We start from the raw sequence: 144,179 nt of genomic DNA on the forward strand, positions 1-144,179 counted from the left end.
ACACCAAAAGCGTCTGAAAAAAGATCTTACGAGTCTAATAAGATACCAGCTCAACATTTGGTGTAGTTGTTGATTGACATGTGAATTTCCAAATGTTGTACATCACTTTTTTGCAGATTCGGCAGACATGAGTAACATATGTTTAAAAAGGCCTGTCGTGATTGTTCTTATTTGTACCAGCTCATAGATTAGAAGCCTTTATTACTTTATGACATGCCATTCATCAGTGTGGAGATATAGAGGGACTCTGAGAAATCCATAAAATGACTAACTCCTGTTTTCTCTTCTGGTTCTTTAACATACTTAAAACTAACAAGAACAAAATTTTCAAATTGCACATAATAACATCAGTGGTTCAGGAGTTATAATTTATATAAATGTATACCTTTTTTTCATAGCACTTTTTTTTTTTTTTTTTTTTTTTTTTGAATCAATATTTTTATTAAGAAGCATTTTGTTTTTTGCTCACAATTCAATTACCTTGAGTGACACATGCAATGAGATATGATATGAAAGCAGTAACAATAATACAACTCAACAAAAACACAGGAAAAGCAAAACGAAATAATATCCCCAACCCACCACCCTCCCATGAATGCTGCCTAGAAGATGTGGATGTACAAAGTAGGTCTTGTATAATTTCAGTCTCATTTAATTATATTCTGCAAAAGATACAACAGTTGTGGAAGAAAGGTCATTTTAATAGCGTTGACCCTACCCAGTAAGGAAATTGGCAAAGTTTTCCAAAATTTGATATTATTTTTGAGCTTATTCAGCAAGGGGTTGAAGTTTGCTTCAAACAAAGAAGTGTATGACCTTGTTACCTCAATACCTAAATAAGTAAATTTGTCAATAGAAGTTTTAAAGGGGAAGGAATGGGGCCAGGATGTATCCTTAACATAAATTGGCATTAATTCACTTTTGCCCCAATTTATCCTGTATCCAGAAAATGTCCCAAAAGAATTAATCAAGGTTAAAATGTTTGGGATACTAACTTTGGGGTCTGAAATAAATAAAAGAATGTCATCAGCATACAGGGAAATTTTGTTTGATGTGCTACTAGTATCATAACCAAAAATATCCGGATGGGCCCGGATAGACTGAGCTAAAGGCTCTATTCCTAAAGAGAACAGTAAAGGAGATAAACAGCAGCCTTGCCTTGTACCCCTGTGCAGCTTGAACTGTGGGGAAAGTGTTTTATTAGTTAAGATCCTTGCACAAGGATTGACATATAGCAGCTTAATCCAGGATATAAAAGAGTCTCCAAGATCAAACCTTTTCAAAACAGCAAACAGATAAGACCACTCAATTTGGTCAAATGCCTTTTCTGCATCAAGTGAGAGCACAGCAAAATCTGGAACAGCAGCTCTAGGTGTGTATATAATGTTAAAAAGGCGTCTAAGGTTGTCTGAGGAATTACGGTGTGGTATAAAGCCTGTCTGATCAGGGTGTACTAACTGGGCCACCACCATACTCAATCTGTTTGCTAGAATTTTTGTAAATATTTTCTGATCCGAATTTAGCAATGCAATCGGTCGGTAGGACCCAACATCCTCAGGATCTTTACCTTTTTTAGGAATCAGTGTAATAATTGCCTCATCCATTGTGGGGGGTAGACACATGTTCTCACAGGCATGCTTATAAACCCTTTGCAGGTAAGGGGAAAGTAATTTATCAAATTTTTTGTACAGTTCATTACAAATCCCATCAGGGCCAGAAGTTCTGCCACACCGTGTAGACATTATAGATTTTGAAATTTCCTCAACTGTGATTTCAGCACTAAGCTTATCTCGCTCATACTGATTTAATGTGGGTAGTGCACAGTCCTGTAAGAAATCATCCACTACCTTTGGGTCAACATTGGATTTAGTAGTATACAAATGCTCGTAAAATTGTTGAAACCTCCTATTTATGTCTACTGCCTTGTTAAGAATGATACCAGATTTTGATTTAACTGTATGAATTGTCCGGTCCGATTCTGCTTTACGAAGTTGCCTTGCTAAAAGTTTCTGTGGTTTATCACCAAATTCAAAGCATTTTTGTTTTAAATAAAGAAAGGATTTACTAATTCTCATCGACAGAATCTGGTTAAGCTTGAATTTAAGTGCTGATATATTTTTACATTTTTCAATCGTAGGATTAGCTGCATTTTCCCTCTCTAGTTTTTTTATTTGATTTTCAAGTTCTGCTTGCTCTGCTTTGTCTCTTTTCCTCTGTGATGCCTGATAAGATATAATACTACCTCTTATATAAGCCTTGAATGTATCCCAGAGTACAGACGCTGATATGTCAGGTTTGTCATTAGACTCAAAGAAAAATTTAATTTCAAGCTCCAAATAAGAGCAAAAGCTAGGATCTGTCAGCAGCTGGGGATTAAGCCGCCATATGTTTTGTGCTTTATCTACTTCTCCCAGTGTCAAGGAAAGGGTCACTGGACTATGATCGGATATAATAATATTATGATACTTAGCACCACAGACAAATGGCATGAGTTTGGCATCCAACAGAAAATAGTCAATTCTTGTGTAAACATTGTGAACATGAGAGTGAAATGAGTACTCTTTTCCAGCTGGGTTTAAGATCCTCCAAACGTCATATATATTAGAGTTATTGATAAATGCCTTTAAAAAAGTGCTCGTGCTGGAAGAGGGATTCCTTGTCGTTGCTGATTTATCTAGGTACTGGTCCAAAACACAATTGAAGTCACCCCCAAATATTAAATTTGAATTAGAAATATCAGGAATCTTGTCAATTACCTTCCTGAAAAAGTCAGGGGAATCATAATTTGGCCCATATACATTCAGTAAGGTTACAGGTATGGATTGCAATTCTCCAGTGACAATAATATATCTACCCTGCTTATCCGCAATAGTAGAGTGGTGTTTAAATAGAACTCCTTTGCGTATTAAAATTGCCACACCTCTGGCTTTGGCTGAGAAAGAGGAGTGATATACTTGCCCTACCCAATTACATCGGAGCCTAATATGGAAATCCCGTTTAAGATGGGTTTCTTGCAGAAATATTACATCCGAAGAGAGAGATTTCAAATGCGTCAAGACTTTCCTTCTTTTAACTGGATCATTAACCCCACGCACGTTCCAGCTAGTAAATGTTAGACCCAGACCCTTCCTACTAGAATTCTCAGGAGCATTTTGCATAAAGACCGTATAGACAGATCATCATCCAATCAAACGAAATAGAACATTTGTGATAATTTGCAGCATTCATGTTGTCCCACCCCCCACCCATACATACCCAGTATAACGCTAACAAAAACTGTCTGGCTGATACCACAAAAGGTACAGCACGACTCACGTGGATAGAGAACCAAATCAATAAAACAGGTCTTAAAGAAAAAAATAAAAACAAATACCCATCCACCATCAACTGGACTAACTCTTATCAACCAATTATAGTCCCACTATATAAACACGCTGAGTTAACCCGACGCTAGGTTCAAAAACTCAGCTAAAACATTTAGAATGATCTACCCCAATATCAGTTTGAAAATAAAGTATAACATCGATCTCGGCCATGACAGATGAATGAGTATAGTTATACGTGCATTAGCGCTACAATTGTAAGGCACACACTGTAAACACTAGCGTTAAAACGCTTAACCTATGTAAGTACGGAATTTGCAACATCCAATCGTTACCTGCATCTTCCATGACCGGCTAGGAAAACGAAACAACTAGCCTACGAGTTGTTGTAACGAGGCCACTTAAGTTTCACGGTCCTTTATCAGTCCCAAACTGCTCGTGTGCGAACTTCATTGCCTCTGTGGAATCAGTGAAGACTTTCTCAGTGCCCTTGTATGTAACCCGCAGTTTGGCTGGGTAAAGCAAGCCGAACTTGATTCCCGGTTTGTCCCTCAACAACTGCCTGACTTTAGTGAAGGCGGCTCGGCGTTTAACCACCGCCGGGGGAAAGTCTCGAAAGATGTAGATGGGCTGGTTATTGAAGCGCAGACTCCGCTTAGCCGTGACCCTGCGCATAATGTTCTCCAACACATGATTGTAGTGGACCCGGAGAATGAGATGGCGCGGAGGACTTCCATCCTCGGGCTGGACTCGCAGGGCTCGGTGGGCTCGGTCGAGAAGCGGCGGTTCCTCTAGTTCGAGCACGTCTTTTAGTAACTCCGCTACAAAGTCCCTCATATTTTGGCCGTGCTCCAGTCGTTCTTGTACTCCTGCAATCCTCAAGTTTTGCCTCTTGGAGCGACCTTCCAGATCAAGGCATTTCTCAGAAAGGTCCGCTACTTCAGCAGCCAGCGTTTTGACTTGAGCCTGAAGGGTTGGAATGGAGTCGGAGTTAGCTGATGTAGCCCGCTCGACGTGCTCTAACGTAGCATGGTGGCTATCAACCGTCGCCTTCAGCACGTCTATCCTCGCATTAACATGCGATTCCAGAATCGCAATTTCTCCCCTTAGAGAGTCAGTAACCTCTCTAAGCTTGGCATCAATTGTAGAGCAGATATCCGACTTCATTTTACTGAGGTCCGAACGCAGAAGCTCAATAGCTTGAAGAATTGGTTCGTTAACCTGTTGCTGCACACTTTCACCTGCGCCATCGCTCTCCGGCAAGCCCGAGGACTCTTGCTGGCCTTCTTCTTCAGTGCTCTCTTTCTTCCCGGCTCTTTTCGGGGACATTTTTCGCAAGCCAACCGAAACTTAAACTCTTAAGTGGTGTAGAATCACTCCACAACCAGTTTGCTCAGATAATTCCAACTCAGCGTCGTGTTAAGTGAAATTTTAAGAGAAATTCGCGGGAGCTACCCAGATTGCGTCCTACTCCGCCATTACCACCGGAAGTCCCCCCATAGAACTTTTTTTAGGTAAAATTAAGCCTCAATGTCTCTGAAACTATTGCTGCACACATAAATTTATTGAGTTATTGATCAAATTTGTGGTGGTCAGCTGTGAGGTTTCTATCATTTCATATAAATTGGTCTAGGCTTGATTTCCTTTATTTTTCATTTTTTCAGAAATCTTTATTACAATCAGACCTAATTGCAAAATTACTGTTATACACAATATGGACAAAAGTATTGAGACACACCTCCCAATCATTGAATTCAGGTGTGTTATTGCGTCTCATTGCCACAGGTGTATAAAATCAAGCCCCTAGCCCTGCAGCCTGCCTTTACACACATTAGTAAAAGAACAGGTCTTAAGAGTCACTAAACTCAAGTGTGGTGCTGTATTAGGACGCCACTGTTGCAACAAGTGAGTTTGTGAAATCTCTTCCCTCTTAGATTTTCCACAATCAGCTGTGAGTGGCATTACTGAATACAGCGCTTAGGAACCACAGGAGCTCAGCCACGAAGTATCAGACCACGTAAAGTTAAAGAGCGGGTCTCCGAGTTCTGAGGAGCACAGAGCGTAAAAGACACCAACGCTCTCTTGATCAATACCTGCAGAGTTCAGACCTCCTCTGGCAACATCAGCACAGAAACTGCACCGGGAGCTTCATGGCAGGGTTTCCATGGCCAAGCAGCTGCATGAAGGCAAGTACAATGCCAAGCGTCGGCTGGAGTGGAGTAAAGCACCACCACTGGACTGTGAATGAATCAGCTTCTCTATCTGTCGGTCTGATGGACGAGTTTGGGTTTGGAGAACGTTACCTGCCTGACCGCACTGAGCCAGCTGTAAAGTTTGGTGGAGGAGGGATGACTATGGGCCTGTTTTTCAGAAGTTGGTCTAGAACCCTTAGTTCCAGTAAAGGGAATCTTAATCATCAGACCAAGACATTTTGGATTGTATGCTTCTAAATTTGTGGGAACAGTTTGGGGAAGAACTTTCCTGTTGCAGCACGACTGAGACCCCAGTGCACAAAGCAGCTCCATAAAGTCATGACTGGGTGAGTTTGGTGTAGAAGAGCTTGACTGACCCTCACAGAACCCTGACCTCAACCCCATCCAACACCTTTAGGATGAATTAGGACAGAGAGTGTGAGTCAGACCCTCTCGTCCAACATCAAGGTCTGACCTCACAAATGCTCTTCTGGATGAATGGACAAAAATTCCCACAGACACTGTCCAACATCTTGTAGGAAGGTTGGTATAGTGGTTGGTGGTATGGTGGTTGGTGTAGTGTAGTGGTTAACACCTCTGCTTTCAACACTGTAGACTGGGGTTCAATGCCCCACCTGGCCAAGCACCCTACACTATACCAATGAAAGTCCTTGAGCAAGACTCCTAACACCACATTGGCCTCCCTGTGTAAAATCATCAAATTGTAAGTTGTTCTGGAGTGTCTGCCAAATGCTGTAAATGAAGCTTCCCAGAAGAGTGGAAGCTGTTTGAGCTGCAAGGGGGCATCAACTCCATATTAATGCCTATGGATTTAGAATGGGATTCGTTAAAGATCCTTTAGGTCTCTTTGTACATAGAGTGTATAAGTAATAAATCTTTATTATTTCCTGAAAATAGTCACTCTGGCCATCTCAGTCCTCCTTCCTCCTCATGCAGGAGATGGTTGTGTGATTCATAGCAGAACTTGTTCAAAAGTGTTCACAGGGGGCAGTGCACAATTTCCAGCTGGGACCACCAAGTGCAAAAGTACCAAACTAAGCCAAGACCATGGTGGAACTGTCATTCATTTTAAACAAAAGCACTTTTGTTCCACATGCATTAGTTCACTTTTGGTTTTTATTAGCTGTTCTTTTTACACGACATATTTGAGAAGAGCCTGAGATGGACTGGTGACCTGTCCAGGGTGCCTTCCGCCCGATGACTGCTGGGATAGGCTCCAGCACCCCCCCGCAACCCTGAGGGAGAAGCGGCTTAGGAAATGGATGGATGGATTTGAGAAGAGCAGTGCTGCTTTGTTTACTAATTTTACAGTTCTAGATTGACCTTCAATTTAAAATCCTGCAAGTTTTCCAATATTTTCTGCTTTGAGTAGTTCCTTCTTTTCATCTCCACATTCACACTGTGTCCATCAAGACCAAATTAAAAAATTAACAGGTTGAAAGTGTGTGTTTAGGAGAATTATGCTGAAATCTGATTCTTCTTAACATACTATATACTGCAAAATTACAGGGAGATTCATTTGAAAGAGGCCCCGAATATTCATCCCATTATGATGAAGCAATGTGAACCAAAAAATACGCTACATATCAGGACATGATAGACTGCGGCTGAAGACCGTACACCACCATCCTGAGAAGCTGAGTGACTGAGTGCAGGAGTATGGGGATGTGCACCCGGAAGTTGCAAATGGACGTTAAAGTTACGCCAGCTGTCCGGTGCCTACCTACCATCACTCTGATGCAGGGGCATCCCGGCCTGGCCGAAGCTCCATATACTGAGGAGCACATTGTATGGTGTTTAGTTGAGATTGATTCATCCCAGAGAGAGAATACAGAATATTCAGGGCGCCTTTCAAGTGAATCTCCCTGTTGTTAGAATCAGCCTTTAGGACAAAGCTGGGACAAGTTAGCCACGCAAACACATTATGATCTAGCACAGATGTTGTTGCAGAAGTCTTATGATTTGGAGTTAGCTCGAGGGGTGAACTTGAGTTTGATGGGGTCTTTAGGAGCCAGGAAACCACCGACGCCCAACTCCAATGGAACCTACAAAAATCAACAACAAACTGGATTATTTACATAATAATTATAATTATATATTATTATATATAATCGTTAGGCTGAATGAATAACCGACTCTAAATGTAGGTATTGTGATATAAACCGAGTCCGTTCTACAGTTTCTCATTAGGCTGAATGAATAACCGACTCTAAATGTAGGTATTGTGATATAAACCGAGTCCGTTCTACAGTTTCTCATTAGGCTGAATGAATAACCAACTCTAAATGTAGGTATTGTGATATAAACCGAGTCCGTTCTACAGTTTCTCATTAGACTGAATGAATAACCGACTCTAAATGTAGGTATTGTGATATAAACCGAGTCCGTTCTACAGTTTCTCATTAGGCTGAATGAATAACCGACTCTAAATGTAGGTATTGTGATATAAACTGAGTCCGTTCTACAGTTTCTCGTTAGGCTGAATGAATAACCGGCTCTAAATGTAGGTATTGTGATATAAACCGAGTCCGTTCTACAGTTTCTCATTAGGCTGAATGAATAACCGACTCTAAATGTAGGTATTGTGATATAAACCGAGTCCGTTCTACAGTTTCTCGTTAGGCCGAATTTATTATTGTCTTGATCTCACAACAGTATTTATGGAACTCACTGACAGATTGATTAATAACATTTAACAATAGAACTTTAGATTATCTGACCTTTATATCATCACAAATGTTGACATCGAATCTTCTTAGTATCTCTACGATGGCCAGCTTCATGGACACAAGAGCAAATCTCATTCCGATACAGTTCCTGGGTCCTACACCGAAAGGAATGTATGTGTAGGGGTCTATACTCTCCTTATTCTCTTTAGTGAACCTGCACAGAAGCATTCACAAATTTTTCACAATAACTCAATTAAAATCGGTTACTCAAATAAAAAATAAGCAATTAAAATATACATTCTCAATCATTGCTTAGAAATGAACAAGGTGTCTGTAGCTCGTTATAAAGCCATGTTTAACAGACTAAGGCTCACTAGATGAAGCTGTTTGCACTCAAATCACTTTGTAAACATCAATGGATTAGAGTAAACCCCCACCAGCAGGATCTCACTGATGCACATATGCAGCTACAAATTATATGTACATGAAGTAAAAGGTTTTATTTTTTTTTAGGAATAGGCTGCATAGATTGGCAGTAAACTGATAGAATAACAGTAGTTGCTACCTCTCAGGTTTGAAGGTATCGGGATCTGGCCAGGATTCAGGGTCTCTGTGAAGCGGAAATGTGGGGATCATGACGGTCGTTCCCTTGGGAATAGTCACACCATTAATCTCCACCGTTTTCTTGCAGATTCTTTCTAGCCGAGCAGCGATGGGGTATAACCTCATAGATTCATTTAGAGCAGCTTCTAGATATTCCATACTCATCACTGCATCGTACTGAACTGGAGCCTAAAGACAATCAAGACACAGTCAAAGCTAGCAAGGTTGTCATTATTGCTTGTGGGGTTCCACAGGGCTGTGTATTTGGTCTTTAACATTGGTTTCAGTAGTGTTTATTCTTGTTTCCACAGTTTTTGTTCTTTATTTTGGTGAATTTGTAAAAAGACTCAAAGTTTGTCACCTTATCAGGGAAGGTCCGGTCGATCTCTTTCTGAAGTCTCTTCATCGTTTCTGGGTTGGTGGCAATGTTGTAGAAGAAGAAGGATAGTGTGCTGCTACTTGTCTCATAACCAGCAGAGATGAAGATCAAGGACTGAGATAAAATCTCATGATCACTCAGACCTTAAGGGGTAAAACATGCACAAAAACAAGGAGAATATTTTTTCTGTATCTAAAGCAGTAAAATAACAGTAACTCTGTATCAAATCACCAGATTTCAGTTCCTGGTAGACCATCTCAGATTTTACTTTGAGAAGTAATGTCATTGTGTCTAAATGAAGTTATGACATAACTGAAATTTGAGGAAAGACCATGCCTAAACCTCCTACTTAATTCTAGCTTCCTATAAATACTAATCCTTCACTCCTCCTATTTGAGATGAATTTCATCTCTTCCTCCCAGGCACATAGGTATGCGTCATACACCCAGGCTTCCGCCCGATTAGCTGGATCACATTACTATTGCCCTATCAGACTTTGTGCTGCAGCCTCGATGTTCGAAGCTCCAGCTCCTCTCTTTTCTTGGGCATCTCAATTATACAATTCATATAATACCCCAAGGATGCTCATTTATCTGCCACCTCCTCAGCATTGCCTCTTTAGTTCCTTCACTCCAACACCGCCTCTCCTTGGGCGATGCATGTATCTCAGAACTCCGCTTCTGGCTCTTCCTCCTCTAACACTGGAATGGCATCTGTTTCTTCTATGAAGACGCCATTCTAGTCCCTGAAGATCTGCAGCTATTCACCGATGCTGCTCCTATGGTGGCTGCTGGTTCTCTTCTCCTTGGCCTCTAGAATGGGCTTTTCTTTCCCTCAAATCAGGCAATTCCTCTGCCTTGTGGGAACTCTACCCTGTCATCATTGCTGCACTCCTTTGGGGACATGAATGGAAGGGACAAGTGATTCTCATCCACTCTGACAACTCTGCTGAAAACTCATGCCATTTCTTCGTCACCTTCCTCAACTACTCACCAAGGGCTCCCCAACCATGTGGTCCATCTACTTGGACAATGGTCTTCGCAAGCTTACCACAGCTACATACGATCGCAAATCCAGGACCCCTGCCAAGCACATGAATGGCTGACCTCCATCTAATCTGGAATTTTTGGGGGTTGGCCTTCTCATCACCTGCAGAAGCCATACCGAACTCTAGCCCAAGATTCCTCAGAGTTCCCCTCCTCTCATTATCTCACTTACCAAGGCGTGGTGTGCATTCGCAAATAAATAGATAGATAAATAAACTGTGTCTTTGTGAGTTTCAGGGGTATACAGGCTTTAAAAAGTGGGTGTGGCTGTTGCTTTAATGTGAGTGCTTTGGAAAACAAATCTAACTTTCATATTTAGATTTTCTCATAGGCCAACTGCTGTATGTTTTTGAGGGGCCAAGATGCTGTAATGTTACTTCATATCTTATTAACTGAAATGTGTTCTTTCTAACACCAGGCATTGTTTAAAAAAATGGTTTATGATAAATTTTGCCACAGGTGAGCATCATGCATTAGGAACCTAGGCTGGATATTTGATGGTTTTCCTTTTTAGTCTTTCACAAATGAGAAGCCTTTATTACTTTAAGATGAATACCTAAAGGTTGCTATTGTATGAGTAATAAATATCAGAATGTGAAAAATGTCCTTTCTGAAAAAAAAAACAGAAAACATCAAAGGTTTCCACTGGTTCCTGGTGGTGTCCAGTAGTCACTAATGGTATTTATTGTTTTACTGATGGGTTGATATTACACTGTAAAGGATTCTATTTTAACAGGAGTTCTATTACAGATGCATTTGATGGTTTCCTAATAGGATCTAAAGGTGTTCTACAGGAAGCTAGTGGTCTCTAAATGGTAACCATTAAGCCAATTCACAATAGAAAGCAAAATCATCTGGCTGAATTCTAAGGGTGTAACATTTCAGTAGGGGTAATTTGCTTAACTGTGGAAATATAGAGGGTCAAATTTGTTTCAATGCAAAAAAAGTTTTAGGCTTCCAGAATCAATAGTTTAAAAGCTTTCATAACTCTCATTCTAAGGCCAAACACACTTTTTAAAGTCTCAACATCTCAGAAAATGAGATCATGATACAAGCATAAAATTTTGCAAAACTATCAATCTGGCAACACTATTTCCAGAAAATATTAAGCAAATTTGAGCTGGTCAGTCAGGAGGCATTCTAACCTGATAAAACATTACCTTTCTTCATCTCCTCACCTTGTTGGGCTTCTACTTTCTCCGGTGTTTGAGAATCCACCATTAGCTGCATAAAGTCCACTCGGCTCTACAGCAAGTGATGAACAGAAAAAAAGTCATTAACTCACAGATCTTGGAACTACTAACTACATGAAAAGCTAGAAAGTGTCTGTGTACATATATATATATATATATATATATATATATATATATATATGTGTGTGTGTGTATACATATATAGTGGAGGGCATGGAGCAAGACACAGGGGGAGGCCACGACTATATAAATAAATTTTGCTTGCTTGCTTGTGTGTGCTGGGTCCCTGCCTCCATTGCTGGAGACTGACTTGAGTTTGAGGATGGCCATTTTATGTACTGCTCTCGGTGTGCAGAAGCAGTGGGGATATCATCGAGCCTGTGATGGTGAGTGTGATTATCTGTCTGCTGTCAACACTACACTCAACACATAGTCTGCAGCTGCTGTTGAACCTCCTTATTGGCATCCATTAACCCACCGGCTCAAGTTATCCAAGGGCTATCCCACCACTGACACCAATGTAGCGTCGACATGAGGCCATAATTCCAAAAAAAGTGCATGATAGACATCAGGATGGAAAGGTACATGTATGGGGGTCACCAAAAACCATACACCTCACCTTCACTATGACCAACCCCCAACACAAAATAACACAAACACATACCACATACACTAAACTGACGAACAGCGACATTAACAATAAATTACTTTTCCAGACAATGCGCACCTCCCACGATCGTCCTGGCGCAGGTATCAGCATGGTCACATCTCATGAACATCTAAAGGCCAGTACCAGCCAGTAGCTAGTGGCTACAGTATATGTAAAGCTTGCAAGAAACAAAATACTAAAATACGATATCAACATCCTTTAATAGCAACAAATAACCAAAATTCTTTGTTGGTATGAACCATCCAGCATGTTGATAAATATTTATTTAAGAGGGTATTATTACTATAAAACACAATAATAAGTATGAAACTTATTTAGCTCATTAAGATAATTTTTCTCTTACCTTGTGGTCTCTGGCCACTCGATCAGCCTTGATCTTTTGCAGGACAGTAAAGAAGAAATCAAACGCACAGGTAGGGAAGAAACCACAGTCCATTTTCTCCAGCAGAGGTATGGTAAAAGGGAATACAGCTAGAGAAAACAGCTACACTTAAAATCACTGTGCTCTTATTTTCTCCAGTGAACGAAAAGGTAAAGGAAAAGGAAATAAGTTGAACTACCTGCAATGAGGAACGACGGCTTGAAAAAATCAAAATCCAGCATCTTCTTCACGTTGGTCACAAACGGGTCTTTCGGGTTGTTTAGAGAATCGATGTCGACGCTGAATGCTGAGCTGGTTATCACGTCCATACTGTACGCTCCAAACAACCTGCACATACACAGATGATAATAATAATAGTAGTAATAATAATAATTTTAAAAATAATAATAGTAGTAGTAATAATAATCTGATACTTACTCTTTAACGTGAACTCCACTTGTTTGCTCTGTTTTCTTCTGCAGGTTTCTAACTAAAGTGTCTGAATGTGTCTTCATGATCCCAAACATCTACAGAAACACAGCAAACATTCGTCCACTCACTGATCCACAAATAGACCCACTGACCCACCAACTGACCCACTGATTCACCCACTGACCCACCAACCGACTCACTAATCCACCAACTGACCCAATGATCCACAAACTGTCCCATAAAACTTACATAAAAATTATTTTTGTGTTAATTTGTGGAACTTTTTTTAATTAGTGTAACTTTGTGCAAATTCATGTAACTGTGTTAATTAATATACATTTGTGTTGAGCAGTGTAAATTTGTGCTAATTTGTATACATTTGTGTTGAGTAGTGTAAATTTGTGCTAATTTGTATAAATTTGTGTTGAGTTGTGTCAATTTGTGCTAATTTGTATAAATTTGTGTTGAGTAGTGTAAATTTGTGCTAATTTGTATAAATTTGTGTTGAGCAGTGTAAATTTGTGCTAATTTGTATAAATTTGTGTTGAGTTGTGTCAATTTGTGCTAATTTGTATAAATTTGTGTTGAGTTGTGTCAATTTGTGCTAATTTGTATAAATTTGTGTTAGTGTACATTTGTGTTACTGTAAATGAGTTGTTTTGTGTAAGAGTACATTATTGTAAATGTATGTAAATCTATATAAATTTGTGTTAAATATGAATTAGTGGTAATTAGTGTTAATTAATGTTAATCTCACCTCCTTCAGTCTTCCACTGGTGAAAGAGGGAGAGAGGACGCCCCGGATCCTCTTCCAATCCTCGTCTGTGGTCACAAACAGGGCATCATACAGCTCACCATTCAGACCGAAATCCTGACCACATTACAGAATGAAAGTTGTAAATGTCACGTAAACAGAACAGGGGTCTGTTGTTGACCTTCGACTTCAAAACACTCTTACGATGTTTTGAATTAAATTCAGTGTTTTGCACACTGTGGAATTAGACCTCCGCATTTAACCCATCCATGCAGTGAGACACCCACATACACACTAGTGAACACACACTAGGGGACAGTGAGCACACTTGTCCAGAGCAGTGGGCAGCCCTATTCACAGCGCCCGGGAAGCAATTCAATATTCAAATTGAATACTTATATCTAAGTATTGGTCATGTAAATGAATGAGAGAATATCCTAATAGATTCCATAGATCTGCAGCACTGTTCAAATGTCAGAGACCATTTATTAATATCATTTGCAGTCAAAACATCCATCAAAAACCCACTGTGAGAAAACCACTCAGCACTGTGGGTCTGAAAGGATGTGCAGCTGATTAAGAACCTCACTGAGAAAAGGAGACGGACACATCAAACTAAGAACGATGGACTGACCACCACGGAGTCCAGACCTCAGCACCACTGAATGGGTTTGATTACTTCAGAAAATCATCAACCAGCTTCTCAGACTGAGCTTTGGAGGCGTGTCTGCAGGTTCTTTGAGGAACTGAAAGTGAGGATCCTGAGAAGAACGGAAGCTGGAATGAAGGGAAAGAATGATTCACTGAACATAAAGGTGTCTTCTGCTTTTTTCATGATGTTTAAAAATGAATATTTTGTATTTAATGTCTGTTCTGACAGGAATTTAAATGAACGAAGGGTCTCTGACGTTTGCTCAGTGCTGTTTACAGTCGTCTTTTATGAAATCAGATTATTGTTTAAGCTCAGTGATCACAGTAAAGTCCTGCTGACATCGTCACTTATAACGAGGTGAATAATAATGTCCTTACCCGTCTGTTGGTGAAGAGCGAGTAACATTCTTTAACAAGCACTGATTTAATGATGGTTCTGTCTAGAACACAAAGGACAGGCGTTCTCCCTTCATATATCCTGAAAAGAAAAACAGTAATTACAGAAACAAAACTCAAACAAATTCTTAAATATGAAGGTTTTTGAAAGATTCTTGGCTTAGAATACAGTTCTATCAAAATAAACTTTAAAGGTTATTCACACTCACACATCTCATTTTTTTTTTAGAAATAATTCTCTAAGGAACCATCTGGTAAAATGTTCCTTAGGTCAACAGAACTGGCTCTAGGCAAATTTATTGAATGTCCACAATTGTCCACAGATGTCTGACTGAACTCCAACTCTTCCGTTTGTGTTCTTCACTGCATTCAGCACAGCGTTCAGTATAAACATCAATTCTCTAAACAACCCCAACACTCTCAAAAATAAAGGTTTCACAAAGGGTTCTTTGAGTAATTCCAAAGACGAAACCATTTTGGTTCCCTAAAGCACCTTTGACACAGGTTCTTTGGACAACCGTTTTTTTGCAAATGAGAAGTGGGAACGTGAAGAACTTTTTTTAAATAAAAAGTTAAAAGCAACCACGCCATGTAAAGGTTCTAGATTCTCTCTATATTATGTGAACCTTTAAAAGACTTCTCACACTCACAAATCTCTGTTTCAATCATGACCGTTAGGGAACCCGAAGTGGTTCTTCTATGGCATCACTCAGGACTCAGTACTGAATAAATACTGTGAATTTGTTTATTACACTCTCCTCCTTGGATCACCAGCTTACCGTGGTGGAGAGGTTTGTGTGCCTACATGATCCTAGCAGCTATGTTGTGAGGGGCAAAAGCTCCTGGTAGGGTCTCCCAAGGCAAACAGGTCCTAGGTGATGTGCCAGACAAAGGGTGATCCAAAAACCCCATATGATGGAGACCATCAGAACCCAGTTTCCCTCACCTGGATTAGGGTTACCAGGGCCTCACCCTGAGCCTCATCTAGTGTATGAAGCTGAGAGATACCAACTATATATAGTTGGGCTCACCTCAACACATGGCAGGGGCTCTGGAACACTCTCTTGAGAGGGGTTGGACTTTATTCCACTCTGGAGTTGTCCAGTGTGAGAGGCGTTGGGCAGGAGTGGGCTTACTCATAGCTCCCCGGCTCAGCGCCTGTAGGTTGGGGTTTTCTCCGGTTGATAAGAAGGTTGTTTCCCTGTGCCTTTGGGTTGGGGAATGGGCTCTGACTGTTGTCTGTGCTTATGCACCAAATGGCAGTTCTGAGTACCTTCTTGGAGACCCTGGAGGGGGTACTGGAAAATGCCCCTATTGCGGACTCCATTGTCTTGCTGGGTGACTTCAACGCTCACGTGGGCAATGACAGTGAGACCTGGAAGGGCATGATCACCACAGTCTGTCCATAACAAACACCATGTTTGAACACAAAGATATGCATAAGTGCACATGGCATCAGGACACCTTAGGCCACAGTTTGTTGATCGACGAGTTTGTTGGACACCTGGGTGAAGAGAGGAGCGGAGCTGTCAACCAATCACCACCTAGTGGTGAGTAGGGTCAGATGGTGGGTGAAAATACCAGACAGACCTGGCAGACCCAAATGTGTTGTGAGGGTTTGTTGGGAATGTCTGGCAGAGAAACTTACCAGAAAAATCTTCAACTCCCACATGCGACGAAGCTTTGAGTGCATACCGAGGGAGGTATGACATCGAGTCCGAGCGATGGAAGGAGTTTGGTGAAGCCATGGAGAAAGACTATCGACAGGCACGAGAAGGTTCTGGCAAACCGTCAGATGCCTCAGGAGAGGAAAGCGGTTCCCGACCAACACTGTATACAGTGGGGCTGGGGGCTGCTGACTTTGACTGGGGATGTCATTGGACGGTGGAAGGAATACTTCAAGGATCTTCTCAATCCCACCAAATGATCCTTTCCTAGTGGAGGCAGAGCTTGGAGATCCGGGCGAGGGTCCGTCCATCACTTGGGCTGAGGTAGCCAAGGTGGTTGGAAAACTCCTTGGTGTCAGAGCACCAGGGATGGATGAGATCCACCCAGAATTCCTGAGGGCTCTGGATGTTGTAGAGCTGTCTTGGCTGACACGCCTTTGCAACATCGCGTGGGCATCTGGGGCAGTCTTCCTGGAATGGCAGACCAGGGTGGTGGTCCCTCTTTTTAAGAAAGGGGACCGTAGGGTGTGTTCCAACTATCGGTGTGTACCAACACATCTCAGCCTACCTGGTAAGGTCTATGCTGGGGTACTGGAGAAGAGAGTCCGACTGATCTCAGCTACAAGAGGAGCTGAGTTTCGTCCTGGTCATGGAACACTGGACTAGCTTTTATCTAATCTTGGGATTTTGTCCACGAGCGAAAGAAGGATGGAGTGAGAGGTCGACAGGCGGATTGGTGCAGCATCTGCAGTAATGCGGACCCTATACTGGTCCAACATGGTGAAGAGAGAGCTGAGCCAGAAGGCAAAGCTGTCAATTTATTGGTCAATCTACATTCTGACACTCACCGATGGTAATGAGCTTTGGGTAGTGACCAAAAGAACGAGATCATGGATACAAGCAGGTGAAATGAGCTTTCTACGCAGGGTCGCCGGGCTCTCCCTTAGAGATAGGGTGAGAAGATCGGCGATTCGGGAGAGGCTCGGAGTAGAGCCGCTGCTCCTCCACGTTGAGAGGATCCAGTTGAGGTGGTTCAGGCATCTGGTAAGGATGGCCTCTGGATGCCTCCCTAGAGAGGTGTTCCAGACATGTCCGACGGGGAGGAGACCCCGGGGAAGACCCAGGACACGTTGGAGGGATTATATCTCTCAACTGTCCTGGGAACGCCTCGGTATCCCTCAGAGGTGTCAAATCCAGGTTCAGAAAGTAAAAATCCTTCCCAGGATTTTGTTCCAACAGGCTGGACAGCTCTGCTGGTGGTGTGATCTAACTAGAGAAGCCAGCCTGTTGGAACAAAATCCTGGGAAGGACTTTTACTTTCCGGACCTGAATTTGACACCTCTGGTATCCCTCCAGAAGAGCTGGAGGAGGTGGCGGGGGAGAGGGTGGCCTGGGCCTCTTTGCTTAGGCTGCTGCCCCCACACCCTGGACTCAGATAAGCGGATGACAGTGGATGGATGGATGGATGTTTGTTACACAGGAAGTCTCTGATGCTTTTTCAATTTTTCTCTTTCCTTTAGTGTGTTGTAGCTTTTTGTTCATGTAAACACTCTGCAGAGTCCCAAAGCTCAGCGTTCCCTCCAAAAGGAGAACCTCTCTTCCACAGAACCCACTTTTCTTAGCTGCCTGAAGCACCTCATTGGAATTCCAGCCCTTTTCCTTTCATGACATCAGGATGACATCATCTCATAACACAGTCCTTACTGCCTGCCTACCAGCGAGCTCCATCCCCTCACACAGCACACAGCAGCTACTGGAGGAGTAAGAGAGTGTTCAGTGATGTAATGTGTGGAAAGATGCTGGTCGGACTTTCAGGATCCACTCTGGATCAAACTGATTTGGTAGAACCGACGCTGCTGGAGAACCGGCCACAGCGGAGTGTAGTGCTGCTCAGGAGAGAAGGGTCTGTCTGCAGAGTGCAGGACGTGGGTGGAACCTGGAGGGGTGGAACCACAGTGGCTATGGCAGAGTGGGAGAACTGACCAACCAGAGAACACTGGGCTCATCAGGAGGCTGGGCTTAAAGACACAGGAGGTTTAACCGAGCGTTTCAGACAGAGAGTGAATAGAGATGAACAGTCTGAGGAGAAAAATGTGTTTTTGGAACATTGAAGCTGCAAATCTATTCCAGATAAAATTAAAAACACTACAACATTAAAACATTAAAAATAAAATTAGGAACACTGAAAATGAACATAAGTATGTCTCCTTTTAACATGCATGTTCCTGGCTTAGATGTGTAGTGCCAGGAAAAACCTTTTGGTTCTATGCAGTCCTATATTCCCTTAAATGTTTTATTAAACACTTCTATAACCTAAAAGTAGCTCAGCTAGTTTGCATTGAAGTTCCTGTAGTTACTGAATAATAGGCCTTAGTATGTAAAAAGCCTGGAATTTCAAGGGGTTAAAGAACCGTATATTGAAAGAGAAATCTCTTGGATCCGTTTAGCATCTTTATTACATGTAAGAGGGTAAAAGCTGTAATGAAGAGTAGGTACTCACCCCCAAACCCTGCCATACTTCTTCAAACACTCCATATCAAACACATGGAAACCCTGAAACAAAAAGAATTATGAATCCTGGATAGAACCGTGTGCGTGATTATGTAGTTCTTTCCATGGTAAAATGATTCTTCAGATTGATGGACAATGTGATTTATATGGTTCTTTATAAAACGGATATTTCCAGTCCTGAAATCTGATTGGCTGAGCCGCATTAGAAGCTGTTGTAAAATTCATGATATACCATGTCTCTGGCACCTCACAGCAACTGAACTTGTATCACTTCACCACAACACGGAAAACCTTCTGCTGTTAATGGATTAAGGATGTGAATGCAAGTGACAGCGCTCAGCCAACGCACTGCAAATGCTTGGTCTTTCTGTACAAACTCACCACACATGCTTACATTGCTGTGAAGGTTAAAACACTGTCCTGAAGGGGGCGATAGAGCACACATCAGAGAGGGACCTACTGTTATTCCAACAGCCTCAACAGCTGAGCATGGACAGTAAAGGAGAGTGAGCTGCTTTACCTCTTCTCTTGCTATAAGCCAATAAGCCACTCGAGGCAGTGAGTTACAGTGATCGTATTATAGGGGAGTAAGTTCTAAGTGTTCTTCTGTTGTTACGGTGTCAAGAGTAGTGCTGTACAGAACCATTTTCAAAAAGGTTCTATACACAAACAACACAGGCAGCTGGTTCTTTGAGAGTTCATTGGTCTACATAGGACACTGTCTTTACTAAAGAACTCCTGAAGAACCTTTTTTGACAGTGGGTTTTACATTTTATTAGACATAGGATAAAACAAAAGTTCAGACATTTTGAAGTTAAATTCGCATTGTTTACATTGTAAGTTAAAGCATTTCAAATATTGTTCTACACTGGTTCTCTACTGCACCAAACTGTGTTCTTCTACTCTGATGATGTCAAGCGTGTAACAATAGAAGAACCGTTTCTGCTGCTATATAGAACCATTTCCAAAAAGTTTTTATATAGAACCATCTATGACATGTTGTCCATCAATCTGAAGAGCCATTTTACTGTGCAGAGAACCATTTAAGCACGCAGAGAGTTCTTTGAGTGTTCATGGTTCTACATAGACTCCCATGTTTTTTAAGAGTGCAAAGACAGTAAAACTTTTTTTATCCTGTGTTAACTCACCTTTCTGTACTCTAACATGTTCCCCAGCAGTGGGAGAGGTTTGGGTCCAGGAACTCCTAACCTTCTGAAGAAACTGTTGGGCCAGTGTCCATACCTGCATTTACAATACAGTACAGGACGTCCACCAATTTAACTAATATTCTTCATAATTAAATGCCAAAAGTAGTCAAGTACTCAGAGCGGTTTGGTCTGAAATGCTCTGTTCTAGATAAACTTACCGAGTCAGAACCGTTTACAGTGGTGGTGATGGGAACCAGACGTCCACCTCTAAAAGCTCCTCACAGAAAGTTCCTACATGAACTGGTTCTGAATTCACTGCCTGATGACTGAGACGCTGTTTTATGAGAGTTTAGAGAACTTCAACTCCATTCATGGTGGAGGGAGACATGCAGGGCACTGTGCGGCAAAATAGTCCCCAAAGAAAGCTCATTATTATTCTTATTATTATTGTAGTCATGGCGACCCCTGGTTCCTATCACCACCACTTGTAATGAGCTGTAATGAACTATTTCACACTGAACTACAACTTTAAATAAGCATTATTACCAATTCTAGGGCAGAAAATTTGCTAAACATGACAAATAGAAAACTGGGGAATGTGCAAAAGTTTGTGCTCAAATTCAATGTATTTGTTGATTTTCTCAGTGAAAATAAGTAACACACTTCTGCACACTAATACAGAAGTTCAGTGACTTTATCAGCAAGGTGATGCTGAACCACACACTGCATCCATCTCAACAGCACGGCTTCGCAGAAGAGGAGTCCGGGAGCTGAACTGACCTGCCTGCGGTCCAGACCTTTTGCCAACAGAAAACATTTGGAGCATTATGGAACAAAAAACCCACAAAAGAAGACCCAAAGTAGATGTAGAACTGAGCAGCTAGAATCCTACATCAAACAGGAATGGGACAACATTCCTCTCCCAAAACTCCAGCAACTGGTCTCCTTGCTTCCCCGATGTTTACAGGCTGTTGTTAAAGAAGAGGGGATGCAACACAATGATACACACGGCCCTGCCCCTTTCCTTTTCTGAGATGTGCTGCTGCCGTAAAGTTCTAACGGAGTTCATATTTTTAATGAAATGGTGAAATGTCTCACTTTCAACACCTGATATGTGGTCTATGTTCTACTGTGAATGAAATATGGGTCTGTGCCATTTGCAAATCATTGCGCTCTGTTTTTATTTACATTTATTTACATTTTACACAGCGTCCCAACTTTTTTGGAACTGGGGTTATAATTCATGTCTTCTTTCGGCTGCTCCCTTTAGGGGTCGCCACAGCGGATCATCTGCTTCTCCTTCTCGGACTCATTCTCCTTCTTTTTTTTTTTTCTTTTTTTTTTTTCTCCTTCTACCCGGCAGCTCCATCTCCAACATTCTTTGCCCAATATATCCACTATTCCTCCTCAACACATGTCCAAACCATCTCAACCTGGTCTCTCTGGCTTTATCTCCAAACTGCTCCACCTTCACTGTCCCTCTGATCTGCTCATTTCTAATCTTGTCCATCCTTCTCAGCATCTTCATCTCCACCACCTCCAGCTCAGCCTCCTGTGTGAAGGTGGCAATGGATAGGGCAAGATGGAGGCAGATGATCCGCTGTGGTGACCCCTAAAGGGAGCAGCCAAAAGAAGAAGAAGAAGAAGCACTGTTCGTTTGCAGTGCTAAGATGACCAGCTCTGTTATTAAAGTCAAAGTTTATTAAGATAGCACTTTAGGTGTTGCTGTAGGTGATGTCACAAAGCAGCTTGACAGAAAAGTCCAGGTCTGAGCCCCCATGAGTGTCGCCAATGGCGACAGTGGTCAGGAAAAACTCCCTAAGAGCGGGAGGAAGAAACCTTGAGAGGAACCAAGACTCAGAAGGGGAACCCGTCCTCCTCTGGAACACGACGGAGAGCCAACGTTGGTAGAATAAAGCATTAGAATACAAAATGGGGAAAAACAGGTGGAGCAGCAGGAGGGTCAGTTCATGAGGGTGAGCTTTACACAGAGTTGTAAGGCAGTTGTGTTTGGCAGACAAATGATGATAATTATGTACTTACAGAACCAAAAGGCTTATAAACAGCAGCAGGAGTGCCCACGTTTCAGCAGAGAAGAACCAGAAGTAGCCCATGGTTGCTGGACTGTCCACAGTGTTGTAATGTCTCTAGATGGTTCGGTTGAAGTGATTTATAACCTGCAGTGGAGCGCCCTTTAAAACCTCAACCTACAGGTTAATGATTAGAAGAGTCAACAGGCAGTAAACATCAGATCTGCACACATTAGCACATTTACACAGACCTGTGTGTGGATACACAATCAGAAAGGGCACATTCCAAACTTATTCAATCATTTCAACATTACAAAATACTAAAGATGATGTCAAGCATCTTAACTAGTTTCATTATAAAGCAAATTCCACCTTTTATTGTACAATTTCCTCCATAACTCAGTGTGTGTGGTGTAATCAGAGGTTCATAGGGTTTGGTGTGAAATGGATCAGACGTCTTTACAGTGGTGGTGATGGGAACCAGGCGTCGCCATGACTACAACACATATAGTCAAAACAGAGACTACATAAAGAGGGAAATAGAAAAAGGGTAAAAAAAAAACAGAGAGAGAGAAAGAGACAGAGAGAGAGTGACAGAGAGAGAGAGAGACAGAGAGGGAAGGGCTGGTGGAGTCTGGTGTGAAATGGTTCAGACGTCTTTACAGTGGTGGCGATGGGAACCAGGCGTCGCCATGACTACGACACAGATATAGACACTTTATTTACCATCCAGAACCACCAGAGAACCTACATGAGTCTTCTGAGTTTATATGGAATGTTGATGATGGAAAATAGTGGAAATCTGGAATAATGAGTTTTCTTTGGGGACTATTTTGCCGCACAGCGCCCTTCATGTCTCCCTCCACCATGAATGGAGTTGAAGTTCTCTAAACTCTCATAAAACAGCGTCTCAGTCATCAGGCAGTGAATTCAGAACCAGTTCATGTAGGAACTTTCTGTGAGGAGCTTTTAGAGGGGAACAGAGCGTTTCACACCAAACCGCTCTGAATTTATTATTACAAGCTTCACACAGTAACAGCAGAAGAACTCTTTTTGGTGCTGCATAGAACCATATGCAACACGTTCTCCACCAATCTGAAGAGCCATTTCACCAAGCAACCATTTGAACATGCAAATGGATCTTTGAGAGTTCATGGTTCTACATAGAACAACTCCCTTTACCAAAGAACCTTTGAAGAACTGTCTTTTTTTAAGAGTGTGGCTTGAGTATTCAATCTAAACGTAACGGGGAGCGAGGAGGTGGACGCACGTGCTGAGATAAGCGAGATTTATTGAGGGCAAATCCAAAATTACGATCGAGACAGTCCAGGGTCATAGAGCCAACACAGATCATACGAGAATTAGACATGACGAGAAACACACCAAACAACAAACAAAGATTCAAACAACAGTTCTGCCAACAAAGACCAGCAACCAGACAGGGGAAAACACAGGGCTTAAATACATAAGGGTAACGAGGGACAGGTGCAAACACAGGTGGAGACAATCAGGGGTGGAGTCATCAAACAAGGGGGCAGGACTAGAAAACCAAAACAAATGCACATGGAAGATCAAAACAAAGGGGCACATGGAGAAGTGGGAGGAGCCAACCATGACACTAAAAAGGGCCAGTATGGCATCATGCAGTTTTACTGGCTTTATTAAGATAAACAAAATGAATGTTTGACATCAATTCAAAATTCCAAACACTTTAAATCAGATTTCGCTCTGGTGGATTGTTTATAACGTACAACATGCTGTTAATGTAATATTAGAAAATCAGTCAATTTCAACCAAGGACTGCACCCCCCAATAAGAGAACAAACATATATACAAACATATATGTTTATAGTTTTGTCTTTTTGACCCTCGGCCCACCATAAGCACTGTAATCTGACCCACAATGATGAAAATTTGGGACTCATTTTAAAACAAAACAGTTGACATTTTTAAGGTGTTACAGCCAGCTCATTACATCCCCAACATAAAGAGAAGACAGACCACAAACTTATAGCAAAATATTAGTAACTTTATTCAAGCTTTAAGTATTAAAATATTAAGAAAGGTTGTCTAACACAACTCTCAAGCCCTTCTTATAGCTCCTCTCCCAATTGCCCACAGGTGTACCAAGTATAGCTCCAACTACACCCGCTGACCTTACCTGTCACTGTTCAGCCAGCAGAGGGCGCAAAAGGGGTCGTCACAAAGGATAAAACTAAAATAAACGAAGAATAAGTGATTATCACCACACCGTGACTTTTTCACATCGAAACAACTGAAAAGTTTGTCTCAAAATTTTAATTCTATGTTTTACAATAAATGCAATAAATTTGACAAGTGTTTCCTGTTGATCTCAGGCATTTACTATTTAGCAATTAAACTAAATATTCAGAACCAAATACAGTAAGTTCACCTGTTATGTTACTTCAAAAGTGTTTTATATGTCTATAAATATACTGGGTCTATTTCTGGCACATCCAGACTTCTTATTGGTATGTAATAAAAGATTATACAAGCAAGTTGTGTAAGTGGCTTTATGTAAAGCAGGAGTGCCACTGTAAACTTTGTCCTCTGTGCAATTAGGTAAAAGGAGGTTGCAGCTCCCTCCACAATACTGGCTTCTGTAAACATGAGCAAAATGAGCTGTAAAAAATATTTTTAATGCTTATGCTTTTGATCTTTCTTTCAGAACATTAACAAAAATCTAACCTTGATTTGAAATACAGTGATTGAAAAAAATAAACCTTTTCATGAAATATATTTTCCTCTGAGGCACATGTGTGCCACAGTTGTCGGCACTCCTAGAAATTCTTAAGAGTGAAATATAACTGGAGTATAATCCCATCCATATGTTATGTTTGGAACACTTAAGGTCACTTTGGTCAGCCAGGCCTTCCTGCTTCACCAGAGTTTAAAGATGAGGCCCTCAGTCACCCATTCGTATGAGAAGGATTGGAGAAAACAGCCATGATCTGCCACAAAAGGTTGTTGAGCTGCACAAATTAGAAAACGGCTACAAGAAAACAGCTAAACACCTTGCAATCCTTAGCCAAGTGACCACTTGACAGGCAGCACCTGAAGCATGTACCACTCTCTTTGAGAAATCAGCTTTGTGAGAGGAGATGAGGCCATTGGCGTAGCCCAGTCTTTCAGGGGGATGTTCTCTAAACCTCTCTGCAGACCCACTGTGAGAAGAACAAAAAATGGTGGACATGGAACTTGGTGCTCTAATCTGTACTGGCCGCCATGAGCTATCCGTTTCTCTTACAGCACATATGGTAGTTCCTCAAATATGGGATTGATTCCTCTTGCTGTGTCCAAATAGGCAAATCATGGTAAGTAACCCTCTAATTTAGCTGAATGATTCTCTGACCAGGTTTCCTAAAGTCTCACAGGAACCTTTTACCAATCTTGGGAAACGCCTCAAGTCTTTTGAAGAGGGCTCCCTCAATAATTTCTGGTGAACCATTACACTCTTCTAAACACCGCCATGCCATGAGTCCAGCCGTAGGGTGATTAATATAAATGGCTCTGATCCTTTTAACATACTCTGAGGACTCAGGACCTAGCCACATGTTCAGAAGGTCAAGCTCCTCCTCACTGGAAGTCAGGTTTAGCTCCCCAAGAGCATTCACAAATGAGGGTTTTCTTGCCCAGTAGTGTTCTGGGCGATCATCAAACTTAGAGTCCAGATGTGACAACTTTTGGCAGACTAGATATCTAGCAATATCACTCTGTTAGAACTAGAAATGTTCTAGCACTGGCATCTGATGAAAATCCATGGTGGATGACCATGTATGATGCTGACCTGCCTGGGTGGGAAAGGAGCTGTATGGCCGAGTAGACGGCTGGCATGGCACAGTGGTATGGGATGATCTGTGTACCTTTGCAAGGCTCTCTTTAAGCAGGTTGGTGACTGGTGTGCCATTGTCATGATGAAGATGGTGTCCTTTGAGGAAATTTTGTCTGCTCTTACTACTACACCGCAGGCATCGTGCCATTAATCCCTGGAGGTTAGGGAACCAGCCCTATGACCGGAAGGTTGCCAGTTCAATCCCCTCGGCTGACATTCCATGACTGAAGTGTCCTTGAGCAACACACCTAACCGCCAATTGCTCCCCAGGTGGGCCGCCCACCGCTCTGCTCCATGTGCATGTCTGTGGATGTTTACTGCAAGGATGGGTTAAATGCAGACGTCTAATTCCACAGTGTGCAACACACAGTTGGCTGATGGTTCAATAGTTGCTTGTCCTCTTTTATTTAGAATCATGAGGAATGCATATGATATCTACAGCCCTGCTACTCTTGCCTAAATCCAGATCGGCCACAGCAGATTCAAGAATTTCAGCCTCTGCCAGAGCAGCTGCAGCTTCTTTTTCATATTGTATAGTGGTTGATGTGGCTTCCATTTGTGCCTCCTGCACTTCCAGTTGGGTTATTTCTGCCATAAGCTCCATTTCTTTTCTACCATAAATAGAACGAGCGTGTGCCTTGGGAGCTACCATACTTGCAGATGACCTACTGGAGCTTTTGGAAAGGCTTGTTACAGCAGACCTAGTCTCAAAGGTCCTTTCGGTTAAACCAACTTCTTTGTGTACCTGTCGCTATCCATTTTGCGTGCAGCGATAGCTTTTCCCAGGTGTGTGGTGAGCATATCAATGATAAATTCGTGAAAGGACTGCTGTGTTGACCCTGTTGTAACACTGCTTTTTCACTATTCTGTCCCCTTCATGTCTGGTTTGCACAATTGGACAGATTTGAATGAAGACAAGTGCCAAAGTGAAGTTTAGTGTTCTTTAGTTCTGTGTCTTGAGCAACATGAGCTTCCAACATGTCTCTATCTTGTGAAAACTGAAATCAAAATATAAAATTTAGCTCTTTACTAATTAATCTTGTACTAACAAATACATTAGAATGTTCCTGAAATTGTCAAACATTAGAATGTTCCTGAAATTGTCAATTGGCAATTCTCGAATGCATATATAAGCAATGAGCTAACACTGAATGTAAAGCAAAAGATGGCCAATCAGAGTAATTACAGCTTGTAACATGCTATGTCAAACAACTGTATAATAACATAAACATATAGAACTGCTAGTAATCAACATAAAGAGACCACATGGACTCATAGGAAAGCTTCTCCTAGGATCAGCATGAAAGGACTGCAGTGGATTGAAGAACAATACAAGCAAATTTCACACCTCACGCATTAATATTTCAGAAGTTATAACTTATAAAATTGTACTTCTTTTCCATAGAACTCTTTTTAATGTAAAAACCAAGCCTCTCTCAGAAACTAATGGGGAAACACACATCTGTTGAACAAATGTAGATTAGTTCTGTCATCTCATACAGATTGACCGTTTTTATTTTTGAATGGCTCATAATTCAGAAACATTTTGCTGTTGTGGGAACAAAACCTTGCATCTCCCAAATGGTAACTTTTACTTTTAATATAAATCAATGGAAGCAGAATTTTCTCAAAGTGATTTTGGGCCATTTCACTACCGACCACCCAGCACACAACACACTGAGCTCCACCAGCTCACTACTGACCACCCAGCACTCTACACACTGAGCTCCACCAGCTCACTACTGACCACCCAGCACACTACACACTGAGCTCCACCAACTCACTACTGACCACCCAGCACTCTACACACTGAGCTCCACTAGCTCACTACTGACCACCCAGCACACTACACACTGAGCTCCACCAGCTCACTACCGACCACCCAGCACACTACACACTGAGCTCCACTAGCTCACTACTGACCACCCAGCACACTACACACTGAGCTCCACCAGCTCACTACTGACCACCCAGCACACTACACACTGAGCTCCACTAGCTCACTACTGACCACCCAGCACACTACACACTGAGCTCCACCAGCTCACTACTGACCATCCAGCACACTACAGACTGAGCTCCACCAGCTCACTACTGACCACCCAGCACACTACACAGATCAGACATTCTACATTGTGGAGATACAGAGGGACTTGAGCTCTCCAGACGGGTTAGAATCCACTTCACGTTTACTCAAAAAAAAAAAAAACCCAGTTCTAATAATCATAAAACCAGAAGCAGAGTCAAAACAGTCCAAAATATTCAAAGAACCAAGAGGGAAGTACAAAAATTCTAAAAGTTCAAATGCAAGTCCAAGTCAACCATAAAGGCTCAGTAAGAAGACAAACTGGCAATACTCCACAAAGAGCAGGTGATGGTGTGGGTCCTTTAAAGGGGAGGAAGATGGGTTGCAGGTGACCAAAGAGTTACTAGGAAACAGTTCAGAAATATTACACCTGAACTCCTGGAAATCAGTAACGAGTGATGGCTCGAGGATGTCTTCAGCAGGGACCCAGCAACTTTCCTCAGGGCCTTAGCCACAAGGTACCACAGCCAGCGACCAATGGCGACGAGAATTCAACAAGGCATGGAAAGTATAGGCACATCCCCTGTCTACTTCCAGAGGGACGTTCAGTGTCAGAGATCAGCATAACACCTCCAGGGGAGACAGGCTTCAGGAGAGAGACATGGAAAGATGGAACTTCTGCTGGAGGACCGCCCTCTGGAGACATACACATACAGAGTTCCAAACCTCCTCACTGCTCCTCATCTAGTCATCCACTGCCAAGAATCCAGACAGTTCACCTGACCATCAGAAAAATGTGGGTTGATAGCCCAATACAATTGGGAAAGGCGATAGACCTGTAGAAGAATGGGAATGGGAATTTTGGGCATATTCTGCTCTGGGAAGCAAAGCCCTTCTCGCATGTGTCATTGCTGTTCTTCTGGACTAAGCTGAACACAACTAACCTCCTTAGGCTCAGAGGTAGCGTGACCAAGATAGAGGCATGGAGAGGAGCTAGAGGTGGAGTGGCATCTGGAGTGAATAAGACTGTCCAATGTAATTGTATAAGAACGGAAAGAGTGTTATCTCTATCCTGGTAAGCTAGCACTGTCTGAAGAGCTTCATTCGGCTGTTTTCAGTGATTTCTCGCCCCATCCAGCCTCTGCAGTGAGCATATGGAAGTTCAAAGCATGCTCAGATGTGATCTTGTTACTTTGAGAGATTAGCAGTAGCTCACCTAGATGCTTGCAGCTAACTGGGTGATCAAAAACTCCCTAAATATTGGTTCAAAATCAGAGTAAGTGGTGAAATCGGGTACTTGAGTTTGCCTGGTGGCCCATGAGAGTGTTTTACCCGTGAGCAGGGACATGACAAAGGTTATCTTAGCTGAATCAATGGGGGAAAAGATGAGCACTGCGTTAGAAATCCTTTACACAGACCTGGGGACCCGTCATACTTATCAGGAAGGACTAATTTGACAGAGGGCAGGGAGGTGTCAGAGGTGGATGGGGAAAGCTGTACAGGGAGTGATGGTGGCAATAGAACAGGTGGAGGAGCTGGAGCTTGAAGATTACGGACCATGTGGGTCACTCATTTTAGGGCAGGAGTCAGGTGCAGGCAGTCGCTGAAACAGATGGACTACAGTCTGTAACTGTAGAACTACAGAGTGCAGCTATACAGTAAGTGGAGCTGATAAAATGGACAATGAGTGTAGAAACAAGGAGGTGGTCAGGATGTTATCAGCTAACTGTGTTTTGCCCACTGTGAAACTAGACCTCTGCATTTATCCCATCTGTGCAGTGAAACACCCACATACAGAGTCGATATTGTGTTTACAGCATCGGTCCAGATCAGCTCAGTGTCTTTACAGCTTCGGCTCAGCTGCCAGTTTGTAGTGAAATGTTTGTCCAGCTCTCAGTGTGATTTCGGTTTTTCTCACCACATATTACCCCCAGTTTGCGCAACAGCAGAAACAGCTCCAGTGGTACAGTAAATTCAGCTCCACGTCTTCTTCTGTTTCTTGGGTAAGGGTTTGGACGTTGTTTGTAAGATGGTTTGTCGTTAAACACGTTTTAAAGTATCAAATGGTACGAAGTGGTTGGATAGTGTAGTGGTTAACACCTTTGCCTTCTACGCTGTAGACTGGGGTTCAAGCACCCTCCACTATACCAATAAGACTCCCAACACCACCTTCACCTACCTGTACAAAATGATCAAATTGTAACTCGCTCTGGATAAGAGTGTCAGCCAAAACGCCATAAATGTAAATGCGTGTCGTTAGCTGGAGTTTCAACCTCTCAGCGTGGCACAGATTTGAAGCGAATTTCTAGTTTAATTATCAAACACACAGAGACGTTCTGCTGTTCAGACTCCAGTGATTGGATGCCCCACAACCTCATCAGTCTCAGTGAGGTGTGGAAAGAGACTTGAAACATATGAAAGTCCTGCGTTACACGGCACAGTAATTATGATTCTTAGACTAGTTATCGAAGTGCACCCCGGAAGCTGGTTTTTCTGTAGTCATTTGAAGGTGAAGTCTTACTGTTATGGCAGTAAAGTGTTTTTTCTTCATGCTTTTTCCATCAATACAGCTGCTTTACACTGCAACAGTCTCAGCTGCCATCGACGGAAAAATGGTTTCTCCCATATATTACAATAAAACACAACTGGAACTGAATGAAAACGGAACAACCGTGACCGTGAGCATCTGTCTACCTTCAACCACAAGCTTCATCCTCACCCTTGAATAATAAGAAGACAGCAGGGAAGAGGTTTTACTGGAGGCCAGCTAGGGTGTATTTAAAGGACAATAATGATGCTGATAATCAATATCTGTGCGTGATCATTTACCTCAGTGACTTATAGTCATATTATACCACCTTTACTCTGAGAATACAGTGGGAACGTCTTTAACCAGAGCCCTGAGAAAAGTGGCTTCCCTGGTTTGTTCCAGCTGGAGTGGATTTAAAGCACCATAATGACGCTGCGTGTAAAACACAGGCAGATAAGAGCTGCTATCACGTTTATAAGCTTGGATCCAGACGTCAAAGCACTCGTTAACAGCTTCGGCTCAGCTGCCAGTTTGTGGTGAAACATTTTCCAGCTCTCGCTGCGATTTCAGCCGCGTTCATACACGTTTGGCGTGTATGAATCCGATTTATAACCCGTCAGGAGTGTAAAAGCCGTGAGGAGACCGCGCAGAGAGGCTGCGCAGCCGGGATCTGAGGGGAAAGGTGGGAACGATTAGCGTCTCTCAGCTACAGCTCGCTAACACCTCTGACAGGTTCACTCTGCAAAACCTTCCAAAAACCTTCAGTCATGGATTCTGGGAGATGGAGTCCATGTCTCTCTGATAGCTCGCTGGATGCGTGACAGGCATGGTCAAAAATCCTTCAGAGGAACTTTATTGAAGCTTTATTTATTTAATTTTACTCATTTACGTGTTTGGAGCTGTAGCCTCCCAGCTAAGCTAATGCTAGCCAGCTCCTCCCTCCAGCTAAAGAGATCCGAACACCTCAGCGCAGGTTCAGCGGGACTAACTGATGCTCTGCTCTCACACGTATAGACGGTGAAAACGTATAAGAGCAAGAAAAAAGTCGACTGGTGATCACTGACTTTAAACAAACAGCAGCACTTTGTTAGGCATGTATTTGTTTATTTTGCTTTTCCTTTGTTTCAATTCAACTTTTAATTCAACGTTCCTCACATTTGCAATTTTTTTTGCCTTGAATAACTCCTCCATCTGTCTTTATATTTGCATTGTGTCCATCAACGATGTACTCAGAAATCAGGAGACTGTAAACATACATTTTCTAAAGATAATCAACTTTGTTAGTAGTTAGAATCAGCCTAGACAACAAAACTGGGACCAGTAAGCCACAAAACCATGTTAGGATTTAGAGCAATTGCTGTTGCAGAAGTCGTCTGATTTGGAGTTAGCTCGAGGGGTGAATCTTAGTTTGATGGGGTCTTTAGGAGACAGGAAAGCATCATTACCCAACTCCAACGGAATCTACAAAAATGAATAAGAGCAGACAGGATTATTCACATTACAGTTCAGCTTGATGGCATCAGCACATCTCAAAATAGTCGGGACAGGGGCAACGAAAGGCTGGAAAGGTAAGTGGTATTAATAAAAACAGCTTGAGGAGTAACTGACTCACATGACTCAGTATAAAAAGAGCATTTCAGAGTCTCTCAGAAGCAAAGATGGGCAGAAGTTCACCGATCTGTGAAAAACTGTGTCTAAAAATTGTCAAACAATTTCAGAAAAAAGTTTCTCAATGTAAACTGTGAAGACTTTGGAGATCCCACCACCTACAGTACATAATATCATCAAAAGATTCAGAAATTCTGGAGGAATCCCTGTATGCTAGGGACAAGGCTGACGGTCAGTATTGGATGCTCGTGATCTTCGGGTCCTCAGGCGCCACTGCATTAAAAAGAGGCATGGGCTCAGGAACACTTCCAGATATCATTGTCTGTGAACACAGTTTGCTATGGGATCCACAAATGCAAGTTAAAGCTGTAAGAAGCCACGTCAAGATGATCCAGAAACGCTGCCACCTTTTCTGGGTCAGAGCTAATTTGAAATGGCCTGAGGTGAAATGGAAAACTGTTCGGTGGTCAGATGAATCAAAATTTGAAACTCTTTTTGGAAATCATGGACTCCATGTCCTGCAGACCCAAGAGGAGACGGAACATCCAGCTTGTTATCAGTAAACAGTTCAAAAGCCTGCGTCTCTGCTGGTCTGGAGTTGCATTAATTAATACATGGTGTGGGCAGCTCACACATCTGGAAAGGTGTTGTCTGGAGCTATAGCTTATTTTGAGTATCCTTTATAAATTATATACAATTCTGCATTTAAACACAGAATAATATAATAATGTCAAAACAGAAAAAAATAAATCAACATTTCAAAACGTTTCATACATAATAATGATCATTCCTCAGTTTTATAAGTGCTTACCACCTCATTTTTAAACATTTTTACTGAAAGTGAGCTACAAATTCTTAGTTCCTTATCACACTTAATACACAAACATACCCCTTTGACAGATATGCATCTATTTTGTCCTTGCTATCAGTTTTTTAAACATATGTGTTCAACTTAGTCCTCATTTGCTCTCTTTATTTGCAAACAGTTTCTGAATACAGTTTGGTAGTAAATTGTTTTGTGCTTTATACATTACCTGTGCAGTTTGAAGGTCGATTAGACCACTGAATTTGTAATTTATTAAATAGTTTACTGGTGGGTTCACAATAACCTGATCAATAACCTTATCATTCTTATAGCTTTCTTCTGTAGCATGAAAATAAGTTTGGTGTTGATTAAATATGTGTTCCCCCATACCTCCATACAATAGTTTATGTATGGAACTATGAAAGAACAGAACAGTACATAGAGTGAATTTTGCTTCAAGATATCTTTAGCTTTATATCATATTGCAATAGTTTTAGACATTTTCATTTTTACTTTATTCATGTGCTGTTTCCAATGTAATTTATGATCAATTATGACACCCAGGTATTTGTTTTCATAGACCCTTTCTATTTCAACATCATCAGTCATAATTTTAACTTTATTCTTGGTTTGTCGATTTCCAAATATTATAAACTTTGCTTGACCTACATTTAGGGATAATTTGTTAATATCAAACCATTTCTTTAAAACTTTCAATTTCCACTGTATTCGGTAGCTGTTCCACAATTTTCCCAGAGCAATATAAATTAGTATCATCAGCAAATAAAACAAATGTTAGCAATTTGGACACTTTACAGGTATCATTTATATACCGTGTAAACAATATGGGTCCTAACACTGAACCTTGTGGCACTCCACCAGTGACTTTCAATAGTTTAGAGTTCATGTTATTTATTTGTACATATTGATATCTATTATCAAGGTAACTCTTGTGCCATGAGTATACTGCTCCTCTAAAACCATATCTTTCCAGTTTGTTCATTAGTAAATAATCTTTTTTTAAGTCTATAAACACCCCAACAGTATATTCTGCAGTAGAGAACCTTTGGGATGTGGTGGAACGTGAGATTCGCATCATAGACGTGCAGCCGATAAATCCGCAGTAACTGCGTGATGCTGTCATGTCAATATGGACCAAAATCTCTGAGGAATGTTTCCAACACCTTGTTGAAAGTATGCCGTGAAGAATTAAGACAGTTCTGAAGGCAAAAGGGGGTCCAACCTTTCACTAGAATGTACCTAATAAAGTGGCCAGTGAGTGTACATTCCAATGTGCTATCTATAGCATTTGACATACGTTTGACTACACTGCATTTTAAATGTGTATCAACGTACAGAGCAGCGCCTCCTGCTATTTTATTGTTCCTGTTAACTGTAAACAGCTCATATCCGTCCAGTCCAACATGATAAACTTTCTCATCATCACGTTTCAGACACAGCAATGGCCTCAAATTTACTAAATTCACTTCAGTAATCCTTGACTTTTGGTTAGTAGAACAACATACGTGCCCATAACTGGCTCTAAATGTAGGTACTGTGTTTAAAACAATAATCTTGTCCAATCTCACAACAGTTGGCACAAAAAAGCACAATTGTAGGTGGAGCTTTAGACGATCTAACCTTCGTCTCATCACAAATGTTGACGTCGAATCTCTGCAGTATCTCTACGATGGCCAGCTTCATGGACACCAGAGCAAACCTCATTCCGATACAGTTCCTGGGTCCTGCACCGAAAGGCATGTACATGTAGGGGTCTATACTCTCCTTATTCTCCTTAGTGAACCTGCACAAAAGAAGAAAACAAGATAGAAGAGTATTAGCGAGCTTTGAGCTTTGAGGGGCTACCTGGTTAGATGTTGTAAAGTAAATCTCCAGAAAATTTAAATCTGCACAGGCAAGAAGATGAAAAAGCTTCTTGAGAATGTTTTATTAGCATTAGCATCTGCAATGACACAAAGGGGCAATCAAATCTGATAAAAAACCTCTAATGTTGAATTGAAATCATCTAAAGAAACACTGTAATAGTTATTATTGGGCATAAAATAATTTAAAGTATTAATTTGACCAGCCAAACTTGTGTAATCACTCTCCTGTAAATATAATTATAAACAATACAATGCGTAACACTCTGTCTTTTCTTGATTTGCATTCTACCTCTCAGGGTTGAAGGTTTCGGGGTCAGGCCAGTATTCTGGGTCTCTATGGAGAGGATAGACAGGAACGGCAACAACAGTTTTCTTGGGGATGGTCAGGCCGTTAATCTCCACTGTTTTCTTGCAGACTCTTTCAAGCCGAGCACCAACAGGGTACAACCTGAGTGATTCATTCAGAGCAGCATCCAGATATTCCATATTCATCACTGCATCGTACTGAACTGGAGCCTAAAAAACAAGACACAACTTGTGTTTGCAGGTGAGTAATAATGTTGTCTGTTACTTAGTTTATTGTTGTGTATTGTTGTAGCAGTTTAAATAAATTATTTATTTAGATATAATTTTTGCTTTTCAGTACACTACAATTGTTAAGATTGGTTTGGAGTTCCTCAGGGGTGTACTCTAGGGTTTTTTCACTTTCTACTGTGCAGGTGATGCACTGGAATTGTTGTCCAAAATACCTGTAGTTTTGTATTTGCTGTTCACACACAATCATTTTTACTCAAGTTTACCTCTCTAAGGCAAAAGAATTAGACAAGACACCAAATCCAATGTGAACTAAAATGCAATATGCGCAACAATAATTGGCATCAATGTTTTTGCCATTTCTTTGCAGCATTTATGCTTTTGTGCAAATCTGCCAAAAAAGAAGGTCAGGTACCTTATTGGGGAAGGTTTGGTTGATCTCTTCTTGAAGCTTCTTCATGGTCTCTGGGTTGGTGGCTATGTTATGAAAGAAGAAGGACAGCGTGCTGCTACTCGTCTCATAACCAGCAAAGATGAAGATCATTGATTGGGACAGGATCTCATGATCATTCAGACCTAGAAAGATAAAACATACAGGATGATCCCAACTGAGTCTAATGATGCATTCAAATGCTTGCATCTGTACTCAATGCACTAAATGGATGATTATGAAAGGAGGGTTTTAGCAGTGTAGCTTGTTTATTTAAGGAGGAAAAAGGCAGGAGGACGCTCTATACTCTCATTTTTGTTGCTTCTTGTATGAAAAAAATATTTCTTTCCAGATTTACAATAAATGATAAATAGCAATTAATTAGCAAATTAGCATTAGTATTTTAGTGGCAAGACATTCATGTGAAGAACAACCTCTGAAATCGTTTGGCATCTAGCAAAAAGGGATAATGTTATATTGTTATAGTGATGTGAACGGGGATAATGTTATATTGTTATAGTAATGTGAACAGGGATAATGTAATATTGTTATAGTAATGTGAACGGGTATAATGTTATATTGTTATAGTGATGTGAACGGGGATAATATCATATTGTTATAGTGATGTGAACGGGGATAATGTTATATTGTTATAGTAATGTGAACAGGGATAATGTAATATTGTTATAGTAATGTGAACAGGGATAATGTAATATTGTTATAGTAATGTGAACAGGGATAATGTAATATTGTTATAGTGATGTGAACGGGGATAATGTTATATTGTTATAGTAATGTGAACAGGGATAATGTTATATTGTTATAGTAATGTGAACGGGTATAATGTTATATTGTTATAGTGATGTGAACGGGGATAATATCATATTGTTATAGTGATGTGAACGGGGATAATGTTATATTGTTATAGTGATGTGAACGGGGATAATGTTATATTGTTATAGTGATGTGAACAGGGATAATATCATATTGTTATAGTGATGTGAACAGGGATAATGTTATATTGTTATAGTAATGTGAACGGAGATAATGTTATATTGTTATAGTGATGTGAACGGGGATAATGTTATATTGTTATAGTAATGTGAACGGGGATAATGTTATATTGTTATAGTAATGTGAACGGGGATAATGTAATATTGTTATAGTGATGTGAACGGGGATAATGTTATATTGTTATAGTGATGTGAACGGGGATAATATTATATTCTTATAGTAATGTGAACGGGGATAATATTATATTGTTATAGTAATGTGAACAGGGATAATCTTTTTGACTGGTTTATTTTTGTTTATAATACTGGGTTTGTCTGAAGTTCACAAAACACACCTTCCTGATAAGCCTCCTACATTAGTGATGTTTTTCTTTCTGTTGTCAATTATCAGGAGATCACAACTGTTGTACACAAGTTAATCTACATGTGATCATCTTGATTGTGATTTTGATAATACAGTATAAGATTCTAATGCACTGCCTTGAGTTTTTGTTTGGCCTCTGAGGTAGCTTTATAATGGTTAAGCCATATCTAATGCATAGGCTTCACTAGAAAACATTTTTTTGAGTCCCACAGGGTTCAGTTTTAAAGCCCTTGCTCTTTTCTTTGTACATGTTACCTCTTGACGAGGTATGAGTTGAACTCTTGAGGGAGTGTTACAATTACTACAGTCTGCAGACTGTTGCCGCTGGCAGCAGCAGGATTTTCTGTTGCTCCTCCATTGAAAACAACAGAATATCAGTTTGGCATTGTCCATCTGCCGCAAACATGTGAACACAGCATAACTTCTACAATGAAGATCGAAGCTAATCAAGGCTCTTTTTATGTATTAAAAGTAATACCTTGCCAAGATTCTTTGCCATCTTCTTTTTCTGATTTCTGAGAATCTATCATCAGCTGCAAGAAATCCACTCGATTCTGCAGGAATTAGAAACAAAGAAACCAATCAGATCTACATAACATTGTTAAAAATTCAAATGAAATGAATTGGACTGAGGCAACCTGAAGTTAGAATGGAAAGTAAAAAAGCCATTTTATTAATTTCTCAGATATTTCTTTTCTACATTCTGAAGGATGTACCTTATGGTCCTTGGAAACACGTTCTGACTTGATCTTCTGCAGAGAAGCGTAAAAGAAATCAGTCACTGCTGCTGGGACAAAGGACAAGTTCATTTTCGCCAGCAGAGGTATGATGAAGGGGAACAGTACTAAAATAAAAAGAACATTAATTATTAAGTTGATGAAAGGAAATCTGTGGGAAGAGCTTGGTAACTAAGCTCTAGCAGGAAATCTGATGTTCTACTAATGTTTTCAGAAAGTTTGCAAGGTGCAGTTTACTGAGTAATTCTTTGAATAATAAAGATTAAAGGCAGGTCATTCTTGCCCCTGCACTCTCTGATCACATAGCCATGCTGGTGTGACATGCAAAACATTTCTTGGTGTTGTCATGATGAAATGAACATGGTCAGCGCTGAAAAGGCACCATATGTTCAGCGTAAATGGTGCTTTCAAAGATGTGCAGTTTAAGACCCCCCACCAAACCATGACAGACACTGGATTTAGACCTTTATGCTGGTAATAATCTGGATGAAACACAATGTCCATTATTTCTATAAACATTCTGAAAGTTGGACTCATCAGACCACAATAGACGTTTCCATTTCCGATGAGCTCGAGCCCAGAGAAGTCGGCAGCATTTCTGGACATTGCTGTTATATGACCTCCACTGTGCATAGTACAGTCTTAACTTAAATGTGTAGATGTAACGAATAACAGTCTTTATTGATGATGGTTAGTCAAAGTATTCCCAAAGCACATATGTGATATCCATCACAGAAACATGCCAGTTTTTAAAGTTCTGCTCTCTGAGGGGCTGAAAATCACAGATATTCAATTGTGGTTTTTGGCCTTTTCCCTTATGTACAGAGATTTCTCCAGATTCCCTTAATCTTTTAATGTTATTATGCACTGTAGAGGAAGAAAGACTTCTTGCAAACCCTGGCTGAGGAATGTTGTTCTTACACAGCTATATTTTTTTAAAATGATTGATAAGATATTAGATAACATTAGATATCTTGTCTTTGTACTGTTTGGGGTTTGTACAACTTTAGAATATACAAATGATGCATTACCAACAATGAGGAAAAGAGGGTTGAGAAGGTTAAATTTGAGCATCTTCTTGATGTTGGTTACAAACGGGTCGTTGGGGTTGTTTAGAGAATCAATATCAACACTAAATGCTGTACTAGTCACCACATCCATACTGTACGGTCCAAAGAACCTGAAAATACAGTTAATGCCGTCAAATCAGAACAATGTGGAAAAATTAAGTTTCATCTCATTTGAAATTTTCATAAGATACCCTGGTTTTAAAATACAGCATGAGTTTTTACTGGTATTTTAATGGGTATTTTAAGAATGCTAGCACATATAGCACATCTGTTGCTCAACCATGTCCACTTACTCTTTAACATCTGCTGCTTCTCCTCGCTTTGATGTCTTCTCTAGATTTTCCACTAAATTGCGAGAGTGCGTCTTCATGATGCCAAACATCTGAGGAACCACACAGAAATAAACACCCATGAATTAACTGTTGTTAATCTCAGTGGATGTTGATCGTTCTGGAAAATAAGAGAGAACCCCAAAAATAATGATGTTGACTGAAAGTGATGAAACGAGAAGAACATCAGAGATGAAACACAAGATTTTCTGTTCACTTAGTTTCTTAAAGGAGACCTATTACCTCATTTTCTATGTTCATACTTTTAAACTGTATCATAGCATTGGGGCTTTGAGATGAGGAAAGTGGGGGTTGTTTAGTGTTGTACATTATATTATAATAATTTTTTTCAGAATAAATCATTCATAGTTGAATAATTGTTTAAACTACCAATCAAATGTTTGTAGTCGCTGTTTGCATTTCTATAAAATGATTCTGAGGGGAGATACATGTATAAATGATTGTAAAATGATGCTCTTATTGCATGAGTTATAAACAAATTGTAGGAAGCAGTAAGAATTCTTTTTTTCTAAGAATTAGAATTCTAAGAGTTTTGATGATTAACAGAACTGTTGATCTCCATGATGCCTCATTTTTGAAAATATATTTTTCATTCTAATTTTGTGACCGAGACTTGCAATAAATAGGTTATTGTAGTTTAAGGCAGTCGTGGGCTGGAGGTTAGGGAACTGGCCCTGTGACCGGAAGGTCGCCGGTTCGATCCCCAGAGCCGACAGTACGTGACTGAGGTGTCCTTGAGCAAGACGCCTAACCCCCAACTGCTCCCCGGGCGCCATGGATAGGGCTGCCCACCGCTCCGGGCAAGTGTGCTCACTGCCCCCTACTGTGTGTGATCACTAGTGTGCGTGTGGTGTTTCACTGCAGGGATGGGTTAAATGCGGAGGTGGGACTAATAAGGGTCAGTTCACTTAAGATGTTTAAACATTGAACCATGTTGTAAATTCTCATTGTTCCCAAAATATTTTAAACTCAGATTAAACCACCTGTTTGTGTTTTGGTGTCTAGTTTCAATGCACACTGTATAAATTATGAAATAACAGTTATTAATAACTGACAGACGTTTGAACAGTAGTGTAAGTGAGTGTAGCAGTTGAAATACTGAATCAAGATGAGGACTGTACTTTTTTCTTTGATAGCCTTTTGACAGCATGGTGTCTGATCCAGCTGACCAACTAAGATTAAATATTGCAATAAGTATTGTATCGTGAAAATGTTGTCAATGTTATTGAGATTTTATCGCATCGTCCCGTCCTTCGAGCTCACGCACCTCCTTCAGTCGTCCGCTGGTGAAGGACGGAGATAGAACGCTGCGGATTCTCCTCCAGTCGTCGTCCTCCACGATGGACACGGCGTCGTACAGAGGGCCGTTCAGACGTAAATTCTGAATTAAAGAGGAGCTGTTAGACACATTCAGCCAAATAATGTACAGCTGTCTATACGTTTACAGTTTAACTACCATTTGAATCAAAACAAATAACTTCACCTCATTTCAGCGCAAAAAATGACGTCTTGATCTGAAATCCAGTCAATATGAGGCAGATTTACTAAGAGAGGCGCTAATTACTGACAGTACTGACGTCACACTGGTGGTGGCGCTGTCCAACTTAACAGCTAATCTTTTACGGAACTTTCATGGAAATGAACACAAACACAACTTTGCACTTAATGAGCAGTGATATACAGTATAATCACATTTTAACTCATGAGCTTTTTGCATCAGGTAGCAGAGAGAAACAAATCTCAGCAAAACGTCTTTATTTTGACTCGTTGTTCTCGGGATTGTGAAATAATGAGTTATTGTTCTTTGAGAGTGTAATTCATTTGTGATGAGTCATTATTTCAACGTACACTAAAAGCCAATTCTTCATAATAATGAAAAACTACTGGACATGGGAAAAAAATGATAAAACCTTCTTCATTATAATAACGCCCCCCTGTTGTTCTCTGCTTTGAGAGGGAAACTCATATATATGCATATGCAAATGAGGCAACAGCGCAGTGATTATCCCTTTGATCTAATTAGGAGTGGGATGTGTCTATTTAGTAAATCGCAACAACCACGTTTTAACACCAACCACAGTTTGCAAATGTGCAAAACATGAAAATGTTAGTGAATCTGCTTCTTTAAAATGAGGGTTCTTCAATGGCTCATTAGTGAAGGGAACAATTCTATTTAAAACCACCAGTTCTGTTATCTAATTAGTGTTCTAATGAGGAATATTAGGCATGTTCTCCAGATTCACGGTTCTCCAGAATGAGGTGGTGAAGCGTACTCGTCTGTTGGTGAAGAAGGTGTAGCACTCTTTGATCAGGATGGTCTTCAGGATGTCTTTCTCCATGATGCACAGGACAGGCTGTCGACCATCATATATACTGAAAAAGAAATCAGACGTCGAATCACAGGCCATTGTCCATTGTAACACTAAAGAGTTGGAGCTGGTATGTTACGGTGTGTAATGTGCTGTTACAGTAAGGGGTTATGTGTTGTGTTCTGGTTGTTCTTTTGTGGTAGAATGTGATTAATTTATTTATTTTGGCAAAAGAAAATACATTTTTAACATTGTAATTTTCAGCTCAAGACAGCAGCTATAAGCGAACATGCTTAGGGGCGGAGCCTGGATCCGATAGTTTACTCTCTTCTCTGCCTCTTTCCTGAGCTGCTTACGTAACTGTATGCCCTAAAAACAGGACAAGGCTTAAATCATATAAATATGTTTTATGATGCGTCTATTCAGGAACAGCTACAGTGATTCAGTAATAAGATTATGGATCATCAGCCATTCTGTATCTCTCTAAAGCCAGAGGTCATCAGGCTGTTGCTGCTTTCTGCCTGTGGGTTTTCAGTCATTCTCAGAGTGAGATAAGGTGCCAGCATTACATCAGCTATCAGGAACCTGGGCATGAAGGAACATGCCAAAGTCAACAAGACTCTCAGAAAGCTTCACTGATATATACGTACAGTAAACATACAGCACATTACAGCTATTTGTCATATAATTAAACACATTGTAAAGAATTCAAATTCTGTAAAGTGAACATTCGATCAGTGACGGTATTCATGTGTGTTCATTACACATATTACATTCTGGCTTTACTTTTTTTGCATAACTTGTAAATTTAATTCCTTTTAAAATGACATCCTGAACAGAACGATTTAAAATTACTTGGGAAAAGATCTCCTTCAATTAGCTTCCGCTTATGGAGACACTGTATGTAAAAATCAGGTGCACACCTGACACTCATCAGAAGTGCACCAGATGCACATAGTATCTAATTATTATTATTATTGTTGTTGTTGTTGTAATTATTATTATTATTATTATTATTATTATCTAGCATGTATCTACTAGTATAGAGGGCACAAGAGACAGTATTGAATCGAATAGAAGTTGATAGCATCTCGTGCTCACCACATCGTTTCTGGCACTCACCTGATAGTATTTGGTTTGCAGTTGATAGATTTAGATGCTTACCACATAGTATCTGGTGCTCACAATACAGAATCTGGTGTGCACCACATTTTTGCCAAAAAAATACACCATGTCTCTTCAGAGGTTCTACAACCCCAATTCCAGTGAAGTTGGGATGTTGTGTAAAACATAAATAAAAACAGAATACGATGATCTGCAAATCCATTTCAACCCATATTCAACTGAATCCACTACACAGACGAGATATTTAATGTTCAAACAGATAAACTTTATTGCTTTTTGCAAATATTCACTCATTTTGAATTTGATGTCTGCAACACATTCCAGAGAAGTTGGGACAGGGGCGTGTTTCCCACTGTGTTACATCACCTTTCCTTTAACACTCAATAAGCGTTTGGGAATTGAGGACACTGATTGTTGAAGCTTTGTAGGTGGAATTCTTTCCCATTCCTGCTTGATGTACAGCTTCAGTTGCTCAGCAGTCCGGGGGCTCCGCTGTCATATTTTGAGCTTCATAATGCGGCACACATTTTCAATGGGAGACGGTCTGGACTGCAGGCAGGTCAGTCTAGTACCCGCACTCTTTTACTACGAAGCCACGCTGTTGGAACACGTGCAGAATGTGGCTCGGCATCGTCTGGCTGAAATAAGCAGGACGTCCCTGAAAAAGACGCTGCTTGGATGGCAGCAGATGTTGCTCCAAAAACTGTATGTACCTTTCAACCTTTAATGGGGCCTTCACAGATGTGCAGGTTACCCCTGCCATGGGCACTAACACCCCCCCCCCACCCCATCAGAGATGCTGGCTTTTGAACTTTGCTCTGAAAACAATCCGGACAGTCCTTTTCCTCTCTGGCCCGGAGGACACGACGTCCATGATTTCCAGAAACAGTGTGAAATGTGGACGCGTCAGACCACAGGACACTTTTCCACTCTGCGTCAGTCCATCTCAGATGAGCTCGGCCCAGAGAAGCCGGCGGCGTTTCTGGGTGGTGTTGATATGTGGCTTCGCTTTGCATGGCAGAGTTTTAACCTGCACTTGTAGACGGAGCGACGAACTGCGTTCACTGACAGTGGTTTTCCGAAGTGTTCCTGATCCCATGTGGGAATATCCGTTACAGAATGATGTGGGTTTTTAATGCAGTGCCGCCTGAGGGGTCGAAGGTTATGGGCATTCAGTGTTGGTTTTCTGCCTCGCCGCTTACCTGCAGAGATTTCTCCAGATTCTCTGAATCTTTTGATGATATTATGGACTGTAGATGATGAAATCCCTAAAATCCTGCAGTTGCACGTTGAGAAACGTTGTTCTTAAACTGTTGGACTATTTGCTCACGCAGTTGTTCAGAGTGGTGAACCTCGCCTCGTCCTTGCTTGTGAATGACTGAGCCTTTCAGGGATGCTCCCTTTATATCATGACACTCACCTGTTTCCAGTTAACCTGTTCACCTGTGGAATGTTCCACACAGGTGTTTTTGAGCATTCCTCAACTTTCCCAGTCTTTTGTTGCCCCTGTCCCAACTTCTTTGGAACGTGTTGCAGGCATCAAATTCAAAATGAGTGAATATTTGCAAAAAAACAATAAAGTTTATCCGTTTGAACATTAAATATCTCGTCTTTGTAGTGGATTCAGTTGAATATCGGTTGAAAAGGATTTGCAAATCATCGTATTCTGTTTTTATTTATATTTTAATGTCCCAACTTCATTGGAATTGGGGTTGTATATCCATTCAAAAATAATATTCTTTTTTTCTGTCTTCTGTAAAGTTATTTTGGAGATATGAGTTTTTTCTCCAATAGAAATATTACCTTATGTCCATATAGAGTACAAATGTATTATTTTATAGCATATAACAATAATTTTTATAACAGAATGCAAAGACACAGTACAGCTCAGTCTTAAATAAAAAGAAAATTCAATAAACTCACCCCCAAATTCTCCCAAACTTCTTAAAGCACTCAAAATCAAAACCATGGAACCCCTGAAAATAAAATGGTATAAAACAGCGCTTTTATATAAAATATAAAATGCAGTATAAAAAGTCACACAAACATAGAAAATGTGTCAATAATTATATTAAATGTAATAAGTCAGCTGTAAATGCACCATAAAATATTAATAACAGGCTTCTGATGGTTTCTAACTCACCTTCTTATATCCTAACATGGTCCCAATGAAGGGTAAAGGTTTAGGGCCAGGAATTCCGACCCTTTTAAAGTAACCATGGGGCCAATATCCATATCTGAAAATGATTTGATGAGACGGTCACTCAGAATTAGAGCAGCATTAACCACACAGAAACTACAGCAGTGCGCTTCCTGAGGAAATCTCAGATGGTTGGTAAGGTGTTGCTATGTGGTTGTTATAGTATCCCAGGTGGTTGCTAGGGTGTTGCTAGGTGGATGCTATGGTACTCCAGGTGGTTAATAGCGTGTCGTTATGTGGTTGCTATGGTATCCCAGGTGGTTGCTAGGGTGCTGCTGGGTAGTTGCTATAGTATCTCAGGTGGTTGCTAGGGTTTCCTGGGTGGTTGCTATGGTATCTCAAGTGATTGCTAAGGTGTTGCTATGTGGTTGCTATGATATCCTAGGTGGTTGCTAAAGTGTTGCTGTGTGTTGCTATGGTATCCTAGGTGGTTGAAAAGGTGTTGCTATGTGGTTACATTCTGGAATATTCTGAATGGTATCAATATCTTGAAAATGGCTAGCAGATAAAAATCAGGCAGAGAAATAAGAGAAAGAAGAACAATATCCAACTGGATATACTTTATAGTAATAGAAGTTGATGATGACTGATTCTCCCATTATTTTTACTGATTTTGAGAAAAGTACACAAAAACATAACTCATACTGAACTACTGCTGGCCGTGTTTTTGTTTCTGAATGGAAAATTAATATTTAATGTACTTACAGAACCAAAAGGCTTGTAAACAGCAGCAGGAGCGCCCATGTTTCAGCAGAGAAGAACCAGAAGTAGCCCATGGTTGCTGGACTGTCCACAGTGTCTCAGTTTCTCTGGGCGGTTTGAGTCTCTGGCTGAAGCTCCTGGACGAGTCGAGCTCTCAGTGGCTGCTCCCTGGAGAGCAGAGCACTTTAAACCCCCCTGAGGGTTAATGATTAAACACACGTACAGCTAAACCCTATATGGTCATAGGGTTTACTATACCTTTACACCGTCTCTCGCTCACTCACTCACTCTCGCACTCTCTCACGCCCACTCACATTCTTTATGTTACCAAACTAGTAAGAAGAAAGAGGTGGAGCCTAAACCTATAATAGTCTTTTCCTGTTAGTTCATCCAGCACAACACTGCAAAGCTGAGTCTGAGTTTTACTGGAATTTCCCACCTTCAATCTAATATAACACCTGCACTTTTTAAAGTGGTGAATAAAACTGGTGGGTAACCTATATACGGACTGAAGTCTGTTAGACTCTGTTCTTCTTTTGGATCCTGTTATTCTGAAACAAAAAGATTTCATAAGAAAATTCAGGATTAAGTTCAAAAAAATATCCAGGATGAAGTTGTAATAAGATTTAGATCCAGACTAAAGTTCTAATAAATTTTCCATCCAAAATGAAGTTCTAATAAAATTACGATTCTATATTCTAATAAAATTAACATTCAGAATGAATTTCTAATAAAATTACCATCCAGAATGAATTTCTAATAAAATTACCATCCAGAATTAAGTTCTAATAAAATTGAGATTCAGAATTAACTTATAATAAAATTCAGATCCAGAATTAAATTCCAATAAAATTAAGATCCAGAATGAAGTTCTAATAAAATTAAGATCCAGAATGAAGTTCTAATATAATTCATATTCAGAAAGAAGTTCTAATAAAATTAACATACAGAATGAAATTCTAATAAACTTAAGATCCATAATGAAGTTCTAATAAAATTAATACTCAGAATTAATAACTGTTAAAATTCAGATCCAGAAGGAAGATCATAATCTGCCATTTACAGTAAACAGAACTACAGTAAGTGATTTATATGATTTCTGGAATAAATTCTTTTTGATTTAAATACAACTACAACAAAATGTCTTTTTGGTTTTAAGTTCATTACTTAATCTACATTATGTAAATTATTATTGTATATAAAGATGAAAACATTTATTTAGCAAGTGATTCAGCAGCACCTCTGTGTAGAAGCTCTTGAGTCTCTGTAGTTCAGAGGTTTAAACTGTAGAATTGATGCAGAAACTCCATAAATCTGATCTCCTCCATAAACAAAGACCCGCGGAGAACGTCTCAGCTGGAACAGGAAATACAGGAGCTCACTCTTACAGAGCTGTTGTTGTGGACAACAAGGCTGAGAGGTTAAGTGAGTTCAGCTGGTTTTGGTTGCTGGGATTCATACACATCAGACATTCCGATCTGGGGCCAGAGGAAGGAGGAGAAACAGAGCGACGGAGAGGAAAACACTGCAGACTGAACTGTACAGCGCTGACTCTCACAGCCTTCATCAGCCTCTGCTGTCAAGAACCAATAAAATACTGCTGCTAGTTAGATAAAATGTTCTGGAACTTTCAGTAGAACCGAGTTCTGTGGTCAGACCAGAACAGATGTTTTTGATGGCAAACAGCAGAGGTGAGTTTGGAGTGGACATGCAGAAAAGTACCTCATGCCCACAGTGAAGTGTGGTGGTGGGTCTGTGATATTGTGGGGTTTGTCTTCCAGAGTCCCTGGACAACTTGTTCAGATACATGGCCATAGTTTGGGTCTTCAAGCAGGACAATGATCCAAAACAAGCCTGAAAATCATCTCAGAAATGGTTCACTGACCACAGAATTAACCCCCTTGGCTATGCTAGAATTAGTCCCCTGACCTAAATATTACCTTGTCATAGAAGTACAGATCTGAGTAAAAATATAAAAATATTAAAGATCCAACGTACTTCAGTGTGGAGATATAGAGGGACTAATTGAGTACAAATGTATTGCAGTTTACTCTGAAATAGCTAATAATATCTATGATCTGTAAACAAAATTAAAACTAGATAATATTTCTTGCAAAATTCATGCATCCAGCATAAATAGTTCAAAAGATGACTTATTACAGTTTTTAAACCCTCATTTCAAGTCAAAAAGGCCAATTCCACTTTTCAAAGCACTTTTAAAGTCTAAAACACTGTCTGCTGGGCACTAATGAACTGGTGATGGTCATCTGGAAGGTTTTCTGTACTTTGATGTAGATTGACCTGGACCTAATAAAACTTCACTGCTTTAAGACCAAAACATAACTGACAAAAGTTTACTGTAGAATGAGTAGCATTTTCCACAGTTTGAAAGATCCAATGTATTTAGTGTGGAGATACAGAAGACCAAATTTGCCCACTGTGTGAAAAAAGTTATTCATTTTTTAGATGTGTGGAAACTCAAAAAATGGCAAACATGTATTTGTGTCTTCTGTGTTTTGGTAAACAAGACAAAGCATACAGCAAAGAATAACACCTGAAAGTTTTACGCATCTAGCACCCATAGTTCAAAAGTTATGACTTACTAAAGTTTGAACTTATTCTGTGGCACCAAATTAACAGCATTATCAGGAAATAGTTATAATATTTTACCCTGCTTACTACTTTCAACATAATGACTACTCTGTAATTCATAAGGATCTATAAGGAGATCTAGGATCTTGATGCAGTTGATAATACAGTCAAAACGGTAGCTTTACAATGTTGATATATTTTAATTTGCATTCTTGCAAAGAAATCATATGCTTTGTTATTAACTGAGTGAAAATACTAGCTCTGTGCTTGGCCATATATCTCAGTGGTACAGGTACTACTGAATCCTGCCACAGTAGCAATATCCTTGTGTTTATATCTACATAAAGCAAAATCTTGGGTTCATTTTTCTGTAGTCAAAGTAGTAGATATCCAGATATGGAGAACTATAGGATATAAACCAGCCAATTAAACACCCACAAGAGTAAATATAAATATAAAAGATGACATTGCCAATATGTTAATATGAATTTGGGTTTAATATTGACTTTTCCTCGAATACAAATGGCTAGACTTGAAAAACGTCTAAAAAATGGGTTCATGCAGTAGAAAAGAATGAGGTGTCCACATGTACACAGAGCCTATGAACTAGAATGGTTGTTGTTGCAGAGGTCTTCTGAGTGGGACACTTTTCGGGGGGTGAATTTGAGTTTGATGGGGTCCTTGGGAGCCAGCAGTCCAGTGATGCCCAGCTCGAGAGGAACCTGATTAGAAAGGGAGAGGCAACAATGAGATCCGAAGTCCAGAACAGTGGTCACCCACCCTGTCCCTAGAGATCAACTTTCCTGTAGAGTTTAGCTCCAACCAGCACTGAATATGCAGCGCCCTCCCTGACCAAACACTACAGCATCTGATCCAACCAATCAAAGACTTCTGAAGAAGTTAAAGATCTGGAGCAGGTGTGCAGGAAGGTAGATCTCCAGGACCTCCTAAAACTATAAGTCATCTAGCTATTAGTGTTGTATAGACTGACCTTCGTCTCATCACAAATGTTGATGTCGAATCTCTGCAATATCTCTACGATGGCCAGCTTAATGGACACAAGAGCAAATCTCATTCCAATACAGTTCCTGGGTCCTGCACCAAAAGGCATGTACATGTAGGGGTCTATACTCTCCTTATTCTCCTTAGTGAACCTGCACAGGGTGGGAGATCAAGATAGAAGAGTATTAGAGAGCTTTGAGCTAACCAGGTAGCCCCTCAGAAAATTTAAATCTGCACAGACAAGAAGACGCAAAAGCCATAATCTAATCTAGCAAAAACTTAAAATGCTGAATAAAGTATCTAAAGAAACGATTTTATAATATTGTAAAAGTTATCATTGCACATAAAGTAACAAAGTATTAGTATGACCAATGAATTGTATTAATATATATTGAAAGCCAAACTTGTGTAATCACTCTCCTGTAAATATAATTATAAACAATACAATGCGTAACACTCTGTCTTTTCTTGATTTGCATTCTACCTCTCGGGGTTGAAGGTTTCGGGGTCAGGCCAGTATTCTGGGTCTCTATGGAGAGGATAGACAGGAATAACAACAACGGTGTCCTTGGGGATGGTCAGGCCGTTAATCTCCACTGTTTTCTTGCAGACTCTTTCAAGCCGAGCACCAACAGGGTACAACCTGAGCGATTCATTCAGAGCAGCGTCCAGATATTCCATATTCATCACTGCATCGTACTGAACTGGAGCCTAAAAAACAAGACAACAGTCATGTTTGCAGGTGGCTAACATTGTTGTCTTTGTATTTTTCTAAATAAAATATTTATTCAGAGGCAATTTCTGCTTTTCAATACACTACAACTGTTCAGTTTGGTTCAGGGTTCCTCAAGCGTGTACTCTAGGGTCTTTCACTTTCTACTGTACGGGTAAAACAGCAATGTAATTTGCCGTGAGAAGTACTTGGAACTTTGTAATACACATAGATGACAGTTTCTAGATGTCGTGGTGTTCCATCACAGGTTCATCTTTCTAAGATGACAGAATTACCCTGCATTCACAACGAAAGCAACGTGATGTGACAAGGCGGCAGTCATTTTCAGTGAAGGTTGGTGATTTTTGGTGACAGGGGTGGTGCAAACACTGGAATTGAGCAGCATAGTACTCGCTTCATCTCTATCACTGTGAAAGTCTGTTTTTGGTTCATAACTGACTGTTCCCACTAGAGACTGAATAATGCTGGCAGTGCTTTTGCCACAAGTAGACAGTAATCACAAAGACCAAATACTGTTTTCCTCACAAACTGACTGCACAGACACGGGATTAAATAGAAATAAGCACACAAGCAATTTCTTATTAGGATTTTTAATTTTAGCAAGAATGCATCTGATTTGTGTTTGGCGTCAGTGAAACCATGGCAAGCAATGGTCTGCTGGAGTATAGAAACGCCCACAGGTGATAAGCGACCAGCAATTTGGTTCACAAGAGACGAAAAGTCACCACCGGTGTAAATGCAGGGTTAGACAAGACACCAAATCCAGTGTCTGAACCGAAATGCTGTCACGATTGGCCCCTCCCAGTCCTGTCCATGTGTTTGTGTTTGTTTTGGTTTTGTAACTCCTCCCATGTTTTCACCTGCCCCTCATTTTCCCTGTTATTTAAGCCCTGTGTTTGCCCCTTGCGTTCGCCGGTCTTTGTATTGGTCTATGTTTATTTGCTTGAGTCTGTTTATAGTTTGTTCGTCATGTCTGACCCACAATCTGTCCATATTGGGTCATTGACCCTGGACTGTTTCGACCACGACCCTGGATTTGCCCCTAATAAATCTCATTTATCTCAGCACATGCGTCCACCTCCTTGCTCCCCATCACAAATGCAGTCAGTGCAACAATCATTTTGACATCTACTTTTTTTTGCACTGAAATGAAGGTCAGGTACCTTATTGGGGAAGGTTTGGTCGATCTCTTCTTGAAGCTTCTTCATGGTCTCTGGGTTGGTGGCTATGTTATGAAAGAAGAAGGACAGCGTGCTACTACTCGTCTCATAACCAGCAAAGATGAAGATCATTGATTGGGACAGGATCTCATGATCATTCAGACCTAGAAAGATAAAACATACATCAACAAGCATACATTAAAGGACGATCCCAAACAAGTCTAATGATGGATTCACATGTTTGTCTCCTTGTATTGGTACGTGGCTGATGGTACCTCGGTGCAGGCGAACATGAAAGATTATCAGAGAGGAGCTTTAGCAGTGTAGATTGTTTATTTAAGGGGAAAAGGCAGGGGAACGCTCTGTACGTTTTGGTTGCTCCTTGTGAGAAAAAGTATATATTTTTCCAGATTTGCCGTAAGAAAGAGTAAACATGTATCTCTAAGTCTTCTGTGTTTTGGTAGCAAGACATCATTTAAAGTGAAGAACAAGCGAATAAAATGTTTATGCATGTAGCCTCAATAGTTACAAAGTTATGATTTAACAAAATTTTAAACTTTATCTGTAGCTCCAAACTAAGATTATTATAGTAAATAGGGTTCATTTTTAACTGGGTTAAACTCAACAACAAGACACTGAGCATCCACAGCTCCCCAGAAACCACCAACCACTTTATTCCACCACTACGGTCATTGGCAAAAGCTGAACTGTTGAATGAGTGTTCCAGTTATCACTGCGGACTGCGGGACGTTACCGTTGGCAGGATTTTCCTCACAGCACCATTAAAAACAACGGAATATCCATTTTGCCGTCATCTGTCTATCACAAAACCGTGAACACAGAACAATGAAGAAGCTAATCAAGGCTTTTTTTAATGGACTAAAAGTAATACCATTCCAAGAGTCTTTTCTGTCCTCCTTTGATTTTTCTGATTTCTGAGAATCTATCATCAGCTGCAAAAAATCCACTCGCTTCTGCACGAGGTGAGAAACAAAGAAACCAATCAGATCCAAATTATATTGCTTAAGATTGATTGAGGCAACCTCAAGTGAGAATGCAAATGAGTTTTTCAGATATTCCTTTTCTGCATTCTGATGGATGTACCTTATTGTCCTTGGCAACACGTTCTGACTTGATCTTCTGCAGAGAAGCGTAAAAGAAGTCAGTCACTGCTGGTGGGAAAAAGGCAAAGTCCATTTTCTCCAGCAGTGGTGTGACAAAGGGGAACAGTGCTAAAAAAAAAAAGGAAACAAAACAACACAAGTCATTTTTACTTCTTATTCTAGGAGCTTATTTTCCACAGCCAGAGCACAAAGCTAAATGTTATTTGGTTGAGGAAAGGAAACCTAAAGTAGAACTTGCTAACTTATCAGTAGCAAAAAAACTATGATCTTATAATGATGTTTTTAAAAGTCGGCATGGTGCAGTGCACTGATTAATCAAACAATGTTTTCTGATTTTATCTTTTAAAAAGTTAGTTTCTTGTCATGCTCAGCAAAGTCTTCTTAAGACAGTATAGATGTTTTTAAGATAAGTAAGACAAAATTATGTCTGTACTGGTGTTATTTAGCATTTATGGAAGGCCAAGCACAGTATACAGCATTGTTTTGGTAAATATGTGCTCCAAATTTGATGCCTGGTCATTCCAAAAAGCTGGGACAGGACATTTACCACTGAGTTACACTACTTTCGTTTTAACAACACTCTATAATTAAGATTAAGAGACCCTTATTAGTCTCACAAAAGGGAAATTTCATCTTCACATCCATGATGTGAAACACCACATAGACACTAGTGAGGACACACACTAGGGGGCAGTGAGCACACTTGCCCAGAGCAGTGGGCAGCCCTATCTGCAGCACCAGGAAGCAGTTGGGGGTTAGGTGTCTTGATCAAGAGCACTTCAGTCATTCACTTTCAGGCCTGGAGATTGAACCAGCAACCTTCTGGTCACAGGGCCGGGTCCCTAACCTCCAGCCCACGCCTGCCGCCAATAATCAATTGTGAACTGAAGACACCAATTGATCCGAGAGTTTCGGCTTTCTTCAGTATCACAGGTCTTCATCTGTGCAGCTGTGTGGGGCTTTTTCATTGTGGCCCACATGTTTTCAAGGGGCGACAGTTGGGCAAGTCTAGCACTCACACCCTCTGACTATGCGTCTATGCTGGTGTGATGTGCAGAAAGTTCCTTGGTGTTGTCTTGTTGAAATTAACATGGAAGTTTCTGATAAAGATGACATTTAAAAAGGTAGAATATGCTGCACCAATACGTGCTCAGTGGTGATGGTGCTGTAACAGATGTGGAGGTTACCCATTAACATCCCCCACACCATGACAGACCCTGGATTTAGAACTTCATGCTGGTAACAGTCTGAATGGAACGACTGTCGAGTATTTCCACAAAAAATCTGAAAGTTCTCAGATGAGCTCAAGCCCAGAGAAGTCGGCAGCGTTTCTGGATGTTGTTGTTGTTGTTGTTGACGTCCACTGTGCACATTACAGTCTTAACTTACATTTGTGGATTCAGCAACGGACGGTGTTTCCTGGCGATGGTTTGTCGAAGTATTCCTGAGCGTGGTGATCTTCATCACAGAAACACACCAGTTTTAAAGCAGTGCTCTATGTGGTGTTGAAGGTCACAGGCATTCACATGAGGTTTTCAGCCTTTTTCTATATGCACAGAGGTTTCTCAGGATTCTGTAGTGGGTGAAATACCTAAAATCCCTGTTCTTAAACAGTTGGACTATTTTGCTGATGTGTTTTTTTTTGTAAAGTGGGAAGCCTCGACCCGTCCTCCTTTTATACTCAAGCAAGATCAGAGCACTTCATTACTTTACATCACCTTTTAACAAAACTCTTTTGGGACGTACTGCAGGCATCAATTTCTAAATGAGCGTATATTTCCAAAACTTATTGCAGTTGACAAGTAAAACATTACATACTTTGCCTCTGTACTGTTTTTGGGTTTATACATCATTAGGATATTACGAACAAAGCATTACCAACAATGAGGAAAAGAGGGTTGAGGAAGTCAAATTTGAGCATCTTCTTGATGTTGGTTACAAACGGGTCGTTGGGGTTGTTTAGAGAATCAATATCAACACTAAATGCTGTACTAGTCACCACATCCATACTGTACGGTCCAAAGAACCTGAAAATACATGTTAATGCCATCAAATCTGAACAATGTGGAAAAATTAAGTTTCATCTCATTTGAAATTTTCATAAGATACCCTGGTTGTAAAATACAGCATGAGTTTTTACTGGTATTTTAATGGGTATTTTAAGAATGCTAGCACATACAGCACATCTGTTGCTCAACCATGTCCACTTACTCTTTAACATCTGCTGCTTCTCCTCGCTTCGATGTCTTCTCTAGATTTTCCACTAAATTGCGAGAGTGCGTCTTCATGATGCCAAACATCTGAGGAACCACACAGAAATAAACACCCATGAATTAACTGTTGTTAATCTCAGTGGATGTTGATCGTTCTGGAAAATAAGAGAGAACCCCAAAAATAATGATGTTGACTGAAAGTGATGAAATGAGAAGAACTAAAGATATGCTTCCATTTCTGTTCTGGCATCAGAAATAAAATGTAAGATTTTCTATTCATTTTAAAATCTTAAAAGAAAATAGTATCATAACAATGGGGTTTGAGATGAGGAAAGTGGGGTTGGTCAACACAACAATGTTTAGCATTGTAAATGACATTACAATACGTTTTTCAGAATATATGATGGGAACAGTCAGTGTGGGTGAATGTAGCACCAGTAGTCTTGCCTGAGGACACTTGCTGGTATAGTGTTGGTTTGGGTTGTCTGGGTGGGGAATCGAACCCTGCTTTGCTGTATGCATGGAAGTGCTGCTAGCCACTACACTAAACCACCATAAAGGAGGTTTTAAAATATAAAAGAGGCTCTTTAATGCTACACCCCATTTTTAGGAAATTGTGAATCCCACCAAAACTTTAAAATGACGCTAAATAGACTATTATAATAATGTGTATTGTTCCCAAAATATCTGTTTACGTATCATGATCAAAATGTCATGTTTTTATCACACCGTCCCGTCCTTCGAGCTCACGCACCTCCTTCAGTCGTCCGCTGGTGAAGGACGGAGAGAGAACGCTGCGGATTCTCCTCCAGTCGTCGTCCTCCACGATGGACACAGCGTCATACAGAGGACCGTTCAGACGGAAATTCTGAATTAAAGAGGAGCTGTTAGACACATTCAGCCAAATAATGTACAGCTGTCTATACGTTTACAGTTTAACTATCATTTGAATCGAAATTTCCCCCCGTGTCATTATTTTAACATACCGAGTCAAAATACTGAGAAAACAGGCCATTTCATCATAATACTCTTTAATCTTCTTCTTCTTTCGGCTGCTCCCTTTAGGGGTCGCAACAGCGGACCATCTGCCTCCATCTTGCCCTATCCACTGCCTCCTCTACTTTCACACCAACCATCTCCATGACCACCTTCACTACATCCATAAACCTTCTCTGAGGTCTACCTCTTCTCCTTCTGTCCGGCAGCTCCATCTCCAACATTCTTTGCCCAATATATCCACTATTCCTCCTCAACACATGTCCAAACCATCTCAACCTGGCCTCTCTGGCTTTATCTCCAAACTGCTCCACCTTCACTGTCCCTCTGATCTGCTCATTTCTAATCTTGTCCATCCTTGTAACTCCCAACGAAAATCTCAGCATCTTCATCTCCGCCACCTCCAGCTCAGCCTCCTGTCTTTTAGACAGAGCCACAGTCTCCAAACCGTACATCATAGCAGGACGCACTACTGTCTTGTAAACCTTCCCTTTCACTCTTGCTGCTATCCTTCTGTCACACATCAGCCCTGACACCCGTCTCCACCCACTCCATCCTGCCTGCACCCTCTTCCTCACCTCTTTTCTACACTGTCCATTGCTCTGTATGGTTGACCCAAGATATTTGAAGTCATCCACCTTTACAACCTCTACTCCTTGCATCTTCACCTTTCCACCTGCCTCCCTCTCATTCACACACATGTATTCCGTCTTATGTCTACTGACCTTCATTCCTCTACTCTCCAGTGCAAACCTCCCCCTCTCCAGATTCTCTTCCACCTGCTCTCTACTCTCACCACAGATTACAATGTCATCTGCAAACATCATGGTCCATGGAGCCTCCCGCCTGACCTCATCTGTCAACCTGTCCATCACCATTGCAAACAAGAAGGGGCTCAAAGCTGATCCCTGATGTAACCCCACCTTCACCTTGAAACCATCTGTCACTCCAACTGCACACCTCACCACTGTCTCACTATCCTCATACATGTCCTGCACCACCCTAACATACTTTTCAGCTACACCTGACGTCCTCATACAGTACCACAGTTCCTCTCTTGGCACCCTATCATATACCTTCTCTAGATCCACAAAGACCCAATGTAGCTCCTTCTGACCTTCTCTGTACTTCTCTACCAACACTCTCAATGCAAAAACTGGCATCTGTGGTGCTCTTTCTGGGCATGAAACCAAACTGCTGCTCACTGATCTGAACCTCTCGCCTTAGCCTTGCTTCGACAACTCTTTCCCATACCTTCATGGTGTGGCTCATCAACTTTATACCTCTGTAGTTACTGCAGCTCTGCACATCACCCTTGTTCTTAAAAATGGGGACCAGTACACATGAAAATGTTAGTGAATCTGCTTCAGATAATATTTCTTATAGAAAAAGTTCCTGCCAGTGAAGTAAGATCAAATATACCAAGCGTCTAGAAAGAGGCTGAATAATAACTATAGTGTTCTAATGAGGAATATTAGGCATGTTCTCCAGATTCACGGTTCTCCAGAATGAGGTGGTGAAGCGTACTCGTCTGTTGGTGAAGAAGGAGTAGCACTCTTTGATCAGGATGGTCTTCAGGATGTCTTTCTCCATGATGCACAGGACAGGCTGTCGACCATCATATATACTGAAAAAGAAATCAGACGTTGAATCACAGGCCTCACCGAGCTCTGGCTCCACCCACACACAGGCTCTTTCACAGCTGCTGTGGTGAGATTGGACGGATCACCCGAGTTGTTCACATCAGACTGCTATATTGCCAAGCTGGGCTGTAGTTTTGTAGGTAATCTAATCACAAAATAGTCACCGTAGCTCTAAATGTTTTAGCCACAATGTGTCAGTTATTTTATTTGAATTGAATTATTGCGTAGAATGGCTACGTAATGTGTCGCTTCACTTACCGCATGCTGTGCTGCCCAACCCTGCTGAAAAAGGACTACTAGAAACCAATCCGTTTAAAACCTAATAGTTTTCCTTTCTAATGGGAATTGGATTAATTGTTAGAGACCACTATTTTCCTGTAGAACACCTTTAGATCCCATTAGGAAACCATCAAATGCATTTAGAATCAGCCATTGGTCACTGGTTAAACCATTGGACTCCTTTACACTCCCAGCAGAAGTACTTCATGGTTTCTATGGGTTTATTCAGCAGGGAAGCGGATCTGAACTAGCCAACAACAGAGAAAAGCATGTATTTACATTTTTATTGATTTTTATGTCATTTGGACTCGGCAGTTGTGTGAAAGTAACTGGTGCTCACCACATAGAATCTGGTTTGCACCAGATTTTTACTGAAAACATACACCATGTCCCTTTAGGGGATCTGTATCCATTCAAAGTAAAGAATGACAGTAACTTTTTTTCCAACAGCAGCAAGACATTATAGTATGTAAGTATAGTATAGAGTACAAATCCATTATATTATAGCATGTAACAGTACTTCTTACCGCATAATGTAAACATACAGTACACCTCAGTCTATCTTGGACTCACCCCCAAATTCTCCCGTACTTCTTGTAGCACTCCAAATCAAAAAATTGGAATCCCTGAAAACAGGAATGATATAAAACGTACATGTACTGTACAAAAGTCGTAAAAATGTGTTGTCACGTGATGAATAATTATATTAAATGTAATAAGTCAGCAGTAAATGCACCAGAAAATATTAATAACAGGCTTCTGATGTTTTGTAACTCACCTTCTTATATTCTAACATGGTCCCAATGAAGGGTAAAGGTTTAGGGCCAGAAACTCCGATCCTTTTAAAGTAACCATGGGGCCAATATCCATATCTGAAAATGATTTGATGAGACGGTCACTCAGGAAAAGGCTGTGACTGTGCAGTCTGATCAATTCCAAGATTACCAGGGTGTTTCCAGGCAGTTTCTATGGTGTTTTAGGTGGTGCTACAGTATCTCAGGTGTTGTTATGGTATCCCAGGTGGTTACTGTTGTGTTGCTGAGTGGTTGCTATGGTGTCCCAGGTGGTTGCTAGGTTATTACTGGATGGTTGCTATGGTTTCTCAGGTGATTGCAAGGGTGTTGCTGGATGGTTGCTATGGTATCCCAGGTAATAGCTAGGGTGTTGCTAGGTGGTTGCTATGTGAATGCTAATGTACCCCACATGAATATTAGTGTTGTTAATGGACTTCTCTCCTTAAAATCTAAGTCTCAACAAGCTGATACAGACACCATCCTGGATTTGGAAATAAGGTTAAGATTAGGATTGGGGTCAGGGTGAGGATTAGGATTAGTCTTTGGGTTGAGGTTAGGGATAGGGTTAGGGCCAAGGTGAGGGTTAGTATTAGGTTATCATTAGGTTAGTAATTATCTATAATAATGTATAATATTTTCTCTGTATAATATTCCTGTAGAGCTCTTATAGTGATCTATAATACTGGTGTACTGTCCTGTAGTAAACTATATATTTCTATAGATACTGGATATCTATAGAAATATAAAGACTTTTGGATATAGTATATACTACAGTACTTAATCATAAAGAATTATTACAGTAATACTGCTTGAAGCCAAAATACTATTAAACATCTTATAGCATCACTACAGTTCTTTTTATATAATATTATATATATATTATATATATATATATATATATATATTTAAGTTGATGATGACTGATTCTCCCATTATTTTTACTGATTTTGAGAAAAGTACACAAAAACATAACTCATACTGAACTACTGCTGGCCGTGTTTTTGTTTCTGAATGGAAAATTAATATTTAATGTACTTACAGAACCAAAAGGCTTGTAAACAGCAGCAGGAGCGCCCACGTTTCAGCAGAGAAGAACCAGAAGTAGCCCATGGTTGCTGGACTGTTCACAGTGTCTCAGTTTCTCTGGGCGGGTTGAGTCTCTGGCTGAAGCTCCTGGACGAGTTGAGCTCCCTGGAGAGCAGAGCACTTTAAACCCCCCTGAGGGTTAATGATTAAACACACGTACAGCTAAACCCTATATGGTCATAGGGTTTACTATACCTTTACACCGTCTCTCGCTCACTCACTCACTCTCGCACTCTCTCACGCCCACTCACATTCTTTATGTTACCAAACTAGTAAGAAGAAAGAGGTGGAGCCTAAACCTATAATAGTCTTTTCCTGTTAGTTCATCCAGCACAACACTGCAAAGCTGAGTCTGAGTTTTACTGGAATTTCCCACCTTCAATCTAATATAACACCTGCACTTTTTAAAGTGGTGAATAAAACTGGTGGGTAACCTATATACGGACTGAAGTCTGTTAGACTCTGTTCTTCTTTTGGATCCTGTTATTCTGAAACAAAAAGATTTCATAAGAAAATTCAGGATTAAGTTCAAAAAAATATCCAGGATGAAGTTGTAATAAGATTTAGATCCAGACTAAAGTTCTAATAAATTTTCCATCCAAAATGAAGTTCTAATAAAATTACGATTCTATATTCTAATAAAATTAACATTCAGAATGAATTTCTAATAAAATTACCATCCAGAATGAATTTCTAATAAAATTACCATCCAGAATTAAGTTCTAATAAAATTGAGATTCAGAATTAACTTATAATAAAATTCAGATCCAGAATTAAATTCCAATAAAATTAAGATCCAGAATGAAGTTCTAATAAAATTAAGATCCAGAATGAAGTTCTAATATAATTCATATTCAGAAAGAAGTTCTAATAAAATTAACATACAGAACAAAATTCTAATAAACTTAAGATCCATAATGAAGTTCTAATAAAATTAATACTCAGAATTAATAACTGTTAAAATTCAGATCCAGAAGGAAGATCATAATCTGCCATTTACAGTAAACAGAACTACAGTAAGTGATTTATATGATTTCTGGAATAAATTCTTTTTGATTTAAATACAACTACAACAAAATGTCTTTTTGGTTTTAAGTTCATTACTTAATCTACATTATGTAAATTATTATTGTATATAAAGATGAAAACATTTATTTAGCAAGTGATTCAGCAGCACCTCTGTGTAGAAGCTCTTGAGTCTCTGTAGTTCAGAGGTTTAAACTGTAGAATTGATGCAGAAACTCCATAAATCTGATCTCCTCCATAAACAAAGACCCGCGGAGAACGTCTCAGCTGGAACAGGAAATACAGGAGCTCACTCTTACAGAGCTGTTGTTGTGGACAACAAGGCTGAGAGGTTAAGTGAGTTCAGCTGGTTTTGGTTGCTGGGATTCATACACATCAGACATTCCGATCTGGGGCCAGAGGAAGGAGGAGAAACAGAGCGACGGAGAGGAAAACACTGCAGACTGAACTGTACAGCGCTGACTCTCACAGCCTTCATCAGCCTCTGCTGTCAAGAACCAATAAAATACTGCTGCTAGTTAGATAAAATGTTCTGGAACTTTCAGTAGAACCGAGTTCTGTGGTCAGACCAGAACAGATGTTTTTGATGGCAAACAGCAGAGGTGAGTTTGGAGTGGACATGCAGAAAAGTACCTCATGCCCACAGTGAAGTGTGGTGGTGGGTCTGTGATATTGTGGGGTTTGTCTTCCAGAGTCCCTGGACAACTTGTTCAGATACATGGCCATAGTTTGGGTCTTCAAGCAGGACAATGATCCAAAACAAGCCTGAAAATCATCTCAGAAATGGTTCACTGACCACAGAATTAACCCCCTTGGCTATGCTAGAATTAGTCCCCTGACCTAAATATTACCTTGTCATAGAAGTACAGATCTGAGTAAAAATATAAAAATATTAAAGATCCAACGTACTTCAGTGTGGAGATATAGAGGGACTAATTGAGTACAAATGTATTGCAGTTTACTCTGAAATAGCTAATAATATCTATGATCTGTAAACAAAATTAAAACTAGATAATATTTCTTGCAAAATTCATGCATCCAGCATAAATAGTTCAAAAGATGACTTATTACAGTTTTTAAACCCTCATTTCAAGTCAAAAAGGCCAATTCCACTTTTCAAAGCACTTTTAAAGTCTAAAACACTGTCTGCTGGGCACTAATGAACTGGTGATGGTCATCTGGAAGGTTTTCTGTACTTTGATGTAGATTGACCTGGACCTAATAAAACTTCACTGCTTTAAGACCAAAACATAACTGACAAAAGTTTACTGTAGAATGAGTAGCATTTTCCACAGTTTGAAAGATCCAATGTATTTAGTGTGGAGATACAGAAGACCAAATTTGCCCACTGTGTGAAAAAAGTTATTCATTTTTTAGATGTGTGGAAACTCAAAAAATGGCAAACATGTATTTGTGTCTTCTGTGTTTTGGTAAACAAGACAAAGCATACAGCAAAGAATAACACCTGAAAGTTTTACGCATCTAGCACCCATAGTTCAAAAGTTATGACTTACTAAAGTTTGAACTTATTCTGTGGCACCAAATTAACAGCATTATCAGGAAATAGTTATAATATTTTACCCTGCTTACTACTTTCAACATAATGACTACTCTGTAATTCATAAGGATCTATAAGGAGATCTAGGATCTTGATGCAGTTGATAATACAGTCAAAACGGTAGCTTTACAATGTTGATATATTTTAATTTGCATTCTTGCAAAGAAATCATATGCTTTGTTATTAACTGAGTGAAAATACTAGCTCTGTGCTTGGCCATATATCTCAGTGGTACAGGTACTACTGAATCCTGCCACAGTAGCAATATCCTTGTGTTTATATCTACATAAAGCAAAATCTTGGGTTCATTTTTCTGTAGTCAAAGTAGTAGATATCCAGATATGGAGAACTATAGGATATAAACCAGCCAATTAAACACCCACAAGAGTAAATATAAATATAAAAGATGACATTGCCAATATGTTAATATGAATTTGGGTTTAATATTGACTTTTCCTCGAATACAAATGGCTAGACTTGAAAAACGTCTAAAAAATGGGTTCATGCAGTAGAAAAGAATGAGGTGTCCACATGTACACAGAGCCTATGAACTAGAATGGTTGTTGTTGCAGAGGTCTTCTGAGTGGGACACTTTTCGGGGGGTGAATTTGAGTTTGATGGGGTCCTTGGGAGCCAGCAGTCCAGTGATGCCCAGCTCGAGAGGAACCTGATTAGAAAGGGAGAGGCAACAATGAGATCCGAAGTCCAGAACAGTGGTCACCCACCCTGTCCCTAGAGATCAACTTTCCTGTAGAGTTTAGCTCCAACCAGCACTGAATATGCAGCGCCCTCCCTGACCAAACACTACAGCATCTGATCCAACCAATCAAAGACTTCTGAAGAAGTTAAAGATCTGGAGCAGGTGTGCAGGAAGGTAGATCTCCAGGACCTCCTAAAACTATAAGTCATCTAGCTATTAGTGTTGTATAGACTGACCTTCGTCTCATCACAAATGTTGATGTTGAATCTCTGCAATATCTCTACGATGGCCAGCTTAATGGACACAAGAGCAAATCTCATTCCAATACAGTTCCTGGGTCCTGCACCAAAAGGCATGTACATGTAGGGGTCTATACTCTCCTTATTCTCCTTAGTGAACCTGCACAGGGTGGGAGATCAAGATAGAAGAGTATTAGAGAGCTTTGAGCTAACCAGGTAGCCCCTCAGAAAATTTAAATCTGCACAGACAAGAAGACGCAAAAGCCATAATCTAATCTAGCAAAAACTTAAAATGCTGAATAAAGTATCTAAAGAAACGATTTTATAATATTGTAAAAGTTATCATTGCACATAAAGTAACAAAGTATTAGTATGACCAATGAATTGTATTAATATATATTGAAAGCCAAACTTGTGTAATCACTCTCCTGTAAATATAATTATAAACAATACAATGCGTAACACTCTGTCTTTTCTTGATTTGCATTCTACCTCTCGGGGTTGAAGGTTTCGGGGTCAGGCCAGTATTCTGGGTCTCTATGGAGAGGATAGACAGGAATAACAACAACGGTGTCCTTGGGGATGGTCAGGCCGTTAATCTCCACTGTTTTCTTGCAGACTCTTTCAAGCCGAGCACCAACAGGGTACAACCTGAGCGATTCATTCAGAGCAGCGTCCAGATATTCCATATTCATCACTGCATCGTACTGAACTGGAGCCTAAAAAACAAGACAACAGTCATGTTTGCAGGTGGCTAACATTGTTGTCTTTGTATTTTTCTAAATAAAATATTTATTCAGAGGCAATTTCTGCTTTTCAATACACTACAACTGTTCAGTTTGGTTCAGGGTTCCTCAAGGGTGTACTCTAGGGTCTTTCACTTTCTACTGTACGGGTAAAACAGCAATGTAATTTGCCGTGAGAAGTACTTGGAACTTTGTAATACACATAGATGACAGTTTCTAGATGTCGTGGTGTTCCATCACAGGTTCATCTTTCTAAGATGACAGAATTACCCTGCATTCACAACGAAAGCAACGTGATGTGACAAGGCGGCAGTCATTTTCAGTGAAGGTTGGTGATTTTTGGTGACAGGGGTGGTGCAAACACTGGAATTGAGCAGCATAGTACTCGCTTCATCTCTATCACTGTGAAAGTCTGTTTTTGGTTCATAACTGACTGTTCCCACTAGAGACTGAATAATGCTGGCAGTGCTTTTGCCACAAGTAGACAGTAATCACAAAGACCAAATACTGTTTTCCTCACAAACTGACTGCACAGACACGGGATTAAATAGAAATAAGCACACAAGCAATTTCTTATTAGGATTTTTAATTTTAGCAAGAATGCATCTGATTTGTGTTTGGCGTCAGTGAAACCATGGCAAGCAATGGTCTGCTGGAGTATAGAAACGCCCACAGGTGATAAGCGACCAGCAATTTGGTTCACAAGAGACGAAAAGTCACTACCGGTGTAAATGCAGGGTTAGACAAGACACCAAATCCAGTGTCTGAACCGAAATGCTGTCACGATTGGCCCCTCCCAGTCCTGTCCATGTGTTTGTGTTTGTTTTGGTTTTGTAACTCCTCCCATGTTTTCACCTGCCCCTCATTTTCCCTGTTATTTAAGCCCTGTGTTTGCCCCTTGCGTTCGCCGGTCTTTGTATTGGTCTATGTTTATTTGCTTGAGTCTGTTTATAGTTTGTTCGTCATGTCTGACCCACAATCTGTCCATATTGGGTCATTGACCCTGGACTGTTTCGACCACGACCCTGGATTTGCCCCTAATAAATCTCATTTATCTCAGCACATGCGTCCACCTCCTTGCTCCCCATCACAAATGCAGTCAGTGCAACAATCATTTTGACATCTACTTTTTTTTGCACTGAAATGAAGGTCAGGTACCTTATTGGGGAAGGTTTGGTCGATCTCTTCTTGAAGCTTCTTCATGGTCTCTGGGTTGGTGGCTATGTTATGAAAGAAGAAGGACAGCGTGCTACTACTCGTCTCATAACCAGCAAAGATGAAGATCATTGATTGGGACAGGATCTCATGATCATTCAGACCTAGAAAGATAAAACATACATCAACAAGCATACATTAAAGGACGATCCCAAACAAGTCTAATGATGGATTCACATGTTTGTCTCCTTGTATTGGTACGTGGCTGATGGTACCTCGGTGCAGGCGAACATGAAAGATTATCAGAGAGGAGCTTTAGCAGTGTAGATTGTTTATTTAAGGGGAAAAGGCAGGGGAACGCTCTGTACGTTTTGGTTGCTCCTTGTGAGAAAAAGTATATATTTTTCCAGATTTGCCGTAAGAAAGAGTAAACATGTATCTCTAAGTCTTCTGTGTTTTGGTAGCAAGACATCATTTAAAGTGAAGAACAAGCGAATAAAATGTTTATGCATGTAGCCTCAATAGTTACAAAGTTATGATTTAACAAAATTTTAAACTTTATCTGTAGCTCCAAACTAAGATTATTATAGTAAATAGGGTTCATTTTTAACTGGGTTAAACTCAACAACAAGACACTGAGCATCCACAGCTCCCCAGAAACCACCAACCACTTTATTCCACCACTACGGTCATTGGCAAAAGCTGAACTGTTGAATGAGTGTTCCAGTTATCACTGCGGACTGCGGGACGTTACCGTTGGCAGGATTTTCCTCACAGCACCATTAAAAACAACGGAATATCCATTTTGCCGTCATCTGTCTATCACAAAACCGTGAACACAGAACAATGAAGAAGCTAATCAAGGCTTTTTTAATGGACTAAAAGTAATACCATTCCAAGAGTCTTTTCTGTCCTCCTTTGATTTTTCTGATTTCTGAGAATCTATCATCAGCTGCAAAAAATCCACTCGCTTCTGCACGAGGTGAGAAACAAAGAAACCAATCAGATCCAAATTATATTGCTTAAGATTGATTGAGGCAACCTCAAGTGAGAATGCAAATGAGTTTTTCAGATATTCCTTTTCTGCATTCTGATGGATGTACCTTATTGTCCTTGGCAACACGTTCTGACTTGATCTTCTGCAGAGAAGCGTAAAAGAAGTCAGTCACTGCTGGTGGGAAAAAGGCAAAGTCCATTTTCTCCAGCAGTGGTGTGACAAAGGGGAACAGTGCTAAAAAAAAAAAGGAAACAAAACAACACAAGTCATTTTTACTTCTTATTCTAGGAGCTTATTTTCCACAGCCAGAGCACAAAGCTAAATGTTATTTGGTTGAGGAAAGGAAACCTAAAGTAGAACTTGCTAACTTATCAGTAGCAAAAAAACTATGATCTTATAATGATGTTTTTAAAAGTCGGCATGGTGCAGTGCACTGATTAATCAAACAATGTTTTCTGATTTTATCTTTTAAAAAGTTAGTTTCTTGTCATGCTCAGCAAAGTCTTCTTAAGACAGTATAGATGTTTTTAAGATAAGTAAGACAAAATTATGTCTGTACTGGTGTTATTTAGCATTTATGGAAGGCCAAGCACAGTATACAGCATTGTTTTGGTAAATATGTGCTCCAAATTTGATGCCTGGTCATTCCAAAAAGCTGGGACAGGACATTTACCACTGAGTTACACTACTTTCGTTTTAACAACACTCTATAATTAAGATTAAGAGACCCTTATTAGTCTCACAAAAGGGAAATTTCATCTTCACATCCATGATGTGAAACACCACATAGACACTAGTGAGGACACACACTAGGGGGCAGTGAGCACACTTGCCCAGAGCAGTGGGCAGCCCTATCTGCAGCACCAGGAAGCAGTTGGGGGTTAGGTGTCTTGATCAAGAGCACTTCAGTCATTCACTTTCAGGCCTGGAGATTGAACCAGCAACCTTCTGGTCACAGGGCCGGGTCCCTAACCTCCAGCCCACGCCTGCCGCCAATAATCAATTGTGAACTGAAGACACCAATTGATCCGAGAGTTTCGGCTTTCTTCAGTATCACAGGTCTTCATCTGTGCAGCTGTGTGGGGCTTTTTCATTGTGGCCCACATGTTTTCAAGGGGCGACAGTTGGGCAAGTCTAGCACTCACACCCTCTGACTATGCGTCTATGCTGGTGTGATGTGCAGAAAGTTCCTTGGTGTTGTCTTGTTGAAATTAACATGGAAGTTTCTGATAAAGATGACATTTAAAAAGGTAGAATATGCTGCACCAATACGTGCTCAGTGGTGATGGTGCTGTAACAGATGTGGAGGTTACCCATTAACATCCCCCACACCATGACAGACCCTGGATTTAGAACTTCATGCTGGTAACAGTCTGAATGGAACGACTGTCGAGTATTTCCACAAAAAATCTGAAAGTTCTCAGATGAGCTCAAGCCCAGAGAAGTCGGCAGCGTTTCTGGATGTTGTTGTTGTTGTTGTTGACGTCCACTGTGCACATTACAGTCTTAACTTACATTTGTGGATTCAGCAACGGACGGTGTTTCCTGGCGATGGTTTGTCGAAGTATTCCTGAGCGTGGTGATCTTCATCACAGAAACACACCAGTTTTAAAGCAGTGCTCTATGTGGTGTTGAAGGTCACAGGCATTCACATGAGGTTTTCAGCCTTTTTCTATATGCACAGAGGTTTCTCAGGATTCTGTAGTGGGTGAAATACCTAAAATCCCTGTTCTTAAACAGTTGGACTATTTTGCTGATGTGTTTTTTTTTGTAAAGTGGGAAGCCTCGACCCGTCCTCCTTTTATACTCAAGCAAGATCAGAGCACTTCATTACTTTACATCACCTTTTAACAAAACTCTTTTGGGACGTACTGCAGGCATCAATTTCTAAATGAGCGTATATTTCCAAAACTTATTGCAGTTGACAAGTAAAACATTACATACTTTGCCTCTGTACTGTTTTTGGGTTTATACATCATTAGGATATTACGAACAAAGCATTACCAACAATGAGGAAAAGAGGGTTGAGGAAGTCAAATTTGAGCATCTTCTTGATGTTGGTTACAAACGGGTCGTTGGGGTTGTTTAGAGAATCAATATCAACACTAAATGCTGTACTAGTCACCACATCCATACTGTACGGTCCAAAGAACCTGAAAATACATGTTAATGCCATCAAATCTGAGCAATGTGGAAAAATTAAGTTTCATCTCATTTGAAATTTTCATAAGATACCCTGGTTGTAAAATACAGCATGAGTTTTTACTGGTATTTTAATGGGTATTTTAAGAATGCTAGCACATACAGCACATCTGTTGCTCAACCATGTCCACTTACTCTTTAACATCTGCTGCTTCTCCTCGCTTCGATGTCTTCTCTAGATTTTCCACTAAATTGCGAGAGTGCGTCTTCATGATGCCAAACATCTGAGGAACCACACAGAAATAAACACCCATGAATTAACTGTTGTTAATCTCAGTGGATGTTGATCGTTCTGGAAAATAAGAGAGAACCCCAAAAATAATGATGTTGACTGAAAGTGATGAAATGAGAAGAACTAAAGATATGCTTCCATTTCTGTTCTGGCATCAGAAATAAAATGTAAGATTTTCTATTCATTTTAAAATCTTAAAAGAAAATAGTATCATAACAATGGGGTTTGAGATGAGGAAAGTGGGGTTGGTCAACACAACAATGTTTAGCATTGTAAATGACATTACAATACGTTTTTCAGAATATATGATGGGAACAGTCAGTGTGGGTGAATGTAGCACCAGTAGTCTTGCCTGAGGACACTTGCTGGTATAGTGTTGGTTTGGGTTGTCTGGGTGGGGAATCGAACCCTGCTTTGCTGTATGCATGGAAGTGCTGCTAGCCACTACACTAAACCACCATAAAGGAGGTTTTAAAATATAAAAGAGGCTCTTTAATGCTACACCCCATTTTTAGGAAATTGTGAATCCCACCAAGACTTTAAAATGACGCTAAATAGACTATTATAATAATGTGTATTGTTCCCAAAATATCTGTTTACGTATCATGATCAAAATGTCATGTTTTTATCACACCGTCCCGTCCTTCGAGCTCACACACCTCCTTCAGTCGTCCGCTGGTGAAGGACGGAGAGAGAACGCTGCGGATTCTCCTCCAGTCGTCGTCCTCCACGATGGACACAGCGTCATACAGAGGACCGTTCAGACGGAAATTCTGAATTAAAGAGGAGCTGTTAGACACATTCAGCCAAATAATGTACAGCTGTCTATACGTTTACAGTTTAACTATCATTTGAATCGAAATTTCCCCCCGTGTCATTATTTTAACATACCGAGTCAAAATACTGAGAAAACAGGCCATTTCATCATAATACTCTTTAATCTTCTTCTTCTTTCGGCTGCTCCCTTTAGGGGTCGCCACAGCGGACCATCTGCCTCCATCTTGCCCTATCCACTGCCTCCTCTACTTTCACACCAACCATCTCCATGTCCACCTTCACTACATCCATAAACCTTCTCTGAGGTCTACCTCTTCTCCTTCTGTCCGGCAGCTCCATCTCCAACATTCTTTGCCCAATATATCCACTATTCCTCCTCAACACATGTCCAAACCATCTCAACCTGGCCTCTCTGGCTTTATCTCCAAACTGCTCCACCTTCACTGTCCCTCTGATCTGCTCATTTCTAATCTTGTCCATCCTTGTAACTCCCAACGAAAATCTCAGCATCTTCATCTCCGCCACCTCCAGCTCAGCCTCCTGTCTTTTAGACAGAGCCACAGTCTCCAAACCGTACATCATAGCAGGACGCACTACTGTCTTGTAAACCTTCCCTTTCACTCTTGCTGCTATCCTTCTGTCACACATCAGCCCTGACACCCGTCTCCACCCACTCCATCCTGCCTGCACCCTCTTCCTCACCTCTTTTCTACACTGTCCATTGCTCTGTATGGTTGACCCAAGATATTTGAAGTCATCCACCTTTACAACCTCTACTCCTTGCATCTTCACCTTTCCACCTGCCTCCCTCTCATTCACACACATGTATTCCGTCTTATGTCTACTGACCTTCATTCCTCTACTCTCCAGTGCAAACCTCCCCCTCTCCAGATTCTCTTCCACCTGCTCTCTACTCTCACCACAGATTACAATGTCATCTGCAAACATCATGGTCCATGGAGCCTCCCGCCTGACCTCATCTGTCAACCTGTCCATCACCATTGCAAACAAGAAGGGGCTCAAAGCTGATCCCTGATGTAACCCCACCTTCACCTTGAAACCATCTGTCACTCCAACTGCACACCTCACCACTGTCTCACTATCCTCATACATGTCCTGCACCACCCTAACATACTTTTCAGCTACACCTGACGTCCTCATACAGTACCACAGTTCCTCTCTTGGCACCCTATCATATACCTTCTCTAGATCCACAAAGACCCAATGTAGCTCCTTCTGACCTTCTCTGTACTTCTCTACCAACACTCTCAATGCAAAAACTGGCATCTGTGGTGCTCTTTCTGGGCATGAAACCAAACTGCTGCTCACTGATCTGAACCTCTCACCTTAGCCTTGCTTCGACAACTCTTTCCCATACCTTCATGGTGTGGCTCATCAACTTTATACCTCTGTAGTTACTGCAGCTCTGCACATCACCCTTGTTCTTAAAAATGGGGACCAGTACACATGAAAACGTTAGTGAATCTGCTTCAGATAATATTTCTTATAGAAAAAGTTCCTGCCAGTGAAGTAAGATCAAATATACCAAGCGTCTAGAAAGAGGCTGAATAATAACTATAGTGTTCTAATGAGGAATATTAGGCATGTTCTCCAGATTCACGGTTCTCCAGAATGAGGTGGTGAAGCGTACTCGTCTGTTGGTGAAGAAGGAGTAGCACTCTTTGATCAGGATGGTCTTCAGGATGTCTTTCTCCATGATGCACAGGACAGGCTGTCGACCATCATATATACTGAAAAAGAAATCAGACGTTGAATCACAGGCCTCACCGAGCTCTGGCTCCACCCACACACAGGCTCTTTCACAGCTGCTGTGGTGAGATTGGACGGATCACCCGAGTTGTTCACATCAGACTGCTATATTGCCAAGCTGGGCTGTAGTTTTGTAGGTAATCTAATCACAAAATAGTCACTGTAGCTCTAAATGTTTTAGCCACAATGTGTCAGTTATTTTATTTGAATTGAATTATTGCGTAGAATGGCTACGTAATGTGTCGCTTCACTTACCGCATGCTGTGCTGCCCAACCCTGCTGAAAAAGGACTACTAGAAACCAATCCGTTTAAAACCTAATAGTTTTCCTTTCTAATGGGAATTGGATTAATTGTTAGAGACCACTATTTTCCTGTAGAACACCTTTAGATCCCATTAGGAAACCATCAAATGCATTTAGAATCAGCCATTGGTCACTGGTTAAACCATTAGACTCCTTTACACTCCCAGCAGAAGTACTTCATGGTTTCTATGGGTTTATTCAGCAGGGAAGCGGATCTGAACTAGCCAACAACAGAGAAAAGCATGTATTTACATTTTTATTGATTTTTATGTCATTTGGACTAGTTTGCACCAGATTTTTACTGAAAACATACACCATGTCCCTTTAGGGGATCTGTATCCATTCAAAGTAAAGAATGACATTAACTTTTTCTCCAACAGCAGCAAGACATTATAGTATGTAAGTATAGTATAGAGTACAAATCCATTATATTATAGCATGTAACAGTACTTCTTACCGCATAATGTAAACATACAGTTCATACAGTACACCTCAGTCTATCTTGGACTCACCCCCAAACTCTCCCGTACTTCTTGTAGCACTCCAAATCAAAATATTGGAATCCCTGAAAACAGGAATGATATAAAACGTACATGTACTGTACAAAAGTCGTAAAAATGTGTTGTCATGTGATGAATAATTATATTAAATATAATAAGTCAACTGTTAATGCACCAGAAAATATTAATAACAGGCTTGTGATGGTTTCTAACTCACCTTCTTATATTCTAACATGGTCCCAATGAAGGGTAAAGGTTTAGGGCCAGAAACTCCGATCCTTTTAAAGTAACCATAGGGCCAATATCCATATCTGAAAATGATTTGATGAGACGGTCACTCAGGAAAAGGCTGTGACTGTGCAGTCTGATCAATTCCAAGATTACCAGGGTGTTTCCAGGCAGTTTCTATGGTGTTTTAGGTGGTGCTACAGTATCTCAGGTGTTGTTATGGTATCCCAGGTGGTTACTGTTGTGTTGCTGAGTGGTTGCTATGGTGTCCCAGGTGGTTGCTAGGTTATTACTGGATGGTTGCTATGGTTTCTCAGGTGATTGCAAGGGTGTTGCTGGATGGTTGCTATGGTATCCCAGGTAGTGGCTAGGGTGTTGCTAGGTGGTTGCTATGTGAATGTTAATGTACCCCACATGAATATTAGTGTTGTTAATGGAATTCTCTCCTTAAAATCTAAGCCTCAACAAGCTGATACAGACACCATCCTGGATTTGGAAATAAGGTTAAAATTAGGATTGGGGTCAGGGTAAGGATTAGGATTAGTCTTTGGGTTGAGGTTAGGGATAGGATTAGGGCCAAGGTGAGGGTTAGTATTAGGTTATCATTAGATTAGTAATTATCTATAATAATGTATATTTTCTCTGTCCTCTCCATGGATCACCACCTCATCGCGGTGGAGGGGTTTGCATGCTTGAATGATCCTAGGAGCTATGTTGTCTGGAGCAAAAGCTCTTGGTAGGGTCTCCCATGGCAAACTGGTCCTAAGTGACAGGCCAGACAAAGTGATCCATAATAACCCTATGAAAATAAAAACCAGGACCTGTGTACCCTGCCCGGATCAGGGTTACCGGGGCCCCACCCTGGAGCCAGGCCTGGGGGAGGGGCTCGCCAGCAAGCGTCTGGTGGCCGGCATTTACTCATGGTGCCCAGCCGGGCCCAGCCCGAAGAAGCTACATGAGTCCCATAGTAGGGGTGCGGTGCATTGTGGATCGGGCAGTGTCCGAAGGCGTGGGCCTTGGCGTTCTGATCCTCGGTTGCTGAAACTGGCTTTTGGAACTTGGAACGTTACCTCACTGGTGGGGAAGGAGCCTGAGTTGGTGCGCGAGGTTGAGAGATACCGGCTAGATATAGTCGGGCTCACCTCAACACACAGCTTGGGCTCTGGGTCCAATCTCCTTGAGAGGGGCTGGACTTTATTCTTTTCTGGAGTTGCCAATGGTGAGAGGCGGCGGGCAGGTGTGGGCTTTCTCATAGCCCCTCGACTCGGCGCCTGTATGTTGGGGTTTTCTCCGGTGGACGAGAGGGTAGCTTCCCTACGCCTTTGGGTTGGGGAACGGGTCCTGACTGCTGCCTGTGCTTATGCACCGAACAGCAGTTCAGAGTACCCAGCATTCTTAGAGTTCTTGGGAAGGGTGCTTGAAAGTGCTCCTCCTGGAGACTCTATTGTCCTACTGGGGGACTTCAACGCTCACGTGGGCAATGACAGTGAGACCTGGAGGGGTGTGATTGGGAGGAATGGCCTCTCTGATCTGAACCCGAGTGGTGTTCAGTTTTTGGACTTCTGTGCAAACCACAGTTTGTCCATAACGAACACCATGTTTGAACACAAGGATGTCTATAAGTGCACATGGCACCAGGACACCCTAGGCCGCAGTTCAATGATTGACTTTGTAGTCGTGTCATCGGACAATGTGTTTTGGACACTCGGGTAAAGAGAGGAGCTGAGCTGTCAACTGATCACCACCTGGTGGTGAGCTGGATCAGGTGGTGGGGGAAGATGCCGGTCAGACCAGGCAAGCCCAAACGTATAGTGAGGGTTTGCTGGGAACGTCTGGCAGAAGAACCTGTCAGATTGATCTTCAACTCACACCTCCATCAGAACTTTGACCAGATATCTGGGGAGGTGGGGGACATTGACTCAGAGTGGGCCATGTTCCGCTCCTCCATTGATGAAGCGGCTGACTGTAGCTGTGGCCGTAAAGTGGTAATATTCCTGTATCAGTATTATCAGTATTAAGATGTACTCTTTCTACCTTGTACTCATGCTGCTGTGGTTCGTGCTGCTGTTATTTGCACCTAACTATCTATTGTTACTTTTGTTCTTGGGAGTTAACTGGGACATTGAGTACACTATTTTGTTCCACCTCATGTACCACATGTGATGTGAATGACAATAAAGCCTTATCTTATCTCATTTTATGTATCCATAGAGCTCTTATAGTGATCTATAATACTGGTGCAGTGTCCTATAGTAAACTATAGTAATTATCTATAATAATGTATAATATTTTCTCTGTATAATATTCCTGTAGAGCTCTTATAGTGATCTATAATACTGGTGTACTGTCCTGTAGTAAACTATATATTTCTATAGGACTTTGGATATAGTATATACTACAGTACTTAATCATAAAGAATTATTACAGTAATACTGCTTGAAGCCAAAATACTATTAAACATCTTATAGCATCACTACAGTTCTTTTTATATAAGATATATATTTAAGTTGATGATGACTGATTCTCCCATTATTTTTACTGATTTTGAGAAAAGTACACAAAAACATAACTCATACTGAACTACTGCTGGCCGTGTTTTTGTTTCTGAATGGAAAATTAATATTTAATGTACTTACAGAACCAAAAGGCTTATAAACAGCAGCAGGAGCGCCCACGTTTCAGCAGAGAAGAACCAGAAGTAGCCCATGGTTGCTGGACTGTCCACAGTGTCTCAGGTTCTCTGGGCGGGTTGAGTCTCTGGCTGAAGCTCCTGGACGAGTTGAGCTCCCTGGAGAGCAGAGCACTTTAAACCCCCCTGAGGGTTAATGATTAAACACACGTACAGCTAAACCGTATACGGTCTTCAACTTTAAACTCTCTCTAGTTCTCTCACAGCCACTCACCTTCTTTATCTTACTGAAGAGGGGGGTGGAGCCCAAACCCACACTCCCATAGAAGTTGTGTTCTTCTTAATTCATCCAGGATCATCAGTATAGGAACTGCAATGCTGTGTCTGGCTTCTTATTGGAATTTTAATATCACCATTCCACCTTAAATCTAGTATAATTCAGTAATGAGCAGCAGGGTGATACAACACTTCACAGAGAAGTTAAGAAGTCCAGGCTTTACACTAACACTAATGACACTCATGAGTTACAGGTGTCAGAAATCAATAATCAGGAGAAGCTGAGCGTGATAGCATCTATGATATTTTGATTTATTCTCTTTATCTTGATAGACATATTAGACACGTCTGTCAGGTCCTCAATTTACATTACATTCACGGCATTTGGCTGACGCTCTTATCCAGAGTGACTTACAATTTGAGCATTTTTACACAGGTAGGTGAAGGTAGTGTTAGGAGTCTTGCCCAAAGGGGGATTGAACCCCAGTCTACAGCATATAGGTGTTACCTACTACACTAACCAACCACCAACCACTCCTTCAGTGTCTCTTACAGAATCAGCTTTATGTCAAAGGTGAAAAATGTGAATTTTATTTCACTAAAGTGTCTTTTTTGGGTTATATAGTCAATGAGAATGGCATCGTAATAGATGATCACAAGGTGGGAGCTGTGGTCAAGTGGCCAAGTCCCACATCTATTGAGGACCTGTAAAATTTCTATTAATGTTGAATAGGTAACTTTAGCGCCGTTACAGCTCCACTGACATCTTTACTCAAGGCTGCAGCTAAGAAATTTGCATGGTCCTCTGAAGCTAAGGAGGCCTTCAAAAAAGTTAAATCTGGGTTTACGTCAGCCTCTTTACTCAAGCATCCTGATCTTTAACTGCCCTTTTGTAGTTGGGGTAGATGCTTCTGATAGCTTTCTACACACACAAGCTCACCCCCCACTGAACGTAACTAGGGTATCAGGAACAGAGGGAGAGAAAACAGCTGTCAAACTGGCATTGGAGGAATGGTGGAATTGATTAGAGTAAAAGTAGAAGTTCCTCTGTTTAGATCTCCACTTGAGTAAAAGTACTAAAGTATTTACCTTCAAATGTACTTAAGTATAAAGTAAAAGTACTAAAAGAGTAATTCTGGCTCTGATGTCCTGTTATCATTTTTATAACCAGACTGGACTCAACGGACTCAATCTCCTAGAATCCTCTGGGAGATCACATGACCTTATCGTTTCCCGATACACACACAGACTTCATCTCCCAGAATGCACTGGGAGATCAGCTGACTTCTGGTTCCCACACACGCTCCTATCAGTGTTTGAGATCACCCAAATTCTAATGTGTTACACTTGCTGTTTATATGACACTGTATCAGTTTAGTTTATAAGCCCAGACTTTAGGAGCAATTAGTCACGAGGTGCTGTTTCTACTGAAAACTACTGAGTGTTCTATCACTTGTATTTACTTTTAAGACTTGTTTTTCCCCCTTTTCTCTGACTCTGATTTTTAATATGCCCTTTGCTCTGGATCTATTGATTTTTGTGCTTTGACCTTCTGCCTGTTTCTTACTACGATTTTGGATTCTGAATTCAGCATTAAAGCCTGCTTGTTTTCCTTTATCTGCAAGTGTCTATATTCTGTGCAAGCATTAAAATAAAATTAACATCCAGTATGAAGTTCTAATAAAATTAACATCCAGTATAAAGTTCTAATAAAATTAACATCCAGAATGACGTTCAAATAAATTTAATTTGCAGAATGAAGTTCTAATTAAATTACCATCTAGAAAGAAGTTCTAATAAAATTAACATAAAGTATGAAGTTTTAATAAAATTAACATTTAGAATGAAGTTCTAATAAAATGTATGTCCAGATCGAAGTTCTAATAAAATTAACATCTAGAATGAGGTTCTAATAAAAATTAACATCCAGAATGAAGTTCTAATAAAAATCTACATCCAGAGTGAAGTTCTAATAAAACTAACATCCAGAATGAAGTTCTAATAAAATGAATGTGCCGATTGAAGCTCTATTAAAATTAATATCCAGTATGAAGTTCTAATAAAATTAACATCTAGAAAGAAGTTCTAATAAAATTAACATAAAGTATGAAGTTTTAATAAAATTAACATTTAGAATGAAGTTCTAATAAAATTTATGTCCAGATCGAAGTTCTAATAAAACTAACATCTAGAATGAACTTCTAATAAAATTAACATTCAGAGTAAAGTTCTACTAAAATTAATGTCCAGGAAGAAGTTCTAATAAAATAAAAGTCCAGAATGCTTCATATTTCAAAGGGATAAATCTGAAAATTACTGTAAAAAGAAAATTCTCATTGATCTACATGATTTCTAGAATAAATTCTTGCTGAGCCCAAAATACTTAAAATATTAATACAGTAAGACACTTAATGTTTTATTTCGGAAAACATTTCTGGTGCTGAGTTTATAAGATTTACATTTACATTTTATAAGTCTTTACTGCAAATACAGCCAGTGACTGCTAAGGGCAGTTTTCTCCATAAATCTGATCTCCTCCATAAACAAAGACCCGCAGAGAACGTCTCAGCTGGAACAGGAAGTACAGGAGCTCACTCTTACAGAGCTGTTGTTGTGGAGAACAAGGCTGAGAGGTTAAGAGAGTTCAGCTGGTTTGGTTGCTGGGATTCATACATTCCGATCTGGGGCCAGACGAAGGAGGAGAAACAAAGCAACAGAGAGGAAAACACTGCAGACTGAACTGTACAGCGCTGACTCATCAGCTCTCCGGCTCACTGTACTGTATCACTACAGCAGCTCTGCCGAATAAGACGCATTTTCACAGTATTTTTATAAAATAACGTTACTAACTAAACACAGAGCACAGCAAGCTAAGCATATTATACACATATTAATACACAATTACTGTTTATTAGCTAAATATGACACATTGGATAAAAAAAACTGGTAAGTGTGGCCTGTAGAAAAGTTTCTGGGCATTTTATATATTGTGGTTGTTTTTCTGCCAATATAATAAACTCAATACATATCACAATGCTCACAATGACATTGGACAAGTTAGAACAAACAACATAAGCTCACAATTTAAACATCATTACAATCTATAATTCATTTACTTTTATTCAACATTTTACACACTAAATCCAATTAAACAGGATTAATGATGCTCTCTGTTCCATTCAAACATTCAGAAAAGCACATTAGATCACACTGTGATGTAATTTATGTAACTCCGGGAAGCGAGAAGGCGGACGCATATGCGGAGATAAGTGACATTTATTATGGGCAAATCCAGGGTCATAGTCTAAACGGTCCAGGGTCATATAGCCAACACAGAGAGAACGGGGGGGCAGACATGATGAAATGAAATGAGGGGGCTGGACTAAAAACCAAAACAAACGCACATGGACCGGACTGGGAGGGGCCAATCATGACATGATAACAATACATAACTACTCAGCTCCGCTTACTAAGGACTCTTAGCTCATTAGGTAAGTACACTTTGCAGATAAAAGTACAGCAGAGGTGCCCAACATAAGGGGGCAGTATAACAGTATTTAGACAGTTTCTTAGATTACAGACGTTAAACGTCAGGGTAAAATAAAAGCCGGTTTATGAGGAGTCTGGCCACTTCCTATTTCCCCCGTTATATTAAACACAGCAGAGGGTGCCCACAAGCAAGTCCTCAATGAATGGGAATAATGGAGCTCAACGCAAGGTAAAACAGTTTCTAGTCACTCGCCCAGAACTTCCCTTTAGTTTTAGACAGCAGAAGAAACAAAACAAAACAACACAAAAAAATCTCATCTGTATGTTTCCTTTTCCTACAGCAAACGGGTTCCGAGCACCAGGATGCTAGCATTACTGCTACTGAGAGCTGACTGGTCAGTGAGCGGAGCAGCTTATTTGCTGTCCGTGCTCACTGACATCATGAACGTACATCTGTTTTAAACTCCTGTAATTCGAGTTTAAAAGCTCTTAAAAGTATAACAGTGGTGTTAAAATGTTTTATGCTACTCCGTGTTCGGGAAATGACTGAATTCTTTTACATTAAAAATGTTTAAGCATTGCCCTGCGATGGACTGGCGACCTGTCCAGGGTGTATCCTGCCTTCCGCCCGAAGACTGCTGGGATAGGCTCCAGCAACCCCCCGCGACCCTGACGGAGAAGCGGCTTAGAAAATGGATGGATGGATGGATGGATGTTTAAGCATTTACAATGCTCCATATTGACCCATTCATTTAGGACTTACTCGGGAGTGGTAAAATATAATCTGCTAACCGCATAGCATAGTGGTTCTAGAATTAAGCTTTAATCTTTATAGAACCTTTGCATTCGGAGGTTCTTCAAACTTTAAAAAGGTTCTTCACTCTTGCTCATCTCAGCCCTTGGTTCTCACACCTCTCTTCTTAAGAGTGTAGTTTCTTTTGGTTCTTTAGTGTAAAGAACAGTTTGAAACTAGAAGAGGGAAGTTCACGAACAAACTTTCAGTTGGCTCGACAAAGGTGTTGTCGCAGGTAGTTGCTAAGGTGTTACTAGGCCATTTCAATGGTATCCCAGATGGCTGCTAAGGTGTTACTAGGCCATTTCAATGGTATCCCAGATGGCTGCTAAGGTGTTACTAGGCCATTTCAATGGTATCCCAGGTGGCTACTAAGGTGTTACTTGGTAAATACAATCCGTGAAACTGGTACAACAATAATAATAATAACAACAATGATAATGAAGAACAGTAAGTTGGCTTAGTCAAGCCAAATTAAATATGGCCATTTCTTCTTTTTGGCTCCTGTTACCCTGTGGGGTGGCACCGCAGTGACCCGACAGGACAAAGCACACAGATGAAGAGACTCCGTTTAAACCACTGCATTAGAAAACAACACACAGTGCATGAAATCTCTAATCCTGATAGTGGCAGTATTCCTAGAATGTCTGGAGAACCATGTGCAGAGGACGTGTGAGTGGACTGTTGCCCAGAGATTGTGATAACCTATCAAACAATAAGCAGATCTGATGCACATTAAGTGACTTCCCACCTTTCAGCCCAGTAGATAAGAGTGGGGGAGTCCAGCCTGAGGTTGACTGAACACAGTATGTGTGAGCAGAGCTGGTTCTACAGGAAAAGCAGGATGTTGTGTAATCAGGGAGCGGCGCTGGATAAACACTACATTGCCTCACTCACGAGGCCAGCTTCTGCCTTCACTGAGGCAGTAGCAGAGAAACACACCATTTACTGCTTTAACCTAATAACTCATTTAATCTGGCTGCCTTGACTACATTACATAGTTGATAGTAAACTGTAAAATGCAGTTTATTGATAAGTAACTTACTATTACAGATTCAGTTAGCTAAATATTTTAAATAGCCACTTTACACACTTTATGAAGTTAAAAAAATCTATTTTATTTTTAAAGGTAATTTGAAAATACTAGCTGCTCTTCAAGTGATTGCTAATGTGTTGCTTGGCCAATGCTGTGGTATCCCTGGTGGTTGCTAATGTGTTGCTTGGCCAATGCTATGGTATCCCTGGTGGTTGCTAATGTGTTGCTTGACCAATGCTGTGGTATCCCTGGTGGTTGCTAATGTGTTGCTTGGCCAATGCTGTGGTATCCCTGGTGGTTGCTAATGTGTTGCTTGGCCAATGCTATGGTGTCCCTGGTGGTTGCTAATGTGTTGCTTGGCCAATGCTATGGTAGCCCACGTAGTTGCTAAATTTGATTTTTTTCCTTTTGTCTTATTGTTGTTTATCCTATTGTTTTCCAATACCAGCCAGTCATACAATAATTGAAACATTTCTACTGTTCACTTGATTAAAATCATTATTTATTGTTTTTAATTATGGCTTGGTTTACCAGGCATTTCAAGCAGAAACCCAAAGAGGTACCTGTTTTTACACTGACTGCTCTCAATACATGGTTTAGAACAGACTTTATACCCTAACTTACAGTCAAACGTATATTCAATTGGAGTAACTGGCTACTGAACTCCTGTGATTAGTACTGGTGTCTAACATTAAACAGAGTCTATACAGACACCAATATCTTCAGAAAACCTTTATAAAAATAATCAACAACAATGACATTCAGGTGGTAATATTCATACACATATGACTGAGGTAATATAAACATGTAAACATGTATGAAATTAATATCATTTAATGAAACTGATGTATATGAATTATTATTTAATGGTCTTTATTTACAACTGACATTGTCCTGGTTGTACATTAGTGGTAATTGGGTGTGTTGCAGCAGTGGGACGCAGTTCGAGGGGTGAATCTGAGCGTCATGGGTTCTCAGAGGAGAAGAACCCAGCTCCACTGGAACCTGAGCAAACATAAAGCCAATAATAATAATAATAATAATAATAATAATTACTGGAATATGGTAAACCCCCATGAGGGCAGTGATATTATTTTGATTATTTTTACTTATTATTATGAATATTATTTTTATCTGTTGTGATGTAGCTTTAACACTGGCATTTATAAAATCATTTTCTACACAATATTATATTATGTGACAGTAAATACATAAAGAATAAAAGAGAGGAAGAGATCAAGTTGCTGCAGAAGTCATGATGTTTTCTTTTCACTCTTTATAACCTTAAAAACAGCTACTAGCTAACTCTGCTGACTGAAAACACCAACTAACACTTAAACCTATAAGGATCATGTCATCACCCAGTCTTGACCCCACTGAGTGTTATATAACTGTACCCGTCTGTTGGTGAAGAGGGAGTAGCACTCTTTAACCAGCACGGCTTTAATGATGTCTTTGTCCATAACACAGATCACCGGCTGCCTTACGTCACAGATACTGAAAGAGAAACAGTGTTTCATCACACTCTACATTTCCGTGAGAAATCTCAGAAGATCTCCTCCTAGGCGTCTTGGATAAGCTTGATATTTTCACTCTGCCCAACAGACGGCACGAAGAACTTTAAACCTGCATCTTATTATCCATTTCTGAGATATAGAGGACTTTAAAAGTGGGTGTGGCCTTAATTTTTACCTTAAAATGAAAGCTAAAGGAAACGTTCAAACAATTGATGCTAAATTCATTACATTTTCAGGAAAATTCTGTAATTAGAAACATGTTAATTTACCAAAAATTCATAAAAAATGACTTTTAATGCACTCAAGTAACTTTAGTCCTCTATATCGCCAAATTTTACTGCTTATTACTCACAATACACTCTTAAGAAGATGGTTTTTCAAGGGTTCTTTAGTAAAGGCAATGGTTCTTTTTAGAACCATGAGTCTTATATAGAACCATTCCATGTTTAAATGTTTTTTTGCATGGTAAAATCGTTCTTCAGATCGATGAAGAATGTGTTGTCTATGGCATAATATAAAGAACTGCTTTGAAAAGGGTTCTGTATGGCACCAAAATGCTATTGTTACAAGGCTGACATTGTCACAACACAGGAACCCTTTTTGGTGCTGTATTATGTCTGTTCCAAGTTATTAAATCTCAGAAAAATTCCATACTGTGATGAATATTGTGTATCATGAAAATGTCTTTAAGTATTGTGATATAATATTTGAAATGTGCCGTACTTCCTAAAGCACACCATATCAAAGCCAGGGAATCCCTGAGGCAGAAAGATCTACCGTTAATCCAGATGAAGTCAAATTCAAGCATTATAGATTAAAGCTACATAATCACAGCCAGTGAGTGTGTTTACATGCTCTTAATAATCTGATAACTGCAGAAAATCAGATTGTGTCAGTAACTGGTTCAGTGTGTTTACACTTAATAATCTGATAACTGCAGAAAATCAGACCGTGTCAGTAACTGGTTCAGCGTGTTTACACTTAATAATCTGATAACTGCAGAAAATCAGACTGTGTCAGTAACTGGTTCAGTGTGTTTACACTTAATAATCTGATAACTACAGTAAATCAGATTGTGTCAGTAACTGGTTCAGTGTGTTTACACTTAATAATCTGATAACTACAGAAAATCAGATTGTATCAGTAACTGTTTCAGTGTGTTTATACTTAAAAATCTGATAACTACAGTAAATCAGATTGTGTCAATAACTGGTTCAGTGTGTTTACACTTAATAATCTGATAACTGCAGTAAATCAGACTGTGTCAGTAACTGGTTCAGTGTGTTTACACTTAATAATCTGATAACTACATTAAATTAGATTGTGTCAGTAACTGGTTCAGTGTGTTTACACTGAATAATCTGATAACTGCAGAAAATCAGATTGTGTCAGTAACTGGTTCAGTGTGTTTACACTTAATAATCTGATAACTGCAGAAAATCAGATTGTGTCAGTAATTGGTTCAGTGTGTTTACACTTAATAATCTGATAACTGCAGAAAATCAGATTGTGTCAGTAACTGGTTCAGTGTGTTTACACTTAATAATCTGATAACTACAGTAAATCAGATTGTGTCAGTAACTGGTTCAGTGTGTTTACACTTAATAATCTGATAACTACAGAAAATCAGATTGTATCAGTAACTGTTTCAGTGTGTTTATACTTAATAATCTGAAAACTGCAGTAAATCAGATTGTGTCAGTAACTGGTTCAGTGTGTTTACACTTAAAAATCTGATAACTGCAGAAAATCAGATTGTGTCAGTAACTGGTTCAGTGTGTTTACACTTAATAATCTGATAACTGCAGAAAATCAGATTGTGTCAGTAATTGGTTCAGTGTGTTTACACTTAATAATCTGATAACTGCAGAAAATCAGATTGTGTCAGTAATTGGTTCAGTGTGTTTACACTTAATAATCTGATAACTGCAGAAAATCAGATTGTGTCAGTAACTGGTTCAGTGTGTTTACACTTAATAATCTGATAACTACAGTAAATTAGATTGTGTCAGTAACTGGTTCAGTGTGTTTACACTTAATAATCTGATAACTGCAGAAAATCAGACTGTGTCAGTAACTGGTTCAGTGTGTTTACACTTAATAATCTGATAACTGCCGAAAATCAGATTGTGTCAGTAATTGGTTCAGTGTGTTTACACTTAATAATCTGATAACTGCAGAAAATCAGATTGTGTCAGTAATTGGTTCAGTGTGTTTACACTTAATAATCTGATAACTGCAGAAAATCAGATTGTGTCAATAACTGGTTCAGTGTGTTTACACTTAATAATCTGATAACTACAGTAAATTAGATTGTGTCAGTAACTGGTTCAGTGTGTTTACACTTAATAATCTGATAACTACAGTAAATCAGATTGTGTCAGTAACTGGTTCAGTGTGTTTACACTTAATAATCTGATAACTACAGAAAATCAGATTGTATCAGTAACTGTTTCAGTGTGTTTACACTTAATAATCTGATAACTACATTAAATTAGATTGTGTCAGTAACTGGTTCAGTGTGTTTACACTGAATAATCTGATAACTGCAGAAAATCAGATTGTGTCAGTAATTGGTTCAGTGTGTTTACACTTAATAATCTGATAACTACAGTAAATTAGATTGTGTCAGTAACTGGTTCAGTGTGTTTACACTTAATAATCTGATAACTACAGTAAATTAGATTGTGTCAGTAACTGGTTCAGTGTGTTTACACTTAATAATCTGATAACTGCAGAAAATCAGACTGTGTCAGTAACTGGTTCAGTGTGTTTACACTTAATAATCTGATAACTGCAGTAAATCAGATTGTGTCAGTAACTGGTTCAGTGTGTTTACACTTAATAATCTGATAACTGCAGAAAATCAGATTGTGTCAGTAACTGGTTCAGTGTGTTTACACTTAATAATCTGATAACTGCAGAAAATCAGATTGTGTCAGTAATTGGTTCAGTGTGTTTACACTTAATAATCTGATAACTGCAGAAAATCAGATTGTGTCAGTAATTGGTTCAGTGTGTTTACACTTAATAATCTGATAACTGCAGAAAATCAGATTGTGTCAGTAACTGGTTCAGTGTGTTTACACTTAATAATCTGATAACTACAGTAAATTAGATTGTGTCAGTAACTGGTTCAGTGTGTTTACACTTAATAATCTGATAACTGCAGAAAATCAGACTGTGTCAGTAACTGGTTCAGTGTGTTTACACTTAATAATCTGATAACTGCCGAAAATCAGATTGTGTCAGTAATTGGTTCAGTGTGTTTACACTTAATAATCTGATAACTGCAGAAAATCAGATTGTGTCAGTAATTGGTTCAGTGTGTTTACACTTAATAATCTGATAACTGCAGAAAATCAGATTGTGTCAGTAACTGGTTCAGTGTGTTTACACTTAATAATCTGATAACTACAGTAAATTAGATTGTGTCAGTAACTGTTTCAGTGTGTTTACACTTAATAATCTGATAACTACAGTAAATCAGATTGTGTCAGTAACTGGTTCAGTGTGTTTACACTTAATAATCTGATAACTACAGAAAATCAGATTGTATCAGTAACTGTTTCAGTGTGTTTACACTTAATAATCTGATAACTACATTAAATTAGATTGTGTCAGTAACTGGTTCAGTGTGTTTACACTGAATAATCTGATAACTGCAGAAAATCAGATTGTGTCAGTAATTGGTTCAGTGTGTTTACACTTAATAATCTGATAACTACAGTAAATTAGATTGTGTCAGTAACTGGTTCAGTGTGTTTACACTTAATAATCTGATAACTACAGTAAATTAGATTGTGTCAGTAACTGGTTCAGTGTGTTTACACTTAATAATCTGATAACTGCAGAAAATCAGACTGTGTCAGTAACTGGTTCAGTGTGTTTACACTTAATAATCTGATAACTGCAGTAAATCAGATTGTGTCAGTAACTGGTTCAGTGTGTTTACACTTAATAATCTGATAACTGCAGAAAATCAGACGGTGTCAGTAACTGGTTCAGTGTGTTTACACTTAATAATCTGATAACTGCAGAAAATCAGACGGTGTCAGTAACTGGTTCAGTGTGTTTACACTTAATAATCTGTTAACTGCAGAAAATCAGACTGTGTCAGTAACTGGTTCAGTGTGTTTACACTTAATAATCTGATAACTGCAGAAAATCAGATTGAGTCAGTAACTGGTTCAGTGTGTTTACACTTAATAATCTGATAACTGCAGAAAATCAGACTGTCTCAGTAACCTGAACAGTGTGTTTACACTTATTAATCTGATAACTGCTGAAAATCAGACTGTCTCAGTAACTGGTTCAGTGTGTTTACACTTATTAATCTGATAACTGCAGAAAATCAGACTGGGTCAGTAACTGGTTCAGCGTGTTTACACTTAATAATCTGATAACTGCAGAAAATCAGATTGAGTCAGTAACTGGTTCAGTGTGTTTACACTTAATAATCTGTTAACTGCAGAAAATCAGATTGTGTCAGTAACTGGTTCAGTATGTTTACACCTAATAATCTAATAACTGCAGAAAATCAGATTGTGTCAGTAACTGGTTCAGTGTGTTTACACTTAATAATCTGATAACTGCAGAAAATCAGACTGTGTCAGTAACTGGTTCAGTGTGTTTACACTTAATAATCTGTTAACTGCAGAAAATCAGACTGGGTCAGTAACTGGTTCAGCGTGTTTACACTTAATAATCTGATAACTGCAGAAAATCAGATTGAGTCAGTAACTGGTTCAGTGTGTTTACACTTAATAATCTGTTAACTCTAGATACATGATTTGTTGAAATGTACCTGGACTCCATATACTTATCTTACTCCATGGACACATTAAGAGATTTGAGAACACCGGCTACTTACAAATGGTCATCAATTCAGCAGCTGTGCATGTCCAAAAAAAAAAAAAAGTTAATATTCTGAGTTGGACACAATGCTAACAAATTTTTCCAGACATTGAAAATGGATTTTCAGCACAAAGTAAGCTAATAGAAAGAATATTTTCTAAAACACTAATGGGAAAACGTAACTAGTTCACCTTCTGTAGAGCATTTACCGTAGAAAAGTACAAGTGCTGTTAAATACACTTCACACGTTACTACAGATAAACTCTCTGGGTAATCTGAGAGAGAGCTTGTCTGACCGTCACTGAATTGTGCACATCAGTCTAATGTTAACCCTCACATTTGTTTATAAAAACAAAGACGGGGGGACATGACTAGGTTAGCTTTTCCCTTCTGCATATCACGTTACCGCAAAAAGTACGAGGCAACGCTGGCTAGCTAACGCCACATCCAGTTGACAGACAACAACAAAGTCACAGGACTGCATGCGAGGAAAAGGCGGTCTGACCCTTAATGAATGCATATCAACATAACACCGCCCTATAAAGTAAAGTTATACAAGCTTTACTTAAGGTACCGTTACTTACCTTCCACAGTATTGCGGCGGCTTGACTGCATGATCTTCCTAAACCGGCGATACAGGAGCACCCCGTCGTCTCCACAGATCCCTGGACTGTAACCAGTACGCACGCCGAGTGGCTTGGGCAGCTGGCTTGGCTTGGGTCCACACTGGCTTTCAGAAATATAAATTCACCCTCTCTGTGTAGGAGCACACGGCCGACCTTCCCGCTGTGCAGGTACTGATATGCTTCGGTACTTTTATAGTGTTTCATCGCCGAACCGTCTACGCCTACCGAATGTACTAAATAATTGAAAACGTCGCCATAGGTAACCTCAGGCCACCTTTTCATCTCATCCACCCACTGTATTATGACCCTTGGATGTAGTAATGTTGTCCCATTTGAGCTTTTTATTGCTTCTTTGGTCTCCTCCCATGTAACTTTGTGCATTTTGTTTGTTGTAGCTAGCTAGCTACAAGTAGCTGACCAGAAGTTCTAACACAAAGGTGGAAAAACCAAACTCGTGAAAGTGGGATTAGCAAAATAAGGTGAATACCAAGGTTACATACTAGTTCTTTAGATTTTAGGGTTCTTGAATACAGATGGGCAGCTAGCCTTTGCCTCTCACTGCTATTCCTCAAGAAAATAATCTGGGTTTTTTCTTTTTTCCAGTTCAACCTCAAAGTTTTGTTCCATCCAGCTAGCGATGAGCTCAAGACACTTACTAAGTGAGTCAAGGGTACCGAGTAGATCTGAGTATCAACTGCATAGCTGTGGTAAAATCTCCCATAGTCTTGTAGCATTTGGCCAAGAGGCAACATGCATAAACTGAATAAGACTGGCCCAAGAATTGAACCCTGAGGGACACCACAGGTCACTGGGACTCTCTCAGTAACATTATTTTCTATTTACACAAAGATGTACTTTCCTTGCAGGTATGAATTAAACCATTTAAGGACAGTTCCTGAGAGCCCAACCAAGTTCTCAAGTCTGTCTATGAGAAATTTATGGTCAGTGGTATCAAAGAAATTTATCTAGACAGCTATATAAGGACAGAAAGCCAGTCATTTGCTTGAAGACTTCTCAAATAAAGGGTAGATTTGAAATAGGCCTGTAATTAAATCAGTAGAGCTGCTTCTAGATTTTTTTATGAGAGGCTTCATAACTGCAGTTCTTGATTTGTTAGGAAAATCACCCAACATGAGTGAGGTGTTCACTACATACAGATATCATTAATTTCTACACTGTAAAATACTGGAACAAGGGTAAAAAACAATGAAATTCAAGAGAAAACTGAAATTCAGTGAAACTTCATTAGTGTCATCACAGCTGACTGGAGTAAAATAATACATATGAATATGAAATGAACATAACACATTCAAACTGATGTGTTTTTAATTAAAATGAATTATTTAAAGGTCTATGTTAAACACTGAAGTTCTCCTGGATGTACTTTAGTTGTCTTTGTGTGTGTTGCTGCAGTGGGATGCTGTTCGGGGGGTGAACTTGAGCGTGATGGGCTTTGTAGGAGTCAGCAGAAAACTTTCGTTCAGCTCTAGAGGAGCCTGAGGAGAAACAAACAACAAAAATATTAACAATAATGACTGCACATCATCATCCTTTAACGTAGTTATGATACATTTATATATAAATTTATATATATATATATATATATATATATATATATATATATATAAAAACACACACACACACACACACACACACACACACACACACACACACACACACACACACTATTATACAGTTACTTCAATATTTACAATTACTTTTCATCTACAACCTCGCAGATGATGTGGTGGATTTGTGTGAAAAACAAACAAAAAAAAACATCTATTTTATTCATGCAAGCATGCAAAATTTTGAAACTGTGCTACAAACAGTTCTTTAGTTGAATAAATTCTTAAATGTTCTGCTCACTATTTGCTAATATCCAATAGTATAAAATAAGTAAATCAAGAATGAGCAATTTTTTTATGTTTTATATGTTAGTAAATACTGTTTTCAGTAAAAATGCCTTTCAGAGGAATAAACAGGGCAAAAAATGTTTCTAAAATGGATTATTAGCACATCAGAAATGTTGAAATGCTACATAAAACCTCAAAACTATTTCATGCTCAAATATGTAATGAGGACATCCTCGAACAAATTACCTTCCTGTTTGAATTTATTATCAGTGATTTAAAGTTGATTTAAAGTGAAATGTTAGTTTTATTACTCTTATGTTTATACCCAGCTAATATTTCAGCTCTTCCTGGATTGGGGCCTTGTCATGGTGGAAGGGCTTGTGTGGTCTAGGGATCTTCAGACTAAGTTGTCGGGAGCAATATGCTCCTGGTAGGGTCCCCCAGGGCGAAAAGGTCTGGAGTGAAGACCCAGACTAACTCGATCCAAAAACTCCATGAAAAACAGACACAGATAATCGTGTATCATGCCCAGGAGAGGGTCACCGGGACCTACCCCGCCTGGCGAGTGTAACCCAGCCGGGCTCAGCCCGAAGAGGCGACGTGGGCCCTCCACCCGCAAGGTCCAGCATGGGGGAGCGGTGCAGTGCCGTATAGGCAGTGGGAGACTGCAGGGAAGCCTTTGGTGGCCTCCGCCCCTGTGGCTGAAACTGGCTCTTAGTACATGAAATCCGCCAGGTGTGGGGATACTTACGAGTTCCCAGCTGGCGGCCGTGCAGTTGGAGTTTGTCTCGGTGGATGAGAGGGTCGCCTCAATGCGATTTAAAATCACATAGAGGAAAACTGACTGTTGTGTGTGCTTATGCACGAAACAGGTCAGAGTATTCGGTCTTCTTTGAGCGAGTGGGCGGAGTTCTGGAAAGGGTCCCACCTACAGACTCCACAGTCTTACTGGGGGACCAATGCTCATGTTGGCAATGACTGGGAGACCTTGAGAGGCGTGATTGGGAAGAACGGCCGGCCCGATCTAAACCCGAATGGTGAATTGTTATTGGACTTCTGTGCCAGGCATGGATTCTCCATAACAAACACCAAGTTCGAACACAAGGATGTTCATAAGTGTCCATGGTACCAGAGCTCCTTGGGTCAAAGGTCAATGATCGACTTTGTTGTCGTTTCATCTGACTTGGGACCATATGTTCTGGACACTAGGGTGAAGAGAGGTGCTGAGCTGTCAACTGATCACCATCTGGTGGGGAGTTGGATCAGATGGCAGGGAAGACTGATGATCAGACCTGGTAGGCCCAAGCGAATAGTGAGGGTGTGCTGGGAACGACTGTCGGAGGCCCCTGTTTGGAATGATTTCAACTCCCACCTCTGGGAGAGTTTTTCTCACGTCCCGGAGGAGGTAGGGGACATGAAGTCTGAATGGACTGATGTAAATTAAAGATTCTCAAAATTAAAATGCCATGTATTATGCAGGATAAACCATAAATAAAGGCCTAGCACATTGGAGTAAGTGCCCTAAAACAACCTCAGTAGGGCGTAAGAGAGAAGACAGATACTTTATAGGGAGTGAGTGAACTTGTGAACCTTTCAAGGGCTTGGCACAATGTTTTTTTAAAAAAAGGATTCAGACTAGACTTGGAGATAATGGTTCACACAAGACCCTATTTGATAGACATATGAAGGTCAATTTGGATATAATGGTGGTTTTGTGAAGTCAGAAGATGACAAAAAAGAGGTGCGGCGATGTCACCCCACCTTCACCGAGGGTATAAAACATGTGAACAAACTCTGTATATTTGGGAGTGTCATCCAATGGCCTTTGGATAACATTCTCCATGCTCAAGAAATAAAGGACCTGCACTTCTGAATTCTGAAGAGTCTTCTCGTATTTCTTAGTTCGTTCGATTCTTTTTATTTTCTTTCAACAAACAAATTGAATTCGTTTTATTTTACAAACCATAGATAGAACTTAGGCTTGGTGGTCAAACAAGTGTCGAGGAACGACAGGACCCTGTTCAAAGCCTCCACTGTGGAAGCTGCCAGGCATAGCTGTGGCCAAAAGCTTGTGGGTGCCTGTCGGGGCAGCAACCCAAGAACCCCCTGGTGGACATTGGTGGTGAGGGAGGCCGTCAAGCTGAACAAAGAGGCCTTTAGGGACTGGATGGCCTGAAGGACTCCCGATTCAGCAGATAGGTACCGACAGGCAAAAAAGGTGGGAGCTGCAATGGAGGCAGAAGCAAAATCCAGGGCATGGGAGAAGTTTGGTGAAGCCATGGAAAAAGATATGCATTCGGATTCTAGGAGGTTCTGGACAACTGTACGGCGACTCTGGAGCAGTCGGGGTGGCTGCGATACCCTGTTCATCATACCCTGTTCATCTGTTCTCTCTGTTCGCTCTCTGTTCAAGCTCTCTTCTCTCTGTTCACTCTCTGTTCTACACCTCAACCCTCACCTATGATCATAAGCTGTGGGTACTGACCAAAAGAACGAGATTGCGAATACAAGAGGCAGAAATGAGCTTTCTTTGCAGAATGTTGGGCTACACTCTATTTGATAGGGTGAGGAGCTCGGTCATCCGGGAGGAGCTCAGAGTAGAACCCAAACTCCTCCGCATTAAAAGGAGTAAGCTGAGGTGGTTTCTGATTTGGATGCCCTCTGGACGCCTCCCGGTGGGGGTGTACCAGGCACAGTCTACCAGAACAAGATCCTGGGGTTGTCCTAGGATCCACTGGAGGGATTATATCTCTAAGTTGGCCCGGGAACGGCTTGGGGTCCGCGGGAATGAGCTGAAGGAAGTTGTGGGGGGGCAGGGTTGTCTGGGATTCTCTACTCTCTCAACTGCTACTGCAACCCTATCTGGACTAAGCGGTTAACGACGATGATGATGATGACTTCAAATGTTCATAATTAAAACACTGTTTACGGTGATGTTTTGAAATTTTGCATGAAATAAAATGACCTTTTTTAGTTCCATGATGTGTCATAAGAGGTCTGAGATGAAGCCAGAACTGCATTGAAAGTTGTGAAAATAATATCATAATAGAAGCATTACCACATCACTTCTGAAAGTTGACAGATGGTAACTGTATAAAGGAGGTAGTATCTTTAGCATCTAACCTGAGTTTCATCACAAACACTGACGTCGAATCTCTGAAGCGTCTCTACGATGGCCAGCTTCATGACCAGAAGAGCAAACCTCATTCCAATACAGTTCCTGGGTCCTGCACCGAAAGGCATGAATGCATAAGGGTCTATACTCTCCTTGTTCTCCTTAGTGAACCTGTACAGGACAGTAAACCAGAAAAATGACCATGCAGGTAACAAAACACTCATGGAAACTTAAACAAACTCAGTGCAGATGGAGATAAATTCCTCTATTATCTTGTAATCTAATTATTGTAATTCATGATGAGCTCTGTTTTGACATTAATTGAGAAGTGTACTTCATAATTAATACTTCAAATTAAATCTTTTTTGTTCAAATTTTTCATATTTTTAATTAAGCAATGGTGCCAAATTCATTACAGAACTGATAAACAGCGATAGTGACAATGATCATATTAACATAAACATACAATAAATTAACAGTGTTGATGATGATGATAATAATATTGACCTCTCAGGGATGAAGCTCTCTGGGTCAGGCCAGTATTCATGGTCTCGATGGAGGACATAAATGGGAATAACCACGACAGTTCCTTTAGGGACGGTGATGCCGCTGATCTCCACAGTTTTCTTGCAGTGTCTTTCAGTCCGAGGAAAGACAGCGTACAACCTCATTGATTCATTCAGAGCAGCATCCAGATAGTCCATGTTCATTAGGGCATCATACTGAACTGGAGCCTTAAAAATTAAACCAACAACAGTAGTGCATGTGATTTACTGCCCAAAATATTGTCAGTGAAAGTTGTTTCTGTTGCTTACTTTATAACACAAGTAGCTGCCAAAGAACAACAAATGTAGTCTAAATAAAGCAGGCCCAGTACAGACCCCTGAGGAACACCCATGGTGATTCTGGATTCTAGTGCAAAGGTGGCAAACATGTTGTTCCCTGTACTTCACTGAATTTCATTGTTTCTCCAACACTGAGGTCACCAAGGTCCAGACCTCTGTATTTTTACATTGAGGTGTATGTTGAGATTTTCTCATCTGATTACCGGCATCATTGCTTTAAGTAAGTGGAGTGAATTATCTTGTCGTTACTACAAAACTTTTACTCAACATGGCGGTTCTTTGATTATGTCAGCAAACTGACAAAATGACAACAAAATGCTTAGCACAGCGCTGGTCATCCTCAGACATCAGGTGGCCCAAATTCCTAGTGAGTGATCATGATGCCAGGTAGTTATTTTCACTTGAGTGAATTAACTAGCTAGCCTAAAGTCCAGCACACGGAAGGTTAAATTGTTTAAAATGGTACTGAAACAAGTGGTTGGAGTCACCTCATTGGGGAAGGTTCGGTCGACCTCCTCCTGAAGTTTCTTCAGTATCTCCGGGTTGGTGGCCAGGTTGTAGAAGAAGAAGGACAGCGTGCTGCTGCTCGTCTCATACCCAGCGAAGATAAACACCATGGCCTGGGACAGGATCTCATGGTCACTCAGACCTGCAGAGGAAAAAATGCTAAACCGTAAACACCTCATGACTCCTCAGACGTCTCTCCAGCACTGAGGGGTTTGTCTTTTATTCATATCACTTTATTACCGACTTGAAGATCACACGACACTTCCATCCTCCCTTTAGCTCAAATGTAATGAACCAAATCAGGTTTGTAAAATCAGGAGTGTAAAAAGTCTGGGCTGGTCTGTGAGGTTCAGAAAGCTATGAATGCTCAGTAATCACAGATTCTCCATCTGAAATAATTCAGCTTTATTTTTAAAGAGTGGAGTGGGAGGTACCTTTGTTTGTCTGTTTACCATCTTCCCCTGTATCTGTTCTCTGAGAGTCAATCATCAGCTGGAGAAAGTCCACTCGGCTCTGCAGAGAAAGAGGGAAATGGAAAGGCCGATTAACGTCAACACAGATCAGTGTAGAATTACAATAGTGACCACCTAAAGAGTAGATCCATCTGACCGAAGCCTCAACAGCTGAATCTAATCTCAGCTGAGTATTGAGCGTGTCAATCTTCCACTCTTTTGAGGAGACTCACTTTCAGCTCCTCAAAGAATCTGCAGACACACCTCCAAAGTTCAGTCCTAGAAGTGGTTGATCGTTTTCTGAAGTGATCAAACCCATTCAGTGGTGTTGAGGTCTGGACTCTGGGGCGGTCAGTCCAACATCCAGCTTCTTTGTTGTGATGTGTCCATCTCCTTTTGTCAGTGAGGTTCTTCTTGATCAGCTACACGTCCTTTCAGACCCACAGCACTGAGTGGTCTTCTCACAGTGGAAGGATGAACAGAAACCCCTGTGGATGTTTTCAGATCTGAAGCAGCTTGATCTTCTCCTCTCACTCAGAGTTCAAAGCTTCCAGTGCTGTTTATCTGATGGGGGAAGTGTCAACCAGGTCTTCCAGGTGGTTGTTAGGAGCCACATTTTCTCTGTAGCTTTTCAGTTTCTGAAATCCTGTTTTAGAAAGTTTTGTTTTTCACTTTTATTTTTCTCCTTCATTATATGATCTTCCATATAGGAGTTGGAAAATATTGAAACCCAGTCTTTGTATAACCCTAATTACTATGTGTCCCTTGTTAAAGGTTAATTGGTGGAATTTTCTGTCCAGTTCCAGGAACACATGATTTGTGAGGTGCATTCAATATAAACGTACAGATGCTCAATGAAGCACTTTCAGCATCTTAATTCTCAAACAAACCTTGTAGTTTTTGTCCTGTCGGTCAGCCTTGATCCTCTGCAGGACGGCGAAAAAGAAACTAGTCACTGATGGTGGAAACAACGATAAATTCATTTTTTCCAGCAGGGGAATGGTGAAGGGAAAGAGCGCTGGAACATGAAAACAAAGAGGAAAATACACAGACTTTAGTTATAATAAATAAAAAACACAATTACAAAGAGATGAAATGAAGACTCATGGATTCAGGAATAAAACATATGAAATGACTTAACTGACTCAAATGGTATTTCAGCATTAGACACTATTAGTGTTGTATATCAGTAAGTCTTAACAGCTCAGTGTGTTTGAATGTATATTTATTACATTACCAGCGATGAAGAAGACCAAGCGGGAGACGTTCAGACTGAGCTTCTTCACGTTGGTCACAAAAGGGTCATTGGGGTTGTTGAGGGAGTCGATGTCGACGCTGAAGGCTGTGCTGGTAACCACGTCCATAGTGTATGGTCCAAACACCCTGTCAATCACAGTTACGATAAAATTAGCACATAAAAATTAAAATGTACTATTATTCTCTAACCCTGCAACCCATAATGAGAAGCAGCTTAGAAGATGTGTGTGTGTGTGTATTATTCTCTAATACAGTGGTCCCCAACCCCCGGGCCGCGGACCGGTACCGGTCCGTGGATCAATTGGTACTGGGCCACCCAAGAAATAATTCATGATTTCCGTTGTATTTATTAGCTGAGTCTGAGCAATCTTCTATTTTGAAAAATGACTGGATTCTCATGGTTACATCTCCGTCAGTTGAGCGCCAAAAATTTAACCCACAAGCTAGCAAAATGAGTAAAAAACAGACGTCTTTGGAAAGTTTCTTTTCGAAGGGCAAAAGGCCCAGTGAAGAAACAGAAGAAGAGCCTACAACTTGCAAGAAAAGGAAAGCTTTTAACAGACAATACCAGGAGTTCTACTTGAAATATGCATTTGTCGCGACAGGTGATTCCCTCAGACCAAGCCTGCTCTGCATAATATGCGGTGAACGGCTCTCTAATGAAGCAATGAAGCCTTCAAAATTGCTTCGCCACTTGGAGACCAAGTACCCGGGATTAAAAGACAAGCCCCGGGAGTATTTTGAAAGAAAAAAACAGGAATACGAAGGACAGAAGCAATTACTGGTGGCCACCACATCAATAAATGCGAATGCACTGAGAGCATCATACTTGGTGGCTAACCGTATTGCTAAGGCTAAAAAGCCTTTCACTATTGGTGAAGAATTGATCTTGCCCTCCACTAAAGACATTTGCCGTGAACTTCTAGGAGAGGCCGCTGTTAAAAAGATAGCACAGGTACCTCTGTCGGCAGCACCGTGACTCGGTGCATTGAGGAAATAGCCGAAGACATTGAGAAACAATTGTTAGAGAGGATTAATACATCACCGAGGTTCGCACTCCAGGTTGATGAATCTACAGATGTTGACAACAAAGCAATACTATTTGTTTATGTGCGATATCTTTATCAGGAGGATGTACATGAGGATATGTTATGTGCACTATCGTAACACACGTCCTTAACTCGCGCCTTTTTGAGCAGCTTTGTGAGGAGATGGACGCAGAGCACAAACGGCTTCTCTTATACACAGATATAAGATGGTTATCCAGAGGGAAGTCGCTGGCCAGAGTGTTCGAATTACGAGAGCCGCTGCAAAGATTTCTCTCAGAAAAGAAGTCACTGCTGGCAGCACATTTCAGTGACGAGGAATGGGTCGCAAAACTGGCTTACTTGTGCGACATATTCAGCCTGCTCAATGACTTCAATCTGTCACTTCAGGGAAATATGACAACAGTCTTCAAGTTGGCAGATAAAGTAGCTGCATTTAAAGCTAAACTGGATTTGTGAGGACGGCGCGTGAACAGAGGCATATTGGACATGTTTCAAACATTAGCAGGGATTTTTTGTGAGGCTGAGCCTGAGCCTTCATTCTCACAGCTGGTGCACGATCACCTCTCTTTGCTTTTAAGAGTTCGAGCGCTACTTCCCAACCAAACAGGACGCACGAACTGGCAAGGGATGGATCCGTGACCCATTTATCACCAAACCAGGTGAATCCAGCATGTCTGTGCAAGAAGAAGATCAACTGCTGGAGATCGCAAACGACGGCGGCTTTAAAAGTAGTTTCGAGACAACAACTCTGCCGATGTTCTGGATTAAAGTCATGGCAGAATACCCGGAGATCGCCACCACAGCACTGAAAAACCTGTTGCCCTTTCCGACAACCTACCTGTGTGAAACGGGGTTTTCTGCAGTGACAGCAACCAAAACAAGACAACGGAGCAGACTGGACATAAGCAACACACTTCGGGTGTCATTGTCTCCAATTACCCCCAGATGGGACCATCTCGTTGCAGCGAAACAAGCTCAGGGCTCCCATTGATTGAGCGTTATGGTTAGTTAAAATTTTCATGCACTTTATATTCATTTTTGTGGCGTCTGTATTGTGGCGCAACTGTTGAAAAATAACATTCATGGAGTGTTTAATAATAAAAAATTTAACTGTTGTGTATGTATATTTAAATAATAAAGAAAGAAATGCGGAATTGCTGGTTCTTGTTCTTTATTTTCTCCATGTGTATTTTTTATAACGTTTATTATTATATTATTTATTATATTCGCAATATAAACAATTTACGTACCCCCCCCCCAGTCCGCAGAGTTGGGGACCACTGCTCTAATACACTTTCATCACAATTTATATAATAATTAGCAAATATTTGTTTACATTTTAGATCCCATAAACATCAACAAAAAATAATAAAATCTCACCAAAAAAAAAAAACCTTTGGCACAAATTAAGTTAAAAAAAAAAGTTTTTCGGTTTGGGCTGCTGTGCCTGCACATATCTCCAAAACAATGAGGGCTTTTCCAACTCACAGTATAACCAGCAAGCTGACTGGCTCTTTTTTTAGGGGGCAGGACTGTCCCTGTAAGCTTTCATAACATCTCTGACTAAACACCGTGAATATGAACCTAAAAGCAGCAAATATTAATCTAAGTGCAATGAATATGAATCTAAACACAGCAAATAAGAACCTAAAAGTAGCAAATATTAATCTAAACAGTGAATATGAATCTAAATACATTGAAACTTGAGATAGATACCAAGGTTACCGGAGTCAGCGCAAAATGCAGCCTGAACTTAAGACTGAGCGCAGATCAGCGTGCCTTAAGTAGGAAGCACACAGCTACTACCACTTAGCTCTAATAACTCAGTCCTGACTCTCTAGCCCCTCCTAGTGACTGGAGGTGACCTAGCAGGTTGCCTGGACGTTACAGTCACAACTTTTTTAGAACATTTTCCTGCCATCAAATTTACAATGAACGTATATTTACAAAGAGCAATAAAATTCATTAGTTGAAGCATAAAACTGTGTTTTTGTACCATTTTTATTTCAATACAGCCGTTCAAGGAGAATCAAAAACTGATAGCAAGAATTTCTCTACTCACTCTTTTACTTGCACTGTTCCTCCTTGTTCCGCGATTTTCTGCAGGTTTTTTAATAAAGTGCTGGAGTGCATCTTCATGATCCCAAACATCTGTGAAAGCACACAGTTCATCAGTTTGTCTCTACAGATAAACTATGTAGTTACTTTAAAATTCAGCTTTAACTTACAACTTCTCAACTCAATAACTGATTCACTATCATCTGATTAGTGTTACATAGATTTTTCACACAATCTTCTCCCCAGTTTGGTCATTAAGCTCGCCCCCAAAGCAGTGCATAATGCGCAGAGGTCACCGACTTTCTGCAGAGTCAATCACTACAGACCTCCAAACTTCATATGGCCTTCAGATCAGCTCAAGAACAGAATAGAGAGCTTCATGGAATGGGTTTCCATGGCCGAGCAGCTGCATCCAAGCCTTACATCACCAAGCGCAAAGCAAAGTGTGGAATGCAGTGGAGTAAAGCGCAGCCACTGGACTCTAGAGCAGTGGAGGCAGTCGTGGGCTGGAGCTTAGGGAACCAGCCCTGTGACTGGAAGGTTGCTGGTTTGATCCCCATGGCTGACAGTCCATGACTGAAGTGCCCTTGAGCAAGGCACCTAACCCCCAATTGCTCCGTGGATAGGGCTGCCCACTGCTCTGGGCAAGTGTGCTCACTGCCCCCTAGTATGTGTGTTCACTAGTGTGTATATATGTGGGTGTTTCATCGCATGGATGGGTTAAATGCAGAGGTCTGATTTCACAGTGTGCAAACACAGTGACAAATTGTGGTTAATTCTTCTTCTTAATTCTGGAGACGTGTTCTCTGGAGTGACCAATCACACTTCTCCATCTGGAAATCCGATGGACGAGTCTGGGTTTGGCGGTTGCCAGGAGACGGTACTTGTCTGACAGCATTGTGCCGAGTGTAAAGTTTGGTGGAGGGGGGATAATGGTGTTGGGTTGTTTTTCAGGAGTTGGGCTCGGCCCCTTAGTACCAGTGAAAGGAACTCTTAAAGCTTCAGCACCAAGAGATTCTGGACAATTTCATGCTCCCAACTTTGTGGGAACAGTTTGGGGACGGCCCCTTCCTGCTCCAACATGACTGCACACTAGTGCACAAAGCAGGTCCATAAAGACACGGATGAGCCAGTTTGGTGTGGAAGAACTTGACTGGCCTGCACAGAGTCCTGACCTCAACCCCATAGAACACCTTTGGGATGAATTAGAGTGGAGACTGTGAGCCAGGCCTTCTCGTCCAACATCAGTGTCTGACCTCACAAATGTGCTTCTGGAAGAACGGTCAAAAATTCCCATAAACACTCCTAACCCTTGTGGAAAGCCTTCCCAGAAGAGTTGAAGCTGTTATAGCTGCAAAGGGTGGGCCGTCATCACATTAAACCCTACGGATTAAGAATGGGATTCATATTAACACTCAGGTTAATATGCTTGTGAAGCCAGACGAGCCAATACTTTTGGAAATATAGTGTATATCTTCTCCATCTCCTGTAACATCTTGAATGATAAACTGAATAGGACACATTCCTAAAAGCTAACTGCTATATCTCTTACATCAGCTATCAGACAGCCTCATTGGCTAGCATCATGCTAAGTGAATTGGGGGGTAGGAGAACCACCCTTCCTACCCAGAGAGAGAAAGGACAGTAATGATCTACTGCACTCCAGTTTACAGATGGCTGTGGCATCACTAGGACAATTTTATTTGTAAAAAAAACAAAAAAAAACTGTATTTCTTCATGCTGATAATTTCTGCAATGACTTATTTGTAAAACACACCTCCTTCAGTCTTCCGCTGGTGAAGGACGGTGAGAGAACACTCCGGATTCTCTTCCAATCATCGTCCTTCACGACAGTCAAGGCATCGTACAGCTCCCCATTGATAGGAAAATCCTACAATACAATTTTGGACTTTTTAGCACTGAAATGAATGAAATTTAAAATGATTGAAAATCTACATTATGCAAAAAAGCTAAAAAAAAAAAAGATTATGTAAAAAATAGCTGCAGACATTTTCTTTCCCCACTACCTCCTCTTTTCCGAGGCGTTTACCTCAAACCCTTTTTTACTGCCTCTAGCTAAATGAAGACAGCTAATGCTATGTAGTTAACACTGCTAATTAAAAACTGCTTACAGCAGCTAAATTTGCTGTCTGAAAAAAGCTAAAGCAGCTAAATGACAAGAGCTAACGACAATCATCTCTGCCAACTAGAATTAGCCTATGCAAGCATACTCTACTATTTGAAAACAGTGAATACTACTGTGCCACCTTGTGTACTGGAGTAGCAACTGTTCAAGTCTGAAGAACAGAGCAGTATAAACATTTCATCAGAAAAATAAATGACTTGACTTCATTAACTCGTTAAAAGGCTTGACCACATCAACTTGTTAACAAATTCAGCATATCGTCCTCAGAGTGTTATATAAGCGTACTCGTCTGTTGGTGAAGAGGGAGTAGCACTCTTTAACCATCACGGCTTTAATGATGTCTTTGTCCATAACACAGATCACCGGCTGCCTTACGTCATACAGGCTGAAACAGAAACAACGTTTTATCATCAAAGCTCATTAAAAATACACGTACAGTGATATTTCAGTGAGAAATCTCAGATCTCCTGACCGACCATCTCAGATATTTTCAGAAATAATATCTCTGTGCCCAGAAGACTGCTGAATCATCAGTTTCTGTGATTGAAAAAGTGGGCGTGGTCTTCATTTTCATATTCTTTGGTTTAGAATTAGTTTATAGAACATACAGAGATGTATGTCTGCTGTGTTTGCACTGAGGCAACCTTGGTCGCTTATATCTCCATGATAATTAAGACAGCAGGCAAAACTGAATAAAAACATAAAGCAATGATGTGTAAACTGTCTTTTAACCTCTTCAACTCCTCGGGACCACCGGTGGGTCCAAACCGCACTCCGTCATGTTCTTCATAACGTTCATATTCCATAAGCTCCGTTCAGAAACTGGGCGTCGTGTGAGGCTGTAGCTCTTCTCTCCAGTCTAATAGACGGTGACGTCATTTTAAACCCTTATAATAAAAGAAGCTGAACTCAGTTTGTTTTTCTACTGAAAGTCGAGCCGTTTTTCCCCAAATCTGGGCTCTAATATATAAAATAATTATATATTATATATATCTAAAATATATATCTAAAATAACACAAAGAGCGGCGGAGATTTTTGGCTCTCAGCAGTAAAAAAAAAAAAATGTATACATATATACATTTAAGTGTACAAAACATAACCTGAAGAATAAGAGGTTAAAACTATTTAATTATAAATGGCACAAAGAAGAGATTGAGAGATCACTGATTTTTTTATGCCTGCCACACATGCCAAAATCGTTGGGATGGGGGCAATAAGACTGGGAAGTATGTGCACAGCGGTCACTTTGTTTAGAGCTGGTTTTGACCTGTTGGTCATACCGACCCAGTGCAGCACGCGGTTCAGCATCAGCGCAGCAGCGTAAAACTTTGGGAGAGTCTGTTCAACATAAATGATGAACTAACCTAACTTTGTGTAAATAGAGCTCAATATAGAAATATGTCCACATATGCAGTCGAGACTGACGCGGCTTTTTTCTGAATTTCTACAAACACCATTTCATTTTATAGTAAATGAGTTTGGGCTGGTTTATGTTTATGAACAGACGCCTACAGATCAACATAGTAAAGGAGCTCAACTGTGATCCTGAGTTTAAAGCCAGTTTTTATTCAACTTAAACTTGGAACTAAGTTGTAAATAAATCTGAAACTGAAACTTTGCTTGTGTGTAAAAAGTGATTTCAGAGCCACTCGGTTCTCCCTGATGGAAACTGTTTACCTTCAGTGTTTTGTGCTTCTGATCATTTTAATAGACGTCAGCGTCACTAATTAATGACGTTCTATTAAAAGACTGGTTTACCAAGAGAGACGCTGGAGGACTTTCACCTGAAATGAGTTCATGAAGCCAGTCTGGTTATAAAAATGATAACAGGACATCAGAGCCAGAATTACTCTTTTAGTACTTTTACTTTATACTTAAGTACATTTGTTCATCTATGTGAGCAACAGGTGGTGTTCAGATGTAAAGACTGTTGAAAAACATTGTTCAGCTGACTTAGAGCTGCTGATGCTGAAGTGCAGAGCCTTTTATCTGCCTAAAGAGTTCAGCTCTGTGCACATTCTGGCTGCTTACATCCCGCCATGCGCGAACTCTGCCACGGCGCTAGGGCTGCTGCATGACGCCATCAGTAAACAAGAGACCGCGCACCCGGACGCCGCGTTCATTGTGGCCGGCGACTTCAATCACTGCAACCTGAGGACTGTCCTCCCCAAGTATCATCAGCACGTGAGCTTTCCAACGAGGGACAGTAACATACTCGACCAAGTTTACAGCAGCATGAGGGCAGTCCGACCACATCTCCGTGTTCCTCTACCCAGCATACAGACAACTCCTCAAGCAAGCACTTCCAGTGAGTAAAACTATCAAAGTGTGGAATGAAGAAACTGACTTGGTGCTTCAGGACTGCTTTGACAGTACAGACTGGGATGTATTCAGCTGCTATGAATGAGGACTGTACTGTTGATCTAGAGGACTATGCTTCTGGGATAATGGGCTACATGAGCACCTACGTTGAAAGCGTTGTCCCTACAAGGCGCTGCAGAAAATACCCCAACCAGAAACCCTGTATAAACGGTGAAGTTCAGTCCATGCTACATGCCTGCCATGCTGCATTTCTCTCAGGCAATGCTGAAGACTACAAAAGGTCCAGATATGACCTGCATAGATCTTTCAAAGACGCCAAGAGACAGTACAGGCTGAAGCTGGAGGGCTACTACACCACCACGGACTCCCGGCGCATGTGGCAAGGACTACAGCACATCACCAGCAGACGAGCAGGGCGGTCACAACCAGCCACACCACACTATTGTATTGATGTGAATTGTAGTCTGACAAGTGAAAATTTCAGATCATTTAATGAAGTAATGGACACTATGTTCCTCAGACCAAGGAAGAAAAGGAGCAGATTGTTACCAGTGTAAAGTTTAAAATCCAGCATCCGTCATGGTGTCTGTATGGGGGGGTTGTATTAGTGGGTAACCTTCACATCTGTGAAGACACCATTAATACTGAGGAGTAAATATGCAACATAATAATAATAATAATAAATAATTTTGCAGCAACATAAACTATCTTCTAGACAACGTCTTTTTCAGGGACATGTTTCAGCAAAGTTAATGAGTTGAAAAATTACATATCTTGTTTTTGCATTTTTCCCAACTGAAAATAGACTGACGATTTGCAAATCAGTGCTGTGTGTTTTATTTTCACTTTTACTTCTGTACCAACGTGTTTGGTATTGGGTTAGTATTTATTACTCAAATCATAGAGCTGGTTTGCCATTTAGGGTTTAGTCTTAAAACAATTAAGGTTTCTGATTTATGAGCCCTTAAAAACAAAATGTTAACAAACTCAACAAGCCCACATTTAAATGTTTACTCTTCAAAACTACCACAACAACTCAAACTACATTTCAATTACATTTAAACTATACATATGACTGTATTGTCTTGAAACCAAACTGTATTCATTATGTCTTGTTTTACACAAAAAATAAAACGTAAAACTTAGACACAGTACAGTGGCCTCACAAAGTATTTGAACAGTTTAACCACTGGACAGTTCAGGTTACTTTAAAAATTATATTTGTTTCAAAGGAGAACTCTTGGAGATGAACATCCATCCAGTGTTCACTGAGGGTTCTACAAAGCTCAAATGTGGAAACACCAAAGCCTGGAGCAGTTTATCTCACACACTTAAAAAAAGATAGTTCTTTAAGGGTTCTTTACTAAAGACAGAGGTTCCATAAAGAACCATGAACACTCAAAAAAACAAACAAACAAACAAACAAAAAAAAAAACGGTTGCATGATTAAGGGGTTCTTTGCATTGTGAAATGGGTTCTTTCCAGAAAGACTGATGGAAAAATGTGCTGAAGATGGTTCTGTATAGAACTTTTTTGAGAAACGTTCCCTTCCTGGTGCTGAATAGAAACATATGCAACACATTCTCCATCAATCTGAAGAAACCTTTCACAATGCAAAGAACCTTTAAACACGCAAAAGGTTCTTTTGGTGTTCATGGTTCTGTATAGAACCATCTTTATTAAATGTGGATAAAACTCTGAGGTAGTGTTCACTGATGGCTCATGAACTCAGAAGTCTACAAATGATTCATCAGATTGATGAAAAATGTGCATGATATGGTTCTAGACATGGTTCTGTATAGAACCTTTTTGAAAAGGTTTGTTCACTCTTAACCCTTTGCATGATTAAAGGGTTCTGTGCATCGATAAGGCGTTCTTCAGATTGATGGCGGATATGCTCTAGATGGTTCTATATAGAACCTTTTTGAAAAGGGCTGTACTTAGCACCAAAAAGGTTCTTCTATTGTCACAATCTTTATAATAGTGGACATAAAACAATAATGTCCGAATTAAATGGGAAAAAATGGAAAAATCAAAATCAAAAGGTACTTCGGTCCAACACTGTGCTGGACAGTGTTTTTGAGGAAATGTGCAGAACTCACCCCCAGACTCTGCCATACTTCCTATAGCACTCCATATCGAGGACATGAGAACCCTGAAACAGAACGATGATAAGATAAAATCATATTCAGCCCTTTACACTGATCCGCGCCCAGACAGCCTTAATCAAACCTGGAATGAAGGATGATGTGAACGTCATCTCCAAGGTGAACTGACCTTCGTGTACCTGAACATGGTTCCAAAGACCGGAATAGGTTTCGGGCCAGGAATTCCTAAGCGTCCGAGCACACTTTTGGACCTGTATGCATATCTAGAACAAACACAGACCTTTATCACTTAATATCATCTGTAAAAGCAGCCATATCCGCTTCCTGGCCACTTTATCGGAAACAGGCCAGTGTCACTGGTGTAATGAGAACCCAAACACTATCTAGACCTACTGGCTTTTCTCTATATTATGTGTGACAGGTGGGAATGTCATGCTTGAGGGACCCTGAAAAACAAGAGATTATCAATGTTGAATAAAAGCAAAACAACAGATTAATTTAAACATTGTTTCACTGCTCAAAGGACAGCATTTCTTTTTTTATTATGCCACTTTTATGTCAGAGACTGATTTATTTTTATGGCTAAATAAGTTAAAGTGGAAAGCTAAACTCAAAATTGTGAAATTTGATTTAAAATGTAGGTTCAACTAAACATGTTAAACAGATTTATATCCTGTGTATATGGAAACATTTGAGTGTGACAAAGGCTTGACGTTATTACAACTTTTATTTTGTAATATTTAAGGTACAACGTTGACGACTGTCTATAAAGACACTGAAAACCAGCTGTGTTTATACACAATATATATATTTTTTCCACAATGAAATTTGCACACCTTGAATTCACATGTTCAAGCTTGAAAAACACCTTTTAGCATATTTTGGTCTCTCACAAACTACTAACAACGTCCTGTGTGAGCTGTGTGTAAAACACTTTGAGACGCTGTACTGAAAATATAAAGTACTTTATAAATAAAGCTTCATCATTATTATTAGTATTATTATGAAAGTACATGGCAATACTGAAACACATGACGATGACTGATAACCCTTTGCTATCCTGTTGTACACAGAGTAGGGCTGTGCAATATGACAGTAGAAAACATTACTGTGATAAATTACATCTCAATAAAATACAATATACTCTAATCACATCCTGTACATTGACAGGGCTTGTAAACACTGACCAACTGCATGTTTCATTATAAAGAGAACAAATCAGCCCTGTTTAACTGGGTTTAGTGCCAAATGCTGAACACGTCATTATATTCACAGGTCTTGATAGAATTTTGGAAAATATAGAACTGCTGGTTCTCTTTTCCCAGTTCTAACTGATCAGACGCGTGAAGAAATATTGTGACATATTGTGAAAAATTGCTCAAGCATCACAATATACAGCCATATCACCCACTTATAACACAGAGTGATATTATGATGGAGTTACACTCTCAGCAGTGAGAGAATGATAATATGATGGTGTTACACTCTCAGCAGTGAGAGAGTGATAATATGATGGTGTTACACTCTCAGCAGTGAGAGAGTGATAATATGATGATGTCAGACTCACAGCAGTGAGAGAGTGATAATATGATGGTGTCAGACTCTCAGCAGTGAGAGAGTGATAATATGATGGTGTCAGACTCTCAGCAGTGAGAGAGTGATAATATGATGGTGTTACACTCTCAGCAGTGAGAGAGTGATAATATGATGATGTCAGACTCACAGCAGTGAGAGAGTGATAATATGATGGTGTCAGACTCTCAGCAGTGAGAGAGTGATAATATGATGGTGTCAGACTCTCAGCAGTGAGAGAGTGATAATATGATGGTGTCAGACTCTCAGCAGTGAGAGAGTGATAATATGATGGTGTCAGACTCACAGCAGTGAGAGAGTGATAATATGATGGTGTCAGACTCTCAGCAGTGAGAGAGTGATAATATGATGGTGTTACACTCTCAGCAGTGAGAGAGTGATAATATGATGGTGTTACACTCTCAGCAGTGAGAGAGTGATAATATGATGATGTCAGACTCTCAGCAGTGAGAGAGTGATAATATGATGATGTCAGACTCACAGCAGTGAGAGAGTGATAATATGATGGTGTCAGACTCACAGCAGTGAGAGAGTGATAATATGATGGTGTCAGACTCTCAGCAGTGAGAGAGTGATAATATGATGGTGTCAGACTCACAGCAGTGAGAGAGTGATAATATGATGGTGTCAGACTCACAGCAGTGACAGAGTGATAATATGATGGTGTCAGACTCTCAGCAGTGACAGAGTGATAATATGATGGTGTCAGACTCTCAGCAGTGAGAGAGTGATAATATGATGGTGTCAGACTCTCAGCAGTGAGAGAGTGATAATATGATGGTGTCAGACTCTCAGCAGTGACAGAGTGATAATATTATGGTGTCAGACTCACAGCAGTGAGAGAGTGATAATATGATGGTGTCAGACTCTCAGCAGTGAGAGAGTGATAATATGATGGTGTCAGACTCACAGCAGTGAGAGAGTGATAATATGATGGTGTTAGACTCTCAGCAGTGAGAGAGTGATAATATGATGGTGTCAGACTCTCAGCAGTGACAGAGTGATAATATTATGGTGTCAGACTCACAGCAGTGAGAGAGTGATAATATGATGGTGTTAGACTCTCAGCAGTGAGACAGTGATAATATGATGGTGTCAGACTCTCAGCAGTGAGAGAGTGATAATATGATGGTGTCAGACTCACAGCAGTGAGAGAGTGATAATATGATGGTGTCAGACTCTCAGCAGTGAGAGAGTGATAATATGATGGTGTTAGACTCACAGCAGTGAGAGAGTGATAATATGATGGTGTCAGACTCACAGCAGTGAGAGAGTGATAATATGATGGTGTCAGACTCACAGCAGTGACAGAGTGATAATATTATGGTGTTAGACTCACAGCAGTGAGAGAGTGATAATATGATGGTGTTAGACTCACAGCAGTGAGAGAGTGATAATATGATGGTGTTAGACTCTCAGCAGTGAGAGAGTGATAATATGATGGTGTTAGACTCTCAGCAGTGAGAGAGTGATAATATGATGGTGTTAGACTCTCAGCAGTGAGAGAGTGATAATCTGATGGTGTTAGACTCTCAGCAGTGAGAGAGTGATAATATGATGGTGTCAGACTCTCAGCAGTGAGAGAGTGATAATATGATGCTGTTAGACTCACAGCAGTGAGAGAGTGATAATATGATGGTGTTAGACTCACAGCAGTGAGAGAGTGATAATATGATGGTGTTAGACTCACAGCAGTGAGAGAGTGATAATATGATGCTGTTAGACTCACAGCAGTGAGAGAGTGATAATATGATGGTGTCAGACTCACAGCAGTGAGAGAGTGATAATATGATGCTGTTAGACTCTCAGCAGTGACAGAGTGATAATATGATGGTGTAAGACTCTCAGCAGTGACAGAGTGATAATATGATGGTGTTAGACTCTCAGCAGTGAGAGAGTGATAATATGATGGTGTTAGACTCTCAGCAGTGAGAGAGTGATAATATGATGGTGTTAGACTCACAGCAGTGAGAGAGTGATAATATGATGGTGTCAGACTCACAGCAGTGAGAGAGTGATAATATGATGCTGTTAGACTCTCAGCAGTGACAGAGTGATAATATGATGGTGTAAGACTCTCAGCAGTGACAGAGTGATAATATGATGGTGTTAGACTCTCAGCAGTGAGAGAGTGATAATATGATGGTGTTAGACTCACAGCAGTGAGAGAGTGATAATATGATGGTGTTAGACTCTCAGCAGTGAGAGAGTGATAATATGATGCTGTTAGACTCTCAGCAGTGAGAGAGTGATAATATGATGGTGTCAGACTCACAGCAGTGACAGGCTGATCAGCAGGAGGAATAAGCTCCATGTCGCTGGAGAGCAGATCCACTGGATCCACTGAGATCCCATCACAGGCTGGAAAACAGAGAAAAACCCGCGAGTTATTTAAGATGCAGCCAGATTCGCTTTTAGATCTTCATCACCTTCATAACTGACCTTAAAGGCTCCTTAAGCGAGTCGAAGGTGGAGGCTAAAGCGTCTCCAGCTCGTTTCTGTGGGAATGTTTACCAAGTTTCAGCCGTTCAGCTCCAGCGGGGGAAAGAAACGCCCCCTGTTCAGACCCGCCAATCAGAACGCGGGGCGCGACGACGCGCACATAACGAGTTTTATAATGGACTGTTGTTTTCACGGAATGACCCTTGACTTTCAGCAGTGTCCTTCATCAACTCCCTGCTGAAAACACACAGAAACCATTAGGAGTTTTGTTGGTTCCTGATGGTTTTAGTCATGTGTCTTGGCTTTCTTAAAGGGCTGATATCACAGTGCAAAGCCCACGTGTCAAACACAAGGCCACGTCACGGTCCTATATATATATCACAAAATATTTACCTTTATTATTGATATTAGCCCGTTCCACAATTTGCTGCACTACAATTCCCAGCATGCACTGCAACCTAATGTGCGCTGTGACTCTCCTACCCCAGCAACAGTCTGTGGGACAGCAATTCCACCTCAATTCTACACAATTCTACACAGTTCTACACAGTTCTATACCAGTCAGGACACCAAGATGCGTGTCAGCTGCAGTTCAGCCAAAATAACCACTGAAGATCAGCTCAGCAGCTCAGAAACTGAGCCCAAGGCTTAATGGGCCCGCAGTAAAGTGACCATCCCAGGAGTCCAGACCCATCAGACAGGCAGGTTTAACAGACTGAGCTGCGGGGGACGTTTACATGTGGAATATTTCTAGTACTCATGTAATCTTTCATGTATTTCAGTGCTGAAGTCTTTTATTTTCTGATTAAACAGTGGTCATTCAGGTCACTGCACAGCACGAAGTAAAAATGAAATAAAAACATGTTTTTCTCTCTCTGGCCACAGATTTGATGAGATTTTTAAAAATGGCCCCTTTAGTGTTTGAGTTTGACGCCACTGATGTAACAGATCCTAATGGTTTAACAGGTGACCACCCAGACAGGTCGGCACCGCGCCTGATATTCGCCGCTGCTGGTCCACCTTCAGACCACCCAGATTACTCTCCTGCAGACAAGCTCTGACTAGTTTTTCTGATTTCTCCTTAAACCGATTTTAAATGGACAGAGACTTTTATTTTGGAAACTAAGACTATTACAATCAACTGAGAGAAAACAATAACGATATAAAACGCCATTGAAATGCTGAGCAGAACGCCAGCGGACCACCAGCTTTGCCATCAGCCGACCAGCAGTGGTCCACTATCCTCTGGCTATCAGGGCAGTGGCAGGTTCTAAATGCAGTTGATTGTTTCCTAATGGGATCTAAAGATGTTCTACAGGACTTCTTTTGGAGACCATTAAGCCAATTCCCATAAGAAAGGAAACCATTAGGCTGTGGATGGTCCGGGTCCCCCGGGTCCTTCCCTATCTGTCTCTGGACCACGGGGGCATGGTTGCGGCTTCTTGCCCTCATTGTTGAGCACATTCCATGACACATGACACGTGAACGCATATACACACATATACACATTGCTGCAAACAGTAGAATTGTGTGTGGTGTGTGGGTGTATATGTGTATATGCATATGTATGGATATGTAAACATGTGTATGTATGTAGCAGCAAATAGTAGAATTATGTTTGGGTGTATATATGTATATGCATATGTATAGATATGTGAATATGTATATGTATGTATTTCTGTATAATTGTTTTTTTTCCCTACCTTTTTTTTTTTTTTTTTTTAGTTGTCTGGTTATTTACTTATTTTGTTTTTTTTTCTGTTTCTTTCTTTTTTGTTTCTATTATATATATATATATATTTTTTTTTTTTCGCCTATTTATTTATTTACTTATTTAATTATCATTATTATGATTGATTATTATTATTATTATTATTATTCATTTTATTTTTTATTTTTTTCCTTCCTCCCTTCTTCCCTCTTTCTTTCCTGTCCTCTTTTTTATTGCCTGTCAGGCCTGGCCAAACAAATAAAATACAAACTTTAACAAGAATAGGCTTTAGTAACCTATAGAGCTTTTCTTGTGAAAACAAATATGTTTGGTACATCAGTACATTCGGATTACCATTCCGATTGCAAAAATTGCCAGACATGACAGGTTAAAAAAAAATAAAATAAAATAAATAAAATACAAAAAAAAGGAAACCATTAGGTGTAAATCCTGATGGGTTTTGATGGTCCTTGTTCAGCAGGGCTGTGTTTATGATATGGCTGAACAATCTGAGGGAGATGTTTGGACTTGTCTGACCGATTTTGCCGCTACAATTGACACTGCTCTAATTATCGCCCGTTATTTTGGCCAAAATATCCACTTTTTCTGGTTGGAGGTTTGAACACTAGACGTTAAGTATGCCAGACTGCCAGCTAGTTGTGGTTGTGATGTCACAGGCACAGCATCGGTGTTTCGCTTCTGATTGGTCTAACCCATCTACAGGCGGTGCACAAGTTCTGGGTTAATAGACTAAAGTTCTCCAGTTAAAATGTACAGCAGCACTAATGAAATAGGCTGCAGTAAAAACTGCACTCTGTCAAACTGGGATGCAGTATTAAAACCATTAATAGGCCCTTTTCACGTTCCATCTGCTACAAGTTCCCTCAGCAGACCTGCGAAGCCTGTTCTAGTGGTATAAAGCAGAAACCAGTTAAAGGGTAGCAGCAACCAGTGATGGACAACTGGAAATCTTTCATCTGGTTGGATTTTGTGAGCTCAGATTTCAGCGATATCAACTTTTTTCAAGGAGCCACATTGTGTTCATCATTCCTGTACTTTCAGATCCAATGGGCTGTAGTGACCTCTACAAACTCCGCACTGTCCCAGAAGATCTCAGAGACTTTTAACGGGATATAAAACGACTTAAACAGTAAGAACACTTTCTTTAACAACAAACGTCACTTTCTTTTCCAAATATTTCAGCTGCAGAAGCTCAGGGATCACATAAGGACAAAGACGGTAAAGACCCCCCCGACACACACTGACCCGTGGGCATGACCCCTGATTCCTGTTGATCAGATATTGGTGGATATTGATGAACATTTCTAAGACACAGAGGCAGGAAACGCATCTCTTTAGAGTCTGAGTGACGCTCTGGGGTCGTTCTTCATCTGGACTGTGAACTCTGGACGATGCTTTTTAAAAACCACCTTCTTTCATCCGAAGACCGAATAATCCTCATGTGTCCGTGAACATCTCCTGTTATCATACATGCAGAAAGCAGCTTCATTCCTGGCATGTTTTACAGTCACTGGTGTTGAATGTGGGTGGCACGGTGGCGCTGGTGGGTGGCGCGGTCACCTCACAGCAAGGAGGGCCTGGGTTTGATTCCCCGGCCGGGCGGCCAGGGTTCTCCCCCTGTCTGTGTGGGTTTCCTCCGGGTTCTCCGGGTTCCTCCCACAGTCCAAAGACATGCAGTCAGACCAATTGGACGTGCTACGTTGCCCCTGGGTGTGAGTGAATGTGTCTGCCCTGCGATGGACTGGCGGCCTGTCCAGGGTGTGTCCTGCCTTCCATGCATTGCCCCAGCACCACCAGTGACCCAGAAGGATAATCAGCTTAGAAGGTGTGTGTGTGTGTGTGTGTGTCTTGATGTATGAATATGGTATAACTCCAGTGACGTTCTAGCTAAACTGAGGATGCTGTAAACTGGCCGACTCGTTGGCCGTCAGGTGACCTTGTGGACGGTTTAAAATCAGTAATAAAGATGATTTTTGTGGCAATATTTTGATAAAATTTTAATTACCCAGCCATTAAAGCACAAAACAACAGCTAATAATTTAATGAAATATAGTGAGCTATAGTAAGTCTGACTCGCCTTCTCAGGCCTCGAGGCACTTCCTCTCTGATAAGCCACAGAGGCAGTTTAACAGACCTGAGAATCCTGTGTTCAAATGTAGAATAAGAGTCCTGATAACAGCGACAAAAATCTGTTTAGAAATAAAATCATTTTTTTTAAATGTAGTTTAACGTTAATGATATAAAAAGTAAACACAAATCTGTTTCATCCAAATGCCTCAGTTAAAGCTCTTAAAAACACTGATTTATATTAAAACGGGTGGAAACCGGTTTAGTGAGGCGCCGTTTTACAGACGCAGAGCGAAATTCAGGGACTCGAGGGAAAAGCGTTATACAGTCTCAGCTCAACTGAGTGCATGTACAGACTGACTTCTGGAGCCTGTGGCTGACACTTTAAGGGTCTTTTTAAGCCCTGAAACTAATCAAAAAACAATTATTATTATTATTAAATAATAAATGTAAGACATTCTCAATAACGTAATCCAGTTTTACATTATTCAGAGCAGATTAGACGTGTATTCGTCTATTATATTACTGAGTATTATTACATGTTTGACCATGTTAAGCACAGATCTTTAACATATTTATTGCTAATATTGCATTATCAGGAAATTATCCGGTTCTACAGGGCAGAAGTATGTAAATGTGTCGTGTTTGTGACATCACAGAAACAGGGAAGTGAAAACAGGCCGTTCTGGCAGCTCCGTTTTCTATATAAGGAACACTTTAAAACGCTACTGGCCCTTTAAGTGCTGTGCAGGTGTGCGAGTGAAGCGCAGGTGAGCGCTGGAGGCCTGATGGAAACGATGATGTCACCGTGTGGCTGTTCCGCTCCCTCAGCAGGTGTGAACCGGTCAGTACTGGCTGCTCCGACATCATTCAGCCCTGACTGGCCTGCGCAGGGTTATCAGTGAGTGAGTGAGTGAGGAGGTGATGGAGGAGCAGGCGCTGGTCAGATGACCTCAGATCAGCGTGAGGTAATTAAGGAGGTCTTTAACTCTGATCCAGAATCAGCCCTTAGGAGTCACTCTGTTATACAACAGCAGCAGAGATACACTCAGCACACGCTCACACACACACTGCCACACACACACACACACACACACACACACACGCACACACACGCACACACACACACACACACACACACACATATATAAATATTCTGTTTGATATTTTTGTCAACATCTCATATTCTGTGACTTTTTAACATTCTGTCAGGTGTTTTTTATTGGACTCTCTAGAAAACAAAAGGTTCTGTCTCCAAAATCAAACTCTAGGTTAGTTCTGTGAGGTTCTATCTGTGAGCCAATCAGCACCGCGAATACGCACAAGAGGACCAATCAGGTTCTGCTTCTTTGTCGTGTGGGCACTCTGCTCAGAGAAGGCGGGAAGAGTTTATAAAACTGTCTGAAACATGTAAACGTGTTTCTGAAACTCGGCCTGTCGTTTTACAGCTCGTTAAAAACTCTTACTGTCATATATATACACTGACCAGCTACACTGACTGGTTACACTGACTGGCTACACTGACCAGATACACTGACCAGATACACTGATCAGCTACACTGACCAGCTACACTGACCGGCTGCACTGACCATCTACAGTGACCTACTACACTGACCTTCTACACTGACTGGCTACACTGACCAGATACACTGACCATCTACACTGACGAGCTACACTGACCGGCTACACTGACCGGCTACACTGATGCTGACTGGCTACACTGACCGGCTCACTGACACTGACTGGCTACACTGACCAGCTACACTGACATTGACGGAACAGAAATGGAACGCAGACGGAACCCAGGTGGAACGCAGACAGACCTGAGGGAGTGTATATACTCAGTTACTCCACAGGAGAGAGAATCTGTTCTCAGATATTCTGACGCACATTTTAAATTATTTATATTTATGTCCATAAAAATATCCGTCTTCTCAATTCTTGCGTTTCCATGGTAACTACACTGGGGAAAGCAGAACTGCTCATATTATAAAGCCAAAAAAATGATGTTCAGTTACTGTGGGGAAAAATTTCAAAGAAGAATTTTAAATTGACGGACAAGCCGAAGAATTCTCACACTTTTCCGGCACAAATAATAAACAGTAAAACAGAAATGTCACCAATGAGGTTTTTTAAGATTGAAAAAAGTGATTAAAAATAATAAAAACAGCCTGTTGGAACAGGTTTCAGTGATGGAATAAAAGGCGCCAATCTGGCAACCCTGTGTAAAGTTCAGCTCCCAAACCTTCTGGATTTATACACCAGCCGCTGCCTGAGGAAATCCAGAAGGATTATGAAGGACCCCTCCCACCCAAGTCACTGCCTGTTTTCACAACTGCCGAGTGGAAGGAGGCTTAGAAGCTTGAAGACCAGAACCAACCGGTTCCGAGACAGCTTCTTCCCCCAGGCGACCAGATTGTGGAACAGATAGTAGAACAGTGTTCTGCCCTACCCACCCCATTGCCACCCCATACGAATTCAATGCACTCTGCACTTTACCCTGCACTCCACTTACTTTACTTTACACTGCACATTCGGACTCAGTCTCTACCATGCACTTTACTCTAGTTACTCTAAGTCACCTACTGGACTATCTCCGTACTTACACACATACATAGATGTGACTTTTGTGACATAGACTTTTTACCTCACATTCAGTGCAATAAGATTATGTATATAATGTATGTCTGTGTATATTGTTTAAGTTAGTTTATTGTCTATTTATATATATATATATATATATATATATATATATATATATATATTTATTTTATTTTTTTTCTCTTCTTCTTCTACTTATTATTATTATTATTATTACTATTTTCTCTCACCATTCTACTCCATGTTGTAAATACTGTCGCTGCATTCAGTGGGAACTTGCACCCAAGTTTTTCACTCACCTGTACTCCTGTAATCTTGTGATGTGACAATAAATCTGATTTGATTTTGATTTGATTTGATAAATGTGTGCTGGACGAGCGGGACGTGCCCGGGCAGATCCTCAGAGGAGAGTGTGACGCAGCACTTTAGCTTCACCCTCATCCTTTATTCTCTCTCTCATTAAAATGCCGATGGACTCTCTCACTCACAAACACAGAGCTGAGCTGGTCTCACTGTGAGCAGGAGCCAAAGTGGGTCACGCTGATAACGGACCTCTGGTCTCCTGCTGTTGGTCTGGATTCGGCCTCATGCCCATATAAGTGAACTCAAAGCAAGGCTGTTTATCTCTGAGGGAAAAATATCACCAAGTTCACGACTCGCAACTGGACTTTGACTCCAGTGAATGTGAATGTGTTTACATGCTGTCAGTAATTGGATCATCATGGGATTTCTGCAGTTACCTGATTATTCAACTAGAAATCTGAGTAAGAAATCAGTAATCAGATTTCTCAGTGCGTGTGAACTCTTACTCTGATTTCTTTCGCATTTCTCAGTCTGAGCATGTGCGAGAACAGGCACTGTATATAAATCAGTGAACAGCGTCGCCACTATTGGAGCGACACTAAACCGAGTACATGCTCAATGAAACGAAAGAGGTAAATAATCTTCAAGCTGTGGCGAGTTTTGTTACGTTTACGTCACGACTTATTCTATTAGTTTATTTGCTGGTTGCCTGACTCATGTAGACCTGGAATTTCACATTATCTGATTACCCAAGAGCATGTAAACACGCTGAACCAGTTACTGACCCAGTCTGATTTTCTGCAGTTATCAGATTATTAAGTGTAAACACGCTGAACCAGTTACTGACCCAGTCTGATTTTCTGCAGTTATCAGATTATTAAGTGTAAACACGCTGAACCAGTTACTGACCCAGTCTGATTTTCTGCAGTTATCAGATTATTAAGTGTAAACTCACTGAACCAGTTAGTGACACAATCTGATTTTCTGCGGTTATCAGATTATTAAGTGTAAACACGCTGAACCAGTTACTGACACAATCTGATTTTCTGCAGTTATCAGATTATTAAGTGTAAACACACTGAACCAGTTACTGATACAATCTGATTTTCTGCAGTTATCAGATTATTAAGTGTAAACACACTGAACCAGTTACTGACACAATCTGATTTTCTACAGTTATCAGATTATTAAGTGTAAACACGCTGAACCAGTTACTGACACAATCTGATTTTCTGCGGTTATCAGATTATTAAGTGTAAACACACTGAACCAGTTACTGACACAATCTGATTTACTGCAGTTATCAGATTATTAGGTGTAAACACACTGAACCAGTTACTGACACAGTCTGATTTACTGCAGTTATCAGATTATTAGGTGTAAACACACTGAACCAGTTACTGAGACAGTCTGATTTTCTGCAGTTATAAGATTTTTAAGTGTAAACACACTGAACCAGTTACTGACACAGTCTGATTTACTGCAGTTATCAGATTATTAGGTGTAAACACACTGAACCAGTTACTGAGACAGTCTGATTTTCTGCAGTTATCAGATTATTAGGTGTAAACACACTGAACCAGTTACTGAGACAGTCTGATTTTCTGCAGTTATCAGATTTTTAAGTGTAAACACACTGAACCAGTTACTGAGACAGTCTGATTTTCTGCAGTTATCAGATTAATAAGTGTAAACACACTGAACCAGTTACTGAGACAATCTGATTTTCTGCAGTTATTAGATTATTAGGTGTAAACATACTGAACCAGTTACTGACACAATCTGATTTTCTGCAGTTATCAGATTATTAAGTGTAAACACACTGAACCAGTTACTGACACAATCTGATTTTCTGCAGTTATTAGATTATTAGGTGTAAACATACTGAACCAGTTACTGACACAATCTGATTTTCTGCAGTTATCAGATTAATAAGTGTAAACACACTGAACCAGTTACTGAGACAGTCTGATTTTCAGCAGTTATCAGATTAATAAGTGTAAACACACTGTTCAGGTTACTGAGACAGTCTGATTTTCTGCAGTTATCAGATTATTAAGTGTAAACACACTGAACCAGTTACTGACCCAGTCTGATTTTCTGCAGTTATCAGATTATTAAGTGTAAAAACGCTGAACCAGTTACTGACCCAGTCTGATTTTCTGCAGTTATCAGATTATTAAGTGTAAACACGCTGAACCAGTTACTGACCCAGTCTGATTTTCTGCAGTTATCAGATTATTAAGTGTAAACTCACAGAACCAGTTAGTGACACAATCTGATTTTCTGCGGTTATCAGATTATTAAGGGTAAACACGCTGAACCAGTTACTGACACAATCTGATTTTCTGCAGTTATCAGATTATTAAGTGTAAACACACTGAACCAGTTACTGACACAATCTGATTTTCTGCAGTTATCAGATTATTAATCAAATCAAATTTATTTATATAGCGCTTTTTACAACTGATGTTGTCACAAAGCAGCTTTACAAAAATGGGAATCACAGCACAGAGAATCAGACAAAACACTGAACATAATATACAGAATATACAGAACCCCCGTGAGCGCTGAGGCAAGGAAAAACTCCCTCAGAGCTGGAGGAGGAAGAAACCTCGGGAGGACCAAGACTCACATCTAAAGGGGGGACCATCCTACCACTGGTCAGACAACTTATAAGTTAAACATTGAAAAGTCAATTTTACATCCACGCAGTTCTAATATATTCAGGTGTGTATAATCAACAGTGGAAACAATTAGAGTTCATATAGATTTGGATGTGATCTGTAGTGGAGAAGCTGCGTAAACACACTGAACCAGTTACTGACACAATCTGATTTTCTACAGTTATCAGATTATTAAGTGTAAACACACTGAACCAGTTACTGACACAATCTGATTTACTGCAGTTATCAGATTATTAAGTGTAAACACACTGAACCGGTTACTGACACAATCTGATTTTCTGCAGTTATCAGATTTTTAAGTGTAAACACACTGAACCAGTTACTGACACAATCTGATTTACTGCAGTTATCAGATTATTAGGTGTAAACACACTGAACCAGTTACTGACACAGTCTGATTTACTGCAGTTATCAGATTATTAGGTGTAAACACACTGAACCAGTTACTGAGACAGTCTGATTTTCTGCAGTTATAAGATTTTTAAGTGTAAACACACTGAACCAGTTACTGACACAGTCTGATTTACTGCAGTTATCAGATTATTAGGTGTAAACACACTGAACCAGTTACTGAGACAGTCTGATTTTCTGCAGTTATCAGATTTTTAAGTGTAAACACACTGAACCAGTTACTGAGACAGTCTGATTTTCTGCAGTTATCAGATTATTAGGTGTAAACACACTGAACCAGTTACTGAGACAGTCTGATTTTCTGCAGTTATAAGATTTTTAAGTGTAAACACACTGAACCAGTTACTGACACAGTCTGATTTACTGCAGTTATCAGATTATTAGGTGTAAACACATTGAACCAGTTACTGAGACAGTCTGATTTTCTGCAGTTATCAGATTTTTAAGTGTAAACACACTGAACCAGTTACTGAGACAATCTGATTTTCTGCAGTTATCAGATTATTAAGTGTAAACACACTGAACCAGTTACTGACACAGTCTGATTTACTGCAGTTATCAGATTCTTAGGTGTAAACACACTGAACCAGTTACTGAGACAGTCTGATTTTCTGCAGTTATCAGATTTTTAAGTGTAAACACACTGAACCAGTTACTGAGACAGTCTGATTTTCTGCAGTTATCAGATTATTAAGTGTAAACACACTGAACCAGTTACTGACACAATCTGATTTTCTGCAGTTATCAGATTATTAAGTGTAAACACACTGAACCAGTTACTGACACAGTCTGATTTACTGCAGTTATCAGATTATTAGGTGTAAACACACTGAACCAGTTACTGAGACAGTCTGATTTTCTGCAGTTATCAGATTTTTAAGTGTAAACACACTGAACCAGTTACTGACACAATCTGATTTTCTGCAGTTATCAGATTATTAAGTGTAAACACACTGAACCAGTTACTGACACAATCTGATTTTCTGCAGTTATCAGATTTTTAAGTGTAAACACACTGAACCAGTTACTGACACAATCTGATTAACTGCAGTTATCAGATTATTAAGTGTAAACACACTGAACCAGTTACTGACACAGTCTGATTTACTGCAGTTATCAGATCATTAGGTGTAAACACACTGAACCAGTTACTGAGACAGTCTGATTTTCTGCAGTTATAAGATTTTTAAGTGTAAACACACTGAACCAGTTACTGACACAGTCTGATTTACTGCAGTTATCAGATTATTAGGTGTAAACACACTGAACCAGTTACTGACCCAGTCTGATTTTCTGCAGTTATTAGATTATTAGGTGTAAACATACTGAACCAGTTACTGACACAATCTGATTTTCTGCAGTTATCAGATTATTAAGTGTAAACACACTGAACCAGTTACTGACACAATCTGATTTTCTGCAGTTATTAGATTATTAGGTGTAAACATACTGAACCAGTTACTGACACAATCTAATTTTCTGCAGTTATCAGATTATTAAGTGTAAACACACTGAACCAGTTACTGACACAATCTGATTTTCTGCAGTTATTAGATTATTAGGTGTAAACATACTGAACCAGTTACTGACACAATCTGATTTTCTGCAGTTATCAGATTAATAAGTGTAAACACACTGAACCAGTTACTGAGACAGTCTGATTTTCAGCAGTTATCAGATTAATAAGTGTAAACACACTGTTCAGGTTACTGAGACAGTCTGATTTTCTGCAGTTATCAGATTATTAAGTGTAAACACACTGAACCAGTTACTGACCCAGTCTGATTTTCTGCAGTTATCAGATTATTAAGTGTAAACACGCTGAACCAGTTACTGACCCAGTCTGATTTTCTGCAGTTATCAGATTATTAAGTGTAAACTCACTGAACCAGTTAGTGACACAATCTGATTTTCTGCAGTTATCAGATTATTAAGTGTAAACACGCTGAACCAGTTACTGACACAATCTGATTTTCTGCAGTTATCAGATTATTAAGTGTAAACACACTGAACCAGTTACTGACACAATCTGATTTTCTGCAGTTATCAGATTATTAAGTGTAAACACACTGAACCAGTTACTGACACAATCTGATTTTCTACAGTTATCAGATTATTAAGTGTAAACACGCTGAACCAGTTACTGACACAATCTGATTTTCTGCGGTTATCAGATTATTAAGTGTAAACACACTGAACCAGTTACTGACACAATCTGATTTTCTGCAGTTATCAGATATTTAAGTGTAAACACACTGAACCAGTTACTGACACAATCTGATTTACTGCAGTTATCAGATTATTAGGTGTAAACACACTGAACCAGTTACTGACACAGTCTGATTTACTGCAATTATCAGATTATTAGGTGTAAACACACTGAACCAGTTACTGAGACAGTCTGATTTTCTGCAGTTATAAGATTTTTAAGTGTAAACACACTGAACCAGTTACTGACACAGTCTGATTTACTGCAGTTATCAGATTATTAGGTGTAAACACACTGAACCAGTTACTGAGACAGTCTGATTTTCTGCAGTTATCAGATTTTTAAGTGTAAACACACTGAACCAGTTACTGAGACAGTCTGATTTTCTGCAGTTATCAGATTATTAGGTGTAAACACACTGAACCAGTTACTGAGACAGTCTGATTTTCTGCAGTTATAAGATTTTTAAGTGTAAACACACTGAACCAGTTACTGACACAGTCTGATTTACTGCAGTTATCAGATTATTAGGTGTAAACACACTGAACCAGTTACTGAGACAGTCTGATTTTCTGCAGTTATCAGATTTTTAAGTGTAAACACACTGAACCAGTTACTGAGACAGTCTGATTTTCTGCAGTTATCAGATTAATAAGTGTAAACACACTGAACCAGTTACTGAGACAGTCAGATTTTCTGCAGTTATCAGATTAATAAGTGTAAACACACTGAACCAGTTACTGAGACAATCTGATTTTCTGCAGTTATCAGATTATTAAGTGTAAACACACTGAACCAGTTACTGACACAATCTGATTTTCTGCAGTTATTAGATTATTAGGTGTAAACATACTGAACCAGTTACTGACACAATCTGATTTTCTGCAGTTATCAGATTATTAAGTGTAAACACACTGAACCAGTTACTGACACAATCTGATTTTCTGCAGTTATCAGATTAATAAGTGTAAACACACTGAACCAGTTACTGACACAATCTGATTTTCTGCAGTTATTAGATTATTAGGTGTAAACATACTGAACCAGTTACTGACACAATCTGATTTTCTGCAGTTATCAGATTAATAAGTGTAAACACACTGAACCAGTTACTGAGACAGTCTGATTTTCAGCAGTTATCAGATTAATAAGTGTAAACACACTGTTCAGGTTACTGAGACAGTCTGATTTTCTGCAGTTATCAGATTATTAAGTGTAAACACACTGAACCAGTTACTGACCCAGTCTGATTTTCTGCAGTTATCAGATTATTAAGTGTAAAAACGCTGAACCAGTTACTGACCCAGTCTGATTTTCTGCAGTTATCAGATTATTAAGTGTAAACACGCTGAACCAGTTACTGACCCAGTCTGATTTTCTGCAGTTATCAGATTATTAAGTGTAAACTCACAGAACCAGTTAGTGACACAATCTGATTTTCTGCGGTTATCAGATTATTAAGGGTAAACACGCTGAACCAGTTACTGACACAATCTGATTTTCTGCAGTTATCAGATTATTAAGTGTAAACACACTGAACCAGTTACTGACACAATCTGATTTTCTGCAGTTATCAGATTATTAAGTGTAAACACACTGAACCAGTTACTGACACAATCTGATTTTCTACAGTTATCAGATTATTAAGTGTAAACACACTGAACCAGTTACTGACACAATCTGATTTACTGCAGTTATCAGATTATTAAGTGTAAACACACTGAACCGGTTACTGACACAATCTGATTTTCTGCAGTTATCAGATTTTTAAGTGTAAACACACAGAACCAGTTACTGACACAATCTGATTTACTGCAGTTATCAGATTATTAGGTGTAAACACACTGAACCAGTTACTGACACAGTCTGATTTACTGCAGTTATCAGATTATTAGGTGTAAACACACTGAACCAGTTACTGAGACAGTCTGATTTTCTGCAGTTATAAGATTTTTAAGTGTAAACACACTGAACCAGTTACTGACACAGTCTGATTTACTGCAGTTATCAGATTATTAGGTGTAAACACACTGAACCAGTTACTGAGACAGTCTGATTTTCTGCAGTTATCAGATTTTTAAGTGTAAACACACTGAACCAGTTACTGAGACAGTCTGATTTTCTGCAGTTATCAGATTATTAGGTGTAAACACACTGAACCAGTTACTGAGACAGTCTGATTTTCTGCAGTTATAAGATTTTTAAGTGTAAACACACTGAACCAGTTACTGACACAGTCTGATTTACTGCAGTTATCAGATTATTAGGTGTAAACACATTGAACCAGTTACTGAGACAGTCTGATTTTCTGCAGTTATCAGATTTTTAAGTGTAAACACACTGAACCAGTTACTGAGACAATCTGATTTTCTGCAGTTATCAGATTATTAAGTGTAAACACACTGAACCAGTTACTGACACAGTCTGATTTACTGCAGTTATCAGATTCTTAGGTGTAAACACACTGAACCAGTTACTGAGACAGTCTGATTTTCTGCAGTTATCAGATTTTTAAGTGTAAACACACTGAACCAGTTACTGAGACAGTCTGATTTTCTGCAGTTATCAGATTATTAAGTGTAAACACACTGAACCAGTTACTGACACAATCTGATTTTCTGCAGTTATCAGATTATTAAGTGTAAACACACTGAACCAGTTACTGACACAGTCTGATTTACTGCAGTTATCAGATTATTAGGTGTAAACACACTGAACCAGTTACTGAGACAGTCTGATTTTCTGCAGTTATCAGATTTTTAAGTGTAAACACACTGAACCAGTTACTGAGACAGTCTGATTTTCTGCAGTTATCAGATTATTAAGTGTAAACACACTGAACCAGTTACTGACACAATCTGATTTTCTGCAGTTATCAGATTTTTAAGTGTAAACACACTGAACCAGTTACTGACACAATCTGATTAACTGCAGTTATCAGATTATTAGGTGTAAACACACTGAACCAGTTACTGACACAGTCTGATTTAGACCAGTTATCAGATCATTAGGTGTAAACACACTGAACCAGTTACTGAGACAGTCTGATTTTCTGCAGTTATAAGATTTTTAAGTGTAAACACACTGAACCAGTTACTGACACAGTCTGATTTACTGCAGTTATCAGATTATTAGGTGTAAACACACTGAACCAGTTACTGACCCAGTCTGATTTTCTGCAGTTATTAGATTATTAGGTGTAAACATACTGAACCAGTTACTGACACAATCTGATTTTCTGCAGTTATCAGATTATTAAGTGTAAACACACTGAACCAGTTACTGACACAATCTGATTTTCTGCAGTTATTAGATTATTAGGTGTAAACATACTGAACCAGTTACTGACACAATCTAATTTTCTGCAGTTATCAGATTATTAAGTGTAAACACACTGAACCAGTTACTGACACAATCTGATTTTCTGCAGTTATTAGATTATTAGGTGTAAACATACTGAACCAGTTACTGACACAATCTGATTTTCTGCAGTTATCAGATTAATAAGTGTAAACACACTGAACCAGTTACTGAGACAGTCTGATTTTCAGCAGTTATCAGATTAATAAGTGTAAACACACTGTTCAGGTTACTGAGACAGTCTGATTTTCTGCAGTTATCAGATTATTAAGTGTAAACACACTGAACCAGTTACTGACCCAGTCTGATTTTCTGCAGTTATCAGATTATTAAGTGTAAACACGCTGAACCAGTTACTGACCCAGTCTGATTTTCTGCAGTTATCAGATTATTAAGTGTAAACTCACTGAACCAGTTAGTGACACAATCTGATTTTCTGCAGTTATCAGATTATTAAGTGTAAACACGCTGAACCAGTTACTGACACAATCTGATTTTCTGCAGTTATCAGATTATTAAGTGTAAACACACTGAACCAGTTACTGACACAATCTGATTTTCTGCAGTTATCAGATTATTAAGTGTAAACACACTGAACCAGTTACTGACACAATCTGATTTTCTACAGTTATCAGATTATTAAGTGTAAACACGCTGAACCAGTTACTGACACAATCTGATTTTCTGCGGTTATCAGATTATTAAGTGTAAACACACTGAACCAGTTACTGACACAATCTGATTTTCTGCAGTTATCAGATATTTAAGTGTAAACACACTGAACCAGTTACTGACACAATCTGATTTACTGCAGTTATCAGATTATTAGGTGTAAACACACTGAACCAGTTACTGACACAGTCTGATTTACTGCAATTATCAGATTATTAGGTGTAAACACACTGAACCAGTTACTGAGACAGTCTGATTTTCTGCAGTTATAAGATTTTTAAGTGTAAACACACTGAACCAGTTACTGACACAGTCTGATTTACTGCAGTTATCAGATTATTAGGTGTAAACACACTGAACCAGTTACTGAGACAGTCTGATTTTCTGCAGTTATCAGATTTTTAAGTGGAAACACACTGAACCAGTTACTGAGACAGTCTGATTTTCTGCAGTTATCAGATTATTAGGTGTAAACACACTGAACCAGTTACTGAGACAGTCTGATTTTCTGCAGTTATAAGATTTTTAAGTGTAAACACACTGAACCAGTTACTGACACAGTCTGATTTACTGCAGTTATCAGATTTTTAAGTGTAAACACACTGAACCAGTTACTGACACAATCTGATTTTCTGCAGTTATTAGATTATTAGGTGTAAACATACTGAACCAGTTACTGACACAATCTGATTTTCTGCAGTTATCAGATTAATAAGTGTAAACACACTGAACCAGTTACTGAGACAGTCTGATTTTCAGCAGTTATCAGATTAATAAGTGTAAACACACTGTTCAGGTTACTGAGACAGTCTGATTTTCTGCAGTTATCAGATTATTAAGTGTAAACACACTGAACCAGTTAGTGACACAATCTGATTTTCTGCAGTTATCAGATTATTAAGTGTAAAGACGCTGAACCAGTTACTGACACAATCTGATTTTCTGCAGTTATCAGATTATTAAGTGTAAACACACTGAACCAGTTACTGACACAATCTGATTTTCTGCAGTTATCAGATTATTAAGTGTAAACACACTGAACCAGTTACTGACACAATCTGATTTTCTACAGTTATCAGATTATTAAGTGTAAACACGCTGAACCAGTTACTGACACAATCTGATTTTCTGCGGTTATCAGATTATTAAGTGTAAACACACTGAACCAGTTACTGACACAATCTGATTTTCTGCAGTTATCAGATATTTAAGTGTAAACACACTGAACCAGTTACTGACACAATCTGATTTACTGCAGTTATCAGATTATTAGGTGTAAACACACTGAACCAGTTACTGACACAGTCTGATTTACTGCAATTATCAGATTATTAGGTGTAAACACACTGAACCAGTTACTGAGACAGTCTGATTTTCTGCAGTTATAAGATTTTTAAGTGTAAACACACTGAACCAGTTACTGACACAGTCTGATTTACTGCAGTTATCAGATTATTAGGTGTAAACACACTGAACCAGTTACTGAGACAGTCTGATTTTCTGCAGTTATCAGATTTTTAAGTGGAAACACACTGAACCAGTTACTGAGACAGTCTGATTTTCTGCAGTTATCAGATTATTAGGTGTAAACACACTGAACCAGTTACTGAGACAGTCTGATTTTCTGCAGTTATAAGATTTTTAAGTGTAAACACACTGAACCAGTTACTGACACAGTCTGATTTACTGCAGTTATCAGATTATTAGGTGTAAACACACTGAACCAGTTACTGAGACAGTCTGATTTTCTGCAGTTATCAGATTAATAAGTGTAAACACACTGAACCAGTTACTGAGACAGTCTGATTTTCTGCAGTTATCAGATTAATAAGTGTAAACACACTGAACCAGTTACTGAGACAATCTGATTTTCTGCAGTTATCAGATTATTAAGTGTAAACACACTGAACCAGTTACTGACACAATCTGATTTTCTGCAGTTATTAGATTATTAGGTGTAAACATACTGAACCAGTTACTGACACAATCTGATTTTCTGCAGTTATCAGATTATTAAGTGTAAACACACTGAACCAGTTACTGACACAATCTGATTTTCTGCAGTTATCAGATTAATAAGTGTAAACACACTGAACCAGTTACTGAGACAGTCTGATTTTCAGCAGTTATCAGATTATTAAGTGTAAACACACTGAACCAGTTACTGACACAGTCTGATTTACTGCAGTTATCAGATTATTAGGTGTAAACACACTGAACCAGTTACTGAGACAGTCTGATTTTCTGCAGTTATCAGATTTTTAAGTGGAAACACACTGAACCAGTTACTGAGACAGTCTGATTTTCTGCAGTTATCAGATTATTAAGTGTAAACACACTGAACCAGTTACTGACCCAGTCTGATTTTCTGCAGTTATCAGATTATTAAGTGTAAACACGCTGAACCAGTTACTGACCCAGTCTGATTTTCTGCAGTTATCAGATTATTAAGTGTAAACACGCTGAACCAGTTACTGACCCAGTCTGATTTTCTGCAGTTATCAGATTATTAAGTGTAAACTCACTGAACCAGTTAGTGACACAATCTGATTTTCTGCGGTTATCAGATTATTAAGTGTAAACACGCTGAACCAGTTACTGACACAATCTGATTTTCTGCAGTTATCAGATTATTAAGTGTAAACACACTGAACCAGTTACTGACACAATCTGATTTTCTGCAGTTATCAGATTATTAAGTGTAAACACACTGAACCAGTTACTGACACAATCTGATTTTCTACAGTTATCAGATTATTAAGTGTAAACACACTGAACCAGTTACTGACACAATCTGATTTTCTGCGGTTATCAGATTATTAAGTGTAAACACACTGAACCAGTTACTGACACAATCTGATTTTCTGCAGTTATCAGATTTTTAAGTGTAAACACACTGAACCAGTTACTGAGACAGTCTGATTTTCTGCACTTATCAGATTAATAAGTGTGAACACACTGAACCAGTTACTGAGACAGTCTGATTTTCTGCAGTTATCAGATTAATAAGTGTAAACACACTGAACCAGTTACTGAGACAATCTGATTTTCTGCAGTTATCAGATTATTAAGTGTAAACACACTGAACCAGTTACTGACACAATCTGATTTTCTGCAGTTATTAGATTATTAGGTGTAAACATACTGAACCAGTTACTGACACAATCTGATTTTCTGCAGTTATCAGATTAATAAGTGTAAACACACTGAACCAGTTACTGAGACAGTCTGATTTTCAGCAGTTATCAGATTAATAAGTGTAAACACACTGTTCAGGTTACTGAGACAGTCTGATTTTCTGCAGTTATCAGATTATTAAGTGTAAACACACTGAACCAGTTACTGACCCAGTCTGATTTTCTGCAGTTATCAGATTATTAAGTGTAAACACGCTGAACCAGTTACTGACACAGTCTGATTTACTGCAGTTATCAGATTATTAGGTGTAAACACACTGAACCAGTTACTGAGACAGTCTGATTTTCTGCAGTTATCAGATTAATAAGTGTAAACACACTGAACCAGTTACTGAGACAGTCTGATTTTCTGCAGTTATCAGATTAATAAGTGTAAACACACTGAACCAGTTACTGAGACAATCTGATTTTCTGCAGTTATCAGATTATTAAGTGTAAACACACTGAACCAGTTACTGACACAATCTGATTTTCTGCAGTTATTAGATTATTAGGTGTAAACATACTGAACCAGTTACTGACACAATCTGATTTTCTGCAGTTATCAGATTATTAAGTGTAAACACACTGAACCAGTTACTGACACAATCTGATTTTCTGCAGTTATCAGATTAATAAGTGTAAACACACTGAACCAGTTACTGAGACAGTCTGATTTTCAGCAGTTATCAGATTATTAAGTGTAAACACACTGAACCAGTTACTGACACAGTCTGATTTACTGCAGTTATCAGATTATTAGGTGTAAACACACTGAACCAGTTACTGAGACAGTCTGATTTTCTGCAGTTATCAGATTTTTAAGTGGAAACACACTGAACCAGTTACTGAGACAGTCTGATTTTCTGCAGTTATCAGATTATTAAGTGTAAACACACTGAACCAGTTACTGACCCAGTCTGATTTTCTGCAGTTATCAGATTATTAAGTGTAAACACGCTGAACCAGTTACTGACCCAGTCTGATTTTCTGCAGTTATCAGATTATTAAGTGTAAACACGCTGAACCAGTTACTGACCCAGTCTGATTTTCTGCAGTTATCAGATTATTAAGTGTAAACTCACTGAACCAGTTAGTGACACAATCTGATTTTCTGCGGTTATCAGATTATTAAGTGTAAACACGCTGAACCAGTTACTGACACAATCTGATTTTCTGCAGTTATCAGATTATTAAGTGTAAACACACTGAACCAGTTACTGACACAATCTGATTTTCTGCAGTTATCAGATTATTAAGTGTAAACACACTGAACCAGTTACTGACACAATCTGATTTTCTACAGTTATCAGATTATTAAGTGTAAACACACTGAACCAGTTACTGACACAATCTGATTTTCTGCGGTTATCAGATTATTAAGTGTAAACACACTGAACCAGTTACTGACACAATCTGATTTTCTGCAGTTATCAGATTTTTAAGTGTAAACACACTGAACCAGTTACTGAGACAGTCTGATTTTCTGCACTTATCAGATTAATAAGTGTGAACACACTGAACCAGTTACTGAGACAGTCTGATTTTCTGCAGTTATCAGATTAATAAGTGTAAACACACTGAACCAGTTACTGAGACAATATGATTTTCTGCAGTTATCAGATTATTAAGTGTAAACACACTGAACCAGTTACTGACACAATCTGATTTTCTGCAGTTATTAGATTATTAGGTGTAAACATACTGAACCAGTTACTGACACAATCTGATTTTCTGCAGTTATCAGATTAATAAGTGTAAACACACTGAACCAGTTACTGAGACAGTCTGATTTTCAGCAGTTATCAGATTAATAAGTGTAAACACACTGTTCAGGTTACTGAGACAGTCTGATTTTCTGCAGTTATCAGATTATTAAGTGTAAACACACTGAACCAGTTACTGACCCAGTCTGATTTTCTGCAGTTATCAGATTATTAAGTGTAAACACGCTGAACCAGTTATTGACCCAGTCTGATTTTCTGCAGTTATCAGATTATTAAGTGCAAACTCACTGAACCAGTTAGTGACACAATCTGATTTTCTGCGGTTATCAGATTATTAAGTGTAAACACGCTGAACCAGTTACTGACACAATCTGATTTTCTGCAGTTATCAGATTATTAAGTGTAAACACACTGAACCAGTTACTGACACAATCTGATTTTCTGCGGTTATCAGATTATTAAGTGTAAACACACTGAACCAGTTACTGACACAATCTGATTTTCTGCAGTTATCAGATTTTTAAGTGTAAACACACTGAACCAGTTACTGACACAATCTGATTTACTGCAGTTATCAGATTATTAGGTGTAAACACACTGAACCAGTTACTGACACAGTCTGATTTACTGCAATTATCAGATTATTAGGTGTAAACACACTGAACCAGTTACTGAGACAGTCTGATTTTCTGCAGTTATAAGATTTTTAAGTGTAAACACACTGAACCAGTTACTGACACAGTCTGATTTACTGCAGTTATCAGATTATTGGGTGTAAACACACTGAACCAGTTACTGAGACAGTCTGATTTTCTGCAGTTATCAGATTTTTAAGTGTAAACACACTGAACCAGTTACTGAGACAGTCTGATTTTCTGCAGTTATCAGATTATTAGGTGTAAACACACTGAACCAGTTACTGAGACAGTCTGATTTTCTGCAGTTATAAGATTTTTAAGTGTAAACACACTGAACCAGTTACTGACACAGTCTGATTTACTGCAGTTATCAGATTATTAAGTGTAAACACACTGAACCGGTTACTGACACAATCTGATTTTCTGCAGTTATCAGATTAATAAGTGTAAACACACTGAACCAGTTACTGAGACAGTCTGATTTTCAGCAGTTATCAGATTAATAAGTGTAAACACACTGTTCAGGTTACTGAGACAGTCTGATTTTCTGCAGTTATCAGATTATTAAGTGTAAACACACTGAACCAGTTACTGACCCAGTCTGATTTTCTGCAGTTATCAGATTATTAAGTGTAAACACGCTGAACCAGTTACTGACCCAGTCTGATTTTCTGCAGTTATCAGATTATTAAGTGTAAACACGCTGAACCAGTTACTGACACAATCTGATTTTCTGCAGTTATCAGATTATTAAGTGTAAACTCACTGAACCAGTTAGTGACACAATCTGATTTTCTGCGGTTATCAGATTATTAAGTGTAAACACGCTGAACCAGTTACTGACACAATCTGATTTTCTGCAGTTATCAGATTATTAAGTGTAAACACACTGAACCAGTTACTGACACAATCTGATTTTCTGCAGTTATCAGATTATTAAGTGTAAACACACTGAACCAGTTACTGACACAATCTGATTTTCTACAGTTATCAGATTATTAAGTGTAAACACGCTGAACCAGTTACTGACACAATCTGATTTTCTGCGGTTATCAGATTATTAAGTGTAAACACACTGAACCAGTTACTGACACAATCTGATTTTCTGCAGTTATCAGATATTTAAGTGTAAACACACTGAACCAGTTACTGACACAATCTGATTTACTGCAGTTATCAGATTATTAGGTGTAAACACACTGAACCAGTTACTGACACAGTCTGATTTACTGCAATTATCAGATTATTAGGTGTAAACACACTGAACCAGTTACTGAGACAGTCTGATTTTCTGCAGTTATAAGATTTTTAAGTGTAAACACACTGAACCAGTTACTGACACAGTCTGATTTACTGCAGTTATCAGATTATTAGGTGTAAACACACTGAACCAGTTACTGAGACAGTCTGATTTTCTGCAGTTATCAGATTTTTAAGTGTAAACACACTGAACCAGTTACTGAGACAGTCTGATTTTCTGCAGTTATCAGATTATTAGGTGTAAACACACTGAACCAGTTACTGAGACAGTCTGATTTTCTGCAGTTATAAGATTTTTAAGTGTAAACACACTGAACCAGTTACTGACACAGTCTGATTTACTGCAGTTATCAGATTATTAGGTGTAAACACACTGAACCAGTTACTGAGACAGTCTGATTTTCTGCAGTTATCAGATTAATAAGTGTAAACACACTGAACCAGTTACTGAGACAGTCTGATTTTCTGCAGTTATCAGATTAATAAGTGTAAACACACTGAACCAGTTACTGAGACAATCTGATTTTCTGCAGTTATCAGATTATTAAGTGTAAACACACTGAACCAGTTACTGACACAATCTGATTTTCTGCAGTTATTAGATTATTAGGTGTAAACATACTGAACCAGTTACTGACACAATCTGATTTTCTGCAGTTATCAGATTATTAAGTGTAAACACACTGAACCAGTTACTGACACAATCTGATTTTCTGCAGTTATCAGATTAATAAGTGTAAACACACTGAACCAGTTACTGAGACAGTCTGATTTTCAGCAGTTATCAGATTAATAAGTGTAAACACACTGTTCAGGTTACTGAGACAGTCTGATTTTCTGCAGTTATCAGATTATTAAGTGTAAACACACTGAACCAGTTACTGACCCAGTCTGATTTTCTGCAGTTATCAGATTATTAAGTGTAAACACACTGAACCAGTTACTGACCCAGTCTGATTTTCTGCAGTTATCAGATTATTAAGTGTAAACACGCTGAACCAGTTACTGACCCAGTCTGATTTTCTGCAGTTATCAGATTATTAAGTGTAAACTCACTGAACCAGTTAGTGACACAATCTGATTTTCTGCGGTTATCAGATTATTAAGTGTAAACACGCTGAACCAGTTACTGACACAATCTGATTTTCTGCAGTTATCAGATAATTAAGTGTAAACACACTGAACCAGTTACTGACACAATCTGATTTTCTGCAGTTATCAGATTATTAAGTGTAAACACACTGAACCAGTTACTGACACAATCTGATTTTCTACAGTTATCAGATTATTAAGTGTAAACACACTGAACCAGTTACTGACACAATCTGATTTTCTGCGGTTATCAGATTATTAAGTGTAAACACACTGAACCAGTTACTGACACAATCTGATTTTCTGCAGTTATCAGATTTTTAAGTGTAAACACACTGAACCAGTTACTGAGACAGTCTGATTTTCTGCAGTTATCAGATTAATAAGTGTGAACACACTGAACCACTTACTGAGACAGTCTGATTTTCTGCAGTTATCAGATTAATAAGTGTAAACACACTGAACCAGTTACTGAGACAATCTGATTTTCTGCAGTTATCAGATTATTAAGTGTAAACACACTGAACCAGTTACTGACACAATCTGATTTTCTGCAGTTATTAGATTATTAGGTGTAAACATACTGAACCAGTTACTGACACAATCTGATTTTCTGCAGTTATCAGATTATTAAGTGTAAACACACTGAACCAGTTACTGACACAATCTGATTTTCTGCAGTTATTAGATGATTAGGTGTAAACATACTGAACCAGTTACTGACACAATCTGATTTTCTGCAGTTATCAGATTAATAAGTGTAAACACACTGAACCAGTTACTGAGACAGTCTGATTTTCAGCAGTTATCAGATTAATAAGTGTAAACACACTGTTCAGGTTACTGAGACAGTCTGATTTTCTGCAGTTATCAGATTATTAAGTGTAAACACACTGAACCAGTTACTGACCCCGTCTGATTTTCTGCAGTTATCAGATTATTAAGTGTAAACACGCTGAACCAGTTACTGACCCAGTCTGATTTTCTGCAGTTATCAGATTATTAAGTGTAAACACGCTGAACCAGTTACTGACCCAGTCTGATTTTCTGCAGTTATCAGATTATTAAGTGTAAACTCACTGAACCAGTTAGTGACACAATCTGATTTTCTGCGGTTATCAGATTATTAAGTGTAAACACGCTGAACCAGTTACTGACACAATCTGATTTTCTGCAGTTATCAGATTATTAAGTGTAAACACACTGAACCAGTTACTGACACAATCTGATTTTCTGCAGTTATCAGATTATTAAGTGTAAACACACTGAACCAGTTACTGACACAATCTGATTTTCTACAGTTATCAGATTATTAAGTGTAAACACGTTGAACCAGTTACTGACACAATCTGATTTTCTGCGGTTATCAGATTATTAAGTGTAAACACACTGAACCAGTTACTGACACAATCTGATTTTCTGCAGTTATCAGATTTTTAAGTGCAAACACACTGAACCAGTTACTGACACAATCTGATTTTCTGCAGTTATCAGATTTTTAAGTGTAAACACACTATACCAGTTACTGACACAATCTGATTTACTGCAGTTATCAGATTATTAGGTGTAAACACACTGAACCAGTTACTGACACAGTCTGATTTACTGCAATTATCAGATTATTAGGTGTAAACACACTGAACCAGTTACTGAGACAGTCTGATTTTCTGCAGTTATCAGATTAATAAGTGTAAACACACTGAACCAGTTACTGACACAGTCTGATTTACTGCAGTTATCAGATTATTAGGTGTAAACACACTGAACCAGTTACTGAGACAGTCTGATTTTCTGCAGTTATCAGATTTTTAAGTGTAAACACACTGAACCAGTTACTGAGACAGTCTGATTTTCTGCAGTTATCAGATTATTAGGTGTAAACACACTGAACCAGTTACTGAGACAGTCTGATTTTCTGCAGTTATAAGATTTTTAAGTGTAAACACACTGAACCAGTTACTGACACAGTCTGATTTACTGCAGTTATCAGATTATTAGGTGTAAACACACTGAACCAGTTACTGAGACAGTCTGATTTTCTGCAGTTATCAGATTTTTAAGTGTAAACACACTGAACCAGTTACTGAGACAGTCTGATTTTCTGCAGTTATCAGATTAATAAGTGTAAACACACTGAACCAGTTACTGAGACAGTCTGATTTTCTGCAGTTATCAGATTAATAAGTGTAAACACACTGAACCAGTTACTGACACAATCTGATTTTCTGCAGTTATCAGATTATTAAGTGTAAACACACTGAACCAGTTACTGACACAATCTGATTTTCTGCAGTTATTAGATTATTAGGTGTAAACATACTGAACCAGTTACTGACACAATCTGATTTTCTGCAGTTATCAGATTATTAAGTGTAAACACACTGAACCAGTTACTGACACAATCTGATTTTCTGCAGTTATCAGATTAATAAGTGTAAACACACTGAACCAGTTACTGAGACAGTCTGATTTTCAGCAGTTATCAGATTAATAAAAGTAAACACACTGTTCAGGTTACTGAGACAGTCTGATTTTCTGCAGTTATCAGATTATTAAGTGTAAACACACTGAACCAGTTACTGACCCAGTCTGATTTTCTGCAGTTATCAGATTATTAAGTGTAAACACGCTGAACCAGTTACTGACCCAGTCTGATTTTCTGCAGTTATCAGATTATTAAGTGTAAACACGCTGAACCAGTTACTGACCCAGTCTGATTTTCTGCAGTTATCAGATTATTAAGTGTAAACTCACTGAACCAGTTAGTGACACAATCTGATTTTCTGCGGTTATCAGATTATTAAGTGTAAACACGCTGAACCAGTTACTGACACAATCTGATTTTCTGCAGTTATCAGATTATTAAGTGTAAACACACTGAACCAGTTACTGACACAATCTGATTTTCTGCAGTTATCAGATTATTAAGTGTAAACACACTGAACCAGTTACTGACACAATCTGATTTTCTACAGTTATCAGATTATTAAGTGTAAACACACTGAACCAGTTACTGACACAATCTGATTTTCTGCGGTTATCAGATTATTAGGTGTAAACACACTGAACCAGTTACTGACACAGTCTGATTTACTGCAATTATCAGATTATTAGGTGTAAACACACTGAACCAGTTACTGAGACAGTCTGATTTTCTGCAGTTATCAGATTAATAAGTGTAAACACACTGAACCAGTTACTGACACAGTCTGATTTACTGCAGTTATCAGATTATTAGGTGTAAACACACTGAACCAGTTACTGAGACAGTCTGATTTTCTGCAGTTATCAGATTTTTAAGTGTAAACACACTGAACCAGTTACTGAGACAGTCTGATTTTCTGCAGTTATCAGATTATTAGGTGTAAACACACTGAACCAGTTACTGAGACAGTCTGATTTTCTGCAGTTATAAGATTTTTAAGTGTAAACACACTGAACCAGTTACTGACACAGTCTGATTTACTGCAGTTATCAGATTATTAGGTGTAAACACACTGAACCAGTTACTGAGACAGTCTGATTTTCTGCAGTTATCAGATTTTTAAGTGTAAACACACTGAACCAGTTACTGAGACAGTCTGATTTTCTGCAGTTATCAGATTAATAAGTGTAAACACACTGAACCAGTTACTGAGACAGTCTGATTTTCTGCAGTTATCAGATTAATAAGTGTAAACACACTGAACCAGTTACTGAGACAATCTGATTTTCTGCAGTTATCAGATTATTAAGTGTAAACACACTGAACCAGTTACTGACACAATCTGATTTTCTGCAGTTATTAGATTATTAGGTGTAAACAAACTGAACCAGTTACTGACACAATCTGATTTTCTGCAGTTATCAGATTATTAAGTGTAAACACACTGAACCAGTTACTGACACAATCTGATTTTCTGCAGTTATCAGATTAATAAGTGTAAACACACTGAACCAGTTACTGAGACAGTCTGATTTTCAGCAGTTATCAGATTAATAAAAGTAAACACACTGTTCAGGTTACTGAGACAGTCTGATTTTCTGCAGTTATCAGATTATTAAGTGTAAACACACTGAACCAGTTACTGACCCAGTCTGATTTTCTGCAGTTATCAGATTATTAAGTGTAAACACGCTGAACCAGTTACTGACCCAGTCTGATTTTCTGCAGTTATCAGATTATTAAGTGTAAACACGCTGAACCAGTTACTGACCCAGTCTGATTTTCTGCAGTTATCAGATTATTAAGTGTAAACTCACTGAACCAGTTAGTGACACAATCTGATTTTCTGCGGTTATCAGATTATTAAGTGTAAACACGCTGAACCAGTTACTGACACAATCTGATTTTCTGCAGTTATCAGATTATTAAGTGTAAACACACTGAACCAGTTACTGACACAATCTGATTTTCTGCAGTTATCAGATTATTAAGTGTAAACACACTGAACCAGTTACTGACACAATCTGATTTTCTACAGTTATCAGATTATTAAGTGTAAACACACTGAACCAGTTACTGACACAATCTGATTTTCTGCGGTTATCAGATTATTAAGTGTAAACACACTGAACCAGTTACTGACACAATCTGATTTTCTGCAGTTATCAGATTTTTAAGTGTAAACACACTGAACCAGTTACTGAGACAGTCTGATTTTCTGCAGTTATCAGATTAATAAGTGTGAACACACTGAACCAGTTACTGAGACAGTCTGATTTTCTGCAGTTATCAGATTAATAAGTGTAAACACACTGAACCAGTTACTGAGACAATCTGATTTTCTGCAGTTATCAGATTATTAAGTGTAAACACACTGAACCAGTTACTGACACAATCTGATTTTCTGCAGTTATTAGATTATTAGGTGTAAACATACTGAACCAGTTACTGACACAATCTGATTTTCTGCAGTTATCAGATTATTAAGTGTAAACACACTGAACCAGTTACTGACACAATCTGATTTTCTGCAGTTATTAGATGATTAGGTGTAAACATACTGAACCAGTTACTGACACAATCTGATTTTCTGCAGTTATCAGATTAATAAGTGTAAACACACTGAACCAGTTACTGAGACAGTCTGATTTTCAGCAGTTATCAGATTAATAAGTGTAAACACACTGTTCAGGTTACTGAGACAGTCTGATTTTCTGCAGTTATCAGATTATTAAGTGTAAACACACTGAACCAGTTACTGACCCAGTCTGATTTTCTGCAGTTATCAGATTATTAAGTGTAAACACGCTGAACCAGTTACTGACCCAGTCTGATTTTCTGCAGTTATCAGATTATTAAGTGTAAACACGCTGAACCAGTTACTGACCCAGTCTGATTTTCTGCAGTTATCAGATTATTAAGTGTAAACTCACTGAACCAGTTAGTGACACAATCTGATTTTCTGCGGTTATCAGATTATTAAGTGTAAACACGCTGAACCAGTTACTGACACAATCTGATTTTCTGCATTTATCAGATTATTAAGTGTAAACACACTGAACCAGTTACTGACACAATCTGATTTTCTGCAGTTATCAGATTATTAAGTGTAAACACATTGAACCAGTTACTGACACAATCTGATTTTCTACAGTTATCAGATTATTAAGTGTAAACACGCTGAACCAGTTACTGACACAATCTGATTTTCTGCAGTTATCAGATTATTAAGTGTAAACACACTGAACCAGTTACTGACACAATCTGATTTTCTACAGTTATCAGATTATTAAGTGTAAACACACTGAACCAGTTACTGACACAATCTGATTTTCTGCGGTTATCAGATTATTAGGTGTAAACACACTGAACCAGTTACTGACACAGTCTGATTTACTGCAATTATCAGATTATTAGGTGTAAACACACTGAACCAGTTACTGAGACAGTCTGATTTTCTGCAGTTATCAGATTAATAAGTGTAAACACACTGAACCAGTTACTGACACAGTCTGATTTACTGCAGTTATCAGATTATTAGGTGTAAACACACTGAACCAGTTACTGAGACAGTCTGATTTTCTGCAGTTATCAGATTTTTAAGTGTAAACACACTGAACCAGTTACTGAGACAGTCTGATTTTCTGCAGTTATCAGATTATTAGGTGTAAACACACTGAACCAGTTACTGAGACAGTCTGATTTTCTGCAGTTATAAGATTTTTAAGTGTAAACACACTGAACCAGTTACTGACACAGTCTGATTTTCTGCAGTTATCAGATTATTAGGTGTAAACACACTGAACCAGTTACTGAGACAGTCTGATTTTCTGCAGTTATCAGATTATTAAGTGTAAACACACTGAACCAGTTACTGAGACAGTCTGATTTTCTGCAGTTATCAGATTAATAAGTGTAAACACACTGAACCAGTTACTGAGACAGTCTGATTTTCTGCAGTTATCAGATTAATAAGTGTAAACACACTGAACCAGTTACTGAGACAATCTGATTTTCTGCAGTTATCAGATTATTAAGTGTAAACACACTGAACCAGTTACTGACACAATCTGATTTTCTGCAGTTATTAGATTATTAGGTGTAAACATACTGAACCAGTTACTGACACAATCTGATTTTCTGCAGTTATCAGATTATTAAGTGTAAACACACTGAACCAGTTACTGACACAATCTGATTTTCTGCAGTTATCAGATTAATAAGTGTAAACACACTGAACCAGTTACTGAGACAGTCTGATTTTCAGCAGTTATCAGATTAATAAAAGTAAACACACTGTTCAGGTTACTGAGACAGTCTGATTTTCTGCAGTTATCAGATTATTAAGTGTAAACACACTGAACCAGTTACTGACCCAGTCTGATTTTCTGCAGTTATCAGATTATTAAGTGTAAACACGCTGAACCAGTTACTGACCCAGTCTGATTTTCTGCAGTTATCAGATTATTAAGTGTAAACACGCTGAACCAGTTACTGACCCAGTCTGATTTTCTGCAGTTATCAGATTATTAAGTGTAAACTCACTGAACCAGTTAGTGACACAATCTGATTTTCTGCGGTTATCAGATTATTAAGTGTAAACACGCTGAACCAGTTACTGACACAATCTGATTTTCTGCAGTTATCAGATTATTAAGTGTAAACACACTGAACCAGTTACTGACACAATCTGATTTTCTGCAGTTATCAGATTATTAAGTGTAAACACACTGAACCAGTTACTGACACATTCTGATTTTCTACAGTTATCAGATTATTAAGTGTAAACACACTGAACCAGTTACTGACACAATCTGATTTTCTGCAGTTATCAGATTATTAAGTGTAAACACACTGAACCAGTTACTGACACAATCTGATTTTCTGCAGTTATCAGATTATTAAGTGTAAACACACTGAACCAGTTACTGAGACAGTCTGATTTTCTGCAGTTATCAGATTAATAAGTGTGAACACACTGAACCAGTTACTGAGACAGTCTGATTTTCTGCAGTTATCAGATTAATAAGTGTAAACACACTGAACCAGTTACTGAGACAATCTGATTTTCTGCAGTTATCAGATTATTAAGTGTAAACACACTGAACCAGTTACTGACACAATCTGATTTTCTGCAGTTATTAGATTATTAGGTGTAAACATACTGAACCAGTTACTGACACAATCTGATTTTCTGCAGTTATCAGATTATTAAGTGTAAACACACTGAACCAGTTACTGACACAATCTGATTTTCTGCAGTTATTAGATGATTAGGTGTAAACATACTGAACCAGTTACTGACACAATCTGATTTTCTGCAGTTATCAGATTAATAAGTGTAAACACACTGAACCAGTTACTGAGACAGTCTGATTTTCAGCAGTTATCAGATTAATAAGTGTAAACACACTGTTCAGGTTACTGAGACAGTCTGATTTTCTGCAGTTATCAGATTATTAAGTGTAAACACACTGAACCAGTTACTGACCCAGTCTGATTTTCTGCAGTTATCAGATTATTAAGTGTAAACACGCTGAACCAGTTACTGACCCAGTCTGATTTTCTGCAGTTATCAGATTATTAAGTGTAAACACGCTGAACCAGTTACTGACCCAGTCTGATTTTCTGCAGTTATCAGATTATTAAGTGTAAACTCACTGAACCAGTTAGTGACACAATCTGATTTTCTGCGGTTATCAGATTATTAAGTGTAAACACACTGAACCAGTTACTGACACAATCTGATTTTCTGCGGTTATCAGATTATTAAGTGTAAACACACTGAACCAGTTACTGACACAATCTGATTTTCTGCAGTTATCAGATTTTTAAGTGTAAACACACTGAACCAGTTACTGAGACAGTCTGATTTTCTGCAGTTATCAGATTAATAAGTGTGAACACACTGAACCAGTTACTGAGACAGTCTGATTTTCTGCAGTTATCAGATTAATAAGTGTAAACACACTGAACCAGTTACTGAGACAATCTGATTTTCTGCAGTTATCAGATTATTAAGTGTAAACACACTGAACCAGTTACTGACACAATCTGATTTTCTGCAGTTATTAGATTATTAGGTGTAAACATACTGAACCAGTTACTGACACAATCTGATTTTCTGCAGTTATCAGATTATTAAGTGTAAACACACTGAACCAGTTACTGACACAATCTGATTTTCTGCAGTTATTAGATGATTAGGTGTAAACATACTGAACCAGTTACTGACACAATCTGATTTTCTGCAGTTATCAGATTAATAAGTGTAAACACACTGAACCAGTTACTGAGACAGTCTGATTTTCAGCAGTTATCAGATTAATAAGTGTAAACACACTGTTCAGGTTACTGAGACAGTCTGATTTTCTGCAGTTATCAGATTATTAAGTGTAAACACACTGAACCAGTTACTGACCCAGTCTGATTTTCTGCAGTTATCAGATTATTAAGTGTAAACACGCTGAACCAGTTACTGACACAGTCTGATTTTCTGCAGTTATCAGATTATTAAGTGTAAACACGCTGAACCAGTTACTGACACAGTCTGATTTTCTGCAGTTATCAGATTATTAAGTGTAAACTCACTGAACCAGTTAGTGACACAATCTGATTTTCTGCGGTTATCAGATTATTAAGTGTAAACACGCTGAACCAGTTACTGACACAATCTGATTTTCTGCATTTATCAGATTATTAAGTGTAAACACACTGAACCAGTTACTGACACAATCTGATTTTCTGCAGTTATCAGATTATTAAGTGTAAACACATTGAACCAGTTACTGACACAATCTGATTTTCTACAGTTATCAGATTATTAAGTGTAAACACGCTGAACCAGTTACTGACACAATCTGATTTTCTGCAGTTATCAGATTATTAAGTGTAAACACACTGAACCAGTTACTGACACAATCTGATTTTCTACAGTTATCAGATTATTAAGTGTAAACACACTGAACCAGTTACTGACACAATCTGATTTTCTGCGGTTATCAGATTATTAGGTGTAAACACACTGAACCAGTTACTGACACAGTCTGATTTACTGCAATTATCAGATTATTAGGTGTAAACACACTGAACCAGTTACTGAGACAGTCTGATTTTCTGCAGTTATCAGATTAATAAGTGTAAACACACTGAACCAGTTACTGACACAGTCTGATTTACTGCAGTTATCAGATTATTAGGTGTAAACACACTGAACCAGTTACTGAGACAGTCTGATTTTCTGCAGTTATCAGATTATTAAGTGTAAACACACTGAACCAGTTACTGAGACAGTCTGATTTTCTGCAGTTATCAGATTATTAGGTGTAAACACACTGAACCAGTTACTGAGACAGTCTGATTTTCTGCAGTTATAAGATTTTTAAGTGTAAACACACTGAACCAGTTACTGACACAGTCTGATTTACTGCAGTTATCAGATTATTAGGTGTAAACACACTGAACCAGTTACTGAGACAGTCTGATTTTCTGCAGTTATCAGATTTTTAAGTGTAAACACACTGAACCAGTTACTGAGACAGTCTGATTTTCTGCAGTTATCAGATTATTAAGTGTAAACACACTGAACCAGTTACTGAGACAGTCTGATTTTCTGCAGTTATCAGATTAATAAGTGTAAACACACTGAACCAGTTACTGAGACAATCTGATTTTCTGCAGTTATCAGATTATTAAGTGTAAACACACTGAACCAGTTACTGACACAATCTGATTTTCTGCAGTTATTAGATTATTAGGTGTAAACATACTGAACCAGTTACTGACACAATCTGATTTTCTGCAGTTATCAGATTATTAAGTGTAAACACACTGAACCAGTTACTGACACAATCTGATTTTCTGCAGTTATCAGATTAATAAGTGTAAACACACTGAACCAGTTACTGAGACAGTCTGATTTTCAGCAGTTATCAGATTAATAAAAGTAAACACACTGTTCAGGTTACTGAGACAGTCTGATTTTCTGCAGTTATCAGATTATTAAGTGTAAACACACTGAACCAGTTACTGACCCAGTCTGATTTTCTGCAGTTATCAGATTATTAAGTGTAAACACGCTGAACCAGTTACTGACCCAGTCTGATTTTCTGCAGTTATCAGATTATTAAGTGTAAACACGCTGAACCAGTTACTGACCCAGTCTGATTTTCTGCAGTTATCAGATTATTAAGTGTAAACTCACTGAACCAGTTAGTGACACAATCTGATTTTCTGCGGTTATCAGATTATTAAGTGTAAACACACTGAACCAGTTACTGACACAATCTGATTTTCTGCAGTTATCAGATTATTAAGTGTAAACACACTGAACCAGTTACTGACACAATCTGATTTTCTGCAGTTATCAGATTATTAAGTGTAAACACACTGAACCAGTTACTGACACAATCTGATTTTCTACAGTTATCAGATTATTAAGTGTAAACACACTGAACCAGTTACTGACACAATCTGATTTTCTGCGGTTATCAGATTATTAAGTGTAAACACACTGAACCAGTTACTGACACAATCTGATTTTCTGCAGTTATCAGATTTTTAAGTGTAAACACACTGAACCAGTTACTGAGACAGTCTGATTTTCTGCAGTTATCAGATTAATAAGTGTGAACACACTGAACCAGTTACTGACACAATCTGATTTTCTGCAGTTATCAGATTTTTAAGTGTAAACACACTGAACCAGTTACTGACACAATCTGATTTACTGCAGTTATCAGATTATTAGGTGTAAACACACTGAACCAGTTACTGACACAGTCTGATTTACTGCAGTTATCAGATTATTAGGTGTAAACACACTGAACCAGTTACTGAGACAGTCTGATTTTCTGCAGTTCTCAGATTTTTAAGTGTAAACACACTGAACCAGTTACTGAGACAGTCTGATTTTCTGCAGTTATCAGATTAATAAGTGTAAACACACTGAACCAGTTACTGAGACAATCTGATTTTCTGCAGTTATCAGATTATTAAGTGTAAACACACTGAACCAGTTACTGACACAATCTGATTTTCTGCAGTTATTAGATTATTAGGTGTAAACATACTGAACCAGTTACTGACACAATCTGATTTTCTGCAGTTATCAGATTATTAAGTGTAAACACACTGAACCAGTTACTGACACAATCTGATTTTCTGCAGTTATTAGATTATTAGGTGTAAACATACTGAACC

At 39.5% G+C, this 144,179-nt stretch overlaps 4 protein-coding genes across 7 annotated transcripts; all 4 read right to left on the reverse strand.

Moving 5' to 3' along the window:
* Window positions 1-6,634: 6,634 nt before the first annotated feature.
* On the reverse strand, window positions 6,635-22,198 carry LOC108413709 (cytochrome P450 3A40-like). The gene is made up of 13 exons (XM_017686351.2): window positions 22,060-22,198; window positions 20,017-20,110; window positions 18,858-18,910; window positions 14,673-14,772; window positions 13,647-13,760; window positions 12,896-12,984; window positions 12,657-12,805; window positions 12,440-12,567; window positions 11,412-11,478; window positions 9,170-9,330; window positions 8,771-8,997; window positions 8,257-8,419; window positions 6,635-7,581 (listed from the first exon to the last, which is right to left on the reverse strand). The coding sequence occupies exons 1-13, from the start codon at window positions 22,128-22,130 to the stop codon at window positions 7,492-7,494; spliced, it is 1,506 nt and encodes a 501-aa protein (XP_017541840.2). The 5' UTR covers window positions 22,131-22,198; the 3' UTR covers window positions 6,635-7,491.
* Window positions 22,199-31,778: 9,580 nt separating this feature from the next.
* LOC108413706 (cytochrome P450 3A30-like) lies at window positions 31,779-46,143 on the reverse strand. Its single transcript, XM_017686349.2, has 13 exons — window positions 45,592-46,143; window positions 44,830-44,923; window positions 44,610-44,662; window positions 41,526-41,625; window positions 40,520-40,633; window positions 39,196-39,284; window positions 38,864-39,012; window positions 37,812-37,939; window positions 37,574-37,649; window positions 35,704-35,864; window positions 35,044-35,270; window positions 34,510-34,672; window positions 31,779-31,916 (listed from the first exon to the last, which is right to left on the reverse strand). The coding sequence occupies exons 1-13, from the start codon at window positions 45,660-45,662 to the stop codon at window positions 31,794-31,796; spliced, it is 1,548 nt and encodes a 515-aa protein (XP_017541838.1). The 5' UTR covers window positions 45,663-46,143; the 3' UTR covers window positions 31,779-31,793.
* A 2,515-nt stretch (window positions 46,144-48,658) lies between these two features.
* Window positions 48,659-74,490, reverse strand: LOC108413710 (cytochrome P450 3A30-like). Of its 4 annotated transcripts, none has more exons than XM_037543415.1 (13): window positions 74,280-74,487; window positions 71,633-71,726; window positions 57,904-57,956; window positions 56,936-57,035; window positions 55,167-55,280; window positions 54,411-54,499; window positions 54,078-54,226; window positions 52,180-52,307; window positions 51,968-52,049; window positions 51,079-51,239; window positions 49,667-49,893; window positions 49,172-49,334; window positions 48,659-48,902 (listed from the first exon to the last, which is right to left on the reverse strand). In XM_037543415.1, the coding sequence occupies exons 1-13, from the start codon at window positions 74,348-74,350 to the stop codon at window positions 48,780-48,782; spliced, it is 1,554 nt and encodes a 517-aa protein (XP_037399312.1). In that variant the 5' UTR covers window positions 74,351-74,487; the 3' UTR covers window positions 48,659-48,779. The 4 variants fall into 4 exon arrangements, with proteins under 4 accessions (XP_037399312.1, XP_037399311.1, XP_037399314.1 ...); XM_037543414.1 differs by lacking the exons at window positions 71,633-71,726; window positions 74,280-74,487 and adding exons at window positions 58,109-58,202; window positions 59,164-59,476; XM_037543416.1 differs by lacking the exons at window positions 48,659-48,902; window positions 49,172-49,334; window positions 49,667-49,893; ... (6 more) ...; window positions 56,936-57,035; window positions 57,904-57,956 and adding exons at window positions 62,218-62,461; window positions 62,731-62,893; window positions 63,226-63,452; ... (6 more) ...; window positions 70,494-70,593; window positions 71,428-71,480 and having other exon boundaries at window positions 74,280-74,490.
* A 13,601-nt stretch (window positions 74,491-88,091) lies between these two features.
* Window positions 88,092-108,765, reverse strand: LOC108413708 (cytochrome P450 3A27-like). The gene is made up of 14 exons (XM_037543418.1): window positions 108,618-108,765; window positions 108,451-108,536; window positions 104,752-104,845; window positions 104,577-104,629; window positions 100,437-100,536; window positions 99,783-99,896; window positions 98,010-98,098; window positions 94,879-95,024; window positions 94,532-94,659; window positions 93,624-93,702; window positions 93,171-93,331; window positions 92,345-92,571; window positions 91,846-92,008; window positions 88,092-88,362 (listed from the first exon to the last, which is right to left on the reverse strand). The coding sequence occupies exons 2-14, from the start codon at window positions 108,528-108,530 to the stop codon at window positions 88,252-88,254; spliced, it is 1,545 nt and encodes a 514-aa protein (XP_037399315.1). The 5' UTR covers window positions 108,531-108,536; window positions 108,618-108,765; the 3' UTR covers window positions 88,092-88,251.
* Window positions 108,766-144,179: the final 35,414 nt, after the last annotated feature.

This window comes from Pygocentrus nattereri, chromosome 12 (assembly GCF_015220715.1).
Source record: "Pygocentrus nattereri isolate fPygNat1 chromosome 12, fPygNat1.pri, whole genome shotgun sequence".
Classification (NCBI taxonomy): Eukaryota; Metazoa; Chordata; class Actinopteri; order Characiformes; family Serrasalmidae; genus Pygocentrus; species Pygocentrus nattereri.

What these genes read in the sequence shown, in the direction of transcription:
- LOC108413709 (XM_017686351.2), bottom strand. Translation starts at nt 22,130, where the DNA reads ATGGGCTACTTCTGGTTCTTCTCTGCTGAAACGTGGGCACTCCTGCTG. An exon ending in TTTATAAGCCTTTTGGTTCT is followed by an intron (nt 20,111 to 22,059) that starts GTAAGTACATAA and finishes TTGTAAATGCAG; the next exon opens with GTATGGACACTGGCCCAACA. An exon ending in CCAGTGGAAGACTGAAGGAG is followed by an intron (nt 12,985 to 13,646) that starts GTGAGATTAACA and finishes GTGTTTCTGTAG; the next exon opens with ATGTTTGGGATCATGAAGAC.
- LOC108413706 (XM_017686349.2), bottom strand. Translation starts at nt 45,662, where the DNA reads ATGGGCTACTTCTGGTTCTTCTCTGCTGAAACATGGGCGCTCCTGCTG. An exon ending in GTGTTTCCAAGGACCATAAG is followed by an intron (nt 37,650 to 37,811) that starts GTACATCCTTCA and finishes TAATTCCTGCAG; the next exon opens with AATCGAGTGGATTTCTTGCA. An exon ending in ACCAAACCTTCCCCAATAAG is followed by an intron (nt 35,271 to 35,703) that starts GTACCTGACCTT and finishes CTTGTTTTTTAG; the next exon opens with GCTCCAGTTCAGTACGATGC.
- LOC108413710 (XM_037543415.1), bottom strand. Translation starts at nt 74,350, where the DNA reads ATGGGCTACTTCTGGTTCTTCTCTGCTGAAACGTGGGCGCTCCTGCTG. An exon ending in TTTATAAGCCTTTTGGTTCT is followed by an intron (nt 71,727 to 74,279) that starts GTAAGTACATTA and finishes AATCATTTTCAG; the next exon opens with ATATGGATATTGGCCCTATG. An exon ending in GTGTTGCCAAGGACAATAAG is followed by an intron (nt 52,050 to 52,179) that starts GTACATCCATCA and finishes CACCTCGTGCAG; the next exon opens with AAGCGAGTGGATTTTTTGCA.
- LOC108413708 (XM_037543418.1), bottom strand. Translation starts at nt 108,530, where the DNA reads ATGGGATCTCAGTGGATCCAGTGGATCTGCTCTCCAGCGACATGGAGC. An exon ending in CTGATCAGCCTGTCACTGCT is followed by an intron (nt 104,846 to 108,450) that starts GTGAGTCTGACA and finishes TGTTTGTTCTAG; the next exon opens with ATATGCATACAGGTCCAAAA. An exon ending in GTGTTTGTGATGAAACTCAG is followed by an intron (nt 88,363 to 91,845) that starts GTTAGATGCTAA and finishes GTTTCTCCTCAG; the next exon opens with GCTCCTCTAGAGCTGAACGA.